Consider the following 144,179-nt stretch of genomic DNA (forward strand, 5'->3'; position numbering starts at 1 on the left):
TGCTCAGTGTTCTAGCAAAGGCTTTTGTGTAGATCTGCAGTGCTACAACTGACTTTCCCAATCAGGCAAAGGGGTCTTAACTTCAAGTCAGAATCATAAATTCACAGTTAACTGTGGGACAACAGATAATACAGAAAGCTCTGCACATAGAAAGCCTAACGGGGAGAAAAAAAATAGGATTTTAAAAACAATTTTTTGTTTCTCTCTCTAAGCAGAAACTAAACAGAATAGAGAGCTTAACATGAATTTTCTGGGTTTTTGAAAGCAGAAATGGGTGACTCAGCTGATGTGTTCTGTTGCTGGCATTTTACAAGCCACCATGATTACTTCAGACAACTGTTTTACCTTTTCTATGCCCAGTCTCTTCCTCTACTGAAATTAAAAAGAGGTTAGGGGATATGATTTTGTTGTTTTCTCTGTTTGTTACAAGACCTTGCTCATTGCTCTTCTGTTGCTCTTTGGAGCTGAGGAATGGATGCTGAGGGATTTTTGGGTAGACAAATGATTTTCTTGGACTTTGCATGTAATCAAAGTTATGCAGTTCTCACTTGCAAAAGTGATGAACAGCACAAAACTAAGTGAATAAAATGGAATCTGCCTGCAAATGTTGACATAGCATGTCAGATCTGTGGGTATGAGAGATCATGTCTCCTTACAGCAATCAACAGTCCCAGTGATGTGAACTCCATATACTGACATCAGAAAAGATTACTTGTTTAGTTCAAGCTTTAACGGTACATGGTCTTTGTTCTGACAATCCTGAGATCTTACACTCATGTGGAATTTGGGGGAAAATATTGTCATGGCAGTGTACATGATCTGTGATGACTTGCACAGAACACGGGAGCTTTCTGGACTGATATTTAGCTTGCATGACTTGATATATGTATTATTTTATCATGTTACAATTGTTAAGATTTCAGGGAAAATTGTGCTTTTGAATTTCTCCAAAAAAAAGTTATGTATCTATATTTGCGGCTGATTCTGTCAATAATGAATCATGAATAGTACAGCTGGGGTAATATTAAGTAAGGTTTTTAGAGAAATTTGTTTCCCATAACTTAAAAACTGAAATATTGAACTATCCAGAAACTTTATTAAATTAAATCTGGATATCAGAAACCTGGCATTAATTACAAATTCCAGACCTAACATTTGTTGCATCATAATAATATTTTTACTTCTTTCTAGATAGATTTGCAAAAAGAAAACAAAAATCTAAAACTCAAAATGTTCTCTCTCTCTGATTAGTTGTTTTGGTGAGTTATACCAGTGTTAACGTACTAAATTATGCAATTACTTTTCAGAAAAATGGGTATTCCAACTTTATTTAAATTACGAATCTGGAGTTACTTATTTTTTCTTTTATTTGATTATTTATTTATTTATTTATTTATTTTACTGGCAAAAGTTCCTTCTGTGTTTCCTTGGTATTCCTAGTAGTGCCTCTGAGTGGCCTAGATGAAGTGAAGTGGATTTAAACTGTGTGTACTGACAAAATAGTTTAAATCAGACCTTCTCAATAAACGATTAATTTCTACTTTATTGATGTATTCTTGGTAACTAGAACTTGCTGGATTTTGAAATGAGGTTCTGTAAGCCCTGAGGTTCTGTAAATTCCTGATAATAGATACAGAGAGATGTATATTAATTATATATAATTTAGATACATATTATATCAATATATTTAATGTATTTATTCATTATTTATATTTTATAATGTAGTATATTACATATGTTAATGTATAATATACAGAGAATGATTTATATATATAAAAATGAAAAAAATGTAGATTTGATCTGAGATGTGTAATTTCAGATCTACTATTATCATGCATGTTAATATTTCATTGTGGAAGGAAGAAGACCCTACTGATAGAGAACGTTTCAGTCAGGCTTAGGACTATGGTAGCTGACAAAGTGGTCTGTGCTTTACATATGAGATCATCTCTTATCAACAAAATTGCTTTCCAACTTTTCAGAACAGCTGTGTTCAGCTTTAAAAATTTACCTCCAGAGGTATTTGTAAATGTTGCATTCCTGTGAGAGGGACCTCTGAGTTGTTACACAGCCTCTTTGTCCATACAACTTCCCTGAGTACCAGAGTATATTGACACCTACATTTGGAAATCTTAATTTAAGACAGTAACATTTGAAAATAAAACAAAACAAAAGGAACAAAAACAAACCCTACTGCTTTGGAAAATCAAGCCGAGGTGAAAGAGACCAGTCCAGAAATCCAGAAGATCAAACTTCCATCCTATTCTCTGATGTATTAGATGCCAGTCAGCAATGTGAACTTACCTCCCAATTTCCTACCATTGTACTTCAGATCAGAAATTGAGGAGATATTTTTCAAGTGGAGGAGACAGGTTGGCTGTTGCTGTGTTTTCTCCGCAGGTTGGCTACCAAGGCTGTGAACCAGGGGCCTGATCTATCCAAGGTGTAACTCTACAAGTCAGTGGAGTCCTGCCCCAGGAGCTTAGACTGTCTCTTTCTGGTCTGAGCTGTGCTAATAGCTTTTCTCCTGTGCAATTGTGTTTACAGAAACCAGACGGGACTGGCCTCACACAAACCATCATTATCACCTCCTTGTATCCTTGCAAAGTAAGGGACGACAAGCCACTCTGTATTTTCATAACTCTGCAGTAATTAGTGTTGCCATTTATAATGGAAATAAAGTGCAAAACATCGGAGTTTCTAAGATGGCACTGTTTTCATTATATGTTTAATTTTTCAAGGAACGTAAAGGCAGCTAAATCAAACTGTCGAGAAGCATTTTTTAATTAAAGCCTCTTTTTTTTTTTTTTTCTTGTCAAGATATGCAAACGGTTTGAGACATTAAAATTATGATAAAAGGAATCCTAAGCACTGTTTATACATAGTCATTAAGAATGCAACTACTTATGTTGCATGAAACATTATTTTGACTGAAGCAAGTTCTAGTGCAGCTTGGCATAATTCCAAGCTACTTTGCAATGCTACAGAGGCTGATAGTGACTGGAAAGATGCCTTACTTAGTCTGGGGAGGTTTCACCTTGCAGCATAGCTCCTGCATACAGATTTCACTCCCTGCTCTGCCAGATATGGCATTCTTACACCCTTGCTGCAATTAACCTGTTCAGGATCATGCTTTGGATTACTTCATTGGCCCAGGTTTGGAGGAAAACAAGAAAATGGCTTACTGCTGTTTCCCCTCATCTGTGATGAAGCTTCCTGCACCTTCCTTAATGACCGAACTATGCGTGATTGGTATACCGTGACTTATATGACATACTTATAATGTACCTCTCTTCAGAATCACAGGATATTGTATTTATCCTTGGAAAATGGGCATATTCCTGAAAATGGGCAGGTTAAAATTTGGCTGCATCCAAATCTATGGCAAAAATCTCCTGGACCTCTTATCCCAGGATTTTACCTGAGAAGCTTGAGATAAAGATCCATGTTATTTAGCAGGCAAGAAAGAATTTGAAAGAAGGGTTTCTAGTGTGTTTCACTGAGGTTGTTTATTATCTGTGACACTGAACCCTTTTTGATCAGCCTTGAAATGATTACCAATGACATTCAATTCTGTTTTTCACTGTAGATGCTATTTGACGTCTTGATTCTAGGCCTAGCAGTTAAATAAGATCAAAGAAACAGATCCAAATGCTGAAGTGCTTATTCAGGCAAAATTCACTGGTTTCCTAAGATAAAGACTAAAGTTAAAGAAGGAAAAGAAAATGAATCAGGACTTCTATAATTGGCCACTTAAAACCTAGAAGACAATGCTTTGGAGACAACTAACAGAAGACCAATGCATAATAGTTCAGTACAGAGAGCACTTTTTTATTATTTTTATTTTTATTATATATTATCTACAAGCACAAGCTTTCATATTTTTAATGTAAAAATGCATACAGATCATTATATATATAAAAATCAACTAGCCTTGTAGCAAACCGCCAGATGCAACCATCCCCAGGTTTGGGGACAACATAACTGGATCCAGGTGCAAACTCAATGGCTGACCCTCACTTCCATCCTTAGTTGCACCGAACCCCCAGATCTGAAGGGAAGTTCTCAAAGTTCTAGGGAAGTCTTGGTTCCTGATCCAGGTCTTGCAGCATGGGCATGACTAACTCTTCATCAATTGAAGATAAATATTTAAAAACTTCATAAATGACAATCAACTTGTTGTAGGTAACAAGTGTCCATTTCACCTTTCCTCCCCCTTTTTGTTTATCTTCCTTCCCAACCTCTCTCTGTAGAAATGGAAAGGGCAGAGGAGAGGAATTTAATGTTAATGTCATATATGCACATTTAAATAGCAGCAGTATAAACAGAATTGAAACTGTTGATGTCTGCTGCAGAAAGGCTACTAAATGCAAGTTCGTGTTGCATTTGGCCTTTTCAATGTTTGGGCACTTTTCGGCTCAATTTACACATTGTAGAAATCTGACACATTTATAGCATAGCCAATAGTATGTTGCAACATTGTAAGCAACAGTAAATCGGATTGCATTTAATAGTATGTAGTATGTATCAACAGATTATAATATACTATCTTATAATTGGCTTGTCAAGCAGATCATTACATTGAGGAAAAGAAAATAAATGAGCAATTAAGTAAAGAAATTTGTGTTTGTGTGGGAGGAAAGGTTGTAAAATAACAGCCTCCTTTCTGACCAAATGTTTAGCATGTTTGGCAGTTTCCAAAATCAGTCTTTGTAAAGGAATGTTACTATTTTTATTAGAGGTTCTTTATGTAACAAGTCATGTTTGCACAGTGGAATATTTTCTTTCATGAGGATTTTATAACTTCCCCATAACAGATATTGTGAGAAAAGATATAATTTGCTGGGATTCTTTTGCAAAGTATTATGGCCATACCTTAGGCTTTCCTTCCTTTTGACTCTCTTAATATGAATACGATAAATTTATTTTCTCTTGTAATTCATATATTACCTTTTTGTATTTTAAATGCAGCTCTACTCTGAAACCCAAGATTTTTCAGAGAAAAGAACTGTTGAACTTTCCTTAGATAGGGATAAATCAATTGCTTAAAATACCAACACCATGACTTTCCTCATCAGCTATGTTGCCATGGGATTGCAGGTAAGGATTTTGTTTGCTTCAGATTCGTGCAACTGCACTGATTTGAAAGATAACAGAATGACTTAATGCCTCAATTTGCAATTGCTCGCTCTTTCTCCTAATGTTGTAACGTACACATTTGCAAGTTCAGACCTTCAGCTAATGACCATTGGTGTGTGAATAGGCACTAACTTTTTCTGTTACACTCATATTGATTATGCATTACTAACAGGACTAAAATGGCTAAACCTCTCTCTCTCAGAAGTTAGAGACATGACCAATAGTTTGGAAACAGGTGTGTCATGGAGACAGTGACATCATCTGTTGCCAGAACCTCCTGCCCAGAAGCACAAAGTGATGTTTCCATTGCAGTGTGTGTAGCTGATGTTCGGCAACATATCTGAAAATGAGGACCAAAATATAGGTAGTGATTCTGAAAGACTGGAATGAATTTTCACTATCTACAGTGGGGGAAACAAAAAACATAAACAGCAAAAATATAATATACATTTGAATGCAATTTTTGTTGATAAAAGTTGGGTGAAAGATATGGGTGAATGTTTAAAAAAATACTTTGGTAAGTATCTTTAAGCTCATGCTTTGAGAAGTTCTGATTTGGGACTTTTCTCTGCCCATGAGGATATACAGGCTTGATTCTCCAACCTGTTTCACCATTTATACGGCTACCTACAACTGTATAAAGTGCTCTTCTACCAGATATCCTCATTCTTCTACATCTGTGGCAAGCTGGATTTGATAGCCTTTGGGCGTTGTTTCCTCACAGAGGCGAATAACCATACAAAGTGCAAAGCAGTGGAGAATAGACTTGTAAGCAGTTACTATAAGAGGGCTGTTCTTCAGAGGAGAATACTGCTAATATTCTCATTTGTCATAGTATCCTTTGGCTGTGGTTCTACATGATGACAGTCTGAGTTGCACATGAAGCTGCCTAAAGGGATGCAACACAACTGGTGAGACGAGCACAGTCTGAAAGTCTTCCAGTCTTAGTTCTTGTACCTCTTGCTTCTTCTAGAAGAAGAGCTCACTACTATAGTTAGCAAGACAAGTAGGCACGAGGCAAAACTTAACAGCTGGCTTAAATGAGAGGGATGACGGAGGAGGACGAGGAGGAGAAAAAAAAAAAAAAAGTATGCTTTTTATCCCAGACACCAAAAATATGATAAAATGTACTTTCACTTGATAGTGCCAGAGTCACAAAAAACTGTGATAGTTTAAACCACAGAGTGCTTCAAGCAACATCTGGAAGTTTAAACATCTGGAAATGATGGCAGTTTGATATGGTAAAAGCCCTTCACATCTGATTACATTTGAGCTTGGACTTTAAACACTTGCCTTCCCATGGCTTAAGTTCTTCACTATAAGATAGAATAAGGGAAACTACTTGAATTGAAATAAGACCAAAACAAAAATGTAAACAAAAGCTAAAAACTACCCTTAACTAAATCAATAGTATTATGGTTACTTTTTTAGTCTGATTTCCCAAGACGTATACTCCCTTTTCCCCAAGTACAGTATTGTACTTCAAGGGGGGAAATGCTGAAATGACACTGGACTAGCTGATTATTTCTTGATGAATTCTGTAGTTGTAGAGGATCTCAAAAAGCAGCTGAATTTCAGCTCTGTTGACATGTGTGTCTTGCTGGCTAAACACTCCATGATAAAGACTCTTCCTGTATTTTTTGCATACCTCGCTAAGAATATCGGCACTCATAGATTTGACAAAATAACAAAATAAAAGCACACAATGCACCAATTTGGAGCTGGTGAAAGGTGTCAGATGAACTTTCTGGAACAACACAGCAGCCTCAGTCCTTGAGAATACCAAGTCTGATGGTTGCTGTTGGACTGAAGACTGAGTCTTACTCTCCAAGTAAGTGGCTACTGAGCAGTTGGCTGGCTGGGAATGGTGTTTAGGCACTACTGACTTGCAGGGGATTGGAGGCAGCCTTGTAGAAGCAGAAGATACTCTGTCAGTGCCAATCCCCAAAATCATCTAGTCCTTTGGAGTTTTTTTTTCTTTTTTCTTTTTTTCTTTTTTTCCTTGTTAGCCAGAAGCTGTGTGGCTAAATACATTTTGCAACAGGAAAAAGTCTGATCCCATGTTACTCAAAAAGTAGTGTGGTTTGACTTTTCTATTTTTTTAACAGCAAAGCTTTGACCATTTTTTATTAAATGTGCTCTGCCTGCCTTGTCCCTACCCCAAGCTAATATGCTCTACAATGCTTCTCTGGCTTAGTACACCTCTTTTTAGCTGCTGATTTTGGTAAGCATCTTATTAATAGCCTGCTTGACATGGGTGGTGGAGCTTCGTCTCCGAGTCTTGCCCTGGACCATCTTTCGACGCCGTACTTCACGACAGAGCTCATAGAAGGCCTCCATAATGTTGCCCTCTCCTGTGCAAGCAGAGCACTCATAAAAAGCACATGCTAGTTCTGTGGCCAGCTTTTCACCTTCCTCTGTGCTGACCTGCCTGGAGTGATCCAAGTCTGCTTTGTTCCCCACCAGAATCAGCGTGACATTTTTGGGTTTTTTAACTTCATCCAACAAGTTCTTAAGTGGCAGTACTTCCTCAAAGCTGCCTCTGTCCGTGATGTCATAGACCAGCACGAAGCCTTCACCCCATCGCACGTGTCCTTCTTTCTGAATAGCATCCTCCTGTTTTGAAAAGACAGACACCAGCCTTAGGAATACAATTTATGAAAAAGACACCAGGCCTTCTGATAGATGTTGGTGCCCCAAGGCCTGGAAAGCCATGTACATCCACTTGACTGTACTCTACACACATCACATTTTTACTGTGTGGCATGGGGGACCTACTCTGCCAAGGTGTATCATGGGCTGCCTGCCATGGGCAGGCTGGTAGCACGCAATCAGAACGGGGTCTCTGTTGAGCAATGCCAAGCACACAAACTTCATAGGAGTGTGCAGCATGAGCATGTTTTGAAAGGAAAGGGGTCTTTGCTATGACAAAACTGTTCTACAGTTTGGTAGGAATCATTGACAGAAGTTGTTGAGCCACATCACTTGATTGCAGAAATAGGCTATGAGTTTGTGGATAGTAATAACGTTGTTGGGTTGGCCCTGGGTCAAGGAATGGAAACAAAATAATTTTAATCCCAGTGTAAACCTTAACTTTGTTTGTTCATCCAGTGTTTGAAAAGTGTAAGCAGGGTCCCTTGCAGAATGGCCTGGATCTAGCACACTGGGTCTGACAGCAAGCTGGTGGGGGGGCGAGGAAGGAGGGCTCTGCTCAGAAGCAAATCTCAGTCCCCAGAAACAGAGCACATCTGCCACCCACCACATTGCCACCATCACACTCCCCTTCCCTATTGCCTATCTGAGCCAAGGTGTTGGATGTTAGTACATGCACCCACGCACCTGACCAGCTGTATCTAGTATCTCCATGGAAACCACTTCATCATCAATGGTAGCTTGGTGACGATACGTAGACTCTAAAATAAGAACACATTTTGTGAAAAGTATTAAAAGAGGGTGATTTTTTTTCTATCTTCCTTACAGCTACTCCAGCACAAGACCTGATATGTGACACACAGCTTCACTAGATTTTATCTATTGGAGCGTTTCCTGCCAGTGGAGCACACTCAAGTCCTCCTTTCTACAACCATGACTTTTTTCCCCTCTCCCCATACCTTGTTTTCCCATGAAGCCTGCATCTGTGTACACTGCGCTCTGCCTCCAACAAAAGGACAGTCTCCTGCAGCAAAGAGCTCTGCAAGACTGAAGGCCATTTTTCATGTTTGCTCATATGAAGGCTGCCACCTGTAAAGCACAAATTCTGCTTCTCTCAATGTATCCAGCCTGAAAGCCTGTTGCTGCTTAGCCTGAAGTCTGACAAGACCAAAACCAGTGTGGTTGTAGATCAGGGACATAACTACTATGTGCAGGCCATATACGGTGACAAAGTTACAGAATGGTTGGTTATTTTAGGAATGTCTCTTTGAAACATGCTGAAATCATCACATTCCCCTCTTCTAGCAAGAGTTCAAGCAGTGATTTCTCTGTATATGATTTATAAGGATAGCCAGTGAGCATTAAGCATTCACACAACACTATAGAAAAAAGGAACCTATTTACTGTGTCCCAGATTCTGGAACCAGGCAACTAATGACAAAAGGGGTTGTTTTATCTTAATGAGCTGATAAGTTAAATTTGATAGCATTTGACCTAAAACTTGGAAAATGATCTGTGCTAACATTTAGATTTATTACTATTGCTAGCTCACAGATGTCCTATATCAAAAGGCAAATACATATGCTGTAAAACTGTGGTCAGCGATTATGAATGCTTTGCATTGTCAGAGACACAGTTCTTTTATTTGGTGTAAATCTCCCCAAAAGGAATGAAGAATATGTTGAAGAAAAGACATTTCTTGAACTAAAACTTCTGAAAGGGCTTGTGTTTGGTATATGTCTTTTTTGTTTTGTTACATACTTGAATGTATCACCTCTTCATAGTTAGGATTTTTTCAGAGATGTCAGCACTACAAACACTCTCTTCCAAAACAAAAAATGTTACTTCCCTCCTGTGCCACCTTAATTGCTTTAAGTAGCGGCTGTCTCTAATAGGGACAAATGGTCAATTTAATTAGGCAGATGGCAACCAATCTTGTATAGGGCTTTAGGCAATAAAGACTGAATTTTTAAAGGCAGGAAAGCCCCCTTCTATTCATTATTGCAAGGCTGTTGAAGGAGCTGATATGATCCTGGGGCTATTCCTACAGAATAGAGTAAGATACATCTAAGTCCCTCAGCATGTCTTATTTTTCCCTTCTGTATGATGTCTTACCTGCAGCATTTTCCTCAGGGGAATGCAGCAAAGCAGAAACTCTGGTTTGATGCAGAAGCTGCAGTGATGCTCCTTGAGCAAATTATTTCAATGGATAAAATGTTCAGTGCTAGGTTGGGACTCCCTGAGTAGCACTCCCTATCCAAGGTCATTCTGAATCTTACGCTTCTGGATCTTATGCTTCATTTCTTTGGGGGAGAGTGAAGAGGAGACAGTTACTTCATTCATTACTCTGAAGGAGTAATACGGTGTTATCTCTTTACTCACTTAGGTCTTAAAATGCTTGAATGCATGTGACCAGCTGGCCCTGTTTGACAAGTAGCTGTTGAGAATTGGTCTGCCCAACTTCAGAAAATACCTGTATCTCTCCATTTTTGCAGCATATTTGTGAAATTCTCTTCTTAGGAGGCAGAATGTAGTAGGTCATAGGGCTCTTCTCTGAGAAACTGGAGAATAAATTTCAAGAAGTAGACTTGCTGCAGAAAAGCAGTGTGATTCTTAAGAGATAGCTGAGTTTTTTAAATAGGTGATTCTAAATTGCTGGTGTTTTATGCTGCAAGTTTAACTCACTTTGGCTGTCTGCTTTAGGGTGGAATTTGGTCCTGGATGAGTAACACTGATTGGGGCCAGCTTAGTGTTGATATATATTAGTAAAAGTGAATCTGTTCTTGTGCTCTGGAATGTGCAGTAGCTGGGTGAATTTAAATGAGGAGTGTAAAACAGCTGGATGTTTAAAACATTTTGGCAGCCATGGCTTCTTGTTCAAAGGAACAGAAACATCTGAAGAATCTGGTCGGATGCTATGAGCCCTGAAGTCACGATTTCCAGTCTGTGCACATCAAGCACCCTAAAACCTTAAGTTTCCATGTTAGTTTAGGAATGCGCTATCTTGATTTAAATTTTATTGATTTTATTCTCCCTATGCTACTCTTTATTTTAAGATGTGCAGACAAAGGGAAAGATGACTTGAGATACCTTCTGGATCCCTAACTGAAACTATTGACAATGCAGGTGTCTGTGTCTCAGCTAAGTACCCTTGACTCCAATTAGAGTCAATGAGGTAAAATATGTGCTGGATATACTTTGTCTGATATCTTTCCTGGGATGAATCACACTTCAGAAGCATTTAGAAGTCTAAAATTGGTCAGATGAATTCATACTGCAAATGTCTTGTCCTTGCATATTATCATGGGCAAGTAGAAAGAGCAAAGTGTAGCACTGTGCCAGATGCCTCCTGATAAAGGCTCCCAAGATGATTCTGGCAGTTTTCTGAGCTCCAGAATATCACTTATGCCTGGTGATGCCTATGTTTTATATCTACATCTATGTGGCTAAAACATTATAGATAGAAAATAAACCTCAGAGGTGTGTTAGGCTGTGGCAGTCATGGTGTGCCTGATGCTGTTAGTACTGTGGAAATATAGTACTCATATCCAGCTCTACTTGGCCATAAGACCCAGTCTTGTTGGTTTGGGCATGTGCTGCACTTCTGCTCTTATTCCTAGTAACTAATCAAAGGTGTTGCTGATTGCATGGCTCCAAATGCTGATGTCTGATTTCAAGGTCCTCCGTTGTTTATAACGCTGCAATCCCCCAGCACTCTTGCTTTGCAAAGCACTCCTGGTTCTCATAGTTACTTTGTTTGAAAAATTAAAGCTTATTCCAGAAATATTTATGCCCGTTGAAAGGCTTGAGAAATGTGTTGGAAGTAGTAGCAACTGGTTTGTTTTTCAGTCTATAATGTACTGCCACAATAATTCATTAATGGGAACTGGGTAAATTTTTTTTTTTTTGAATTACAACAGCTGCAGAATAGCTTTGGAAATAATGATTTTTTGGAAAGAGCAGTAAAAACAACCACCACCAACAACAAAAAAACAAATACAAAAAGCACTTCCCCTCTCTGTGTTGGTGTGTTACAAATCTCCCTATTCTTCTCAGCAACCTGATTTATAAGAATGAGGAAAAAAAACCTAAAATTATATAGAGAAAGTTTTGAAGCCTGTATTCTGCAGATTTTCCATGGATATGTTATTCAGTCACAGCTTGATCACATCGCCTCCTTGTGCTATGCTTATTGTGATATTTGATAGAGTTTTGACCTGTAAGACCTAGATGGTCATTTATCAATCTTATTTGTTCATGGATACCCTGATCTATTGAATACATTTGTTCCAGAAGATTATATTTTCTAGAGGAAAAACTACTGTCTGAGGAGTAATTGCTAGATCTTAGTCTGTATTTGTAGTGATGTAAAGATGTTTTCAATACTTGTTTGCTTTGAACAGGCAATAAATAGCAGGGGTGTGTGATACTTCTGGAAGGAAATATTTACATTGTAAGGGCTTATTGCTTTTAGGAAGAAAACTTATAGCAGTAGGTTTAGTTAAGATGGAACAACGATGTATGTTATTTTATATGTACATTTAAAATCAGGTTGGGCTCTTTTGTTTGCTTCTAAGTACAGAGGGACACAAGCTTTATATCCATACAGAATTCTAGTTAATTTTTGTCAAGAAAGGTTAATAATACCAGAACATACAAAAATGCTGTAAGAAACTTTGGTCTCATGGTGGCTTTCAGCCAGTTGGACCTGAGAGCTGCAAGAGACCCAGAAAAAGAGCTTTCGTGTAATAATTATAGCTGAGTTTCCAGACAGAAAAGCTACAGTTAATAGGCATGATCTTCTCAGTTAGGGTAAAAATCTTGTTAGATGGTGATGCAGAAGTATGTTCAAAAGACCAAAATTTCCCATAACTATTTTTGATTATGTGATACAGGTTCCTGTTCTCTTTTTCAAATAAACTCAGTCCTCATTTTGACTTCTGCAGTCTTTGATGTCCATCACGATGGCACTTGTCTCTATCACATTTGAGAAAAGTGACAGCCCATTGGGAACGCAATTTACCCCATTACTTCATTACTAATCTTAGTACTATTTGAGACTGTTCTCCAGGGCTTTCCTTCAGTCTGCCTATGTGAAGTCTGTCCCCTCTGCATTTCCTTGCTGCTTCAGGAACTTATCACCTTTTATAAAGCTCTTGTAGCTTGAATGTACTTTCTCAACTGGGCAAGTCTCTCTTGCCTTCTTCCCCAATCCCAGCTCCTCTTGAAACTCAGATAAATGTATTTTTCTTGCTTGCATCAGGCTGTTACTCACTCCATCCATTATTTCCCTACAGGAGGGCTTTCATTTTGCAACCATCAGTGATTTTACAGAAACCACAGCTCTGTGTATTTAGAACAGTTCTAATGCTGTATGTCCCCATATGTCTCTTTAGTAACATATACTACAAATCACCAAATAAGCATAGTTGTGTTATTTACTTTATCAATAAAATTTTGTTATTATTATCACATGAAAAAGTAGTAGTTAAAGGCAATAAAAAAAAACATAAAACAGGCATGTGACTGAGAGCTCTGACAGTCGGGCTTGCACTCTTCTGTGCCTTAAGTGTTTCTGCACATGTAACCCCAAGACTCAGGAAATACAGAAGGAAAAGTTCCAGAAGGGTATACAGAGCCTGTGTTGTGCTTTGGATGTATGGTTATCATACTACATGAACATGTCAAGCCACGAATACAAACCAAAATGTATGTGAAGGAAGGTATTTGTGGTGCTGTTCAGTTCAATTCTAGGGACTTTAGTCTGCTTCATGTGTAATCTGCTATTGTGAACGCTACTTTTGGAATCTGTTTGGTGATGTGCGAAGCAGTGTTTTTCTAATATCACTTTTGGCTTTTTTTTGGCTCCCTTTGATGAAGCTACGTTTGCTGTAACCAGAGTTGTGACTGCAGTACAGGAGGCGTTCCCAAACTAGCCTGATTAGAGCAAGCACAAAAAAGTCACGTCACAGTCACTACAGCCACCAAATGTGTCCTAGCTTGCCAACCTGTTTTTAGTCTCTGCTTTCAGTCCAAGGCTAAGCTCTCAATTATTTCTATTATCTTAGGTTTCCCTAAAATAAGGGTTGGGTGGAGGGTAGAGACCCTACCAATGCCCCTGCAGAGATACAGGAAGAGCCAGCATCTCCTCTGGGCACTAAGCAGGAGCGTGCCTCTGCACAAGCCAGGCTGTGAGCTGCCCCTGGTGCATGCAGATGTTTAAGGACATTAGAGGACATTAGATAGACGCAGAGTACACAGGGTGCTCTGTGGAGCAGGAGGACATATGGAAAGACAGAAGCTATTGCAGTATGAAATTTGGAGAACAAATTCGGAAGTGTGTCTGTGAGGTCTGCTGCTCAGTGAGCAGTTTGGATTTATAATGTTTACTTTTTTTTTTTTTTTAATAAGGAGAGAAGCAAAATAAATGGCTAATGCCTGCATAGCTACACTAGATTATATAGTTCTTATCTTTACATGAAAGGATCTATTGCATTCCCAAATTTTCCTGTTTGGGTAGTATATGTGGGATACATAAAACTAGCCTACAAAAACACAGCTTGTTTCTTCATTTATTAATATTTTCATATTTAACATACATTAATATATTTAATATTTAACGATATTTTTAATAGTTAACATATTTTGGCCTCCAAATAGAAAAGCTAGGGTAGTTTTATTGAACAAAACTTTAAAATGAACAAAACTCTGAAAATAAAGGGAAATGTCTGTTTGTTGGCTTCTGCTGCATGTGACATTCTTCTGGGTGCTAGCACTGGGTTTCTTTTGAGAGGAGGGAATGGTGTTAATTTCCTTTCCTATACATTCTGTCCTTACCCAGCTTTTGCTGAGAGTGGCAAAGAAAATGTGCACAGATATTTGGGAACTGGATTAATTAATGTAAGCTAAAACAAAACTGACAAAGCTGGAGCAGTGCTAACTAGTAGGGAGTAAACTTCAAGACTTCAACTGTGTTTCTAATTTTCTGATTCAAGTTTCCTACCAAACATGAAGCAGAGACATATTTTCCTGGTGGGAATTATGCACGTGACAAGTTTAAGTCTAAATAAACTATTTCTATTTCTGGTTATGTTTTTTTGTCTATGGCAAGAAGTCTTTGTTAGAGAAGCCGTGTGTATTTCACCTTACTTCTGCCAACATAAATGAAAACTAACCAATGAGACTTGTCTCACATCTAAAACAAGCAAAACAAAAGCCTGTGCTCCTGACAGTACAGAAGCAAGCACTGGAAACTTCTGCTCATCTGGAGAACATGTTGGAATATGATGAGCAAGAAAAGTGGGGGCAAAATATTTTGCAGCTGTAGCTCCAGCAAGAAGAGCCTCTGCCATTCCTGATTTTGCTGTGTGTACAGCTACAGTAAAAAGGCATATTTTTATTACTGGCATCAGAAATATCTTGAGACCCATATGAAAGAAAACAAACCATGCTTCCAGAAAACTGCTTCCCATGTTATTTAAAATGTCTTCCTCTGCTGCTCTCAATTACAGTTTCATCATTTCAAGTTTTTGAAGCCTGTGTCAGGGGTTTAAGGTGCTCTATGCCATACCAGTCCATTTCCTTACAGGCACCTCAGAGAAATCGAGAGTATTTTCACAGCTCATTTCCATAATACATGCAGTACAAATTTCTGCTGCTGAGAAGGCTAGTAAAAGTGATATAACGTGGATTGAATCTATATCAAGTTAAGCAGTGTTTCTACTGTTTTGAAGTGGGGAGAAAACAGAACTCCAGGAAGATAAGTAGCAAGGCACAATCTGGACTATTAAGGGAACTGAGTCTGTTAAGCACTGAAGCAGAAGGAATAAGTAATTTTGTTAATAAAATTTGAGGACATTAATGGTTAGAGTCTGGTGTGAAAATAAGGCTGTTTTCCAGCAAACTATTAAGCATATACACATTTATCATGGCATTCCCTGAAACACAAGTTGGCAGCCAGTTCTCCTAGCCCCAAATGGTTAGTCAACATTACATCCCATTTTGGCTGTAAGCCAGTAATGGACCACATATGTTATTTCTAGCCATGCACTTGGATAAGCTGTAGTTGTCAACATGGCTGTTCAGATGAAATATACTGGAGGCAAAGTTTTGCAAGATGATGGTCTCCCTCCCTCCCCCTTCTTTTTCTTGCTATGGAGAATGGATATTTTCAATCACGAGCATATCAATGGTCTGCTCTACAGCACTGTATAGACTGCAGTATCCTGTTGGGCAGCAGGAGGAAGAAGGGGCAGAGAGGAAAGGACCTCCCCAGTCTGCCTTCATCCTGGGGCCGCTGTTCTGTCAACCTTCACACTCCAGGGCTGAAAGGACCATCAGCTAATGATTTATTAACAGTTACTTTAGTATGGACCCATTTGTTAAAAGCTCTGTCTGCTGTCTGGGCAGTTTCTCTCCCAGCTGTGCTGCTGGGAATCAATATTTTTATAGTAAAGGCAGGTAGTAAGCCTTCAGGAGCATTAAGACAAACTTGCTGAGTGAGCCCCAAGTCAAGAAAACTAGAGATCTACAGCATACAAAGACGTGTGTTTCTTCAACTTGCAGTCTGCAGAAGTGAAAACAATTCTGGGGACAAAGAGTTTGTATTCAGTCTGTATACCAGATGTCCAGGGAATGTATTGGCTGAGTAAACTGGAGAGCAAAGACAGTCCTTGAGAACCGTCCTTGGACCTGCAGACCTCGGCTCTTTTTCATGGCTGCATTGGCACAAAGTTAGTCCAGGAAGATAGTTCTTGCATCTTTTTCTTGATAAACTATTCTTAGTGAGGTCTTGGTTGTCACAGCTAAGATGCTTCTGGTTCTCAACAATTTTGATGGAAGATAGTTTGGATATATTCACACTCTGCTCTGTTTATTGTTTGTACAGATCTGTCCTTCTTAGGGTGTAGAAAAGAAACTCGGAAGCCTGGTCTAGGCTATAAATATTTGGCAGGGTTGTAATATTAATTACGTTATGTATCATATCTGCAAACTGCCCTTGTGGTCTCCGAATATTATAATTTTGCTGCCAGAACCCCCAGCTACAGATGTTATATAGGCAAAATTACCCTTCTAATAGGTTTATTTATTATTTATTTATTTATATATTTTAAGAAAAAAAAAATCCTTGCAACAAGATTTCCAGCAGGAAAAGCCTTCTTGCCAAGATAAACTTTGTCTTCCCAAAGTGTTTTCTGCTGTTATTGCTACGGTGGTGAAATTTATATGTCCTGAGCTGGTCTAAAGAAGAAGAAATTATCTTGTCACAGATAGCTCAGGGCAGTAAGAGGGGTATCTCTGTCCTTCCATCAAGCACTTGTAACTTTGTACAGTCTTTTGAACATTTCACGCTCAGCTGGAGAACAATGCTGTTATCATGGGCCTTTCATAATCAAGCTAATAGGAGATAAGTTGGTACAAATTGCTGTCACTTCTTGACTGACTCCTGCACATTTTATGCATGCTTAATGGTGTCTTCTGAGCTGAATGTATGTTGAGTAAATAGGACTTTGTAGAAACACCAACTTGCTTTCTCCCCTGTCCCAGTTGAAAAAGAGTGAACAAAAACCTGAGCAACTTTAAGAAATCCTGATGTAGTTGAAAGGGAGCAAACACTCTTAAAAATGTTACCTTTAATCTAGTAATCCTAGCAAAATTATGATTTTTCTTAAGACACATGCTTCTTTACTATGAAGAAGAGAAACCGTAAAGAATTGTCTTTTCTCTATCCTATTCATGTTAAATAAACTCCATGTTTTCTGTCTCAGCTTCATAAATGGGCCAGTCTGTCATGCACTGTTCTGCTGATTATCTGCTTGGAGACAATTTTCCTTTCAGAGAATTAGCAAAGCTGTATGAAATATGTGATCAGCTAGAGAAAGACATCCAGCCACAGTGTGAGAAAGCCAAGTGAGTTTTAGAAAGGTAAACAAGAATATTAACTCCTTGGGTGCTGTTATTTTATAAGCACTTATTTAAAATCGTGTCTTTGAAGAAATGGTGTTTCTGTGTGCCTTTGATGTAAGAGTCTTAAAGTAACTGGTACCCTTGGAGTTAAAAGATTTACAATGGTTCCATGAGATGAAGGATTTTATAGGTGAGAAGCAGAGGCAGAGAGACTACAGGCAACAAATCAGTGACAAAATCAAGGAAAAAACTGAGGAACCTGTCTCCTGCACTTCCTTGGGGTTTTATTTGTGTGGTTTTCTTCCCTATATGGCAACAATGGATGTTGTAAGTCCCTGTGTCTCAAAACACCTCATTCACCCCATCTGTACATCAAAGTGCTAATTTAGAACAAATGACACAACTGAGTTCATAATTCGCTCTTTTCACCTCTTTCTTTTTTTTTCTTTGAACTTGGTTATCCCAGCTCAGCTTCTAGAGGAGTGAATTGTCCTGATATGTTAAAACAGCAAATGTGTTTTCAGTGAAATACTGCAAAACTTATTTTAAAAAGCACCCACTTAGCCATAGCTATGATTAATTTTCTTTTTTCATCTTTTGAGCCAGGAGATTCTCCTTGCCTGTCATGGCTGATGGAAGCAGGTAATTTGCTGTTGCTCATGAGGTAATTTGCAAGCATCAGTGCTGTCTGTCTGCTGATGAGCTGACGCTTTGAGCTTCTTCCTTCTTTTCTACCCTCTCTGGAAAAACAAATAGACTGGTTTCCTTAATGACTTGCTCTGTTTTTAAAATCAGGGATGCTGAATCCATTAATTATCACTTGTTTGATGGCAAACCACAGGACCTATCTATCTTTGAGGAGAGTGAAGGTACACTAAATTATGGGCACAGACAATAGCTCACAGGGGCAATTGCTGAGATCCAGACTGTTATTCCTAATTCCTGGCATCAAAAAGAGCAGCTATCCACAACACACTTTACAACTGTGACATGAAGTCCTGGATCACTGAGATCCGTGGGAGTCCTGCGTTCAAGCCACGACTTTCCCCACAGAAGGTGGGTGGCCAAATGAAGGCCTTCACACCTCTGCCTTGAAACTCCTCCCCACAGAGCAAGTCCATTCCTGACAAGATGGTGGCTGGCAGCAGGTGTTAGGCGTTTATACATGTCTGTCTTTGTGGCAACCAGCCACAAGAGGCAGCCGAACCCCAAGAGGGCTGTGAGGGAAGCTGCTTGCTGCTCGCAGGCTGCAAGCTCTTCCCCCAGCTAAGCCACCGTGGTGGCAGGCAAACCATCAGCTTGCTGCCACCCACTTCCTGGGAGGCCCTGCTGAAATCGTACATAGAAATGCTTGTTTTCATACTTTTTTTTTTTTTTTTTTTTTTTTTTTTTTAACAAATCTGTCTGCAGAGCCAAACTGAAATATAGCACAAATTTCCAGTTCTGTATTAAATCTGCCACAGAGACATTGCATATGTTTGTGAAGTGCTTTTAGGCTGTGGTTTAAACGGTGCCCCAGCTAGGCCAAGGTGGTTTTTAGGCTTTCTAACATCACAGTGAATCTGCTTATTAATTGGCAAGTTGGATTCTATTTTTAAAACATTTAATGAATTTTTGGTGAAATTCATGTGGTAGCCTAATCCCCTTTCTCTGTACATATTTAACTAACTAAAAGTGACTAAGTTTAATGCTGAATTCATATACTTAACATTTTAGAAAACTGTATTTTAAAAATACATATAAATATATTTTTAAAAACATGCATTTCCAGCCTATTTCTCTGTAAGGCTCTTTCTTTGAACCTTCTAATTTTGTTGCACACATGGGATACTTGTGTGATTTATTATAAATAAAGATAGAAACTGGAAGCTCATTCACCTTTATAATGCCGGGTAACCAATTAGTCTGAGTGATTTGGCACCTTTTCAAAAAAATAAGCAAATAAAAAATAATAACATGCCAACATGGTGACAATGACTTGCCAGTTAAGCAGAAATTATGGAGAAGTCAAGGCTGACAGTTTGCACTCCCCACAAAATGACCTTTGCTGCAGCTCTTATCCCTTGGCTGTGAATGGTAAAATAAAAAGCACAGTGGTGTGTACTTTTGTGAAGATGCAGCTGTCTTACCAGTGCTTGCACAGAGCCAACATCATGCACAGAAGTGGCAGAGGTGCAAAACCCTGACTTCCTTGGCGGCTCCATGTGCCAAGATTTGCAAGATTCAGTGGTGCTGCTCCCACCAGAAAATGTTATTTTGTGGTTTGTAATTTGGCTCCTGGAGATACAGCAGCATGTCCAGATGCTGCTAAAAATATTGTCCTTCGTTTTCTTCTGGCAGGTTAGAGTAGTAAAGAATATTTATAATGTGTGTTTTTCCTTTTCAGTTAAAATGTGCCACCCTTGAATTAAGAGCATAAGTTGTTTTTTTTTTTTTTTTAATTACCCTGATATTTAACTTAGAATAATGTTGAATTTCCATTCAGCCTTGTAGAGCTTGGAGAAAGCTTTTCTTAAAATAGGAATTATCTGGGGATTCTTTGCATCAGAGGTCTAACGGATAGTAGAGAATTTGACATGAGAAATAAACTGTAAACATGACACTTGTCACAGCCCCAGTGATTTCTGGCAAAACCTCCTGTTGCTCAGCAGCTAGATTGTTTGCATCTGTTTTACTTCTACCCTTTCAACGTTACTTGACAAAAACTGAATAATCTCCATTTAGGGCAAATGTCTTAGTGACACAGCTTAAACTTTTTTAAATTTGCGGAATATGTAGATATCCCTCTTTCCACCCAACCGTCAGTCCATTACTGCTAAGAAGAAAAAAATCTGGTAAAATTTCTCAGTAATCAGTTCAGTGACATTTACAGGTAACTGGACACTGAGGCACCAGAGAATGACCTTGATAAAGACAGAAGTAGATTCTCCAAAGCACTTTCTCAAAGCTTTTGAAAGTATAGCCCCTTTATGATTGATCTCTGAAGGCCTGAACAACGGTTAGAATATCATGAGATTTGTAACACTTCAGAGCTTCCTCTGAATCCTGTTGTGATACATGGTTTGAAAAATAGTACTTTAAAAAAGTATCTAGTGTGCTTCTTCCATGAGAGATTTCTGTGATTATTGACAATAGTTTATTAGTTTATGCATTTCTCAAACCTTTTCCTCTGAGCAGCTTAAAGCACTTAGCTTCATAATAGCTGTAATACATAGCTTAGGCTGTTTTCCTCTAAACTGGGTGAGACTGTAGAATTCAGTAAGTCAGAAAAGACTTAATTGTATTGAGATAGGAGTATTGTATGCATGAAAGCTTTTCACTTTGCTAACAGAAGACAATCCTGAGGGGCATGGTTGGTTTGCAGTTGTATTAATTTGTAAAAACAGAAACAAATGTCAAGCCTTATGCAGCAAAAAGGATGTAGAGCCTTCATAATGGGGCAAAAAATACTAAATCTTGCATCATATATTTTAGTTTGTGTGCTTCAACAACACAACTATGATGTTTTTGCATGCAGTGTCCCGATAAGACAGTAATAAACTTAGTATATAAAATCTTTTGTATAATTATGGTCTTCTATTGTCAGGTTCTGAAAATGGCATATAAATGATGGAAATGTGAAGTTTAATAAAACATTAAACTGAACATCCTACTGTGCAGGACAGGTGACATCAACATATTCATCAGTGAATTATATTAGCAGATAAAAGAATGTATTTGAGTTCAGATTGTTCTGAGAATTACTTTCCCATGATGAGAGTTCTGATATCTGTCATTTCTTCATCTTACCAGACAAAAATACATAGTATGATACTAGAAACTTTCCTTTGTTGAAAGGGCTGCCTGGGTTTTGTAATAAAGTGTATTAAAATTTAGTCCTGTTTGTTTCTGCTATGCAAGCTTATATTGTTCTCTATTTCTTTAGCGCGACCTCTTAGAGAAGGAACCCTGAGAAAGAAATAGGTGTTTAACTGGACGATATTTATTCAAAGCTCCAAAGGCAGGTTAGGAAGAAGATGGCAACAGACTGTAGGAGAAAAGGAAACTTCCCAGCTCCTTACTTCACACCTCATCTCAGACTTCTTGGCTTGGATTTTCTATGGTGCTGAGCATTCAAATAGACTAACTTTGGAACTAGTAAGAAGTTGGCCCAAATTTTCAAAGGCTTCTAACTCAAAGAAACTGTCTGAAATCTTTTTGAGTTATCTGTGCCAGCTTCCCAACAGTGCCAGACCCAACCCAGCTGAGTGGGAGCTGTGGAGAGGACACATTGATGCACTTCTGATGCCTGGTGTCCCTATCTGCTTACCCTAGAAGTGAGATGCAATGTATGTTTGAAAGGTGAGGACTATGAACTTAGCTAAGTGTAGGCAGAGTGTAAATACCTACACATTTTTTTTCCCCTTGAATTTTTGAGTTACATATCCCAGAAAGTTTATTCTCCAGCAATTGCTGGCTGGGTTATCCAAAAGCAGAAAACTGATCACAAGCTAAATATTTTAATTTTCAGAGTGGAAATAATAATGCAATTGCTTTCAGAGGCAAAATTCCCACTGACCTCTGTGTGGGCAGGATTGTGCCTCGTATTTTAATTCCACTTTTGTTTGAGTGCATTACTGCTTCTCTGTTCTGCCATCTTAGGTAATAATTTGTTTCAGCTTTAAATGACCATACAGAAGCTTTCTACAGCAAATTTAAAGGTTGTCTGAGGCTCAAAATTTTAACTCTATGATTTTTCATTACTTCAGACATGCTATTATATGCAATGTACCACATATATACAACAAAATGTAACCTACCTAGTGTTGGATCATACTCCCAGATGAACCGTTTGGTCAGGAAGCGTACAACAAGAGCTGGAGGAACAAAATGTTTCCAGGTGAGATGCACAAACCATCAGCTTGCCCAGTTTATAAAATTTTACCAGCAGTTTTTTTTTCTGTATGAATGCTCATGTAGCAGCCCCCCTGAACTGTGTGTGGAGTTCAGCTTTGCTTATGGGGGCAGTCAAGACCTTTTCATTCTTTGTGGCCCACAAACACTTGGCGGTGGAAGACATTACAGCATTAATCATTTACCCATGTAACGATGCTGGAAAAAGAATACCAAGAGGTCTTCAATGGTAACCCCCAACATTTTTTTTTTATTTTTTTTTTTGTCACAATGGCTTGTACTGTTAAAAAGACAAAACAGAATTCCATTTGTTGTGGTAGGGGTTGGATGAACAGATGACCTTTTTTTTTTCCTTTTTTTTTTTTTTTTTGAGGGGGGCGGAGGGGGAATGACACATGGGTTTCTTTAGATTTCCCATAACCCCATCAGGGTTGGCAGGTTTTGAACCAGGTTGCTTTACAGCTTCAAAACCAGAAGTGTTCATAATCATTTAACTTCTGAAGAAAAAAAAAAAAAAAGAAAAACAACAACAACAACAAAATGTTCCCTTCAGATTTTAAACCGTGTAAGGTAAATACATAATTGGCTAAATAGCTTCCTTCTGCATCTTGGCATGCTTTCCTTGCAACCACTTATTTTCAGTGTTTTGTGTACTTGTCCCTGGAAGTAATCAGCTATAACATTTTAAAGCAATGGTCAGCAAATGGAATTAACGAACTTGCAGAAATTGAAATAATACTTTGGATTTTGTTGCACTGGATAACTAGTTCTCAATTTCAGTTTATGGGCTAAGGTCTTGCTACTTATATTTTTGTATAATTTTTTTTTCTCTCTCTACCCCCCTTTAAAGACATCCTACAAAATCTTTGTCAAGATTTTGATTATGTTCTAACCATCAAACTTAAAGCTAAGCACAACCTTGAATTTCTAGTGAGGCAAATGAAGTGCTCACCTGTACCACTAGTTCAAAATCCTGTCTGTGTTTCCAAACTGGAGCTAGTGGTATCACCACACTAGCTGTGATTGCACTGATTTCAGCTATAGAAAAAGTTTTCCTTGTCAGCCCTACAGGATTGTTCTGTTCTTCCAGCTGCAGACAGAGAGCAAAAGGTGACACTTAACCCACTTCTGACCCTTTTCAAAATTAAAGCAGTAGGAATCCCCTCCCCACTTCCTACTTCTGTGCCCAAGAGTAGGAGAAGGCTCAACACACTGCAGAACAAAACTAATTAATTCAGCTTTGCTCAGTTGGAACCTATTTTCTTAAATACAGTCAGAACATTAGTTTTCAGGAAGATTTAACTCTGCCTCATGCTTGGAGAGTAATAAGAATCTGATCCTAAGGAAATGAGATCACTAGACAAGACGCAATTTTAAATCGGTGTTATTCTTTTTTTCCTTAGGAAATCCTATTTTTTTAGCCTTTACAGAAGAGTTCTCCTTGGCTTTCAGAGTTCATGTGGCAGTTCTTAGCTAAAGTTACTTTTCAAGCCATAGTCATATGTGGATGTCATTATAGTACAAGAAAATCTCTGTGTAGCTTATTTTCCATCCATAATGATGTCTGCACCAGTACTTTTTTTTTTCCCCTATGGTTTGCCTCAGCTGTAGTAGTTTAAACATCTTGATATTTCAAAAGTTTGGTCATGACTCTTCTCTAATTAGTAGTAATTTGTTCCCTAATTGCTAGCAAAATACACAGCATGTTCTATTTTGACTGGGACGTGGTGCAGGGTAAAAGTTCTGACATGCTTTCAGAAGACTCCTTATCATGTTACCTTTTGAAAGCAGATTTTAAAAATGCTTCCAGGGGCACTGCAGCCCACAAAGGTGGTAAGCCTGCTTGCTCAAGTGTTCAAAAGAAACAGCATTTGCTCTATTCCATCTCATGCCTGCTGCACACACTGTTTTTCAGAAGTTGAGATTGCAAGGTATTCCTCCACCCTCCCGGAAAAAAAAAATGGTTGGCACAGAGAAACACATAGTTTCATGGAAGCAGAGTGGGCTCTGAGATGGACTCTAAAGATGGAAGACCATAATTTATTTTGATGTCAGAATAAGAATTCACGTGGGTATAATCATGGTCTGTCTTGCTTGTCAGCTTATCACTGTGTTGTTGTTCTTAATGAGCACCACCCACGCATACACAGCAATGCTGCTAGAGCGAAGAAAACCCCATGGGATGGCTTTTATTGCACCTTTCTGTCTTATGACTGTGAGACGTTGGCTCACAGATGTCCAGGAACAGTGCTCTGCTTGCTGCCTTGGGACTGCTGCTGGGGTCCTTGGGCATGCTGTGTGCAATGGCAAAGAGACAGGCGACGCGCTGCCACCCCTGTGGGCATGCAGCTGAGCGGGGCAGTGCTTCTGAGGCAAGCCACTGCTGGTGTTTGCACATGGCCCTTCCAGCTGCTCTAATATCTAGCCAGGCAGATGCTTTCCTTAGCTGTCTTCACATAGTATTAGACTGAAAACCACAAGGTATCTAGAATAAATGTGTCAGGTTCAAAGCTAAAGGTGCCCGACTTTTCACAGCTGTACTCTGAAGGAAAAGCAGCGGGGTTCTGTCTGTTGTGGTGCCTTACACTGGAGCCTGTGCCTGGGCTTGCAGTAACTAATGGAGAGAAAGAAAAGACAGGAAAGTGGGGGAAGCCTGCCCAACTATTTTCATATTTAAATGTGGTCCACTTCCAGTCGTGATAACCTTGTACGTGTAGATGGAAATCGCTGGAGATGAGAGTCAGTGGTGATGGGGGCTAGAAGAAAATCTGTTAAGCATTCACATCTGAGAAAGGTGGTAGAGTGCAGCAGCTCTGAGAGAGAAGAGCTGATACTGGACATAGCCAAAATAAAGGAGGCGAGGCCAGATGGAAAAACATAAAGAGTGGTAGAGCTGGACCACAATAGCTGAGATGAGCCTGGGAGAACACAGATACAGGTGCATACACTGGATGAATTGATACAGGCTTTGCGTGTTACTGAGATGAAGAACTAGTGATCACAGATGTGAGCTCAGGTGAGGGGAGAAAAAGTAGGTTGGATTTTCCTCTAGCAGGGGAGGTCTCTATGCAGAATACAAATACTTGCATACTCAGGAGGAAGCTGAAGAAAAGAAAGGAAGGGTGGGAGGAGGCTGCCATACACAGGGCCAGACAGCAGCTAGTCTCACTCGCTGGCTGGTCTCAGCAGGGAGAACAGCAAGCCCAGCAGGGAGCACTCTTGAAACAGTCCCAGCTTCTCTCCTTCATGGCAGTGGTCACCATCCGTCCTATGGACTTTTCCACTTCCACACATTTTGACAAGGCTGAGGGTTAGCAGATGCATTTTACAGATGAGGAAAATGAGATGCTCTTGATCCAGTGTCGGTCCTGTGTATAAATAATCACAAGATGTTTTGGATAGGAAGCATCTTCACCTCCATCTCATTAAAGTTGCTTAGCAAATGGACTTCTGACATCCGTCTGACATTACAGCAATGTATGCAACTTGATCTGATTTGACTGGAGAGAGTCAATGAGAGGAGAGCTGGGAAGGGAATGCAAGTGATTAGTCTAGACCAGCTTGTTGGCTCATGCTGCCTCCCCTGGAAGTGATCCCTCTAGAGCAGGGATATTACTGTGGAGCCATTTTGTTTATGTTGAGCTCATTTACTGCCCGATTGCATCACTTATGTTTTAGTGAAATAACTTCTGCCGGCAGAAGAATCAGAAATGAAGACATTAGGAATTCACTACACTTAGGACTGTGGCATTCAGATTTCTGCTGCTGGCATAAGTGACACTTCAGGCAAAGCAATAAAACTTCCTCATGCTCAGGGATGCTGCAAATAAAAAGTTGAGGTCTTGTTTCCTTCTCTTCTTAGCAAAGGTGTGTGCATTCTGCTTAACCTATTAGCCTTATTTAGCTCTAACACTAAATAATATTGAGTCAAAACCAACCCAACACTTCAAATTAATTGTATCTGCATTCTGGGTTTTGATTCAAAAATAACAGAGATTGAAAAATGTATGAAACATTATTTTCTGATTAAACTAGGTGACTAATTCCAGTGTTCATATTAAAACCACCATTTCTGGTGCTCATCCTAGAAAAAGATGAAATGCATTTTGAAGCAGAAAAGACTTGGATTGATGCAGTACCTAACAGAAGTGAATTTCATTGTCCTCTGCAGAGAGTAGCCCACGCCCTTCCCCTAACACATATTGCTTGTGAAATGCATGAACTTGCAGACTTTGAAGGAAAGAATCTCAAGCAAACTGCAGTTTGGATTCCCAGTGTGTTTTTTGGAGACATGACCATTACCTAAGGGAATTGATGTAATGTCCCAGCAAAGGAAGAATAGACTCATGTCTCTTCTTGCCTTTCCTCACACCCTCTCTTCCAAGTCAGCTGTTTTGTACAGGGTTTAAATTAGGGTAGATCTTGGCCCAGGACTTTCATTCACTCATGTTTAAACCTTCTGCCTTAGAAGTTTTTCTTGGAGAAGAAACGTGACTGTCCATCAAATACATTTCCACTGTAACTCCACTGAAGACAATGAAGTTATACCAGGAAATAACTTGTCTTATAAACTGAGATTGTCAACCACATAATTAATCAGTTTCTTTGGGACTTTGTGGCTGAGGCCCTTACTCAGCTTTGAAGCTCAAAGTCTGTCTGTATCTTCTGGAACGCTTTTTTTTTTTTTTAATTTTGAGTTTTGTTTTAGATCTTTGTTTGGATTTAGAAACATATAAATGCTCTGATAAAATGTGCAGACTGCCTGAATACATATCTTTGTGATTTTGTTACTGTTTCAGCTAATGCAGGCTGTGCTTTTGGGGTCAGGAAGAATGGAAACTGGGATTTATTTGAAAAATGACCCCCTTCCCCAAAAGCTACAGAGTTCAAAGTTATTCTAGGAAAAATAACAGTTCTCTGCAGTGAAATAACTATGATGACTCTTTTATGCCATGAGAATTTTCAGCTATAAAAATGATCTGAAAAAAGTCCCATTATTTAACATATCAACAAGTCTGTTACTGGTGCCGTGATGATGTGTCATCAGTAAACCATACTTGGCAGGAGACACCAGAGTGGTTGAAACCAGTTGTTATAACAATCAAAAAGCACTTCCACAGGCCAAGTATTTCATTTTTTAAAAATTGGTATTTTTGTCAGAGTTCATCTCCCGTTTGCCCTCCCGGAGGCCCCTCGTGTATCTGAGTTTCAGGGGACTTGGAGCACGTCGTGAGCCCAGGTCTGGCTATGCAGCATGCTGGCATGGGGTATACTGCCTCTTCAGAAAGCTCTGTGCCCAGCTTGGGAAGGTAATAGTTTGTTTTAAAACCACTACCATGAAACTTCTAATTTGCTTCTGAAAGTGCAGGTATTTCAGGGAGAGGGAAGAAATAGTCATGACTTCTGATGGTGTTTGTGGGCCTGGGTTCAACTTAGCTTTGACTGTCTCTCAGTTAATTCAGCAACATGGAGTCGTGAGTGGTGAGTTAGACATCAACAGGAGGATTTCTCTGTGTTCCCTATTCTCCTGGCTTCTTACAACATGCTTGTAGTAAACTAGAAGGAAACTTTAATGGAATGTAAAAATGGTCTGTTTTAGACCGCCTTGCTTTCTCATACTCTGCATATTTTATGCATGTTTTAATCACTTTCTTAAGCTGTGAACTCCTTAGAAAGATTACTAAGTGTGCTCGTATGTTTTTTTCTGTAACAGCATAGTGAGGTCCTCCACTGACTATGATGATGTAAATATCAAAAGCATATATTACTTTTAACAGTAAATACAGAGTAGGATTGAACAGCTGTGTGACAAAACGTGTTACTCTTGACTTTCTAAAGGTTATGCTTCCTAGAGTAATGTAAGACATTTTCTTCAGCTGTAATGCAGCAATTTGTTCAATTGGAAGTCAATAACTGACCTTCTTTTGGCAAGTTGTTTGGAAGGACAGTGCTGTTGTGAAAGAGAGACCAAAGTCATATTCATCCGTCTTTTAACAAGCTTCCAAAGGATCTTCATCTTTTGGTTCTGACCACATATCAAAGTAATTAGCAACTTGTTTTAAAACCCCTGTCACTTTCCAGTTTCTAGTGTGCAGTCTTGGATAGTGTTTCTTCTGTCAGTGGCAATTCCAATTTATCTCAGATGTTAACTACATTTCACTGCTGTGCAAAGTACCTGCTTTTAGGAACTTCTGAGTGGAAAGCAGCTAGAGAAAAGTAATTTGTTTCAAGGAGCTCACCTGAAACTCTTGCAGTCCATAGTACTGTTTATTTAATTATCTCCTCTCAACTGTCTTAATAGGAGACTTGAAGGAAACTCTTAATTAGATTATTTTGCAAGTACTTTTTAATTGAAAAAAAAAAATAAGTTGTGCTTTTAGCAGAGCACACACACTAATTTACTTCTGTCTCTACTGAAAACAAATGTAAAAGTCATTGCCATCTGTGCAATGAAGCCAACGCTTGCAGGTGCTCACAAACCAGGAAGGTGAGGGATCCTTTTCCCAGCTTGTACAATGGTAATTGCTGTATCCACATCCACGCTCATCTCCAGGATGGCTGTTTGCACAGCACTCTGCTCCCCACATGTTTCTGCTCTCTTGGTCACTGATCAGGCCACGTGTGGGCTGCACAGGCCTTGGGGCGCTGCTGTCTGTGTGTGTCCTGGCATGGGCTCTTGTGGGTGCTTAGCTCTTGTGCCACTTCCAGCTGTGCCTGCTCCTGTAGGCTGGCAGCTTGCACACCACTTAAATCTGATGTTGGGGAGCTGTCGGTATCTCCCTTCGCAGGTAGAGATGTGGTCTAGGGATAGAATCCTCAGGTGAGAGGGAAAAATTGCCACTGCTGAGAGACTGGGAAGAAAGCAGTCTTGGCACGGGCCTGCTAGCAGGACAAAGGCCACCTTCCTTATTCAGTAGTAAATATGGAAAATGTGAGAGTCCATACTAACCATGTCCTAATGTTGATAGCAGGAAATGCTTTTTCCCTTGTTTCTGGCATGGTAGTTTCATGATAAAAAGAACTTTTCCACATATTCATCTGAAAAAGCTTACTGCAAATGCTGCGAAATATACAGTCCGATAGTTATTCATCCCATCTCCATCGAGCAGGAGGATTTTTCTAGTAATATTCTGCCCATTGCCTTTTATGCTGGAGGCATTTTCTTTACAACAGTAACTGCATGTGACATATAAGCAGGAAGCTTCATTTATATTATATTATCCCATTCCACAATATACTGTTGCAATATAAAGTTGTTTATTTTACAGGATTCCTTTCATATAGAAGACAAATGATCAGACTGGTGCGTCTAATGGTTTTGATCATTTTAGAAATGCAGAGTGTGATATCCATACTTCTACCATTTCTCCACTTTTGGCTTTATTGTATAATTTGTTATGTCGCCCCTTTGTGAAGGATAAACTTTCTGGTGTGGTATTACTAACACATATGGTTTTTCAAAACACAGTTAATGATAACACCTCCAGATGTTTGTGTGCTCAAGACAGTGTACTTGTGATCAGGCTGTAAAGCAAGTCTTACATATGAAATCACACAAATAGCTGTGAATTCCCTGCATAACTGACACAGGCAAGGTAAGCTTTGAATTTGCATGCTCTTTTTGAAAGATACTGGACAGAGAAAGGTTTAGTTTTCCACTCAGTATAAAACTTTGACATTAAAAAAACAAAAAGCAACAAACAAAAACTAATTCCATTACAGGGAGATGGCAAAGATGCATGTTCTTGACTGTAGCATCCAGCAACTACTCCATAGGCTGTTTGTTACCAGTGTGGCACAATGGGAAGGGACAGCAGGCTGCTCAGTTTGGATATGCCCTGAGCTGCTCCTAGGGCAGTGTACAGCTTCTGCCTCGTGCCCTGCTAGGGCGAAGGGAGGAATGTGCACCAGCACAGAAGGAAGCAGCTGCCAGTGCAGAAGCCAGGGGTTGTTGCCGTTCTGGTTTAGTTTGGGGTGTTTATTTGTTTTTACTTGATTTTGAGTCTCTCCTTCAGTAAAGAAGGCAAGAGAAGGTGAATAAGAGGAGCTGGAAGAAAGGAGAGAAGTTGCCTTACTAGAGAAGGTCCACATGCCCTGGGAAAGTGGTGGACCCTTCTCACAGCAGTCAGAGTAGGGAGCACAGACTCATGACCAAAGGAGATGAAGAAATGTTGCCAGTACAGTGAAAAGCTAGCTCTGTGTGAATCCTAGGTCAGGGCAGGGACCACTCTTCGTGTCCCAGCTGCTCTGCGAGAGTGACCTGTCTGCCAGCAGCCTCCTGGCCATCAGTGTAAGGGGGAGGCAGCTGGCAAGGAGCTCAGCTGACCCATTCACCTCACCCTGGAGTTAGTGATCTCTGGTTTCTGGTGATGTTTCACCATCCTACAGACTGCTCTTCTTGCTGAGGCAAAAGACATTTTGTTTCACGGAGTATGCTGTGGCCTCATCAATCCATGCTGGAATGGAGCAGCACGCTTTTGCAGCTAGGCTAAAGATTTACTGTAACTCTAAATGCCTAAAAATAGCTTTTTTTTTTTTTTTTTTTTTTTTTTTTTTTGTCAGTCCCTGATGAGTCAGGCTGGAAGAAGGGGCAGTTAGCGTACTGTGAGCAAGGCCACCATTGTTAATGTCGGATTACTGTGTGAATTTGTAGCCTTCAGGATGGCAAAAAGTACCTTCATGAAAGTGCCTTGCTGTACCACTGTTGCACTTAGTCTGTACTTATCAGGACAAATGGTAACTAGAAATGGCATGAAGTGTACCTTCTATCATTTGCCTCAGGAACCCAGTGATGTAAAGGGATGCAGTGCTCCCTATTTCATTTTGGTAGATGGCACTGGCTGTTTCTGTGTGGTCACAGTCTGAGCAGAATATTTATCGCTTTCTCCTCCTGAGCCTGACTGTAATAACTTTCCTGTCTCACATTAACTCCGTGCATATTTTATCAGATGTGACTGCAACTCATATCTTGAAAGATCATCTGTCCTGTATAATTTCCAGTTTCCTCTGACAAAGGAGCTTAGGTGAATGCTGGAACATTATTAGTTTGTCAGCTGTATTGACTGATCAATACGCTCATCAATAAATAGATGCATGCCTGTAAGGTGCCTATGTCACAGGGGAATGGGCATTTAGGGCAATAAAATACACTGAAAACTGACACATATTTTCCATAGACAACTTTTTTTTTTTTTTTAATATAACAATAATGATTGATAAGATCATTGATAAATGTTACATCTTTTTAATATGGTGCACAGTACTACATTTATGGGAACCCATTGTTTTCAAATTGTATAATTAGTTGAATTTGCATTGCAGCTCTTTGCCTACCTGGTACTTTAAAGGCAGAAGATAAGGAACAAGGAATTGTTTTCTTTCTGATGGGCTCATTGCCAAGTACCTGAACCAGACACCTGGGGAAGTTCCCAGAAGAAAGAATGGAGAGAGGCATTTGAGAACAGAGACATCAGAGAGTGACAATAAACTACAATGGCTTTCAGGCTTCCGTGACGAGGTGCTATCAACATAGTGTATAATCTTCAGAATGCCTCTAGCATCTCATTGAAAGTGGTTTCAAATGTCCTGATGGCTGTTCTCATATTGTATCTCTCTTTTTGTTTTTTTTTGGCGTTTTTTTTTTCCCTCCCTTTGTTTCTCTAAGACATCTGCTCCTGTTACTTGCTTGCCACCTGGAGTCTTGAACTTTTATTTGTACCAGCATTTTTTTGTTGTTGTTACAGTAAACAGTTTTTCCATTACATGTGGGAGATTAAGAGGCACAGCAGCAGGAGCACAGAAGCTCTTTAAGAGAAATGCTATCATTTCCACAGTAGGGTTCACAATCCTAAAGAACAAGAAAAATGAATGATAGACTGTGTTCAACAGTTAAAACACAAATGCTATGGACAATATGCTTCTTTGTCATGGTTCAAAGAACTATGTTGCAAAGTGGAAAAATGATTAGCTGAGGAAGAAAATTTAGGCTAAAGATTTTCTAACCTATTGTAGATAGAGATGCTCATTGCTAGAGGCAAAGTAAAAAAAAAAAAAAAAAAAAAAAAAAAAGACCCCAAGGGAGATGGGACCAATAGGCATTTAGTGGTAACCAACGGTATCAATGGCAGGATCACCTTTTTTCTTTTGTGGAGCAGGCTTGAAGAGCAGGTGTGGGTGGACAGAAACTTTTCATAAATCATTGGCAACCAAAGCCTGTTTCAGTTTGAAACCTAACAGTGATCTGCATGATCTCACATACTGCTCATACCACTGCCAGCAGGAAGATTGACATACAACTCGGAAGTAATGATTTCCCATCAGAGCTACAACATGTTAGGTTGGGTGATGATAAACAGCATCAAGTGGTCCAGCCAGCATGCTACAATGTGGTGTGCTTGGTTCCCAATACTAGTAATGGCATTAAATTAACTTAAACTAATCCATTGTTTTGATAAATAACTCTAATCTCCTATCTCTGTCTGCAACTGCAATTTTGTAAACACTCATTTGGTGCCTCTAATAATGTGGGGGCTTTTATTAGCCTTCTGCTTGGAATCTGGACATTCAGTCCTGGGAACTGTTCAGAGTAAACTAAAATTTTGTGCGTTGCAGGGGGGAAGCATGATCTAAATTTAAATGGTAAATTTCTGCTTTCATTTTCAATACTTAAGGGGATTCAGTTACTAAACATCATACATCTTCAAATAAAATAAAAACCACAGTAGTAGATAATGGACTTTGTGAAAGCTCCGACTTATCTCAAGCCTGCATCTTGGAGGATTAACATAACTTAGTTTATGGTGGTCATCACAGCTGCCAGGAGATCTGGCCCTGCCTTTCTGGAGTGCAATAGATACAGGGAGTGTTCTGGTCTCAGCTAGTTAAATAGCTATACTCAGATAAAAGTATATATCAAGAGGAAGCTCTGATACATTTTACTCATGAAAAATAGTGAGTTATTCCCCCCAAAACTGAGGTGCTATTTGTATGAGATTCTTTTGCACATTTTTGATCCATAGAAATTACACAGATGGCAAAGATAACCAGTCATATATTCAAAATTCTCACAGTCATTATCTCATTCAGTGGTTTACCCAGTTTAAAGTGACCTTAGCAATGGGATTTTCTTCATTCCTTTTACATGATGCTGCAAACACCAAGTTCCTGTTTGTTCTGAGGGGACGTTCAAGATCCCACGGCAGTTTTGCAAAAGCATTACGTCAGCTTTTCCTGCTAGGATCTTATCCTTAATCCTGAGGATCGGTAGGTATGTGCCACCCCCATGGATTGCAGTGTCAGGTGTTCAGAGACCCTTAAGGTCTAAAGAAGTTTGCAATTATGATGATGTGAACTTGTTATTTTCCCAGGCCAGTCTGATAAACTGCTCATTGCTGAGTTGTCCTTCTAATGCTTTTCTTAAGAACACTTCCTCAGTTTCACCCCACAATCTTTTTAGAGTAAGCAGAGAGAATATAAACAATTCCAATTTCTCTGCCAGCAGCTGAATAAAGAAATATATGCTTATTTTTCCTGTTACTGCCCTATAGAGTGCTGTAACCTGGCTGCAGCAATCTGCATTTGCTTAGCTATTGATGATGACATCATATGAATCATGAGGAAACACAGCCCTGGGAATCTATAATCTTGACAAGTAAGAAAACCTCCAGTTGCTTGTAATGCAAGGCTGATGCAGTGGCTAGGGAGCCAGTCTGAGATGTGGTTTACATTCCTTGCTCTGCCATGCTTTTGTTTGGTTTTGCCCAAAATAATTAGTGATTACATTTTAAATGTAAGTGTGCCTAGCAGAGCAGAGAGGTAGCCAGCATCACATTAATAACCTTTAGACAGTGTTGGTCTCTAAGGATGCCATTGCGTGCTCTTGTCCTCTCTGTCTGTCCCCACCAAGTCTCTTTTTGTCATGCCCCAGCCTAAGTGCACCCATCTGGTCGTGCTGATTCACATTGTTGTGGGGAAGAGCACCACACGGAATCAGTTCAATTGCAATCATTAAAAAAGATGCTCTTTCCCCAAGATTTTTTTTTTTCTGTTAGCCCTGATCATTCCACTGATCCTGGGAAAGGCACAATGCCTCCAGAAGCCAATGTGGCCAAACTGAGAGCAGAAGGTGGTCTTGTGGGAAAGGTGGGAAATGCTTAAACTGGCTTAGCTTCTGCAGAAGATGTGCCTTACATCTGATGATTTCACTTATGCTAGGGCATTTCTAGAAATTCTTTTTTAGATGTGTCTTCTGCTTTCAGCACCTGAGCAGCTTTTGAAAAACTTGGTCTTTAGTTTCTCTGCATGCTCCTCAATTTCATCTGGAACCTGGATGTAATTGTATAGCTGTGGAAATAAATGGATTATCACTACAGATAGGCTGATGCTGACAAAGCATAAGTGTTTAGGAAATATAAATATTGTTTTTTACTTGGATGCTGAAACAATGCTTGCATAAATGGACCTTTAAAGAAAGCATTATTTGTTCTTTGTTGTTTCTTAGAAGCTGCGTTTTTCGTGAGCTGTTCACAGACAGCAAGAATATTCTGTGACCCTGAGTTCCCTACTGCTTCTTATAAAGGAGACAAATTTAGGTGGCATTTTTTATTTTCCTCATGCTCCCTGACATATCCTCTCCAGCAGGTAAAGATGAGTCTTGCGGTCTGACAAATAAGTCTGCTGCAGGGTGGGACGAACTCTTCAGCTTCAGCTGACTTCAGCCAAAGCTGAGCTTTCTTATCAGAGCAAAGGTTATTTTTCAAGTAGTCTGATCCCCTCTTTATTTCGTTGTTTTCATATAGAAGAAAAGATATGGTCTTTAAGCTCCACTTACAGGCGTAGCCTCCCCTCTGGGCTCACTGTGCTTATACCACAGAGCACCTGGGAGAGTCGTAGCACCTCCTGCCCATCCAGATCCACCTGGGGCAGATATGACCAAGCCCCAGTGACATGGAGCCCTGAAGGGGGCAATAAAACCCACAGCAATGCTGTTCCTGCCCCTCTATGGCTTCTGCTCCAGATGGGTTTAGCTACTTTATCTCTTCTGCATGTTATCACAGAGGAGGAACAGTCAAGGCAGTGATTGCTGCTCTCTCCACTGATTCTGAGGTCATAGCTGGAGGAGGAATTTTATTATTCCGCCCTATTCCGAGTTCCTTCTCCCATTTTTCAGAGTCTAACCCAAAGAAAGTGCCATAAGTGGCAAGAAGAAATGAATAATTCACTGCTCTAAAGGAATGAGCATGGTCTGGATAGAAAAGGGACACTTTATGCACTCATTTTAATTAGATGAAGAACAAGATTTAAAGGTATGTCACTCATTGATATAGTAGATAAGAAGGCCATAACTGTGTTTAGGAAAGCAGAGAAGCAGCAGACAATCATTGTAACCTGTCGTCAGATAAGCCACTGTGACAGAAGGTAGTGGCTGGAAAAGAGAAAAGCATTCCTGGAAAAAACAACAACAACAAAACAAACAAGCAAAAAAAAAAAAAGACAATGAAAGGACAGAAAACTTGCATGCCACAGAAATTTTTCTTAGGTGATCAGGCATAAGGAGGCTGTTTGTGATTGGGCTGTTGAATTGTTCAACAGCTAGAAGTACCCTGCCATTGCTCAATATAGCTATATATTTCTGCGATGACTTTTGTACTGAATTCTTCCTTCTCTGAGTGGAGCCTGAGGCACAGCCCACTGAAGTCAGCAGCAGCTTTGCCTTTCTCTTTGTAGGTTGGAGCTTATGCCCCTGGGGGGGGGGGGCAGGTATTTAGGTGCAATGAGATAAGTAATGCTCTCAAATTGATACCAGCAGCAGCCCCACCGCTACTAGAATGAGAAGCAAGACTGAAACCACAGTGTCTGCCATAGCTGGTAACAAGAAGGCTTACGCTAAATTCCTGCATCGTAGAGCAGTCTCCTGAAGAGAGAGCTTCTGATCGCAAACATTTCACTAGATAATGATCTTATACTGGAGTGTTTGCTTTACTATTCAGGCCTCTGAAAAACTTGTCTTCACAGGAAAATCATCTCACGTGAAATAAAGTACAATTACGATTCCTCAACAGCTCTTACATGGATAGGCCTACTCCTGGTCTTTCTCTGGTTGATTAAACTAAACCGATTTCAAAACTCAATGTGAAAAGTATTTTTAGGACAAATTCTGACTGCTGGGGCAGGGAGCTTCTCCAAAACTATCTGGCTACCTTTTCTCCCTACTATTTATTTGCCCACCTCCTTACCTAGGCTTGCACAGCTGTCTAGATGGTCGCAGTGAGGACCACTGCAGCCACTCACCTGCTATTGCCAGGGGGCTTTATGCACTTGCTGTGGAATATGTTGGCAAAGTTAGTCCCTTGGAAGCGTGTCCTTTTTGAGTGTCCAATTTTGGTCAAAAGTATCACTTCAGGTGCTTACCTGCATCTTTGTGTCACTGTCACTAAGTCAAAAGTCCTCCCACTCCCTGCAGCTCCCCGAGGAGGGGAGACGCAGAGGGAGGCGCCGGTCTCTGCCCCCTGGGATTGAGCACAGGGCACGCAGGAATAGCAGAGAGCTGCCAGGGGAGGGTCAGGCGGGCATTGGGAATGTGGCTTTACCGGGAGGGGGTCAAATGCTGGGACAGGCTTCCTGCAGGTGTGGTTGATGCCCCAAGCCCCGCAGTGTTCAAGAGGCAATTGGGCAACATCCTCATGAATATGCTTTAACTTTTGGTCAGCCCTGAAGAGCCTTTCCAATATAATGGTTCTATTCTATCTAAAGAAAGCATGTGGCCTAATAGAGGAAAAGAACATCTTATGGATGTCTGTACACACACAGCTAATGAAACATGGACAACAACTACAAGCTAGGATTAGACTCAGCTGTTGCTTTGTTATGTTTTTGCTCCGCCAGACTTGAGCTAGCTTCCAGTTAGCTGTCAGGAGAGTGCCTAATACAGGGCAGATGGATGTGTTATAAACCACAACAGGCGACTAATGAATCTAAAGGGGTATCACAGGGTGGCATGCCAAATGGGTCATGGTAAAAACATTGCTTCAGTACAATGCCTGAGGGAGAGCCTAGGTAGTTCAATTTATATATTGGAAGTACAGGAAGTACGTAAAGAAAAATAAGTATCATTACAACTATTGTAAATCACCCTTATTGGTAGAGATTTTACTAGAAACTTTTTGATGAAAATGTTGCCATTTTAGGCTAGTGCCCATCTGACCCCCACCTCCCATATTCTGAAAGGAAACCTGAAATGCTTCAAATTTTGGTCAAATTTCATGGCAGGTTTCCCCATCCTCCTGCTTGAACACTCTCTTTTTCTTTTCCTACCCTTTCCAGAAGTAAAAATATTTTTTTTCAATAAAAAAATTGTAAGAGGAAAAAAATGTGATAACTTCCTAGCTAACTACGTTTTGAACTAGTTCTGATAAATAATTCCAAAGATGTAAATAGTCATAATGCTAAAATAATTCCTGGGATTACCATTGTCAATATAATACATTTTCATGGATCTTGCTGTCTTCTCTTTGTTTTGCAACATAAAAGCTAGATGACATACCAGTTTGAATCTGAAAAGATCTTAAATCCATCAGCTGATGTATTATCAACTGGTTTGATGTTCTTGCTTGCCATTGTTGGCAATTTTATGTAAATCATGTGATTGCATTCTCTTTACCAACACTTGCCAATCAAACCATTAAAACAGATCACTTTCCCTTTTTCAAACATTTCTTTTCACGACTTTCACAAAAAAAAAGAACTCATGTCCCTTTCTCTGTACAACAAGAAAACTCAGCCTGGTTTTATGCAGGTGATGCAAACATCAGAAAATCAAGTACCAAAAAGAGGATTAATGAGTAACTAGTTCCTTCACAAGTTTGGTGCATGGCTGCACAGCTGATGGCCCATGGGTCTTTTCCATCAGGTCCTGGCAAAATGATTTTTCCACTGTTATATAGGATCGTAAAATGTATTTGTATCCAAAAGCCCAATCTGAACAAATTCCTATAATGTCATCTTGTCACTGGTTGTCAAAATTTTGGATGACCCCAACTTAAAAGACTGGGAAATCTTTCACATGCCTTTTAAACATTTCCCAACCACTTCAGTGAGGTTAGATTTTTATTTATTTATTTATTTATTTATTTATTTATTTATTTATTTATTTTCAAAGTACCGGATCCAACATCAGCCTCTGTAGACATTCTAATTTACCGTGAGTGTAAGTATATTTAAGCTCTTAAGATGCAAATAGTGGCCTAATTAGATCTTCCAGAAGCACCAAGTTTCCTGGCACTTATCTGCAGCTCTGGGGACATACTTATGTTAAAAATATTGGCCCTCAGTCTCTGTTTATAACTTGCAATTTCTGCCTTTTTTTTTTTTCCAAGAAGGAGTACAGTCCCTGTACCTCTGCCAGTTTAGAATTTGCTTTATAGGTTATTTCATACATATATATATATAAATATATATAAATAAATATTCCCATAGCTTCTTTAAAATAATTGGAAGTTTTGTGCATTAATATAAAATTGGGTGACCAGCACTACATTACATGGGACAGCAAAGTAGAGGTGAAAAAACATGGACATAAATCAGGAGAAAATACAAAATTGTTAATGTGTTTTGTTTACTCAGAGGTAGTCACACTAACAATGTTTTTCTGCAAGTCAAAGTAGTATTTTTTTAGGTTGCTAATTCTACCAACAGTACTCAAACAGAGAAAGAGAAGTAAGGAGGGTCAATTTAAAGGCTTAGTTGAAAATCATTAGGAAACTTCAAATGATTTTTGATTAGGTTCTTAAGTCTAAGCAAAGCAATGACAAAAGTCTTTTACCTAGCCTACTTAGCTAGGTGCAAGAAATGTTTAGTTGCTCACTTGCATGATCAGCTAAATGGAAGAAAATTTGGAGGCTTAGCCTAAAATCTAAGCTGTTAGGGACCTATTCATAACAGCTGGCTTTAGCCTTCCAAGACTAATTTCTCCAAGATCTCTAACTGATAGAGATGGAGAGGGTTGGTCCTTCGTAATGCAAATCAAAAATGTAAAATTACACTTCTGCATTGAATTACAGTCTGGAGAACCCTGTCTCTGTCCCTTGGATACAGAGTTGCAGGGAGCTAACACCTCCCTGCTTTTTTTTTTTCCCGTCACGTACACTCAGGTTCCAGTAATACTATGGATATTTGGGTTTCTTATGTACGCAGGGTCATTTTGACATACTGGAGGGCAGGTTAGGGACATTCCAAGGATCTCTGTGAGTGCACTGAGAGTTTGTGGTTTTCCACAGTGAACTGTTAGGAAAACTTGTCTGCTTCTCTTAGCAAGAAATAAGAGAAAATAAATGGTCAAAGCGATGGACTACATATGACTTATGTTTGTGCTACAGAGCGGGTAGGTTACCAGCCTAAATAATAGCCAAATTTAGGCTTGACCAATTTGATGCAAGTAAAAGTAGTTGACCTTAAGTCAGAGGTTTGTATGTGGAACCAGAGGAAATTCACTGTGAGCAAGATAAAGGGAGAGAAAGAAGCAAAAAATGTCAGTAAATCCCCAGTGGAAAGGACAGCAAACACTGATGCAGGCAAATGCAGTCTGCAATTCAAGTCAACTGACATACCAGTAATAATAATAAATAATAATAATAAATAAAGCCAAACAGAGCCCCAAGATTCATCTTTCTGATGAATTTCTGTTTTCAATTCAAGTCCATATCTAAAGTAGATGGGACATGGAGAGAGAGGAATGACCATTTAGCAATGGCCAGAAGCTCTAGAGCCTATGTCTTCACCTACACCACAAAAAGAGAGTCCTACAGAGTGGAGAAAACGCCTCTTATATGCAAGGCTATTTCTGGTATAGAAGTGAGAGCAGAGCAGTCACCCACACACATAATGAAGGTGATCTCCTGGTAACACTGCTTTTCCTTTAATTCTAGCTGTGCATTTAATGCACTAGTTTTGATAAAGTGAATCAGTATAGAGGCCTCCAAAGCAGAGTGTTGGCAGCAGAGGATGTCTCTGGATACCTTCCCTTCTTTTTGCCAGCTGGATAACTGGCTACTGCCAGAAAATCTGCACAAAAATGGCTATGCCACATAATTAGATGAGGCCCTGTGTTTCTAGCATGCTTTGCAAGGTATCTTTGCTTTGCACTCAATCATAACAGCCTGCTGAGCAGACCTGCTGCAGTTTAATTAAAGTGTCTGGGTCCACCTCCTGTTCCTCTTTAATAACATTAGTCAGAAGTGAATTGTCTGGTGCCTGCCTCTTCCAGGTTAGCGTGAGCTGCTGATGCAGAGCTGGCCAGATTGGTTAATTGCACCCCTGACTTTTAAAGGTCAGGTCTTACAGAATCTAATAACACTCAGAAGATTTCCAAAACAAGGTAGATTGGAAAGAAGAGTCTGGATTCCTCTGATGTGACGCTGCCTATTGAGGCCTGGGACAGATCAACATCTGCAGCTCCCCAGCTGAGCAGTCCTGCCAGCAAGGGCAACAGCCAGGCTGGAAAGGACGCTTGCAAGGGCAGCTTCATCTCTGATTTTGAGCAGCTGGTAGAGTTGCACTGACTTCTGGAGGTATGCACTAAAGGAAAGAGGGCAGAGCAAGAGAAAAGTTTATCTCAGAGAAAGCTGTGAAAACACATCACTACTCAGCTGATTTGTCTATGTGTAAAGGATTGCATCATATCCCAGAAATTCTTCATCCTTAGCTTATCCGAATAGGAAAACTGAATAGTTGCTCAAGCAATATCAGTTGGGATAGAAAAATGCAGAAACTTGAAAACCATCTTGAGAAGACTAAAGGATGCACATCCTCAGCTTCTGTCATGATCTAACTGTCCCAGTCAGGAAGGGAGTGGATGTGGTAAGGAGGACACGTAACTAGCATTTACAGTTTGTATGGTTTATTCAAAGCTAATAGCCACTATATTTGAAAAGCAAATTATTGTCTGTTTTAACCTCCTTTATAGGCAATTTGCATTGTAAGCACCTGTCTCCTGACAGAGGACAGGGGGCAGCTGAGGGCAGTTGCTGCCCTTTTCCTCTCCCCAGGATGCCTGGAGGCAGCAGGCTGGAAACTCCCCTTGTGGGAGGGAAGGATGATCCTCAGCTGGGGTGCTCCTTCTTTCGTCCCATGCCGTTCATTTTCTTCCTCATGCAAACACCTGAAAGGAGTTTAGGCTGTAAATCCTAAAAATATCCAGTCCTCCCTCTGTTCCTAATTCATCTTGCAGTGAGCCAGGTGGTCTTCACTATGATAGCCACAGAAAAGGGGAAGTCTTAAGAGGCATCAAAGAAGAGCTCTTGCTCTGCTCGCAGAGGAAGAGGAGTCAGTCTATTTAATTACAGCTGGGACTTCCTCTTTTCCTCTTGGCAGACAGCCTTGTTTAAAATCTTCCATTTTCCAGTCCACAACTGAGTTTATACAAAATGAGTGGGGTAGATATATGTTTTTGGTCTTTCTGTAGTTGATGATTTTCTAACGTTGTTTATCAAGTAAAACATTGCAAAATGTTTGAACAACTACTTGTATTTGTTCCTTACTTTTCTTCTTTTTTCACTCCTACTTATCCTACTTATTGTTCTTTTAAGGGCCTTTTCCTTTGAATTTTAGCTTTTTTTTTTTTTTGAATGTGCTTGTTTTCAACTGACTTGCATGTAGATGATGTTCAACTGAATATGCAGTTTGGGTAAGGAGATGTTTACAAACTGATATTAAAACACTCTGCTTGTTTGTACAAAACATAAATTGAATAAACAGTAGTTACTAGTTTACTGACATTTCTTTGCTTTACTTGGTTTTCGCAAACAACGTAGGGGTGTTTGTTCTATAATTAAGAACATTTAGAATATTCTAAAAAGAACTTACTGGTTTGTTTTCTCTAGAAAGATATGTTTCTGCAAGAATAAGATTTAGAAGGTAGTTTTAAGTTTTCACAGTATATTGCTGCTTTTCAGATTATTCATCTCCTTTATTTTTTATTGTTTCATTAGGTATTCACCCACTGAGTCACTATCCTTTTTTGTTGCTTATGCTCCAGCTCCCTCCACTATACCTATTTTGTCTAACAGTATGCCCTAAAATTAATAAAAGGAAGCCTAGTGTAGATATATTCATGTTTCAAGTACTGAAACACCTTTTATACTTATGTTTTTGCTACCATCTTCCTACATTGATATGAACTACTCTGCACCAAACCTATGTTCTTTACAATCATACTGCATTACAACTTCTGTATTCTTTGTAATTCAATGCAGATTCTCAATCACTTGTAGTATTGTTTTCTAGATTTCTCAGCTAGTCCCTGTGTTACCTTCCTTCAGCTATCACCTCGATTTTATATGAGCTAAATTTTCAGTTCCCAATTCCTGTGTATCTAATATCCTTCAAGTTAATTTCGTCAGTCCTGATAATTTATCGTTGATAAGTAACTAATAATATTTCCTGTTTTCTAGTCAGTGTTTCACAATTACACACTTTCATGTAGCTTCTATCCATGTTATGTTTTCAGCTATATAAGCAAGTTAATAGAAATATCTGATATTTGCTCTTACATAATTCTGTTTTCACCCACAGTTCTACAAGATGACACCTTCACTAGAAGAACACGTTTCATGATAAACAGAAGGTATACAGATGCAACGTAACTCACTGGGAGCCAACCTTCAATGTTGACACAAGAAAAAAAAAAAAATCCAGTTCTGGATTCCATCAGGTAACGCTACTATGTGACATTTTCCTGCGTAGGCTGAAATTATTCTGTAAAGTTAAGACTTCATTGCCTATTTTTTTTTCATAAAATCTAAAGTATATTACATTCATAAAGTAAAATGTGCTGACAAAAAACAGCACTCAGATTTACTTTGAATACCATCTTGATTTCATCCAAATTAATGTTTATTTGTTTAGGTTACTTGAAGCTTCCTTGTAAACTGAAATTGCTCAGCACTTTTGAAGTTTGAAATAGTTCAGTTAACTTACTTTTTCAATTAGTTCTTCATGTGCTTCTGTTCTTGTTTGTTTTGAATAAGACCAGAAGAAAATACTGCGCTTTCCTCACAGATGTTTCTCTTAATATTCTGATTTTTTTTGTGCTACCGGAGATGTCTTGATGCTTTGTTACAACCTATTTTTGCACATGTGACCCCTGTGCTGCTACCTACATGCAGCACTAAATGATGCTCAGTGTACAAGATCATGAATGGCAGCTTCACTATGTAAGCACAGTAATTTGACAAGCTTTCCTAGCATTGCACAAGTTCAAAGCAGGAATTGATCAGGTTAAGTATTCTTTCAATTTGCCATCAAATTATTCTCTTGTAGCATTACCCTTCATTTAGAGCAACAAACATTGCTAGGTGTATGAGAAGAAAGATATGCCAAAAATTCAGAGGACAGGTGGGGGGAAAAATAGTAGGCTCATGCATGTGCGTGAGATAATGTATCTAGAAGTTGCAAGTATATTTTTCCTTTACTTAAAACCTACTTAAATAAGTATATGTAACTCAAATATTTATTTTTTTATTATCAGAGTTGGAGTTACGCTTCATATTTCTGCATTTGGATGATGATGATAATAGGAAAACTACAGTGAATAGGGTAAACTCACTGTGCAGAACAAAACAGTGTGGCTGAAGTTCAGATAAGAGTTTAAGCATTACTTGTGATTCAGTGAAATCAGTTGAATCCTGCTGATTTACATCAGCTGAACATTTGGCCAGAAATGTGTTGCCAGAAGTGAAGAAATCTGCTGAAGAAATCTGAAGTGAAGATCTGCTAGTATCCTTTAAACAGAACAAGAATTTAGGGGTGGCGGAAGAATTGATGAGGTTTGAGGTGGCTGCCCTTTCAACTCAGAGAAAGGGAAAGACAGCCACTGTTCTGTGGAAAGTATGTTGCCAGCAGGTGTTCCATTTGATTTCTAGATAAGTGTGTTCAGAGACCTCTCCTGATTTGTCTACATGGTGTCTTATCTATTTTGGAGTTGGGTTAGGAGTAAATGTATACTTGAAGTCATTGAATGGTTTGGGTTGGAAGGAAACTTAAAGACCACCCTTTTCCATGCTGTGCCATGGGCAGGGACACCTCCCGCCAGACCAGGCTACCCAAAGCCCCATTCAGCCTGGCCCTGAGCACCTCCAGGGATGGGACAGCCACAGCTTCTTTGGGCAGCCTGTTCCAGGGCCTCATCACCCTCTGAGTGAAGCATTTCTTCCTTATATCTAATATAAATCTACTTTTTTTTTAGTTCAGTGCCATTACTTGATCTTGTAAATTCTGGATTGCTTGATTTTACTTGCCTTCTGGTGCTTACCATTCCCAACTACCCACCAATGCAGTCAGTCCTATGTATTTTTTTATGCTGCGCACTCAGGTGCTTCTTATAAGACATGGATTAGACATTACTGGCAGTGTGAGCCCAACATGTGTATCCATGAGAAAACAGACCTCAGTCTTGACAGTGCTTCTCTAAAGGTATAAATCTTTATTCTTTCATAAAGCCCTCCAATATCCTAGTACCTATAATTACAGATGTTTATTGAAGACTATAAACCATTTCATGCCTTTGAGAAAGAAAATTATGTGATTATATTCTATGGATGTGCAGTATGCAGGTTAACCATCTGCTGTTCTGAGTATTATTTCCCTTTATTTTGTTCTAAATTATCTGTACCAGCTGTTCATCTTTCCAGAATGATGTTGTAACATTGAAACATGAGAGAAACAGGAAGCACTGACTAGATGTTACTTTTTTCTTCATAATTATATGCTCTCTTGTTCCTCATCTGTACTTATTGTTTTTATCCTACACTGAGTAGACTCAGGTGTGAACTTTGCTTTTCTGTACTGCGTTAAAAATAAATACTGTACTGAAGAAATATTATTTTGATTTAAAAAATGAAATTTAAAGCTTAATTCATAGTTCAGGTATGACTGAAGCAGTCAAGTGATTAGTATTTAGAAATGATGGTAAGGATGTGTTATTGTACAAAATAATTTTATTATCGTAGTAGCTATGTTAGATCCTAGACCTGTCTAATGCACTCATTTAACATTTTCTCACAAACCTAAGGCACATGTGTATATTTCTCTTCAAATATAGGAAGGTTTGAAGAGGATGAAATTTGTCCATCTTTGAAGACTTGGTTCCCCTGCTGTGGGCTTCAGCTGCCATTAAAAAACAGATTCTAGTTAAAATTGAAGCTCAAAAAGCTGTTACACTGCAGAGAATTCATCATTGGGAGAAGCTGCATTGCCGCTACTAGCGGGAGTAGAGGACTGACAGCTCCTACAGTAGAGAACTGTATCTTTGAGCAGCAGAGCCTGAGGATTTGCTGGAAAGTTACTCCTATTTCTGTTGCATCCTTAGGATGTAACCAGGAATCATGTGCAAGTCTTTCAGTCTGGGAGTGTCTGCTTCTGTAGACTGGTCCTGAGAGCTGAATAGTGCAAGGAAGGAGCAGAGTCTGTAGGGAGACATCCCAATCTGAGCTGCAGCGAAGTGTGAGGCAGCTTTGGAAAATCAATGCAATTGATGAAGCTTGACATTTTAATTGTCTTTTGTTTGCAGAACTAAATTAGGTTATGAAGAACAATGATCAGTGGCTGTGATTAAAAGTTTGAAATGTGCCAAGTATCCTGAGATTTGTACTAGATTGTGAGTGTACATTGTATGTAAGTGCTAGGTTTGAAGTGGCTGTAAGCAAATAGGGCCAAGAAAACAAGTGAGATTGTCAAAGCCAAATTAAAATGCTTTTCCTCCTCGCATTGTCCCTGAAGAGCTATTGTGTTAGAACTTGGTTTCCAAAGTTATCACTAATTTGTGAACTAGCAGGATTCTAATTCCGCTTTAAATGGAATTGTCTATCCACCTGTAATGCTAGAGTCCCTAGTGGCACTTCTGTAATGATATCTCTATACTACATATGACTTGTACCATAGCAGCAAATAATTTAAATGGAAATTACATGAATGTAAAAGAACATGCATGTGTCCTTGAACTCTTCGAGCTCTGCTAAGACCACTGTATTTAAAAAAAAAAACCACACACACAAAAAAAACAACTCTAGCATGATGAAGCCTCCTAGCTGAAAGGTGCTTGGTGTTTTCCTTCTTAAATTCACTTTCTGCCAGAAAAGAATATGTAATGCCCAAGTAACCTTGAGTCCAGATAAACAGCTAAGTGTTCCTGTAGTGCAAACCTCCCTATGGTTTTATTGCCCCCTTGAAACACAATTGCTATAGAAGTGTCTGGGAAACTGTACTAAAACTGTCCCTTTGAATGTATTAATTAGAATCTGTCAAGCATATTTTGACTGGAAACAGTTCGTGACACAATGAATACATTTTTGGCCTTAAAAGGATACTAAGACAGGAACAACAACAAAAATTAGTTAATACTTGTTGTATATTTTTGTTTCTAAAGTTAGATAGCATAAGTCTCAGCAGGGACTACTCTTGATCTACTGACTACAAGGTCTACCTTGTCACATGAAATTCTCAAAAACAGCAAAGCTCTTTATTCTGGGTTTCAGGCTTGGTTTTTTTGGGGCCTGAGTGTTTACTATCCAGAGACTTGCATTCATCAACCACATATGAACATGGCCTGCTGTTAAGCGATTAAAGTTCTGATATTTATGGTTCCACACTGCTGTAGGATGAATGAATCATGTATTTACTTGGGAGATTAGACACAAGGGACCTGTTGCACAGCAAACAACCATGTCTGTAGGTTCTGAAGCGCTTGTGGGCTATAAAGCACTAGCTTAATGATGCTGTTCCTCCCGAGTAATGCCAAAATGTCTTTGCTACTTAAATGCAGCCTGTGATGATATCAAAAGGAATATCTGAGAAAGTCAAAGAGAACGAGGGATGGGAATTGAGTGAGGAAAATAAGTTGGCTAGTTGTCACAATTCAATATCCCAAGATATCAAATTCTATTCTAGGCCTTAAGCTGGACTTGAGCACAGACTTGTCTGTCAGAAATGGTCTAAAAGGGTAGGAAAACAGGAAAAGCATGGGGCACAGAGGTACACAGTTTCTGCTTTAGTTTTGGGAGCAGCTGCAGGGAGGCAATTAATCTGTCAGGAAAATTGTTGCCTTGGAAAATCTTTTAAGAAAAGCAGTGCTGTTCGCTCCAATCTTTGGCGACTGGTACCACTTATTTTCTGGGCTGTGCTCACTGCTTTGCTGCCTGCATAAGGAGCAGTGGAAAGCCTTAGGGTTCAAATCAGTTGGCCAAATGTAAGTGTGAAGTGGCATTAAAAATTCCCTATTGTACATTATGTGGCTGTGACCACCCCTTAGAAAAGCACGGGTGTTTGATGGGTCCTGTCTCACCTAACAGTCTCCTGTGCCTGTCTCAGGCAGGGCATCTCAGGTGGCACTAGATGACTGTTTAAGCAGCTTCGTAGAGCCCTGGCTGGTCATGAAGAGCATAGACATCTCATGTAAACCTGAGCTAGTAGGCATGTTAAATTTTGCTTTCTGCTAGGGTCCTACCTTTAGTCTCTCTCAACATCTCTCCCACAGGGGGCTTCATATGGGATCTCACGACTAAATTCACATCCATAAGAAGCTGAATAGCTTAGGAATAACTACGGCCCAATAATAATGTTCAAATGATCCTTTGAGGCAGATGTTGTAATAGGAGGCCACTGGCATTTTTACTTTTTTTTTTTTTTTTGCTTGCTTGCTTCCTGCAGATGAATATGAGTCTCTTCCCACTAATACCTTTGATTTACATCCCTAAGGGTTTTCCTTCTTACAGAAGTGCAAATGACAAGTGAGTCAGAGCCCACTTAGGAGAATACCCACCTGTGGCAGTGGTGGTGTTACAGATTCATAATCCTACTGCATGAACCAAAACTAAACTGTTTCTGTGGATGTTGCTATGGGAGAGCTTGCATATCACCAGATGTATTGACCGAACAAGGTTATAACATGAGCTTGGGACAATCTCTGAGAGTCTAACATCCACAGTTTATCTGCCTCAGCTTAAATTGCTCTAGAGACAAAACACTTCTCATTAACTTTGCTCTTTGAGCGACTAGTGGGATAGCAACAGTAGTGTGAAAAATGAAGATGTACTCGTGTGTCAAGGACATTCATTATCTGTAGGATGGATGGGCATTTACTCTCAGAACAAGGTTACCCTGTTACAGAATTAGTGGAAAACTAAAGAGGGAGGAGGTAAAAGATAAGCTCACCTATTAAAGATTTTGAAAACTGGATGTGGATGGGAAAACTTGCCAGCTTTGTTTGGAAGGATTTTTTTTTTTTTTTAAGTAAAAAGAAAATATTACAAGCCAACCTCCAGCTAGCCTCTGTCTTACAGGAAATAAAGGAATTGCTAAATCTTACTCTGCCCGTACAATTTCCCCGTCCTCACAGCCCAGTAACAATCCTGCTTTGTAGAAAACTGATGAATCAAGTGACTGGAAAGACCCTGATGAAAATAACATACCCACTCTTGTACTGGTGAGATCAAACAGAAACCTTTGCTGCAAGAGATCACTATCAACATTTGTGACACTACATAAACCACAGTACAGAAAGACAGTTTCTACTCCCTTAAAATAGACATTGACATAAAGCAGATCAGGTCAGCTGGGGAACAGGAATAACTGTACAAAATATGTGGGGTTATTCCTACTAATATTTGATTCTAGTGCTGTCCATTCATATTTGCTCACTAATAGTTTGGAGAAAGAGGGGAAAATAGATAATATAAAAGCTCCAGTTTTTTGTAATTGATTTAGAAGTGTTACATTGTGGATTGTGTTGTGCAAGTAGAGAATTTCACCTCTATTCCAACACAAATCAGGGCATTAGACAGTTTTTTTAAACCACTAAGTAAAACTGCTCTTGCTTATGTTACAGTTCTTTATCTTGGGAAAGCAGGCTTAAAAGTTTCCGCTCTAATTCAATAAGTAGACCTTGTTCATGTCTGACAAAAAAGATTAATCTGAATTCTGAGAAATTCCTGCACATAGCAGACAAATAAAACATCATGATCAATTTCCATAATTCTGATAAATTTTCCTTCTGACCCTGAAGTATAAACTTGTTTTCATTGCCTAAGGTAGGAATGATTAGGAAGTCAAGAATTCAGTTATTTCATGCTTGATGCTATAAGATTACATCTCTTTCGCTTAATTTTCTTTGGAGCTTCTTTCCAAGGATGCCACTGTGTTCTGGATTAGGTCAGACTTCACGTGTCTAGTCTGTACATGCTCACACAGTAGGTGTGTGCGGCATCAAAACTCCATCAGTAATTACTGAGATAGTTTGCTACTTCTTGTATCTCTAATGCTACTATCTGTACTTACACATGGGTATTACATCATCTTCTGTTTGGGTCAGTTTCTTTGGTCTGAGGTATTTGTCAAGCCTTCAGTTCCCTCTTGCAACAGTGGTCTGTCTTTCAAGTGTGTACCCATGCTTAGAGACTGAGAAGGGCTCTGTTTTTCTGAGGTTCCCAAACACAGACTTTAAACAGCACGGGGAAAAAAAAAAAAAAAGAAAAAAAAAGTGCCTTTGTTCTGAGAGGAAGACCTTTGGAAAGGTTAGGAAAATGTTGCTGATGAATACAATTAAATCGATTGCAGAATGAAGCTTCAAACGGGTGAAATATTTCATTTGCATTCCGTTCAGTCACTTGTGACCTTTTTATTTATGAATGATGTTTTGCCACTAGTCTACCAGTGACACTGGCCTTTGTTTCAGAAATATGCTGAAATCTTTATCATGTTGCTGATGTTCGTGACTGCAAAATGGCCTGGAGCAAATATTTGCCTCATATAATTTGACATAACTCCATGGAAATCACTGAAGCTATTGAATACTTCTCCAGGGAAAGGATCAAACTCAAAGTATACGTATATCTGTTTTCATAAGAACATATCTTCAGTTTTACACGTTTCAAAAACACAGTTGTGACTCAAAAAAAGTTGCTTCCCCATCTCCCCAGATACTCTAATAGCACTTTCCTTTTGGTTAGAGAAACTCCTGAGCAATTCCAGTCTCAAATATATATATATATACTATTATTTATGAACTATGAAGAACCAGAAATAGATGTGTAGATAGAACAGAATGGCTCTTTCATCCAGGCTCTGCATTTGATATTTGTGATTTCATGAGCTGTGGCCAAAACCAGGAAACGTGCAGATCAAATTTCTTGTGCTTTTGTGTTTTTTTGGCAGTTGATATTACCTCAGGGAAGTAATTATTGCCTCCACGTTTGCTATAATACAGTGAACACAAACAATTTAAAGCCACTGTCTACTGCATCCCTTTGAATATCACAAGCCAGCAAGGGACTTTTCTGGGCTTGAGGGTGCTGTTTGACCTGTTCTCCCACAGACCTGACATAGCAGGAACTGCAGTGCCACACACCACCCAACTAGCAGCATATTGTTGCTGCACGGTGGAGCCAAGACCATGGTCTTATCTTCACAGCAGGCTCAAGCACAATCACAGCGATGGCCTGATTGCCATTCACAGAGCCATTCCAAGAGTTAAGTGAGGCTTCAAGCAGAAGGAAGGCAATGGCTTACCACTGATCTGAAGCTTTGTCCTGCAGCTGGTGGACCTAGGGATGGAGCTGGGGCAGAGAGAGAGTTCTACTGGGTATGGTCTTACCCTGATCCCATTGCTTTGTGGCTGTTCTCCCCTGAGGTGCATTTGTTCAAATGAACTCATTGTACCAGGCAACTGGAGAAGACATATCAATCTCTATGCTCAAATCCACGTCACAAATTCCAGTTGGATCAAGTTAGGATGTAATATAGGCAGCAGACCCATCTCTACAAGCTGTAATGAGTCTCAAGTATCCTGGCTTATCTCCAGATGCATTTGGATGGGAAAAAACTTTTGACCAACAGCCATGTGGAATAAATCTCAACCAAGGATGAAAATGAATATAATCTTGTTACTGCTTTCCCACATACCAGTTGTTAGCTCCTAGCACAAACTTTACAGTTCACTTTTAGTTGAAAGGCAGACAAGGTAGAAAATAGAGCTAGTGTTGCCTGCTGCTGCTAGAAACGCTTCCTCCAGGGAATGAGAAATGCATTTAGTAGCTCCTCTAAGATACTGTTTATGAACATTTTGTTGATTTCCCAGCTAGCAGCAAAATACTCCAAAGATGAAATCCGTTCCCTTCTATGCAGGTGATATACATAAGCAACTCCCAGGGGCATAATGAAATATACAGTGAAGATGTATTTCTGTGAAGAAGTACTTTCTGTATTTTCAAATTTCATAGAGCTTTTTTATCATTAGGTTTCTCCAATTTTATACTAGTGAATCCCCACTTCAATAATGTTCCTTCATTTGGTTTTCCTTTTAAAGTACTGTTTTTATTCAGTGGATCTCCTCCTTTCTTACACCACTGCAAGCATGAAGATATGTTACAGTTTTATTCTGCTTCCATTACCAATAATTTATCATACAGAATAAGGACAGAATCTGGCCTACAGTGTTTGCTTGTGCTCAGTAAACATCCATCACAATTTTTTAGCTCATTTCAGCCTCGTCAATTCATTTTTCAGTTCTATTTTGTCAGATTACATCATTTGTATCTGAAGGAAAGAATGTGCTTTGAAGGCTGCAGTTACCATCCTTCCTATTCAGATTTTTTAAAAATCAAACAAACAAAAAAACAGCATCACAAAAAGCAGGGTTTTTTAAGTGTTAATGGGAAGTATCTATGCTGACTGTGTTGAAGAAGGATTTTTTTTTTAAAGCATTTACAGTAGAGTTGGGATCTCTTTTATAATTTCTGTTTTGTCATTGAAAGTAAAGAAGCTCAAACAGAAATCATACAACTAAATCTCTGGTTTAACACAAAAGATTTAAACATGCAACAGACAGGATAGTCTGTTTGCCACAGAGGGGAGCATAACCCTATTCTACATGGAAGGGCTGAGGTACTGTTCTGGGACCATGCCAAGCAATGTAAGGATATGCTTTATGGTGACATGAGGAAGGCACCTAGTTCTTAAAGCCCAAGGTAAACTACATAGAAAGCCAGACACTGTTTTTCTTAGACCACAACAGAGGTCAGAGCAGGACTGAAGAGATTTCATGGCAAAAAAATGCATACTGCAGGAGAATAAAACTATAGATTAAATTATTAAATTTGCAATGTGACCTGTGTGTTCCATGGGAGGAATGTTTCCTACATGGAGTAGTTAACTGCAGTATAGAAGTGAGCACACACAGAGCATGTACAGCTTGAAACATGTTTTGCCTCATGCAGATACACAGGTGATCACCCTTACACGGTTTCTCCATGTTAGGGTGATCATTACTCTTGAAGACGCTTCCACAGCGCAAAAGTATGTTTAGTCCCAAATATTGTTGTTAACTTGTCTGGACTCCATACCAGGCAGCAGAGGTAATCCATCAAACAGATGACAGAGCGTTTCCCTGTTTTGCCTAGTGTGCAATAAAATGCAAAGGAAAAAAAAACATATATTAATGCTACTACTGCCTTCGCTATCACACATTTTTAATATAAAATGAAGGAACGTTTATGAACACCAGCAGCACAATCTGAAGGTGGAACAGTGGCCTCTGACCTAAGGTACCCTCTTTCTTTGCTTCTGCCACACTGTGGGAGAAGACTATAATGTCTCTGTGTCTTCATTTCCCCATTTGTAAAGTGCAAAATAATGTGAGCTTTTTATTACTTAGTGGTAAAGCACTTGTAGAACTCTAGGCCTTATAAGATGCATGCAGGGATCCATATGGTCTTTCAACAGCTGCTAGAAATGTGTCAAGGAGCAGAATTTGGCTTAATGAGGTTTCCCAGATAACTGAGCGGGAGTGGGTTCTTCTGCCCCAGTTAAATGTCAAGCCAGGGGTCATATATCTTTAAACTTCTGAAATGTTCAGTGAAAAGGTGATTCTCTGTCTTCTACAATATTTATTATTATACAATAACTCTTCAGCCAGTGACTCATCTATCTTCCCTGGCTTCACTTCTTAAGGAAAATCATCCAAATTCAGTGAAGATGGACTTTGTGCTTTTTCAAGCAATGACAGGTTCTGACCTACAGAATTTGTTTCCCTCCTATCTTTTAATAACATATATTATTACAAGCCTTTCTTCTATGAATAATAATGGACTTTTAAGTTGTGTAGAACCTTTACAAGAGTGAGAGCTAATTCAGAAAGAAATGAGACATGCTGCTTTTACAATCAATATAGTGGAATAAGGATGAGTTTCTCAGCTAGTCCAAAGCTCTATTTAAGCTAACAGCTGATTTATGCTTGCTCTGGATTTGGCCCTGCTTTCTTATGGTGTCCTGTGTGGGCTATAAATCAGACATGCTGTACAACTATGCATAATCTTTAGAATAACTTTTCCATTTAAAAAAATGCTTTAAAAAAATCCACAGAATTGTTATGCTTTTTTTTTTCTTTTTCTTCCCCCTCCAGAATATTGGGGAACATTCTTGTTTCTTCACCAGATGAAAAACACAGGTCTGTTGGTCCTCAGTTATTTTTCTTTCAACTACACTTTTAATTACCTTGCAGAATAGTCCAAACTTTTACCTAATAGACGCATATTAATTTTCCATTATGAAGTAGAATATTTTCATTATCTAATTCTGACTGCCATTAAATAAAAACAAACCAGCAGAATAATTACAAATATGAACAGTCATATTATTTCCTGAGACTTCCCCCAAGCCCCAGTTATTATTTTCTTAAACACACTCCATTAATAATACCTTCTAAGATGTCTTGGAAGCTTCCTATTTTCAATGGGATAAACTACTGCTTTTGGCAGTGTTTCTCTCAATTCTTGCCATACTAGCACTGACGTAAAGCATATCAGTCTGTTCTAAAATCTCTTTGATTTATTCTCATCATTTCAGCCAAATTAGGATAAAATTGCAGTTAAGAGTCTTTTCTTCCCCTGATGTGAGATCACTGCTCATTTTACTGTTGATAATAAACATTGTCATTACAGATTGTCTTATCTTTGAGACCACTGTGTGGTCTTTCTTCCATGAACAGACACAAGGTGCAGCTTGCTTCTCTAACATCTTTACCAACAACTGAGACAGAAGGCTTTTGAAATGACACCTAGTGAACTGTAACCACTAAATCAATTGTTTATCGTTGGATGTGAATAGTTTCACACCTGGTTTCCCACAGGGTTTCTTTTATTATATTTGGCACAGTGTTGTGAAGAGACAGAAATGAATAGGCAACAAAATATTGTTAAGCTTGTTTAAAGAAAAACTGCAGAGATTCATACTACAGCTACTTTAATTACTGATCAGCATAAATTTACACATGACAAGAAATAGCTTATTAAAATAACTAAACATAATTATCTAATCTCTAATTCTAATCTAGACGGGTGTGGCTTCATGGCCAAATGTCACAATGTCACCTCTTTTGTATCTATAATCATAATCTGTTTTTCCAATCTGCTCAACAAGTTTTTACTGTGTAGAATACTGTGCGTCCACATACTTCCTGCAGTTTATCAGTAGAAATAATTGATTCAGTGAAATTCTGTTGTAAACTATTTGATTAATTTCAGACTGTTACTTTCTGGACTTTTCAACTTCTATAGTACAAGAGTGCAGATGGATATTGCATGAGTTACAGGAGAATGCTTAAGGGTCTTTGAGATTGCAGAGCTGATGGGGAGGTGCTGGAGAATGATGCTTTATTCTTCATCTATAGGAACAGTATGCAGAGCAAACTGTTCCCAGAATCATGCTTGGAGAGGAGCAGAGGAAGCCAGTGGTTTTTCTGCATCCTATGTGGATGACCAAAGAACCAGATCTGGGAGCAGACCATTAACCAATAACCAAAGTTATTTGACAGTGCTGAACTGTTCTGAACATCTGTACTCCCTTAGCTGAAAGGTGACTCAGATATTACAGTGAGAGTTGTTGTACATTCCTTTCAGAGATATTTAGAAAGATGCTTCAACTATAAAGATTGTAACCAGATCTCAGTCTGTCTGAAAGGCAGAATTGGATCCAATTGTTCTGATTTATATCTATCTCTAGAAATGTTTAGTTATCCTTTAACTGTAAACGATGTTATTCATATGCATATTTGCTGTAATTTCTTCTCTTATAAGTGACTTTTAAAGTTTCTCGTTTCACTCTCAAGGAATTAGGGTAACAATCTCTGAAGCACTTAAATCACTTGAACATACTGGAACATTTCAGCTATTAAAAGCTGCAAATTTTAGCCTCTGCCATCAAGCTAACAAAATTACTTAGAAAAGCCTGCTGGCAAATATCCAAACCCACCATAATTTTTAAGAATCAAAACAAAACAGCAAAATCCAAACCAAAACAAAACCGCAAAACCAAACAAAAACCACAAATTCCTCAGACCTTAGCAGGCTAAAAACTTAGATCACAGGGTGGGAAATGCACATCCACTAAATGTGATTTCCTTGAAAAATTTACTTTAATATTTTAGCCTCCTTTCACACATATTCCTGATCTGGGTTCTGTTCTTCTTGCCAAGTGATGGCAGGCTTACTGTAGAGGACTTGGCATTCCTAGGACCACACCGAGTTTAACACGGTGGGAAACCTGATGCAGGCACCCTGTGTGTACTATCCTATCCTGGCCTACTCATCCTTCCCATCCTTCCCTCTTTCACTCCGGCCACTGCTCTAAGCTGGGTTTGTAGAGTGCTACAGCTGTAGCCCTGTTACAGTACCAGGATTCTGGCGTTCTCCAGCTCTGCACTTCACAAAAGGGAGTGCCTTCAAATGGCAGACAGCACCTGGCATCAAACAGATTCAACAAAGCTGTAAATATGGAGAACCCAGCATGGAAATGTGTTGTCACTTTCTGTCCATTTACTACTGGCTAATTTGAATTTATTGTAAATATTTTATCATGATATTGCTTCCATTGAAAGGGGGCCAAGAGTGTTTCCACCAAAGGGACTGGTTCCAATGAGAGGCTCCAGCATGACTTAGGAACGATCTGTTAAGCAGGACAGAGTAATTAACAAAGCAAGGGGAAAATGGTTAACTACAACTACTCTCTAAATTTACATTTGCAACTTATCAGCTTCAGGTGGAATTATTACTTATTTTTGCTGATACAGCATAATCAAAAGAAGATTTTGACAAAAGCATTAGGTATATTGTAAGTAATACCTATTTTAAACCACAATAAACAAATGTCAGCAGCAGTCTCCAAAACTTTGATGCCAAAAAAACAAACAACTACAAAAAAAGCTTTTTTTTTTTTTTAAATCTTTACGACTGCCTCTTCAGTGAAGGATGGTGAATTAATCTACTGATTTTTGCAAGGTTTAACCCAACAGTTTTATTATTCAGAAGAATTAACATGTTCAACCATTCCACGTATTTGAGAAGAAATCAAATGTAGATGCAAGCTCCTACTTCAACATTTATTGATGTGTAATGAGACAATTTACAGAGCTGCTATACATACTCTTATCAGAGCCTCCTAAATCTCCTGAATCGCTAATGGATTCCGTGAAGCAATTCAGCTCAGCATCTGGTGTTTTGTGAAAACCGGTGCAGTGATGTGTGCCTATGCATGAACAAAAACTGATTGCTAGGTCTGAATGCAACAGAGATAACCCATTGAAATGGCTGCAGAGCTTTTGTTTCACTCCGTTTTTTTTTTTTTTTTTTTTCTTTTTCCTCTCATCTGTATGAACAAACACAGAAAATCAGGTTTTCTAGTATATTGCTATTACCCTTTCATGGTGCTCATGTTTTGCCTTGTGGACAGACCTGGGACAAGAAGGAATGTCCTAGGATGTGGCTGCTGCCTTGAGCAGCAGGGCTGTTTGCCTTTATCACTCCCTCTGCCTGCCTCTTCTCTTTCCAAGAGGTAAGCAAGCAGCCAGGCCCTGCACAGATGAGATGATGATGGATGCATCCTGAGGACAGCCAGAAGTATCTGGAGATCCACCCTAACATTCCTCTCTGATAATCTGGCTACCTGGCTCAGAGGAACATGAGAAGACAGCATGCAGTTTCACCCTGTGTGCAGTCCTACAATTGAAAACCCTCACATTAGTGTAGTTTCCTTCAGCTGGGAGACAGCATTTGACTGTGAGTGTTTCTCCAGACCATGGTAAATGTGGACATCAAAGACAGGCTGTTTAGGTGCTGCATTTGATGCCATATGCCAGCCACATTTGCAACGTACTGGGAGCATAATGCACAGAGCCTTTTGCAGCTTCTAGCAGAGGGGCAGTTATGACAGCTGCTATCGCTGTGTTATCTGACTGTGTGTGAACCCAGGAACTCAGCAAGTATTGACAAAGCTTCCTTAATCAAAGGGAAAATAAATATTCCCAGTTAGGACTTACATGCATACATGTTGGAGGGGGAAGGATAGGGAAGCCTTTTTTCAGCAGAATATGGGGAGTAAATGGAGCTGAGCAACTTCCCACAGCCAGGTGGGGATGGAAGAGGTATGCTGCAGTGTCTTTCTGGGGACAGGAGGAGAGGAAGAAAAAGTGAGCAGATTAGTAAGCAAAACAGCTGGAAGAGGCAGCGTGAGAAAGACTCAAGCCATTTGTCAAGTCAGCAAGCAGCCTGGTCCAAAAGAAAGGAGAAAATTGTTTCTGAAAACACAGTGTGAATGGAAACAGCTTTTCCATTGCTGATTTGATATCATTCTGTAAAAGGTATAAACAAAAGGCTTTACTAACCTGAAAAAAAAAGGAAATGCTTAATTTTTGAATTGAATTAAATGTCAGCTGCACTCTTACTTTCCACTTGATGACCTAGCCCCTGTTTTTGGTGGCAGGAGGGTACTGTGATCCACATCTGGGATACTAGGTCCCTAAAGGCATTCAGGCTTTCCTCCTGCTACATCCTGTTCCCACTCCACTGGAAATCCCTTGTGTCACTCCTAACTAAAGGCATTTGCAAAATGACATGAAGTGGCATCTCCTGAAGTAATTATGTTACAAATAAAAGGAGACAGCAGTGAAATGCCAGACAGTGGCCATCACTGTGGCAAAGCACTGTGTTTTCATAAACATCTTACTGAACCACATATTTATGTTTATATCATTACTTGCATAAAATGAACCAGATATATCCCATTATGTAGTATTAGCTCAGTAAAGAAATGGAAACATTGTTATCAAATTACCTAAAACACTTGTGTTCACTGCAGTTTGTCATTAACTACCAGCTCATTTTTACATATGCTTTACTTTTTAAATCCATGCTTTCTACAAAAAATGTAGCATCCTGAACTGGAAACTAGAAACAGAAACAAAATCAGAGCAGCCCTAAGCTTCTAGAATTTTGATATATCAAGGTCAGAGATGGCAACTTTGTCTGAAACAAAATCAGAGCAAAACAAAAACAGCTACATGCAATTGGGAATCCCCCTTCCCACACTCCAATAACATTAGTGCATTTTGGCTTGAGAGTGCTTTGCAACTCTAACTGAATTGGCCTACCTGAATCTGGGTTATGGGTGCTGTGGGTAAATATGTATGTGCAGGGTGCATGAAGACCTAGGTACATCAAGGATTGTGTACATAACATGATGTCTGAAAAATTATTGTGGTGGACAATTAACCTCCAAAAGCATGCTTGAGAGCTATTTACTGTGCAGCTGCAAAAGCTTCATGACTAAGTGGCAGTCTATGAACAGAACTGTCTGCTTCCTCTGACAGCATTAATTGCAGTTCACAGCATCACCATGAAATAGCATGTTCATGACTTTGCCTCAGAGGTTGTCAGAACAGCAGCTTAGACAATCTGAAAATCAGGTGCATGGATATCATTCTCCTAGTTTTCAGTTGTCATTCCTGAAAGCAGAGCCATTTTCTTGAATTATAGATAGAAGAACCAATCAATTAGAGTAATTTGAGGTTAGAGTGAGCATTTTAGTCATTCAGTTATGGATGCATGTCACAGCACATTTAGATGATCTGCTTGTCAAATTCGTGAAGATGAATGTGTTACGTTAACATCAGTCTGTGAGTATCTGATATACGCATGATGGCCAAATCCTCACATGTTTTCCTCATTTCTTTTGCAAGCAAAGCACCCCTTAAAATCCATAAGCACATTGCTAGATATTCAATAAGTACTTTCAGACTGAGTCAAAGAGAGAGTATTAACCAAGGAATACAAAGGCAGCTTGTTTCAGTGTTAATCAGACAACACACAGGTATTCAAGGGATGATAATACTCCTAGAAAGACTTATGCTTGATTTAATTAACAGTATTGTACCTTAAAAGCACTATGACAAATGCACAGGAAGAGTTGAGGCAATCTTCTACATCCTTTTTAACTTAAACCGGGGAATAATCTTTGACTGAAAAAGCATCTTTGGCATTTCCTGAGATTTTTCATAATCTTAATCTCTTTTATTGTCACACTATCAAAGCAATCTACTATTGATTTCTACTATATAATGTCTTCCACAAATACTGTGCTTATTTGTTCTCTAAAATTTGGAAACAATGTGTAAGTGAGGCAATTTTTAATGCACTATTCATATAGAAGGCAAATAATTTATAGGGGATTCATGACATGAAGGATTAGACTCTGTGACCATGCTCTCTTGCTGTTCTGTGTGTCTATATCTCCACTTCACAATTTACACATAACAGCTTTATTTGCACAGAATATAATCTAAATCTGTAAGTATTTCATGATCATAAAATTAATGGAACATCCTTTTTTTTTTTTTTTTTTTTTAAATACAGGCAATTATAGACACCTACAAAAGTATTATGTTATTAATATTCTTGTTGAGTTTCTAAAACCAAGCTTCAAGTACTTAGCATTTAGGTTGCCCACAGTATCTTGTTTAAATTACTTTGTCTGCTATCCAACCTCTAGTTACATGATTGTGTATTATTCTTTCAAGACCTTTGCCATATTTGATGTACTGGACAGAGGGAGGAAGGCAGAGTCCTGGTAACAAGGTTTCTGTATATTGGAGATCTGACTCATTGATTGGAGAAGGTGAAAACTCTGCAATTAAGTTTCGATCTGATTCTGTAAAGCTGTACCTGAGAAAAAATGGTCTTAACACATTTGATGCTACAGTAGTGAATACGTTTAGTAAAAGAAAGGTCTTTACTTCTCAAAGAAAGGTCTTCATACAGAAGGATTCCATATGGTTAATTACAGCTGGTCATAAATTTGCTGTCAAAACCATTCTTCAACCATAAATTGACTTTTGATTAAAAATAATTTTATGAAACATTCCTCCATATAACAAGTTCATTTAATGAAAGAAAATTATAAAGTAAAACTTTTCTGCACACTGTTTCATCGAAGAGAATTAGCTCTCAACTCCCACTGTAGTCAAGACTCAGACTAACATATGTTTTAATTTTGACTCTATTCCACTTAATCCAATGTGCTTCCAAATGAAACACTTCAATATACAGATCCCTTTTATTTTTTTTTAAAGAAAAACAAAATACAACACCCAAGAAGCAAATACAATTATAAAACTCATCCAAGGATCCCTTTATTTGCATCTTTGTTTAGTACAACTATTATGACGAAGGCCTTTGGTGACTGTTAATAATGTAGCAGCTTTGTTGAGCTGATTAACATTGTGATCTGTGCTTTCAAGCTGTACTGACTAAATTGTGCTAATAGATGCTTTACTCTGTAGGCTTTTTAGGCTCATAAGCGAAGAATTATAATTCCCAGCATTACTGGAATAGCAAGATGTCTTTTGATTTATCCCTTTCAAAGTGCAAAAACGACATATTCAGAAATCCTAGTAAATTAGATAAAGCCCCCATCTAAGATTCTATTTTGTACCTTTTTTTTGGTTTTTTGGTCCCTTTTTTTTTTTCCGTAACACTGTGAATTAACTTTAACAAATATTAAAGGCTAAATTTAGTTTCCTGAAACAGAATGAACCCAAACATATTAGCATTTTCCTCATAAATTTTTAGGGATAGGGCTGTGGCTTCTTTCATATTTTTATATTGCAAAGAACCAATTCTGAGTCTTCTATAACATAAATAAAATAATGATAACAGTGCATAATGATTAGAAAGGGAGATTTAATAGCAATGATCATTCTAGATTTTATAGAATGAGGCACACAAAAGGCCTGAAGCAAACGTAAAATGGAATTTGCATTAAGAACCTACAAACTTTATTACTGATGAACAAAAGAAAACACCCAGTAAAGTCAATATAAATGGTGAAAGAGAGTCTGTACTCTTCACTGACTGAACAGTTCCTCTCATGCCTGTTTTTTCATTGTGCTAGGATGCTTTAAGAGGTAAAATTGGATTTGAACTGATGATACATGCGTCTAGAATCTGTTACTTCCTATTTTAAGTGTGTTCATTTAACAATTATTGGATCAAATTTTGCTTTAAGTTGTGGAATTAGCAGCAGTTGAATTTTATTGATTTCTTTGAAATTACTTTGACCTTTACTCAAACAGACATTTGCTTATTGTCATTCTAAACATATAGAAGAGTGAACAGGTGATAAGAAAGCATGATTTTCTTTTAACTGGGTTAGTCCATGGGGTGTTTCAATTTTGATATTTGTGTAGCAGAGATGAAATTGATTCCTAAATTAAATACTAAATCTACTTCCTCATAAAAAAAGGTTGCAAATTATTAATATTATTAAGGCAAATATAAGTTTTGGCTTTGGCTTTTTGTTTTAATGGTGACATAGGGTCATATTTGTATGTGAACCTTTGAAAAGTTGGAAACCAGTCGTTCACCTTCAAGTTGTAGAACCACTTTGAGCTTGGTTTCCTTCTCATGGAGTATTCCAAGACAAGGGAAAAGCACCATTCTGTTCTACAATAAATTGCACAATTAATGCCTAGAATGTAAGCATAAACCTTCCTAACAGATGAGTGATTGTTATCATAGGGCTTTATAGCTCAAAAATGGAGGTCTAAGGTCTTTTTTATGCTTAGACCAACACTCCTGAGTTCATTTTTCAAGGGAGGATTTGAACAACCCTATTTTTACCAAAAGTGTCTAGATTCTTAGAAAAAGGAATTCAGATCAGGCAATCATATTTTATTTAGAGCAATTAGTCATTACCTTGTCACTGTCAGCGGGGTTCAGTGGGAGTTTCATGTGTACAAAATTGGTCTTTGTCTTATTTAAGCACTAAGGATTGCTAACAGTAGCATGAACTACAGCTCTACTGTAACATTTTAATTTCAACCTTGCCCAGCATTTTTCTAAACCCATACTTAATTCTCTGCTCTACTACATCAGATTTATGTTGAGATAAGCTAGTAAAATCTTAGTGGCGTCAAACTGTTGTGGCAGAGAAGGGAATCTTGTTCAGAGACTACCTCTTTTTGTCTCTTCATCATCTGCTACTTCAGTAACATGAAAAGCCTGCTTCCATACTCTGAAAGTAGTGAAATTATACGTATGAAAGGCTGTACGATGGCTCTGTCCACTTTCAAAGTCTTCCAGTCAGATACTTAACCAGGACTCATCAGGAATGCAGTGCTACTTCAAACCCAGCTATTCCCCAAGCTGTTCCACACCAATCAAGATTGTTAAAGTCTGTGGTGCAGTCAAGATACAAATCTCTCTGTGTTTTCTAAAATTCAATTTCCATGGAAATCATTGAGATTGGAAAATAGGGGGGATTAGACTTTTTCACAGGATTTCACATGCTCCTTGGTTCCTGTGAACTCTACATTGCCATGGGAGCAACCTTCCCTCTGGAATTCCACTGTCTGTTTCTGGTTGACATCAAGAAGTGTTAAGGCATGTGTAAAAACTTTTTTTTCTCTCCCCTGAATCTCAAATAGCTTGCAACGTTCAAATGCAGTCACAATTATATGTTGGTTGTAAGTTCTCAATGTTCTCACTACAGATATTTCATTTCTAAAAGCAGCCTGTTAATGTCAAACATTTCCATTCTAGCATTCAGAGATTATGAGTTTATTGCAGCAGCTGTAATCTTCATGTATTTCAAGGGAAATATATTAGGAGACATTTTAAATGCATTTTCCTCTATTAACATAAATCTTGGCATCATGTGTAATAAAGTCAAATAACAGGGCATAAATTATCCTAGAAGTCCTGAAACAATAAAAAGCACTAACAGAAAAATAAAATTAAATTAAGATTTCAGGTTTAAAGTTTTGTGCGAGTTGGGAATGCAGTTCCTAGACACCAGGTAGTCTTCTGTCATCAGGGTACAAAAGCTGAGACACAGCTAACAGTACACAAAGCTTTTCCATTAGGTTAAATCTCTGTCACTCCACAGCGTGTGAAAAACGTGAGTCACTGCTGTCTGGCTGCTTTGTGGTGGCTTGTGCGTAGCCAGTGCAGGAGCCTCAGGAAAAGTCCTGGGGAGACAACAGAAGTGGGCTGGAATCTCTTTATATCCACATTTAAAGTTTTTCCCCTTGTATGCTAGCTATAGACTAAGCTGCTCAGGCCTGAGCTCTAAATAGCTCCAGAAGGTTCCCCAGCTAATGGTCCACGATGCCCAAGGAATGGTGCATGGACAACGCATCTTTGCAGATGGTGGGTTTGTAGCTGCCGAAACAGCCCCTGGGGACCCTTGGCAACTTGTACACTCAGCCAGCGTGAGCTGGCAGCAAAACCAACAGCAATCAACCTGCAAGCTGAAATCCCACCCTGACCCTTCCCTCAAAGAGGAGTTTCACTACTGCCCTCTGTAGCAATCCTTGCAGCCCTCACTCAGCCTGCTACCCTTCCTTCCAGCCACGCCACTGCCAAAACCCCTGCCTGTGGTCAGCACGAAACACCAGAGCCAGGAGGGAGGCCAGGGTTTCCAGGGCAGGGAAAAAAGCCGTGAAGAGGGGCCACCCTTCACTGACACGTGTTAGCAGTGGCTGCATGTGGCAGCTGGCTGCAAAAGCTCTCTGGCTGGACAGACACTCTGGGTTGCACATCACAGGCTCAGCAGCTGTCACCAGTGCTAAATGCATCTTGGAGAGAAAAATCTGGTGATGTTTTCTTTTCTGACGCACACATGGAAGCTCATGTTGTTGACGGCAACTGAACGTGCTGGGTGCTTACTCAGGACTGTGGCTCCAAGTCAGCAACATCTTTCAGCCCAGACACAACACTAAGCTGGAAGTGATGGATCTACTGAGAGGTTGGAAGGTAAGCATGTGTTCCAGTACCCTTACTGGCCTATTGTTTAAACTCTGCACGGATGACAGTGCAGCTGTTAGAAGAAAACAGAGATGGTAACTGATGATGATTCAACTAAACATTTTGGTTAATCTTTTCAATTAAGTCCCCGAATTTACACTTAATTTATATTTAGTTAGATTGTCATGCCTTAATAAAATAATGCAGACTTGTTAGGGACTTATTTATGGAAACTTTATTTCATTGCAGTGAGATTACAAATAATCTGTTGTGCACTCAATTATTTCAGATGTGCTGGTTTACATGACATGCTTTTTTTTCCTGGAGTAGTTGCTTAGCTAAACTGAATGGAGGCTGGCCTGGGGGAGCTGTGATGGAGGGGATATGCAATGGAAATGTGAGTGTTGTACATGGTGACAAGCTTGAGTACCCATAGTCTGGCTGGGAGTTGATCCTGGTACCAGCTTTGGGTAAGTGAAAAACTGGCTCAGGTTTGTCTTCACAATTGAGTTTCATCTCCCCATCCAACCATGCTGCCCCTCACTGAACAACCATTCCCAGACTTGATACTTGGCTCTCCAGAGAGCAGCCTGTTTGCTTAGATTAAGGTGACTTCAGAGAGACTGCTCACATAAGACCCTCTCTGTCTCTCCCTCATGCAAATGCCTTGTCCTTCTTTTGCCCTTTTGCTTGCTAGACCTGTGTCTCTGCTAGCTGAACAAACAGAGCTTATCCCAGGAAAGTAGGACCATAGGATGGTAATAAAAACCGAAAAGGCTGTACAGGTGTCCAACCAATTTGTCTATCCTAGGATTCTTAGCTAGATGCTGACAAAATGCTATGGACATTATTTCAACTATATGAAGTTTCTATGCACCCTTAATCCCAATCTTCCATTATTTGTCACCACTTTCTTTGCCTATTCCTCTTCTTTGATTTGGTCCTCATTTATCAACCTATTTACTGTTATATTTATTGACTGCATAGTTTCAAAATGGAAATGCAAGATGGGGAAATTTCAGAAGAAAGACATTTCTTCAGGAAACTGTGTATGTGCTGAAGTCGGTATAGTAAAGGTGTTGATATAGCAGCAAATGCAGTAATATTTTTTTTCTGCCAATGAACAAGTCTTTATGTGCATGTCAAAGCACTCACTCTCCCACTCTCCCAGAACTTTCTTGTACTCTTAGAAAGAAAGCTGAAAACTAAAGTGAAAATAGAGTTTCAGGGATTGTACCCTCACAGTGTTTAAAAGTGATCTATTTTTTACTCTTATTATTTTTTTCTCTTGGCTTGCTCAAGTGTATTTTTAAAGTGTTTTCTTCCATGCATAACTTTTTATAAGCAGCCGAGTTAGAATCAGGTCTGCAAGCTGACACTCTAGGTAGCCATTTCAGTGTCTACAACAGGCTCCAGGGAGAACTGGAACAGGTAAAGCACAACGTTTCTCTCACTGATGTCAAACAAGAATCTTGCTAGAAGCCCAAACATGGACAAGGTACTTTCCAGTAGCAACCCTTTATGCCATTCAGTGATAAATAAAGAGAAGGTGAGACTTCCATAAATTTTCTGGGCCGGTGTTGTGCATCTTCACGTGCTGTAAAACCTGAAGCAGTTGAGCTCTGAATGCTTGTTTGTGTGGCTTTACATGGCCAAAGCTGCACTGTTGCCTACGTTGGAAATGATTCAGTGGTGGGCAGTGATGGTACCATATCCCTTTTCTGAGCATCCTGTGACAGCAAGTGGCTCACAAGCGGCAATGCATCACACAGCCTGGGTCAGCAACCTCTCTCACTGCTCCACTTGCCGTTGTACTGCTTCTGCCACAAACCGCTCTACCCACTGAGCGGCTGCTGTTGCCTTTCTGTCAGAATCAGTAAGTACCAAAAGGGAGGCACTGTCTCTGCTCATTTTTGCCCAGAGTGTTAAAGAAAAGGTGAATGCACTGTATTGAGCTCTTCCTGTTTTATACAGGTTTTATCAATGAATCACGGAAAATAAGGACCCTGAAGTCACCAAATGTATCTCCGTGAAAGCTGAACGATTTTTTTTTTTTTTTACAGATGTTTGTCTTCCGGGTAAAAGCTTTCTGTTATCCCTCAACCTTTCCAAAGCAATCTACTCCATGGGGTCCATCATCCTTGTGCTTAGATGTTTGTCCTTAAAGCACAATTGAACCCTCCTTACTGCAAATTTAAAGCCATTGTTTTTGTTGTACCCACAGTTACATTATAAATATTGGAGAATTCTACTTGCTGCTCTCTTGGGCTAAAGCAGCTCTAAGTAGAGCAGAGGGATTATTTCACCATTCTTACAGACAATATTCTGGTTTAAACATACTGTTTAATATTTTCCTTATTTGCTTGAGGCTGATTGACTCATGTTCATAGCTTCTGATTCATTATAACCCTCAAATCCTTGCTGGATGAAGCGATATCTCACCAGACAACCCCCAGGCTGTGTTCATGCCGTTAATTTCTTCAGCCTATGTAACACATTTACCACTTTTCTGTACCACAACATTTTTCTAAAAGAAAGATGTGTTTTTTTTTTCCTAAAAAGAATGGTCTTTTTGACAATATCTCCAGCTCACCAGGATCATTTTGAAGTCTTATTCTGCTCTCTAGCACACTTACTGTCCATCCTAGCTGGGTATCATAAGCATATTCTCCATCCCAACACCAAAATTATAAATTAGTAAACTGCAAAGTACCTGCCAGACATCAGAGGATAGCAGAAAACCTTTGCATCTCCTGTACTACACTTGTTCATATGAATTACTTGAAAAAGATCAAGAATGTCACTATAAATTATCACAACCTCCACTTTCATGAATTCCTGCTACAGCCCAGCTTATACTTCACGTATCTTTTCCTGTGAAAGAACTGCAAATCTATCAACTGTCTCTCTGCTACTGCCTCTCTCCTCTGTTTAGTTCTTTTTCTAAATCATTTTCTGGGCAGGTCCTCCTTAAGTCTTTCCTGGGTGTTCAGTTCTCTTGTAACTAATTCCTAGCTGAACTGGGAATAGCTGCTGCATTGTGAAGTGACTCAAGGCTAACTGTCTCAACTGTTATAAACAGTCCTTGATCTCACTGCAAAGCACCAAAGTACTGAAGTTCACTTGTTTCAGAATAAAACAGCAAGCTGTTAAAATTTTCTTTTTTTGCTTCAGAATAAATACCAACTGTGATTTGAGGTTGAAAGTTCAAATAACCTCTGCCTTTTTGTTCTTGTGAGCACCTTGGTGAATGATGTACTCAGTCTTGTCCAGCATCCAGCTTAGTCATATCATATTTTTATTCCTGACTGCTTCTTTGGACAATAAACATAAGCCTGGCCAATACAAAGGAAGGAAGGCATTACCACTAGCAGAGATCTGGTCAAGAAGAATCACAGTAAGCAAGCTTAATGAAGTTAATGCAAGTAAGACTTGGAGAGACTGTTACACTTGAGTACCTCCTGAGTGATTCAGGCTGAGATGACGAAATGAAACTTTCTTGGAATGTGCACTAGGATGAACCAGAAAGGGCGATCCTTGGAAACATCTTGTGCCTGAAAAGTTAATTTCTAACTTCTGCCATTTTGTCATTTCTAGTAAAATTCAACGTTTTGCCTCTTAGAACCATACTTTGGTCTTTGTGTTTACTACTGAGGAAGAAATGTATGATTCTTGGTTATAAAGGTGAGATAAAAATGTAGTCAAACACATTACAATGACTCAAAAATATAAATAAAACACAATAAAACTTTTTTTTTTTTTTTTTTTTTAATTTAAAACCCCGGTTCTACGAGCTTCTGAAGAAATTACATTATTTGGGGTGAAATCTAGTTCTTAATTTTTGAGTCCTTGGACGTGGCAATATCATTTTGGCCTCTAGTGCAAAACATAGCCAGCAATCTGCGCTTTGAGAATCCATTACTTTTGTCAGAATAAGTCAGTGTAATATAGCAACTGCCCAAAGCAAAATAAAACTAACCCAAAGTACTTGAAGATACTATAGTCATTATATCCATCTGTCTCGCTATTTATAAACTGGTTAGCTGAGGCACTCCACACATTCTGGAGGTAATAACTTGCCATTGCTGTTTATTTTTGCAGGTGCCCTTGAACCAAGTAAAAAAACAAAGTGACACAGGGTTGAGAAGGGGAGAATTTGTTTGCTGCACACAGTGAAACAGTAGGTCCTTTTCTCAAAGCCTGAGAAATGATACATGAACTGCAGTGAAGAATTTCTGGAGTTGGTTCAATTCATTTTGACACTTTGGGGAATACTAATTGAGCATTCAATAGTTTCAATACTGTGGGAGTGGGGTAAGCCAATCCAGGGAAAACCATCAGCCGTGGGGAAACCAATTTCCTCTCTCAAACTTATTGTTCCTCTATGTCAAAGGCAATCCCACGAGAATCTACTTGTTGCTGACACATTCCAGAAATCATTTCATTTTCCCAGTACTTTTTTTTTTTTTTAAATCAGCAGAAGCAGGCGCGAGAGTAAGCATCACAAGGCCAAAAGAGAAAAGTAGGCTTATAAAAGAAATGTTTGAGAAGAGAAGCAAGTTAGATAAGAAAAGGCATTACTGCCAAGCCTGCTGGCTTCCACTGCCTTCTGAGTCCTATGCTGTGTACTATACATATTATGTACTAGACCAGTCCCTCTGCTGATATGAAATAGAGCAGCTCTGCTGAAATCGTTAGAATTACTTATTTGTTAGATTGTGGTCACTACAAAATGGAGAGGTAGATGATCCTTGGAATCTGAAGCTATGAGGTAAATATTGCTAGCCCTCAGCTACAGCACTCTCAGCTTCTGCTGAAGATGTGACTACACCACATGGAGGATGTGCCCTATCTAGCCTCATTCTTCAGCTGTTAGAGAAACTATCAGGAAATGAAAGAACTACATGAGAAATAAGACTCTTCCTATCTCTCACCAGAAAAACGTGTCCCCCACCCCCCATCCCCCCCCACTCCCACCCCCGAAATGCAGGGCTATGTGTCTGTCTCTGAAATGATAGTGAAGACCCTGGACAACCACAGGCACCAAGCAGCACTACAGCAGTGAACATGCAGAAGGAGCAACAGGCACCTCCTAGACGCGCCTCTCTCCCTTTTATGTAGAGTAACTATTCAAAAGAAAAACAAGATTATTTGCATAATGATTCTTTTATAAAACTAGTCTCTCAACAGTTTCTAAGACATTGCTTCATCTCAAAATCTCCCTCTCCTTTCCTGTAGGGATATTAGTGTCATCTGGAAAATCTAAGTCCACCTGACAACAAATATTCTGGTGAAACTAATAGCAAAAGAGCAACAGCTTTCAAATGTTCGTAGCAATTCTTGGTTAAGAAGTCAGTATTAAAGATTTACTATGCTTTTCTCCACTTCATTAAAAGCTGTACTTTAATATTTTAAAACTTCCAAAGTTGTGTGCCAATAGTATCACGTCTGTCATTGGCAACATTCTGCCGGTGGTAGAATTCAGCTATGGGAGAATCAACTCTGGTTCGCCTTTTGCTGCAGCAGAACAGCAGTAAGCTGTTATTTCTTGTCTACTAGGTATTTTCACTGGAATTTCAACACATGAAGCTGTTCCTGACTTCTTTACAAAGTTTGCTAGTACTGTCATCACTGTTACGCCAGGATCTCACACATTAATTAATTGATCCTCTCAGAACTCCTTCATTAGACGCCAGATTTTCCAGAGAGCTCAGACTCAAATTTTCGAGCATTCAACACCTGAATCAGAGCCAGACTTTCAGAAGAGCTGGGTTCTCATTTCGGTTCTGAAATAAGGAGCAAGTTTTCCAAACTTCCCAACAACCCTCACAGCAGTGCCTGCTGCCCAGATTGTATAAGAAGCTGAGGATCCAGTGTGCTAAACTTTTTTTCTACATATGAATATTACATTTTGGTGCCTAAATGGGAGGTGATTTCCTTGCAAAGTCTGGCTGTCAGAGTGGGAGGCTGATATCTTTTGAAAATCTGGATTGCTATTGTAAGATTATCACTACTTTGCAGAAGACAAACTGACAGATAGAGTGGGACCCCAGCGCAACAGAACATTTGCATAACAGGTGAAAATGAAATCAGGATTCAAGCTCTCGAGCCATCCGTTTTTGTCCATGTATGTTCTCACAAATTGGCATGCAGTATGTTTCACTCCCAACAGTGTACGTGTTCAGCTCCAGTGAGAACTGTGTGTCAGCAGTGTGTGAGGTGGGCACTGGCTAAAATGCAAGTGGTGTAGCCTTCTGCATGATGACAGAGCTGCTGCGTGCAACATAGGAAATGAGGCAGAATCAAGCAAGTTCCTGGAAAGCTGCAATATAACACCTTTTCCACCCTCCTCCTTCTGAAGGGGGCTGAGGAAAACAAAGACCTACTGACTATCTGTGACTGTACCTCAGTATCAAAGCAATCCTAAGATTTGATTTTTATTTTTTTTTTCTGCACTAATTGCAAACTTTTATTGGCTCTGGTTCACAGCTTAAATACTATGTACCATGACGCAGATTCATCATCCACTGCAGCTCCACGAGCCAGCTGCCAAGGGATCCTACTCAGGACAGCCCCAGCAGAGAAGCAGCCCATGGGACTGAACAAGCTGGTAAGTCCATGCAGCACAAGTAGGCAGACCCTGCCTTGGGTGAAAAGCCACGCAGGACACATTTCTAATGCTAAATGACGCAGGACCGGAAAGCAAGATCCGGCAATAGCCCTTGGTCATCCACACTGTTCACTCATTAGGTTGTCCTCCCTGTGTTTTGGACCTCACTAACTAGTTCCCTTCAAAACAAATCAGCTGCAAATGGAGTTGGCCTTGACCTCTTTACTGCCGCCAAGTCTCAGGGCTAAGAACTGGCCTTTAGGTCTATTTTGTCTAGCAGTACAGGCATAGCCATAGACCCCCCCAGAACAACTAGCCCTGTTAACAGGCAAGGTTAATTACTCTGAGCATGCATACATCCCAGATGGCTGTTTTGCTTCAGTTTCCTGAGCAATCATTCAGAGCTCACTTGGTGAGATCTGAACTTTCTGGTTTGCATGGAGTAGCCATGCCCAGGGCTGAAATTACAGAATAGCCCGTTCCAAAGCAGTGGCAAAACTCAGATGTCACTGGGGCAGGAGTTCAGCTCAAATGAAAGACTTTATAACTGGTTAAGTGTTATGAGTACTTGGTAAGACACAGGAGACAAAGGTTGTTCTTAAGATATCTTATAATCCTTCTCCTCCTTGAAAGCGTAGGCAGAGATAATTTTCCAGGATTCCTATTTAAGCTCTGAAGATTGCAAGGCATTGGAATTTTTTGCTTCTAGTAAAGGTCGATCAATTTATAAGGGACCACAGCAGGACGGAAAAGGCCAAACTTGCAGTTGTGCCGCAGACCTCTAGTACAGGCAGGGAGTGTTGGTTGCCCGTCATCTATAAAGGCTGCTGTTTCAAGGTGGGTCCAGAATCTCAAACCCAAAGTGGCAACACTTCACAGCCTCACATTAACTCTACTTCTCCTGGTCATATAAGCAGTTCCTTATTCACTCCCTCCATACGATATCTTACATTTTAAAAAATACTTCCAATCTGGCCATGTTAATGTGACAGATGGGAATGCTCTGGCAGTTCCCTTCTGATGAAACATTTATAAGGTGTTGTATGGCTTCAGAAAGCAACATATTAGGAAATGGGGGAAGGGAGGAGCTTTCCTATTTTAATTTCAAGCAGCAGGAGCCTGAGTACAGTGAGTCATAGCTCTTCAAGCACAAATCCCAAAGCAAAGAACAAAATGGAAAGCAGCAAAGTATAGATTACACAGCTATAGCAAACAATGCTTTTAATCACTGTGGACCTAGATGGTGAGTTGTTTGCAAAATGCCCAGGGAATGGGATGGGATGCCACACAGGTGTTTTAGCCACAGAGGGAGGTAAATCACAGCTTAACATTGTTATTGGGGCCTAATTCAGCAAGTGACTTAGGGTGTGCTGAGTACTAAGGATGTGAGCAGCTGTACTGATGGACTCATGAATGGCAGGCAAACCGCAGCTCGAGTTCGTGGTCCTGCAGTGAGGGACCTGTGCAGCCACAGCAGGAGAGCTGCCTTCTTCACAGCCAGCTGGGATGTTTACAAAGTTTAGAAAGCAGGAACAGTAATTACCATTGCACTGAATAAGAAAGGTGGGTGGGGAAGGTATTTCTGGTTTTCCTCACACCCCCTCCTAGCAATATCACTTACATGAGTACTCCCATAATGCGCAATATAATGGTATCCCAGCAACTGTGTTGAAATAATACTATTTTGTACTTTATGTATAGAGTGCTACCTGCGCAAAAGTCAAAGCCCTTTACAAAGACAACAGCCATAATTATCCTAAGGGCCAATTTTGTATAGAGGGAGGCACTGGAATACCAGCGATGTTTGTGCCAATCAAACAGAAGGCACAGATGTGTATTTTTCCTGAAGTCATTATTTATTTATTTTGGCCAAAAGTATGTTCCAGTATGCTCTTCTGGATTGCTTCACCACAACATTAGCATTTATTACCTGAATGGCAAAATAAGGTAGAAGAGGCAAAATCAAGACTAATTCACAAAGAGGCACCATCTTTCATTACTTGATGTTATTTAGAGATGCAGAACTCTCTTGGTTGCTGTGGCCCATCATACCTTTAATCTAGTCTTCATTTTGCCACTGCCAGGTTGCACAGTTAGACAGCTGGGTATGCTTTCCTGTTTACTTAGCTGGAGTCATTGCACTTTAATGTTTACTAGCAAGGCTGAAAAAAAAATCCAGCAGGTTTCTTTTTGTTGTTGTTTTTCCAATAGCATTTGATATTTATTAAATTGAAACATTCTGAAGAGCTGGTTTGCTTTTGAGTTTTCCTTCACAACCCAGGAACCTTTCGGATCAGGCAGCAAAAGGGCTGAGTTTCTTAAGGCTCTTGGCAGGCACTGCCTCTGGGGAAGAGAGCCAAGGTGTCTGCCCCAGAGTCCTAGTCCCATGGCTCTTTCTTTTTATAGAGAATTTTAAAATACAGCTCTTGTCAGAATAACCCCAGATTTTGAACCATTGAAATTCTCTATTAAGCAGAATCACCTTCCCATGCAGAACTGCAGTATTTATGCACACAACACCATTGCCAGAGGCACCAAAATACAAAGGAGTCCTGTTTGGAGTGTTATCCAACCCACACTACTATTACAAATGATAAAGCAGTGTCTTTCTAGAGCACATGTGAAATAGGTCTCCTCTCATTGACTCATTGCCACCCAGATGACCAAGTCTAACTGGAAATGAGTGCCTTGTTAGATCTTGGATATAACCCAGATGCTTCTCATTGGCTTTTCCGATCCAAAATACACTCCAAGGTTTAACAGCCATGATATTTTTAGATCATCTTCCATCTTAGAGCTTTGTAACAGTCCTCGGAGGAGGAGGAAATATTACAAGCCCCCATTTTGCAACAGAGGAGGCTGAAAGCGGGAGGTTGCCAAAGATCACAGTGTGGTTCCAAGGCAGCATGGAGAGAACAGGACAGATGGCCACCCGCGCAGGAGAGAGGAGCCGTGTTATTTCTGGCACGCTCAGGCACCTCCATTCTGCCAACCTCCACTCTGGAAGCTGAAATGGCTGTAGGAGCCCTTCATTTTCTGTCCAGAAACGTCATGTAACACTGCTTTGTGCTTTTCAACAGAATCCACACTTTCCCCCCAAGAAGGCTGTATTTCAGGAGTAAGGGAAATGACTTGCTTCGCCCACATTATACTGGACAGGCACAACACAGCTTGCAATGCTCCGAGTGGCAAACATGCCAAAAGGGAAATATTATCTTGGCATAATACTAACTTCCCTAGCTGTGCAAACTACGAGCAAACATTCTCTTGCCCCTCTCCACACCCAGCTTCAACATCCTTAACAGAGGGGGCACATGAAAAAATAGTGGCTATTCTGGCTAGTGCAAGCCACACAAAGCAGCTTCTGACTGATCACTTGCCCCTTGGGGATGTGAGCAGCACCGATGCTAGAAGCCAAAACAGAATCATGCTGAGAATAGAGCTCCACACCCCTGTTGGGTTCCAGCTGGGCCCCACAGGGATTTAGAGACTAAATATTTCATTTACCCTGCAGAAGGCACTATAGTGTTTTCTCAGGAGCTTGATATTGCTCAATGGCATTCATCTTACAGGGCACAGAGAACTTCAGCATCCTAGGCTGTTACCTTTTATAGAGTTTTGGGAATGAGTGAAACATGCTGTCTGCACTGTATATCATGTGTTACCATGGCCTGGAAGCATTCATTTCCAGATAGATGAACAGTAAAAGTAAATTAAAAGTTGTAGTAAATACATGGCATATAGCTGTACACTACACTAGAACTGCTGTGAAAAACAAATCAACCACATCCTTTTCTTCCGAAACCTTCTGCCATCTGCACTCTAAACAATGATCTAATTTTGCTAGATTTGGCCTGGCAGAACTTCTTTCTCTCAAATTAGCTGCTGTGCACCTGCTTACCCAGTGCCGGTAAATTTGACCTACAAAGTATAAACTCACTTTTGCATCCCTAGGTCTGTCTGTATTGCAGTACATGGACTATGAATAATTAACTACAGTCATCTGTAACAAAGACATCCAATTTGGCACATGAATTCAGTTTTTTGAGCTGCAGCTAAATTCAGCACTTGAAGATATTTTCAAATGAAGTTTTCTAATTCTCACATTGATTCACTTTCAGGACTATAAGAAGTGACAAAGACTCGCACTTATATTCCTCCCTAACAGCAAGACTGTAAGTGCAGTTCTTTGTCACTTCTTGTATTCCCAAAATGAATCAATGTGGGAATAACAAACATCATCTCATCTTGCCCTATTAATTCTTGTGAATGATAAGTCTCTTTAGTTCAGAAACATTTTTATAAACATTTCCTTCTGTCTTCCCATTTATGGGTTTCTAGTTCACTTAGACATGGACTTTAATGCCCACTGATTAGGAAAACTTGTCTGGTTTTAAATTGTTCACATGTATGCCACTGAAAAGTTAAACTTTTATAGAGTTTTATAGAGCCTGTCTATCTGCAGCTATGTTGTACAAGGCCAATAGTTTAGCTGCACCATGTGAATCAACAGTAACGAGACCTCAAAACCCTAAGGTATACATGATCGTCATGAACCCTGAATAAAAATGGAGAGCGAGTGCAGAGCAAGGCTGGAACACCAGGAAGGCATATGCAGAAATGGTGGGGGATCTGGAGGAGGTGGCAGTCAGAGATGGGACAGAACTAGTCCATGAGGCCATGGGCAAAAAAAGACCTTCAATATGCCCTTTTTCCTACAGTTCACAGACTGAGCTGAGAAGAAGTGACAAGGAACAAAATAATGTGGACTAACAAAAGATTAACCACACATGGACCAAATGAATGTCATGAGACTCAAGTATAAAAGGATCATGGGTGCCCAGTTTAGGAATGTGTTGGAGCTATCTTCTTCCAAGCCAGTACTTTGTATTTTGCATGTTTATATGTTTAGATGTACGTATTTTACTGTGGAACTATTTCCAGGCAGTCTTTTGCTCTGGGAGTCCTCATCATGAAGATCTTGGTTCTTGTCCCCTTCTTACTCTGTGTCTCCATAGCACCTAACAGAATCCAGCCCCGTGTGCTGAGAACAGAAATGCTACAGCTACAGGAATGACTAACCAGGAGCAGGAACACCAGTGCAGTCCTTTTATTTATTTTTATTTTTTTCCAGATGTGGGTCCCAAGATCAATCTGAGATGTCTAAAGAGGTGAGTTTACAATGCAAACTTTTCTTCATCTGAGGCTTTATGTGTATTATTGGAACATAATATGCTTCAGATGACTATCTGTTTGTCAAATTTGGCTGGAGTTTGGTCAACTAATGATTAAAAAGAAGAGACGGAGAGATAGAGCAATATAGAATTCTTGAAAATAGTGGTTTCCTTAGGAAAACAGGACCACAAAGACAACAGTAATATGGGACATTTGAATTCACATGACATTTTCTCATTCCGCATCTTTTCTGATGACAGCTTACACAGTTTTCCAGAAGCACCTCCTCTTATTGTTTTTTCCATCCCAATTAGACGTGTGTTTCTTGAGCAATTAAAGTCACACCTCCGAAATTCTTAGAGAGGGAATTATAGTGTATGAAATAATGGACCACAAGCAAATTAATTTGAGATGAAAAGAGTAAACACAAAGCACATTTAAGATACTGTCACATCAATATATCCCAATGTCCTTGCACATCCAGAAACATCTTCTACACTGTGATTCTACTAGACAAGTTCTGTGCTTTTTTAATCATGTACCATTCCCTTTCACTTTTTTTATTGAGCAATAGCAAATCCAAATTCCATATAGTTCTATAGAAATTACCATTCCAAGCACACCTCTGCTTAGGAAAGATTCATTCAACAACCTGTGAAAGTTAAATCATTATCTAAAACTACAAATTTCTCTTATTCCTTCCTACTCCCCACATGCAGCTAAGTGGGCTAAGATCAGTGACTTCTACTCTCTCTCTCCCTCCAAGGAACACACTCTTTGCTCAGGACTATTCCATGCACAGATTCTCTGAGACTTGTTAGTTACTCCCAAATATCTTTCCTTAATAGTCTTCCACTGCTATTAAAAGAATTTGAGCATGTAACAGGTTTCACTCCTTCACTAAGAATTTTTCAAGTCCAGAGTCCTCTCATTTCTTTAGTACAAATTTCCTGAGACAAATCCATCAACTTTCCAAAAACACCTCTCCTTTTTAAGCTGGGAAATGATAAAAGTTACTTGTTTTTCACAGGAAAAGAGATGTTACCATGTTGTTCTGATCAAATTTAGCTTTACTCTTATTTTCTATTCTTTCTGCAGCTTCAGCTGGGCTTGTACCTCCATTACAGGTTTGGAACCGGTGAAATGGGTTTTATATGTTCAGTTTCAATTTATATGAATCAAAGCTTTTATACTAGTGTCAGGCATTGTTATCTACTTTCCATCTTCAGAAGATAACTATCAAGAGATATTTGAAGTCTTCTCAAACACAATATATTTTGTTTTGACATTTCCAGAGCTTTAAATCAGATTTACACGTAAAAACCTTCTTTGTGGTTTCAGTCCCCAGCGCTGTTGAAACAAGCTTTAAAGGATAACAGTGTTTGTTTAAACAGATATTCAACAAATCATGTGGAAGCAATGACCTCTTCATATTAAGATATGACATTTATGTAAAAAACATCTCTAGCTAAGTTATTCTGAGTGGGTAAAGCCGACAAGTTTCTAGGCTCTTTTTCTAACTCACTTCTGAACACCGGTAGCAGGAAATGTATTGTGGTACATTATGATTTATTCTTAAATAAATATACACCTGGCTGCACCATCTGCTTTGCTAAACTTTGTTCATTTCTTCCTCAGTAACAAAGAAATCATGTAAAGCTATGTCAAATGTGCTAACATTTACAAAATACTGTCCAATAAAATACAGCAACAAAATATGCTGTGAAATGTACCCATGATACACCTTGTTGGTGTGCTGAGCGATGGAGATTTAGCAGAGAGAAATGTTGCTTATAAAATGTAGAAGTCTACATGATGATACAGTTGAAACAAAACTATATTCCCATCTCAAGCCAAGCTTCTCTCAGGCTTGGTAAACTCTGCTCAATTTTGATGTGCTTTTTCTTTTCTTGAGAATTTCTGTATTTTTATGCTCTAGTTTAAGCAGAAGCAAGGAGCCCCACAAATCTCATTAGAAAGTATATTCTTGCAAGACTTTCAAACTATCTTAGGATGTTCCAATACTTTCAATAATAGAATAGGAAGAGATTTTTGCTGTTGTTCTATTCTGATCAAGTTATATGAAACAGTTTAAGATACTTTTTAACAGTAAAATCTCTTACACAAGAGAGTAGTTTCATGATAAGATTTGATACAAACCAGCTCCCCTTTTTTTTAATTTTTTTTCTTGAGTTTTTCATTAATTGTTACAAACCATCTTCTTCCTAGACCTGCGAAAGGTGAAATGTGTTCATGTGCAATGGAGCATTTTAAGGCCTTAGTTCTTCATCACAATTCCTAGTGTAACGATACAGGATATAAGCACTGCAGAGGCCATTTGATGGCCCTTAGTACAAGGCTGTATACCTAAAGAACAAGTCTAATAAAACGAGTAATGATAGGAGGACTACTTTGCCTCCATCTTGGTAATGCTCCACCCATTTAAACTCTCTCTCTCTCCTTCTGTCTTCCCCTTTTCCTCTCTGCCCCGCTGGCCCATATGGTATATGTTATCTGTGCATAGACTCTCTTAAGCAGATCTGTTTCCACATATGCTGGAGTAGGATCTAACCATACATACTGCAAGCCAGTTAAGTCTGTCTGGAAAAAATGAAAAACAGGACAGATAAAATCATGAAGATCTATGAAAAACTGAAGCAAAACAATGTAAAGTTTTCAATATATAATCTGCTTCTCAAATCTGGAGCCCATTGGAAATTGTGCTCATTAAGAACAAGCACTCATATTGCCCGTGTCCTCTGTCTTAGTGAAACCAAGTTTATCTAGTTTATCTGTTTGATAAACTCTCCCTGTATCAGCATATGAATATAATTCTTTTAGCAGCTGAAAGATTATGTTTTTGCTGGATAACTCATAGGTTACTCAGACAAAAATATCACATCATTAGCAAGGCCAGTATCAAATGTAGCTATAAATCATCAGCATTCAGCTTTTACTCCCAGATTATTGCTTTTAATTTTGAAAATACATGGTTAGATAAATCATTTTCTTCATCAAGAGTGAGAAATTAAATCCCAGTTTTAAAACTGTGTTTCAGCATCACACTAACTACTTGTTATGCTCTTTCTCGCAGGATGTAGGGATGTACTTTGAGCTCTGGTTGACCAGTCATGAATATTATTCTCTGTTTCAGTAGCTGGAACTGCACAGTTCATTGTTGTACATGTCAAAGCTATCTGTACAGCTAACAGCCCCTCCCAAATTATTCCATACTCTGATATGCTGGTATTTATTTCCTATCTGTTTCAATGGGCTTAGATAACAAAGTGTGATGCGTGCTTTTATCATGGCATCTTACCTCCAACCAGCTTCACTCCATATTAACCAGCCGAGCAAATAGCTTAGAGTTGCCAGGAGCAATGAGACCCCAAGATGAAAGTTCTGCCACTGTAGTTGCCCTGGTGCTTGCACTTGCTGGCCCCTGGGCAGCTGTTTCTCCATCACCTTCCCCACCAGGGAGGGTTGGGAGCAGCCCAGGACAAAGCCCTGATGGGAAACAGTCTGTGACTGAGGAGAAACAGAGGATCAGGCGGTACAGATGAGTTGATTGCAGTACTTCTTTTAAATTGCAAGTCCTGGGCTGCTTAGGTCAGACTAACTTTGGAGGGTGTGGGTTTGGTTTTTTTCTAGTGAGCAGAAAATGGTTCAGAAATTAATATGGTGCTGGTCCTAGGCAGAAATTCAAAATAATTCATGATCTGGAAATGAGGTAAAAAACATGATGAAAGAACCTCATGTGCTACAAAGTTGCTGAGGAGTTCTGTCTTATGTCTCACACTTCTACATCTCCACCTTCTCATGGGACATCTGAATAAATCCTGCTGCCTCTTTGATTCATGGATAAGTGGCAAAGTTTTTTGTTTGTAAGGACAAGTGCCTAGTTGTGCACCTGAAGAGGAAGCACTTACCTGCCTGAGGCAGGGTAAGGACTGTGGAGCTCTGATAATGCAGCAGAAGACCCGTCTTGTAGTCTTTGGAGCATGATTTGCACTCAAAGGAATAGATTTCTCTTTTGGCTGGAAATTAACGTACACCACAGCTACCACCATGGGAATGCAAGCTCAGAAAACTGTGAGGGAGTGATGCTACAAAGGTAAGGCCCCCACACAGAAATCAGTAATTTTCTGGGGATATAGTATTATGGAAAATGCCAAACCAAAGAGATTTTCTTACAACAGAAAGACATGGCTAGTAAACACAATAATCTTTTAGAAGGAATTCAAAATTCTTGTTGTCTGGGTATTCATCTATCATACTCTCTAATACTGTGTTTGCTGTAGCCATCTGATATAACTGACTTTTCATTTTAAATGCTTTAATACAACATATTTATAATGTATGTGTATATGTATGTAAAAATATAAAGCTTGCTATGTGTGGTTCCTGTAGCAACACAAACTACTGTACAGCATCTCGAAGCAAATAATGATTTGGTGCCTGGATATGTAAGAGGCATTTTCGTGTCCTCCCCTTATTTGCATCAGCTCCATTAAGGTGATGAATACATACAGTGCTGATAGTGTAAAGCAAGCAAAGAAGCAGGAAGAAGTATTTTCTGTTATTCAGTCATGCAGAAGGGAATACAGGGAAGGCTCTATCTTCTGGACAGAGTTAAAGAAGCAAAGGACAAGCCTTCGGAGATTGTATCTGGAGTAGCCTGGGCAATTTTTCTGCTCTGCATTTCTTGGGCAGAGAGCCGCTTGAAACATTTCCAGCTAATATTGCTGTGTTTTTTTGTGTTTGTGGTTTATTTTATTTTTTTACTGGGGAATGTCAATTCACGGAAATCAACAAGTTCCATGGGAATATGCTTAAATATGATTTTATTGCACAAAAAAAGAAAACAACAAATGGTGCTGACAAGGTCAAGGAATGTTCTGATGCTTCATTTCAAACTTACTGGTTTTAACATCTCATATTGTATAAAACTTTAAACAGAGGCAAAAATGAACTTTTTTTTTTTTTTTTTTTAAATAAGAGAGTCACTGTAGGGGCAACTTCTGTAATTGTGTGGAGCTGGAAACAGAGTGTATTGAAAATACCAGGTCTTGTGCGGAGTTACAATCCCTGTTGCTGTTAGTGTCTATTAAAAAGTCATAGTCTGTGTGGAAGAGCTTGAAATGAGTGTGGACAGGGCTATGAGGCTATCTGAGGAACCAATGTGATGCAGTTATTGATGTGTTTAAAAGAGGGCTTTGCATCACTTGTGTATTTCTAAGCCTGGAACTGCAGTTTCTTGCTGATGCTTTTTGTAAAGGTGTGGTATACAAGCTTTGGGAAAAGATGCTGCATGTATAGAAAGTCTACTCTAAAGCTTTCATTCACTGTTATCCCTTTTGAATATTAATACTGGATTACTTGCATTGCACTTGTTATCTTGTAGGAGTGTGGCTTTAATAAATCCTGAACTGTGGTCTGTGAGGCTCCAAGCCCGCTTCTGTAAACAGTTGTATATGCCGAAATATGTATTTAACCTTCTGATGTGATAAAATATGAAGGTACCATATCCATTTTGTTTTTAATTAGCAGTCTCTGCTTGAGAACATTGACAGGGCACGTTCAAGTACTTTAGCTTCTCAGTTTTTCCTTTTTCCCCCAGGTTTCTTCATTTTTTTTTCTTTTTTTCTGTTGTTGTTTTGTTTTTTGGAGGGGGGGTAGTGGGGATGGAAGAGTGTCTGATGTGGTTTTTAGCCTTGCAATAAATGTTTAGAGATTTACTTGTCCTTGAGAACAAAATATATGTGCACATGAAACTCTTCTAGAGAATAAGTGCTCTTTCATAATTTAGATGCTTGTGATCATCTCCTTCTGGGCTAAAAGTGTTTTTTCTTCTAGAGTTAGTCTATTTGAACCAAAGGAATCCATTTCAACTAAATCTAACAAAACCTTTTACAAAGGGCAATGTCATTTTTGCAATAAGACTATACACAGACTGCTTTACTTCCTTGCATGCAAAAGGTACCTATATTCAGGCCAGAAAGGTTAGACCCAGTGGGCGCCTTTTGTCTGGTGGTGGAAGAAGAGCTCGGTGGTATGAGCACGCAGTGGGGCCTCGTGCTGTAGACAGCAGCCAGACCCTGCTGTCTGACCCCTGAGGGGAAACACTTCTACCTGTCCAACGTTGAGGTAGACAAGCCTGATGTGAATTGAATAGTATGGGGGTCAGACCTTTTGCAACCCCACTTCAAAGTCCCCCTCCCACCATGCAAGCAAGACACTTTCTCTTATTTATCTAGCTTTACTCTGAACTTATTTTATCCATATACAAAGTTTCATATATCTTCCTTTGGCAGTTGTTTCCCAATGCCTTTCCTGCGTGCTTTGGAGCGCAAGCTGAGCACCCAATGTACATCAAGGTGCATCCTCAACACCTAATGAGAAAAGTCTGAAGATGCAATCTAATTTATGAGTTATACTAAGTTCCAGACATATAACTCATGCTAATGTAAATGAAAGCCAATTTCTGTATAGTGTGGTCACGTATTCCTCAGAATGATCTAGAAGATGTTTCTAAATGACCCTAGTTCATTGTAGTGTATTTATGAGCATGTGTACTTTCAGCAGCTACTTTTTTTGCATGGCGTTGGATTTTTTTCTTCCTTATTTTTTTTTTCCTGCTCTTGTCCTTAGTTTGGTTCAGCTGATGGGGGCAAAAATGCCTACAGGCTGGTGTCCGTGAGGCCTAGGTAAAGGGCCATCCCTTCATGCAGGGAGAGCACAGCACACAGCAATGGTGGGAGCTACTGGGGTAGTAAGATCAGGGATGGGTTGCCTTTTGATCTACAGTATCCTCCTCCCTCTCCTCAGTCCTATCCTTGTCAGTGGTACCCAGCCACGTCTCAAGCTGCTGCCATGAGCAGCACTGAATGATGAGTGGAGGAACAAAATGAATGCCGTCAACACCCCAGCCTGAAAATGTTCTTGCAACTTTCATCCAGCATCCAGCCCTGAAAAGACTGGTGTTAAGATAAGCTCTGGCCCAGTGATTTGGGACTGTTGTCTGTTACCTCAGGTACTCTGCTCCTCCATCCCATGCTGTGTCTGCATTGTTGGATGAGCACTGGACTGGACTCAGGGTAATTCTGCAGCCTGTCTATGCTGTTTGGATGCCACTCTGCTCCTGGGTGCAAACTCTGGACATCTCCAAAGCACAGGAGATAAAGTGGATTCATTTCTTATTCTGGGGATCAGGCGTGCCTCCACATGCTTTGGTGTTCTCCACTGCCCAAAGTGCTTTGTGGCAGTGTTTCCCCTGTAGTGTTCGTTCCTTTGAGGAACCAGTTGTCCAGAAATTGTCATGTGCTCAAAGCTGCTTGGCAAACACTTTTAAGTGGCTTCATCCACACATGACACACAGAACTGGGGTTTGGGCCTATGGTTCACCAGACATTAAAGCTGCAGCACTGTAAGACCAAGGCAATTCTTTTGTCCTCCCTCTCTGGGGCTGACCACGCTGTGCAATCTGTTCTCTGTGTGCTAGACACAGCATAGGGAAGCAGCAAGCTGAGCAATGCAGTGCTAGAAAATCAGAGGTGAGGGAGGAAGAATGGGATTCCCAACCAGTGCGGAGAAAAGGGAGAACAGAAAATGATGAGTGGAAAGTGAAATACGAAGGAGTGGGTAATTAGTCATCCTACCTGTCTTTCCTTTGCTTGTGCCTAGGATGATGCAACTCTTGTTACAGTGTCAGAATAATCTTCGTAAAGGGGAACTGGGGAAAGGACTGCAAGTAGGAACTGAAGAGGAGGCTGAAGACCTCAATGACAGTGAGGGGAAAGTGTGTGAGTGGACTTCCAGGTAAAGAGATGCAGCCCTTCCTGCCACAGGCTTTGCTTGTCTGATCCAAGCAGTCTGTAAATGTACCAACAGCTTTCTTAAAAGGATGTAAATGATCTGACACCATGAAAACAGAGGCAGAGCCTGGATGCAGTCAATGGAAAGTGCTGCAAAACCATCCTAGGTAGAAAATGTTCTGTACTGAAAGTCTAGTATTTGGGCCTGAACTAGTCAGTAGGCTCTTTTGTTGCTTTTCTAGACTTTTGGCTTGACTCATTTGGGAGTGGCCCTTCTCCAAGAAAAATGTTATGCAGTTTCTATGGGATACATAACAAATCAGTGTTTTTTTTCAGGATCTGATAATCCTATTTCCCTTGTATGCCAGGAGATCCTACTATGTGATCTAGTAACTAGCTGTTAGCTCAAGGTACTATATTTTTGATCCATCAGCCACCAAAAACCCATGCATGTAAACACCATGTGTCTAGAAAATATGAACAACCTGTTGAATTTAGCAGCACAAGAATTCTCTAAAGGCATAAAGCCTGTCTCAAAAACACTTGGTGTCCTGAATATAGTTTCAGTCAGGCCTATGCTAGAGAAAAGACCAAAAGGATAGAACAAGGTGCGAGTTGGTGCCAGAAGTTCTGAAAGATTAATGTCACTTTTGCCTTGCTTCTGATACAGTACTCTCTCTCATCAGCTTCAGCTAAGAAACTGGCTCTCTTACTGAGTTCGGTTTCCACACATTTCAGTACTGATCCTAACTGTCTTGGTGACGTTATCTGGAGCACTGATGAAGTGTAATTCCATAGTCCTGATCTCTAGCTAAAGGAAATTTTGTCTCATTATCTTGAACCACCGTGGCAAATCTTGATGCAGAACTTATAAGAAAAACTGTGTAACTCATTGAAGTCCCTCCAAACAGGAAATAGGATCATGGCAGCTTACAAACCAAGCTGCAAAACTTCACTTTTACTCTTCCACATGTAGACAAGTCATTTGATACCACACAGGCAATATCATAAGCTTGTGTTTTATTTCTGGACCCTGATGTGGGAAGTGGAAGACATACAATTTGAGGTCTCAGAGCTGTGCTTTGAGTAAAGACAAACACCTGGAAGAGAATTCAGCTAAATCATAAAAGATTCAGTCTGAAATCAGAGTAGTTACACAGGGAAATATTCTAGAACAGTCCTTATGCTCCAGGTTAACACTGTCTCTTCTTATACCAGAATGTTTTCCTGGTCTTCTGGGAGTGTCAGCACAGCTCTGCAGTATGTGGACTTCTTGGACCTGGCTGTCATTGCGAGAATGAATGCAAGAGCAGATGAATTAGGTTTAATACACTTAAATTCTGCACATCTTCCCTGCCATACCTATAGCTGCAAACCTAGTGTGTATGCAGGCAGTAATGCTTGGGGAAAGCCCTTTGGCTTGCACAGCATACTTTATTATGTCAGCTGGCTTAAGCTGTCCTGACAAAATAACCATGTGGAGCTGAGCGTGTATGTAGCATTTGTACTAGTAATTCACATTTTAAGTAAAAGTAGAGAACCTTTCCACTCAGTCCTCACTTTGTAGTGACTTCTGACTAGTTTTCTGTCTATGATCTTGGTTCTTGAAAGCAAGCATTCCTAATTCTCAGTGCAGCTTGATGCTCACAGGCAGGCTTAATCTCATAGCCCACTTAGTTGCCAAAGGAAAGGAGCATCTGGTATACATCTAAGGGCTAATAAGTATCACTGAGATATTGCATGAAGATGTTCTCTCAATCATAGCATTCTCTGGGACAGGAGCTACAGGGGAGAGCTATTTCAGCTGAGTGCTTCTGTGCCAATGGGAAAAACACAGGGAGAGAGTTTAAAATGGACCAAGGGGAAAAACATTTTCTTTAAACTAACTTGCTGAGTCTCCTGCATTCTGTTACAAAACATTTTCTAACCTCCAATCTTTTTAAAGCACACACGTGAGCCTGCCCCTTGCTCCACAAAGAGCAGAATGTTCTTCTGCTTCTGTCAGAAGCCAACATGCTCAGCACTTCTCAGAAGGCTCCTGCCATATTCCTGGGTGAGCTACCAAACACGTAATCTCTGAACACCGTTAATTCAACCATCTGCTCCAAGGCAGCACCAATTGGTGTTACTGTCATTACTACCATTACTGGTATTTTGTTTTGCTAAATCCCAATGCATGTTGCTGATTTTGTGGCAACAAAAGTTTGTAGTATAGTGGGCTGTATAATATCCGGACTGTTTGCTAGGGATTCATGGCCGCTGATCTGCTCTTTGGCACAAACATGCTTAAACTGAGGCTATGTAAATCCTCTGCATAGGGAGTATTCAGCACGTTTTCTCCTAGAAAAGTAATATCTTGACAGAACCGAGGTCTGTCCTCTGAATGGCAGAGTTCCTAGCAGTGTAAGTTCCAGTTATTTTCTCTGCTTGTGTTGTTTGAATAGATTGCAGCACATTCAAAGAACAATGAAGGTACTTCAGGTCAGCTTGTACAAGCCAGAATTTCTTCAGCAACACAAATATAGAATATTCTATGTGGTATATGCTGATGCATCTTTTATCTCCTCCAAACTGTTTTTACACAATTGTAACCCGAGCTGAAATGCTCACGCGCAGAGCTTCCCACTGCTGTGATATCCAACTACTTTACAAGTAGGAAAGCATTTATCCTCCCCAAGCTTTGTTGAAATAACAATATATAGTAATAATTATGTTAGACATGTGAAGTGATTGACCTAAGGTAGCACAAGAAATCTGTACCAGATGGGAGACTAACTAAAGTCACTAGCTTTCAGAGTAAGACATCATTCATTAATGGCAACTGTGTTATAAGATATGCCAAACACAAACAAATTAGAGCTGGGCAATTTAGGATAGGCACCACTTCATTCCATTTTCCTTGCACTAGCTGCTATGTATATAGTCTTTCCCAACCAAAGGAGCAACTGCATCATTTACGTAAAGTAAAGCATCATTTACCTTGGAAACTGCATTGATGCACTCAATAAATACCCAGATAAACTCCTGGCTACTTATGCTCCTTATGGCATTGGGGGTCTTAGGCAAATAATCTATTTTACATCTAAACTCCTCTCATTATGGCTACCTTGCATGTTCCACGGGCTAACGTGCAAACATGGCCATTGCCACAGACCAGCTAAGAAACTAGTATGAAATAAGTGCTTTCCCTACAGCTTGTTAATGTCCAGACTTCATTGAATGTTGTCCTTGCAAATGCAAAGTGGGAGAATGAAAGCCCTTCAGCTGAACTGATATTAAAGCCTTGATTTGGTCTTCTAGTCAACTGAGATGGCAAACCTGTTTTCAAAATCTGTGTCCTATGACATAAGCATAAACAAATGTTTTCATGCAGATATGTAAAATGTAATCTATACAAAAGCTACTAACTATAAAAACGCTTTGTAAGAAAAGTGACAAAGAAACTTCCTCACAGGAAGTGTGCTCTGGGAAAGCTCTTTACAATTGAAGACAAATATTCCTCTGAGTCATAAATACATTTAATTTCCGTATGTTAGAAAAGGAGGAGAAAGAGAGGAGGAGGTAATGGCATAAATAAAATGGGAGGTTCCTCTAGTAAATTCAGATGAGCATTTGCTCCTTTAGGCATCTGCTTGTAGGAATATGCCAGACGAAAACTTTGCATCCATATGGTGCACTGCAAACACGGCACTCGTCAGTATACAAACATCAGCTGACTTTCTGCACATCTTTTTTGTTTGCCTTATAGTGAACATTAAATACAGTCCTCTAATCTCTGCTGGAGCTTGCTGGTTCTAAACAGTGAAAGAGGTGGTAGAAAATAAAAAGGTGTATTCTTTAGGGGCTGGAGGATGTTGAGGTAGCGAACAACTAAGTGACTTGCCAAGACCACCCAAGGAGTGAACTATTAAAAGGAGCCTTCAGGCTCCTTTTTTTTTTTTTTTTTTCTCCTGCGGTTCTCATTGGTAGATACAGGGCTTCTCACACAGAAACTAGGCTTGCTCTAAGTAAAGCATCATTTAACTTGGGAACTGCATCAATGCACTCACTGAACATCCAGATAACCTCCTGGGTGCCTGTGCTCCTCATGGCACTCAGGGACTTAGGCAAATAATCTATTTTGCAGCTAAACTCCTTAAAATGATAAGCTACCCTGTGCTTGGGTGCAAGTTGGCTGCACACCTTCTTGCTTTAGTGACTTAATGTCTGTCTTTAATTGGGATGAGTGTAGCCCTTTTAATTGAGGGATTTAGGATAACAAGTCTGTGTGCTCAGGTTGGTAAAGCTCTGCTGAAGAACACTCTGGTCCTACGTTGGTTTTGAAAAGGGTGTTCTAAAGCAGCAGTATGGTTATGAAAGTATTTCTTTACAGTGAGACAGATCTAATTTTTCCTGTCCGGTTACAATCAAATTAGATTTTTTTTTTTAGGCTTTAGAAATTGCTCCAGAGAGTGACTGACTGTGTTTTAAACAAACAAACCCCCCAAAACTAACCCTTTGAATAGCTCTAGTTTGACACTTTGTTAGCCTTCTGAATTAAACGTGTGTGTTTATCACCATGTTTATGAAGGCTGTCTACCCCTGCCTCCAAAGCAGCCAAGTGAAAAGAAAGCCCTGTGGATGGCTATCATGTGGCCCAGCAGGCACACATCTGTGCCTTCTAGGTAGCCCTCTTGCAAAAGAAAAGATCCAAGCAGAAGTAGAATATGACATAAGTCAACAACTTAAGAATCACATTAAGCTGAAATGCAACTGACCATATTTTTGCTCTGTTTCACTGACATCAGTTTGTGTGGTCAACCACACTTGCAGTTTCTACCTGATAGACTTTAAGACATAATTCATCTGTGCAGCCTCAAGAACCTCAGTGCAAACCACCCCTGCTGTGGCTGTGGTAAAAAGGGGTCCTCTGCCAGGAAAACAGACGTTTAGTTCCATTATTCATTTTTAATACCTGTGCTGGGACTTCAAGTGCCACTTGTAATGGTTGTTTTTACCTCGATGCAGACCTTTTAAATAAATTAATTCCAGAAGTCATTTTGACGTGAGGAACCTGAATGGAAATAAAATTATCTAGATGGCTGACAGCCAGCTGCAGTTTTGTTTAGTCACAAAAGTATTGCCGTCTCTCATGACTTTACCATGATTTTTCTGACATTTGCTACCTTTACTGCAGCCCTGATTGATGGCAGCATCCACTTTGAGAATTTCAGCTTTGTTTGAAAGCCTGCGTAGATGTACATTTAGCCAGCCTGATTATGAAGTTTGAAAAAGTTAAGCAGGTGTTCTCTGAACCTTCACACCAGAAAGCAAATAAAAAGAATCTTAATAACAGTTACTTGAAAATGTGAATTTTAAAAAATGAAACTTTCCTATTTTTTTGGGCAGTATTAGTATATTTTCAGGACCTGATGATATTCAGAAGTCTGGAGCTAATAAGTAAAGGGATACCTTATAAGAAAAAAATATCAGGACACAAAGTTACTCCACTGTCTGTGTGAATTGCTCTCTGTAGCACAGGAGCATAGTAAATGCCCTTTTAGGTCATACCAGCAGTACATCTTAGCCAAGAGCTGATTTTCTGACAGTGGCAACAGGAGATACTGCTTAGGGAGAGCATGTAAGCCTGGCTGCTTTTGGTGGTCTGCTCCCCTCGTTGAGAACTGTTGCATTAAGGATGTTACAGGGCACATCCCTGTCCAGTGCTTTCAAAATCCATTTGTGGATCTCTTATCCATGAACTTGAGTAAATCCTTTTTGAACTTGCTGATGTTGCCTGTGTTTTAAAACTGTAGTAGCTAGTTTCAGGTTTTTACTATCCGTTCTGTCAAGAAGTACTTGCTTGTATCTGTTTGAAGCCAGTCTTTTATTAGTCTCATCAAGTGGCCTCTAGCTCCTGTACTGTAGGATTTGATGAAATCTGTGTTCATTTTACCCACTATTTTCATGATTTGTAAACCTTTGATCATATCTTCCCTCTACTGTTTCCTCCCTAATTAGGGAGTCCCAGTTTTACCAAAAGTTCTACAGACTGCAAAGCCAAATTCAGTCACAAACAAACATCTCTTTTTGACTCTGAACTTCTGAGAGCTACCTCTCCTGCAGGAGAAGCACTTGCAGAACTATGCCTAACAAGGGTGCAAGAATTCCCCTCCACCTTCCCCTTCTCTTGCTCTTCTCTTCTTGAAAACATTTTAATGCAACATCACTTCACAGCTTTATACCAACATAACTTCAAGATTAGATATTGAAATGTATGTATTAGTTCTGGCTCCTAGTTAACTACTGATGTAGATACACTTAGCAAATAAGCTACAGTTGTAAAGTCTACGTGCATGTAAACATGATTCTCATACCTGTGTTCATATTAAAAACTGTTCTCTTTAGCAATAAAAATTTACTGTGAGTACCCTTGAATCTTCATGCGCGCTCGTGTGAATGACACCAAAAATCAGACTGTGATTTTCCAGGAGCTGCAAAGAGGCAAGGAGATGCTCTTTTCCCCTATCGTAGCAAGAAAATGTCTAAATACTCTGTATCAAATCAATGAAGTCATTAACTTTTATTTCTAAATCAATTTTAAGCACACTGCTCAAAAAATTCAGGCACTTCTCAAAACCACCTATAGAAAATTCTTAGCTTTTCTTATACTGAATACAGAAATGAATTAAGAAGGAAGACTTCAATTTTTTTAGATTTTTTTTCCACTTTTTTTGTAATGTCATATTGCAAAATGCTTTAAAAGCCTAGGAGTTAGAAAATTTGACCTGGATATGAAGGAATCTTGACTGTCTTGCCTAATGGCTGACAATTCAGGATTCAAACTTTCATATGCTTAGTTTCTGTGTCTGTGTAACTGATCTTCCAAATGTTAATAAAGCATAAAAATAATGTGACATTCTGGATCTGCAGACAGCTCCTGTATCTTTGCTACAGATCAGAATTTTATCACTCGTTATAGGTGCAAAATTAATATGCCTCAGGTTAATATAAACATTGGTTTCATGCCCCTGCAAGCCACAGTGGAAACACTGAATCAATACGGTTTTCAGAAAGCTTTGTGCAAAGCAAAGCTTTGAACAGAAAAAGGCTGACACAAAAGGGGTCCTCTGTGGACAGATGTGTCCCCAAGAAAGGCAGCAGAGCTCCAAGACCCTCTTTCCATTGTCCTTTGGGAAGGGATATCTTGGAGGGGAGTGAAAGAAAAGATGAGGTGAGAGGGAAGCAGAGTAAATATAGCAGAAACTCTTTGTAACAACATGTAGAAAGCCTAAGCAAGAGACGGTATTTCAGACCCTCAAACTCGGACGTATGGGGACAAACGTTGGAGGGGGAGTTCTGCTTCACATACCAGATACACTAGGCAACAGTCAGAATGATTAACTTAACACTTACATAGACCACTGACGCTACCCTATAAATAGGCCTTAGCTAAGTTTTCAGTTCCACATACTTAAGGGCTTAAGTAAACAAAGGTACAGTTTAATTAAGATATCATGGCATATGGGATCAAGAACTACATACCAACCCATGCTTTTTTTCTAATTTTCTCTGAGTATTGCACAAACAAAAGCCCCAATCTGGATAAACTCCCAGAAGTTTAGGGTTTTGTCCAAAAATTACTTGATTCTCAAGAGTCTGCAAAATTGGCCTTATTCTCATTGGGACAATGAATTTTCTTCATGGCAATTTCAGATAAGGTAAAAAACATCATTCAAACAGCTTCTTCAAGTATTGCAGCACTGAAGTGGAAATTGGGGGTGGGGGGGGGAGGGGGGAACTGAGGGAAGGGTGGAGGACATGGCTTTTAAAAGAAATTGGGCTAAATTCACTCTGAGTGATCATGACTTTGAAGCTACTCTTAAATTAATTAATTTCCCCACAGCTCATTTCAGCTGCAGATCAACTGTAGGACACTCATTTCATTCACTTGTTGCATTCGGGCTAAAACACACATACAGCAAAGGAGACACCCTGTCTGGTTGTAGTGCAGTAGGGATCTGACTTAAGCTAGTTAATACCAAATATAAGCTCTTTTCAGTTGAGTTGTTCACCAATCTGTGCAGTGTCCTTACGCAGTATGTGTATTTTTCCATATAAATTTCCTAGTCAAAACTATGCTAATGGTGTTAAATTGTGCCTGTGTCAGCTGTAAATGTCTTGAGTTTTGGGAGTGGGACAGTTTTCACCCCTAGTCTAAACAAGGCCCCTGCAAATCCGTCAGATGAGATTTGTAAGATTGATCACATTGCTGCTCTTGCTGCAGTGAAGCTGGCTATAAAATTGTCCTGAAGCTACATAAGTGTGCTCCTGAGCTGTTGTGAACACCAGCGCATGGAGCGCCCTGCCCTCCTCACTTGAGGTAGCACAAAATGGAGTCTGGGGCTCAAAAAAAAGCTTCCTCACTGCTGTGCGAGTGCTATATCTCGGGGAGGCATTTGGGTTATCTGTCAGATTTAAGAGCCTCCATGGCACCTAGCTTGGGTGAACTCCTAGAATTCGTTTAATGCCCTGATAATGGCAACTGGGCATGCTGCTGTGTGGTATGTATTCAGTGTCTTAAACTGCATCCCAAGCTGCTCACTGGCCTCTCCTGAATGTTGCATTCTAGCCCTGCACTACAGAAGCCTCTTTCAAATTTAAAAAATATAATAAAATCACTCTGAGGCCCCAGGAAATTGGTCTCTCAATTGAAATGGGTGGAAAAAATAACTGTTCTGGAATGGCTTCTACCTAGGACATTAGACAAAGTGGAAAAATAAACGATACCCTGATATCCCCTTAGTGGCCTATGTTTGAGAAGAGGTCTTATTATGGTAGGTTTTTCTCTTTTAGCTGTGTGTTTTGTTTCTTAATTATACAGAGCCCACACAACCCTCGTAGTGCAGGGCCACACACTCTGCCTAGGCTCTTCAACAGACAGCAAACATAAGGCCGTAAACCCCAACTGCCAGAAGATACTTGGACGTAGATATATGTGTGTATATATCCATCTCTCTACATGTTCACGTTGACTTTGTTCAACTAAAGCTTTCTGCTGAAGCAGAGAAAGAAACCTCACCCCTGTGCTGTGGTTTATTCTTTGTGCTGGTGAGAGGTGCTGGCTGGCTGGCCTGGCAGCCCTGGTGGCAGGAGGCCTCTGCTTAGCCATGGCCTAACTGCCAAGCAGGTAGTGGCAGCAGGGAGCTCTCCTCTTGCTGACACCTTGCAACCCTGCCCAGCTAGGGAAGCATCTTTAAGTGGCTTAGACTGACTTATTTATTTCTAGTTGCACTGGATGTATGAAAGATAAGAGTATAGAGGTGAAGGCTCTCACTGATGTACAAGGAGACTTAGATGAAAAGATGAGATAAGGTAACTGTAATTTTGATGCTGTCCTCTGAGGCTAGGATGATAGTTTTCACTAGTTTCCAGAATTATTTCCTGAGACAACTCTGTTTTAAATCAACTAATTGAGAGGTAATTTTAATCCTAAATTGCTGTTTGCTTTTCATTTGTTGGGACTTCTGTCTCCCATACTCTTCACAATGCCTCTGTGCCAGCCAAAAGAAAAAGGCAACAATGTCAGCATGACCATTTTTTTTTCTTGTATGGACCCTTGAGAAGAAAGATGGTCATGCATCCTGAGCTGGAATGTCTTCCATAAGGATAAACTCAAGAGGAAAACTTAACTCCCAGCTCCAATTCATGAAACACAACTCGGGACTTCAAGGCATTTGCTTGCTACCAAACATAAGTATACTTTCATGAGTGTAGCAAAAACATGCTCTTGTTGACATGCTAACCCCCCTCTGTCATATTTTGAGCTTCTGCTTTGAGGAATGATGATAATAGAATACCTGAGTAAAGTGGCTGCATGGATATTTTTCAGTACAATTTTCCTAATATTGCTCTTGGAAATGACAGAATAACTTCTGCAGGCATCTTCTTGGATGGGGGGCTGTGAAGGGGAGGACAGCAGCTTGCAGCAGACAGCCAACGTGGAAATAACCAGCCTGAATAGTTAAATCTAACCAATGTCCTAAGAAATGTAGAGAGGAGCTGGTACTACCCTACTACTATTTAAGGCTACCCTAAATAGCATTGCTTCCTGCTCCACCTGTCAGACTGAAACCTGAGGCTCAGCCTTACAGAGGATACTCATCCTTGTCAGAGAAAGAAGTGCAGCAGCTGCCCTACCTTCGCTTACAGAACTCAGGTTTGAGGCAGCAGAGCTGAATACTTCCACTTACTGAAAATGTGACCCTGATGCATTGTGTGCTAATAACTAGTATTGTCTCCTCCTTACATTTATTGCCAAATCTCTCAACAAACCACCTTTTTTTTCCACTGTTATCTGAGACAGGCTCATCTAGAAGTACCACATTGCTGTTGCTCACAGTTAGTGTTTTTCTGAACATGTACTTGCTGTCCCATGATAAGAAGCACTCTACCAGATGCTTCTATCTAGAAGATATAGGAGATGAAGGCCAGTATGTTATGGAAAGGCTGCATTTGTGCAACTGAAAAATCTCCTAATGTGATGATAATGTCTGTTTAAACCACAAAGACAAAAGGAAGAGTCCTTGGTTGAAGGAGTCAGGCTGTAGATTGAGCTGGAGAGTCTGGACTGGGCTCCTGGCACAGCTATCAGCTTGGTATCAGTTTCTCCATGTCTTTGTGTGCCTGTCTCCAGTACGTGAAATACATGCTACTGTACAGGACTACTGCAAGGGCACATTACTGCTGTGCTATTTGCATGTCTTACTGTTGCAAGGCAGGGCTGGAAGAGAGGTCAGAACTATAACTTCTTCAGATGATGAGCTTTCAGGGAATTTACAGGAAGTGCCCCAATTCTGAACGCAAAACATCCAGCACCTGTGACTGAAGAAGAAATGGTATACTACCCTTCTCCTGGGGTCTAGAGTTTTGCCCTTAGAATATTTGCTTTTAAATGATATTTTGCCTTTGAATTCATTATGCTACTTTCTGAGAGTCTGCTAGCACTGGGTGGACACCCCCGGGAAGTGCCATGGTGGGGCAGTGGGACATGGTCCATGGAACAACTGACCTTGCTCTCCAAGGACCTGCTCCAAAGAAATAAACATGCACTTTTCCATTGACTTCCACAGACTTTGGATTGATCCCCAGATGTCTGTCAATGCTTCTTAACTGTGGCAATACAGCTATGGAAACTAAGTAAGGAGGGATGGCAATTCAGAAGAGACCAAAAATGGCATTCTTCTATTTTTCTAGCCAGGGGGAAAAGTCTTGCTGTAAATCACTGCCAATTCTCTTGAATAAGAAGTCCTGTTCAAGTGTCTGGACTGCCTAAGGCTGACGAAACCTGCTCTTAAAAAAGAGATTAAAAAAAAAACAAACAAAAAACCATACCATAAAACACCCACTTTCTCACTCTCCCCTGTGAGTTTTTTGAAACCTCCATTTTTCAAATCTCCCAGAGCTGCCTCTAACTCAGGAAGACCTCCTTTAAACTGGGACCTCTCTAGCAGATTATTAGCTCTAAAGACAAGAGCACAGGAACAGTGGCTCCAAGAAGCAGCAATTCAGATTGATGTATGGGGAATACTTGATTTCAAACAATCTCCTGTCTGAGGGACACAGCATTTGCTCAGGGGACTGTACAAGGTTATTTAGTCTACCATTTTGTGGAGTCTTTAATAATCTTTAACTTCCCGTAACTAGCGGTTTTCAGCTTTGCAAATAACCCAGTGAAATTTCCATCTGGTTTGGGAGAGTTGCAACTTAAAGCTCACCTTTCAGTGATGGCTTTTTCATCTTCCAAGAATGTTAGCTTTGATTTTCTTTCCAAAACCGTCTAGTTCTATATTCCCACGCCCCTTCCTGCATGCAGGATTTCCTCTGTGCAACCCCGTAGTTTTTTTCTCCAGTGTGTTTTCAAGTCTTACACCCTAGCCAGAGGTAAAAATATCCATGATCGTGTGAGTCAGCAGAAAGCTCAGTATCTTTATTCTCTGATCTTAATGTGAATTTACTGAAGAGATTGCATCTGTATGTACTCCACCTACTCCTGTTAATCCCTATTCTTGCAAACAAACTACTGCTGCACAAATTGTACCATTCATATTAATTAATTCAAACACATGAAATTTGCAAGTTAGTTCTCATTAACACCACTGTAGCACAATCCAAACATTGACCCAGCTAGTGTTTTCAACTTAGTGTCATAAAGTTATACATATTTATTTTATTTATTGCATGTAATTTGAATTTGTTTTTCATAGAATCATAGGATGACTCAGGTTGGAACAGACCTTAAAGATCATCTAACTCCAATCCCCCTGCCATAGGCAGGGATGCCACCCACTAGATCAGGCTGGCCAAGGCCCCATCCAGCCTGGCACTGAACGCCTCTGGGATGGGGCATCCACAGCTTCTCTGGGCAACTTGTTCACACTTACAGTGAAGAATTTCCTCCTAATGTTTAGTCTAAATCTATCCTCTTTTAGTTTAAGACCATTCCCCCTTGTCCTATCATTATCTACCTGAGTAAAGTCCTTCTCCATCTTTTTTAGAAGTCCCCTTTAAGTACTGAAAGGCTGCAATGAGGTCTCCACGGAGCCTTCTCTTCTCCAGGCTGAACATCCCCAGCTCTCTCAGCCTTTCTTCACAGGAGAGGTGCTCCAGCCCTACGATCATCTTTGTAGTCCTCCTCTGGACTCGCTCTAACAGGTCCACATCTTTCTTGTGCTGGGGGCCCCAGACCTGGACGCAGTAGTCAAGGTGGGGCCTCACAAGGGTAGAGCAGAGGGGGACAATCACCTCCCTCAACCTGCTGGTCTCACCTCTTTTGATGCAGCCTAGGATGCACTTGGCCTTCTGGGTTGCAGGTGCACACTGCTGGCTCAAGTTGAGACTTTTATTCACCGTGAAAAACTTTCGTTTTTTCTAAATGCCATAAAGAGATTCAATAACTGTATTATAGAAATCAAGGCAACTAAGCACCAGGGGAAAAATTCTTAAATTAATATAATCATGGTCAACAAAAACATTTTTAAAGTCAGGAAGAGTCACTGCACTCATCTACTATGACACCTTTGTGATGAAGCACACAAAATTCTTGTCACTGGGGAAATTCTTCACAGGGGACTAGAATCCCAGAGAGTTCATGAGTTGCCTAAAACTGGATGAACTCTGCTGCAAGGGTGCTACATATATCCCATGTTACTGCCATTCAAAGTTTCTCCAGGTCATTTTGGTAGCAAGTGCACTACCTGTGTGATGATATTTAGGCAACGATGTTCTTTCAAATACACAAGTTGAGGGAGCTACTCTGACTTGGCTTCTGGAGATACAGCTGGCGTAAGTCCTCCTATACTAAGGGGATAAATAACTGTTATTTTACTTCATCTGTGTGCCAGAAAGCTTCAGGATCATAGGAATTTATTATTATTTTTTACATATTTATTTTTAGAAATAGTGGTTATGATGTGCTGAGGTATTATAGAACAGTTTGGGTTAGAAGGGACCTTAAAGATCATCTAGTTCCAACCCCCTTGCCTCAGGCAGGGATGCCACCCACTTGATCAGGTTGCCCAGGGCTTCATCCAACCTGGTCTTGAACACCTCCAGGGATGGGGCATCCACAACTTCTCTGGGCAAATGAAAGGTAATGAAAATTTTTGATCATGTCCCAGTATTTCACCAAGTTTGTTGGTGATATGACGAGTTAACACATTAACATCACTGCCTTAATCACAAACTCCTACCCTGTGCTAAAAGAGGTCATCTTTCATGTGAAAGGTACAGGGATAAACCGAAAGTAACACACTCATTAGTCATTATGAGAGGCAGTCCTCACCCACATAGTGATCCAGCAGCTCCATGCATTCATGCACTTGGTCCAGCTTCTTTAAACAGAATAGCTGTAAGCCAGTAGCCCAAGCAGTTTGCTTACAGAATCGAACCTGGATCTCTTGAGTCAAATACCACCACTTTAATCAGGACTCTGGCCTTGCTCTTCAGAGAGCTCACAGTTCAGTGGGGAACTGGAGGATGTCAACCTGTGCTTTAAACTTTAGGCAGATACTTTTTCTAGCGGCTGGTATTTAGCCAGGGGTTTGGATTTGTCTGAAGCAGGGGAAAGCTATGTATTAGCCTAAATAAACAAACAAAAAATCACTTCATTTTGTTCTCCAAATACATGGGAGACCTCTCCAAGACCATCTCTAAGGCTGTTCAGAAGCTGTGCAGGTCTCTTATATAAGAAACATATGTGTAAAACTACTCTCACTGGGTTAGTACTCTGGTAGGCACACTGAGCATCCTATGTTCATGACTGCCCTGGAAACTGCTTTTTTTTCTGAGTGGAACAATTTGGAATCCAAGAGCACTTTTCCAATCAGCAGGTTCAAAGTACTCCGAAATGCCACATGGAATATGCCTTTAGAATGTCATAGAAATGTGGAGACCTGGCTCCTTAAAGTCACCTATTAAAGCAAACAGAGCAGTCCTAGAATTGCACAATGATTTAGTACTTTTAACACATGGTGATGTCAGTCTGCCCACGCTGGAAGCTATAAAGACTTTCTTCAGTCTGCTGTGTCTTGCTATCCACAAAACGCAAAAGCATTTTAACCTTCATCAACAGCAATGGCATTAGTGGGAATGAACAGAAAATGACAGTGCACAATCAAGCTTCCAGGTGTTTCAACAATGAACATGTTCCCTTAAACTCTGTTCCAGATCCTGCTGTTGGTCATTGTATTCTCCCTGCCTTTTTGAACAACAACTACCTCCTGTGTAGAAACTGGAAGTAGGATCTAAGGTGGCAATGTACTATTTTAATGCGGCTGTGAAGGTCACTCTTTGCAGCCAGTCCTCAACTGTACTGTAGTACTGGGATACAAAAGTAATACTTTCAGCACTACAATGTTCAACTAAATTTCTCAAATTTGATGGTACTAAAATTTTCACAGGCAAAACTATCTTAGGTGATTAAAAATTTCTTGGATACTTGACACAGCACCTGAAATTAGTTCCAATGATACTGAAGCTTTGTTCACCTGTGTCTAGGGACTTCGTGCAGGCAAATCTTCACTCTTCATACCTGCAAGGTGTTAAAACTTAAGTAATCCCTCTAGGTTTGTTCTGCATTTTCCATGGTTTGACCCTTGCCTGACCTTCAAGGGGATGCCAAGTTATTCTGCTCCAGAGATGATGTATATTGTACCATGCAGGTTGGTAACTGCCCATGATTTTACCAGCTGTATATGTCATAGGTGACAAAACTGCTTAGGAAACAGGTGACTTTACTGAGGTTTTGGCATGAATATAAAACAGGAGAATGATACCCCTATATAATTCAGTGGTTTGTACCATGGAGGGGGAAATTGTAATTGGCAAAGCTCTTCTCTTAGCTTAGAATCCAATGCACCTATCTTTTCATCCAGGAAAAGAGTGGAAATAGTGCATGATCTTTTATTTAGAGCCCTAAAAGTCTGTAGACCTATACACAAGACTTTATTCCTAACCACTAAGTATTTTTTACAGTGCAGGCTTCCAGTCTCCTACCAACATTTACTGAGCACTTCTGTTGTTTTTCACTGTGGTGATGCTGAGTCAAAGCTCAGGTGTCTCTTTCATAGAAAGGTCATGAAGAAAAGAGTCATGCTAAGTATATTTAAAATAGTTCACCTGTTTTCATGAGGAAGGTTAGGTAGTTTCAAATGCCAGGTCAGAAACTGAAGAGAGGAAAAAAAAATCTCAGAGAAACTATCAAAGTGATATCAAGGATGTGTGGTGGTGGATGGTGAGAAATAGATTGGTTTAATTACATTGAACACTAATGAAAGAGGATTCTTGCGTGAGATGCACTTATTTAAGATTACCATGGGGCACTGAACATTTTTTACAGAGATCTTGATTTCCTGCCTCTGCCAGTACTTCCTTTTATTTCAATAAGATAATATCACTGCTAGGAGGAAAAAGGTGGTCAGCTGGTGCTCCCAGGATTGGTCTGCTTCTCCCTTCTAGTGGGTCTGAACCCTCCAGTCAGGTTAGTCACTTCCTGTCAAGGCTGGATCACTTTTTGCATCAGTAATTGTCATGTCTTACCGGTACAGTCATTAATCTTTCCTCCATCGATGTTTAATAGGGAAAATTTTGATTTACTTTTTTTTTTTTTGCATATCATATCTGAAAAGCATTGGTTTACTTCTAGTCAGTTTCATTTGTCATCTACATTCACTACCCTCTAACTGGATTATTCACAGACCTATAAGCACGTGCATTTCTTTAGTTACAAAGTCATCAATAGGACACGATATATGAATATCTGGCAATTGAAATCCAGTAAGCAGTGTCCTGGATAAAGTCATCTCTTATTGCTTTCAAGCCTTCTGCCTGCGCTCTTCAAAAGCAGTTTTCCTGCTCTCACGACTATGGATCTGTATGGGAAAACTGCTGTGCTCCCACTTCTTGTCATTTGATCAGCAAGGTATTTATAAATAAGTAAACAGCAGGAGTAGGTATAAGGGCCACACCTACAGTTATGCTTGCTATGATACGAATTACAAGAGTTCTCAATCCTTCTGCTTTAGTGAATTTGTTGACTGCAATCAGGAAACAAGACAATTTCCTCAGCACCCTGTTGTGGTAAGGGGAAAGGTGGTTGTGTGGGAACAGCACAGCAAATAGGTTGGCAGCCCACTTCATGCTCCATGCTTTGTAAACAAGCTTGTTTGGCCAGAGCTCAGCTTGGGTAAGGAGGCACCCACTGCCAGAATAAGCATAAGACCACATGTTGCTGAAGGACATCTTTCTGAATAAATACATATATACATAAGGATGCTGATATTCTTCTCTACTCCAATAATCTCTTGTGACCTAATGTGCTCCCTGTAGATAAAGGCCAAGTTTTCTTAATTGGAGATGAATTTCCTGAAACTGTGCCTGGCAATATATCTAGCAGATATGGACTCATGGGACAAGCTCATGCTGTGGATCACTATTAAATTATTTCATGTTGGAATTTAGCTTGGAGCAGAACCAGTTCCAGTGTATGTAACCACAAGCATCCAATTGGGTTAAGCAGTAGTGCTTGGCGTCACTGATTCTGCCACTGAGTTTGGTTAATACAAAGTGTTTGTTTTGGCACTGATACTCTATGCCCCCTTTTGCAGAGTGTGGGGTTTTTGTTGGTGGGGCTGTTTTTTCTTCTTCTGCTCCCCATGGGTCTAATACTGCATTCTTCTGTGGTGACTCTCCAATACATTTTTATTTATTCTGCAGCCCTATTTCAGTGAAGAAATAAATAGCTCACTCTGATTTTTTGGCTTCTATGTTCTTTCTTGCACTTTCCTGTTCTGAATGCAGGACTCGAAGTTCTCACTTGTAAAGCTCCTCAAGGGCACAGGTCAATGGCTGTGTAGGTCAGGAAAAGATTATAGTCGACAGCTCTGTACAACTGCCTTCTGCTGTTGTGGGAAATGGGATTTTTGTTTCCCATGGCAGGCACAGAGATAAGCTGCTGACAAAGGCCGTGGGCCTTGCTATTCCAGCAGAGGAGAAGCAGCCCTCCAGAGAAGTGTTCTCCAACTTTGACAGATTATATTAGCTACATACTCTGAGTTGGATGGCAAATAAAGCTGTGTGGAGGGGAGAGAGAAGGTAGAGGCAAGCTCCTTTTATGCTGTGGGTCAAAATGAAAGTAAGCCTTACTGGATAAGTAATGAAAGACAGGATTGCCAATTTTGCTTAAATATGTCTTTGATGACAGTAAATGTTCTTAATGCTTTATTTAATGCTGTCCATAGTTAATGGCAGAAGATGAGCCACAAAGGGTCTCAAGGATGCAGCAGGGCCTGTGGCAGCTGGGGCTCACATTGTGTAATGGCGCCTGCCTGGCAGTTGTTGCAGGCTGGGTCTCTGCAGGCCTGACCCTGAGGATGAAGCGTGGAAAGAAGCTCTGGCAATGTGTGTGGACTGAGTCTCAATTCCCTTGGTGACTGAAGACTATCAGGCTCCTCTTCCTTCACCTCAGTTTCCATACCGGCCACTTGAGGATAGCCATAGTGGCGTGCCTTGCAAGGAGGGTCATGGTGATGGCCCTTGTTCCCACAGCCCGCTGGAAAGCTGAAGTGCTGTTCAAGTGCTAAAGAAATTCCCTCCCTGGGAAAACATATCCTGTGCACTCCCTGGCTGCATCCTTCCAGCCTGAAAACTTTTCAAGCCATATATCTAAACAGTTCCCACACGGTAACGCATCACTGCCCCAGGCTGCTGCTTTTGCTTGTCTGCAGCTTCCCTTCTGCTGACCCCTGAGTGGCAGCAGCAAAACAACCTGTGAACATCCAGAGCTCCATGTGCTTTCAAAAGCAGGCTTGATGTTTTCAACATACTCATTTTCCTGTGTGCAGACTACTGTCTAACATTTCTGGAAAGGCAGCCTGTAACTCCGGCCAACTTCTATGGCATTTTAAAGCCGCACATATGTTTAATATATCTACTACTTCCTTCCCCAGGGCTTCATGCTTCTCTTGCCATTCATCTTTTCATACTGTATGCATAGAAGGAGTTATCTCTAGCGTCACTACTGTAATGTATGACACTTCCCAAAACCTACATGGCAAATCCATTAGAAACTCTAAGAGCTGCAGACTAACTCCAGCAGCATACATGCATGGTCTACCTGGTTGGAAACAATCACAAAAAGAACTTTTCCCATTCAGAATGATGAAAAGGCAGTAGAAACAGATGCATCCCCCTTCTCAGTTATTTTTCCAACTCTGGGAAGAGGAATGAGTCAATGAAATCAGGGGAGCTGGTTTAATCTGAGGTGAATGGAAAGAAATGCTAGTTGAGACAGCCAGCTGTTCAGAGGTGGTGAATGGCTGTGTAACGTTGTCACGAGCATGAAGCTGACCCTCCCACTGAGAGCCATCTGCAAAGAGCACAGAAGTCAGTAACAGACTTCCTCCCAAATTGATGGGACTTCAGACAAAGCCACATCTCACTTGCCTGCTGCTGTCTTGCATCAGTTCCCCTACTCTCCTGTTCACCACAGTGCTGGAGTGCCTGCCAGGGGCATGGTATGGGGTGCAAACCTTTGTTCAACTACAGGCAATGAGTGGCAGCCCTGGAACCACAACTCAGCTAAACCCTAAAGAACTTTGTTTATCCTCCCACTTTTAGGCAAGGTTAGTTTCTATACTAGTTTTCTATATTTGAGTGCTGTAAATGTAAAAGGAGCAATGGTGGCACAAAGATATATGCAGAAAAAGAAAGCCTGCTTGGGAAATACAGACTTACGTTGCTTCTCCTTCTCTGCTATGAAGCCAAAATAGGTGAATTTACCCACTTTTATGACTGAGTCTAGCTACGTAAAGCTACACAGTATTTCCTCTTTTAACCTGCATGAAGCAGGCCTCACACAGTGAGTGTCTGGAGCAGTCTAAGCTGGAAGCATCCTCCAAATCCAGGCCAGAGAATGGTTTCTAGAATGGCAGGAACCACTTCAGAGTGTCTGTCCTTTGCTGCATCACTGCTGCTAGGTCAGCTCATCTGGATCTCCTGCCCTGAACTTTTAATGATGTACTGATAGTGTCAGCAAAGAGTAACGGAAGAGCTGAAGATGAGGAGTAGAGATGGGAGGAACTAGTACATGAAGAGGCTGAAAGGACAGCTGTAAATACACGGTTTTAATGTGAAATACAAAGCAGAAAAGTTTGTACACAGAATTCAGGAAACGGGTATTAAGACAGGCCAGAGGAGAGGAAAGGGTGACAGCTGAGGAGAAATGAAGGAAAAGTATGTGCAAGGCAAGAGGTAGGCAGGGATTCCAGATGGCAGGGAAGTAAGGAATCAATTGGCAGAAGGATAAAAAAACTTAACATTAGAATTTCTGAAAAGAACCATTAGGGTCAGGAGTCTGGGAGATAACAGTGCATTCAGTGATCCTGTGGGGAACTGCAGCCTGACCAAAGCATTGCCAGGCTTCATGGTAAGCAGGTCCAGGATGCCTGGGACTCCACCAGGAAGCTCTTCTGTGGTCTATCCCAGTGACTGCTGGAGACAGAAGTGGGCAGGACGGCTGTCTTATCAAGGCGAGCGCTGCAGGGGGTGGCTAAGCACAGCCCAGAGAGAAAGCTGTGCTACACACATAAATCTTGAATCCTGGCATTCCTTCCACAGCAATCAAACAGCAGGCTATATTTAGCCCAACCTAAACAGAAACAAAGAACAGCAGGAGTAGGCTTAGCTCAAACAGCTGCCACCAGCTGCTCAGAGGGGACGCAGGTAGAGCCAATGTCAGATGCAGTTAAATGAGATGGAACAGGGAACATAGCTATGCTTGAATGAACAACGCTGGCTTTTGGTTAGAGAATTTCTGCATTTTATTATTTCATGGTTAGCCAGAAGGGAGATCAAATATCAAGTAAAGCAGAACATGAATGCTTTTTACACCGGGGGCAAGGCTACAGTGAACTGTGGGCAAATAAGTAGAGGAAAAGGAGGAGGAAGCAACAGACGCAAGCAGACCATCTTGCCGCTCATGGTAAATGCTTCTGTGTCTAGCCCAGGTTCTTGGTGTCCAGTCTCATCAGTTCTAGCATAACAAGAGTGAACAAGTCCCGGTTTGAGAAAGTCCAAGAAAGGCTGGCTGACTGCTGATTAAAAGTTCACATCCATGTGGTATGATCCGTGGGGCTTCTCCAGGCAGCATGCTGAAGGTGTCCATACGTACTGCTGATCCCAGTAGGACCCTTGGCTTGGTTAATATACCCTTTGCCCATCTCCGAATACAGATGTGTTGTGTTGGAGCCACTACAACAGCAGCCCCTGTCCTTGCCAGCATGGCTAGGACTTTGAGGACCACACATTCATGGGTATCAGTGACCTTATTGACTGATTCATGAACCAAGGGCTCATGCTCTGTATACAGATCAGTGTCATCCACTGGATGGAAGTGCAGATAGATCATGTTACTGCAACTAGTTGTTTGCAGTACAACCTGCTCCTGAGGGATGTGTTTGCGCACTTACTGGCAAGAAACTGTCACAAAACCTCACACAGAGTGAGCTAGTTACTGTTATGTTTGTACCACTATGTATATGCACACATGAACCACGCTACCTTCAACGAACCTGTCCTTGGATGAACTATTTACATTTCAGAGGTGGTAAAAAGTGGGATTGTTTAACAAGTACTTTACTAATGAAATACTAATGGATACTTAATACAATGAGTGTTGAACTTGATCACTGAACAATTACTTACATGTCTGGTTATCATTACCACTCTTAAGCACAAACAAAAAAAAGCAACTCCTCTACTTCATTAGTGAAAAAAAAAAAAAACAACACAGTCCCCTTCCACCCACTTGTCTGTATTTCAGATGCACCTTATTACAGTAATGCTCCCTAGATACATCAATTGGTTTAGCGCAAACTTCACAAGGCAGAGAAAACTACCATAAAAGCTTTGAGTAGAACTGTAAGCTTGCTGACTAATCACTCACTCCTTAATAGTTCATGTTTCCTCCTCAAAAATCCCCGAAATGGACCTAGTGGGGGAAAACATCTGAGCAGGAATTTGTGAAGTAGCAAATCACTTTGAAATGGGCCTCTTTTGCAATAACTGGTACAGTTTTCTGAAAAAGGTGGGGCTGAATTCAGTTCCATGCCCAAACCTTGCCATTAGAAAGTGATGTTTCAGGTAAGCCCCCAGATAATGAAGGCAAAGACAGGTTTGTTGTAGGTGTCTCTCGGTTGGTTGCTGATTGCATTTGTTCTATAGGAACTTCCAAATCCAGGTATCTTTTTCCATGTATGTTCCCTATCTCGGATTAGGCAGGGGATACAGCATAAGCAAACATACAAATCTGTTTGCTCAGGACATTTCCAACTGACGTTAGAAAGACTGAGGCTGGGGAGATCCCCATTTCTCTGATAGGGCTGACTCTTTGCAAGGAGTTATTTACTGATGCCACTTTATCAATCATCCCCCTGTACAAATGCAAGGAATTGGGCCATTATAGGATCAAAAGGTTGACAACAGCCCCATGTCTCGGGCACCTTATTCCATAAAAAAAGGATTTATGCAGCTACCTAGAAGCAGGCATGTATTCACCAGGGAGCTTGTGGGGGCTTTTGTATCTTCCATCCCACTTAAGCACCGGTAGAAACTATATGTACTTTGGTGTCAAACAGCACAGTTGCAGCTGCATAGTCCATCCAGACAGATGAGAACTGCATCTGCCCATAGCTGAATGCACCATACACGCAAGCACGCAGACTTGGAGTATTCAGTCTGGCATATACCAAGAAAAAATGCAAGTTGGATAGTACATGCTGCAGCTGGATGTTCTCTCTTTTTTGGCCAAAATATAAAGGCTCCTAAGCACAGGTATTTTGAGCATTCATAGTCAACTGAGTTATGAGTTGGAAAAGCATCAGCCATGCAGCTATCCAGTACATGCCCTTCTTTTCTCCTGCTGGTTAATACATTTTCACTCCTCTGCAGCTTTCTGGGCACGTACTGTACCTTGTGATGACATGGGAGAACAAGGCCTTTAAGTCTTTATTAATTGTTACTACTGTATTTTTAAAAAGAGCTATTTAGGAAATTCTAACTTTTGTTACCATAGGAATGAAGCTGTAGGATTCAACAGAAGAACAATTTAAACAGCAGTGTTTAAGTAATTCAATTTTAATTCTCCTCTCCCTCCAAGCTTCTCTTGGACATAAAGAAAAGGACTTTAAAAGCTCTCTCCCCCTCAATGCCACTTGACTGTAGCCCAAATTAGGAGATGATGCCCTGTTATCTATAAGCAGGGCTTAGCAATGTCCCTTCCCACCCATGGAGCGCCTCTTCTTCTTCCTGAGCAAAGCAGCAGCAAAGTGCTCCTTGGCTCAGGCAGAGCTCCTCATTGTTCTTTTCAGCTAGTTTAAAGCAATGTTTATGCACCATTTATACAGTAAAAAACTGGGAGAGTGAAGCATCCAGTCCAATGGGTGAGAGTGGGTCGGGATGCTTGTACCTGGTGAGCTTGCCCAGGAGAAACCTGAGCTGATCAGTGATTTACAACTCAGTGCAATTCTGATCTAACTGCCTTAATAGACCTCTCCTATTTGCCCCTTTCTGAGTTGGTTCATTCTTCTGTTTTTATTGGAAAGGTTTAGGTCAACATTAAGTTATAAAAAAAAAAAACAAAAACAAAACAAAGATGGCTGAGTTGATTAGCTAATTCTGCTGGCGTTCTCCAGCAGGTAGAGGGGAGGCAAGAAAAAGGAGGAGGAGAAGAGTAAAAGCTGACACTCGGACTTGCAATTCCCCCATTTGTTTTCTAAACCTTTGAACCATGGAAACGTGATAAGCAGTAAGAAAGTAGAGAAAAGGTTTGTTTTCTTTGGCTTTAACTCTTCTTTGAGATGCTATCACTACTCTGACTTGTGAACAGTGTTCTGGTTTTCCACCTTCTGGTTGGGAAAGTTGGATTAATCGGCAGGGACTACTTTGTAGAACAAGGATTCTTACACCCTATTAAACAGATGTCTAGCATTAATGACAAGATTAGGATGTTCACCACCTCTCAGTAATAGTCACAACTGTATTGACTTTCATGGTGCATGCGGGACAGCTATAATTCTTATGTCCCATCCCAGCACAACACTTGTTTCTTCAGAGCTGCTTTGATTTGCTGATCCAAAGTCCCGCTCAGGAACTGGGAAATGATCTTTTCCAGGATATTACAGTATGTGTCTGTAACTTCACAGATGCTGTGAGGTGTTGAAGCCACTTACAGATTAAGAACCTAATGCCTGGCTCTTCTTCAGAAAATGAAGACGGAGCCAAGAAAGCAAGCCAGTGACCATATTTTGGCATGACTTTCTGGCAATTACAGTGGCCTTATTTATCACCCAATGTCTCATTTTCATCACATGTATCTAGTCTGCTCCAGTGTCCTGCCTTGCATTCTTGCTTCTAGAGTCTGGTTTACCTTTCAGCTGTCTGGCCAAGTCTATGCCAGTGACGTATTGCCACGGGATCCTGTCTCTACACTGTATTACAAACTGGCCACAGGGATAAGAAATGACATGGGAACCCTAAAAAATACATTAATCTAGTAGGGTACTTATCTGCCAAATCCAGCTATCTGGAGACTGCTTTGTGTCCAGCTCTGCTTTCAGCAAAGGTCTAACAGCACTTCCACGTTGCTACTGTTGGTTACAGGCAAATAGGCGCTTTCAGACACCACCACCACCCCTCTTAGTTCTCTGGAATTGGCTGAGTTGTTGAAACTGGATCCTTTTATGGGAACTTACAAGAGGGTTTTTCATAAGCCAGACGGAAATTCTGGGAGGCAGTTGCTGTTCCGTAGGGGTGGTTGATAGCACTCCGTAGCCTCTCCACCCTCTTAAATTCACCTTTGTTGTGTTGCCCACGTATTTGTGCCTTCATTTCGACACAGATTCACATGCGTGGTAATAATCGAAAAGATGGGATCTTAGTCATATTTTATGTAATATCTCCCTGCATCTCAAAGGAGAGAGGAAAAAAAAAAAGAGGGGGAGAACACTGAAGAACTGGGATGTTTTTATGGTATTACACTGAAAGCAATCTCCCACCTAGCTCCAGGACTACAGGAAAACATTTTTACCATAAAATCCTAGTTTACTGAAATCTATTAAAAAAAAAAGTATACTATGGACAAAAATGAAAGACTCTTGTTGATCCAATGCTGGCAAGGCATTTTAACAGAGCATTTAACTTGTAGTTTTGCATTTTTAAAGATGAAGTCTCAAAAGGCTAGAAATATCAGAGTAAGGGGAGATTTATAGTGGTTCGATTTTCATGAAAACCTTTTTTCCTGAAGATTTCCTGAAAAAACAACCACATAAACCATCAACTAAATGTAAAATGAACCGAAAGGAAGGCCACTGAAGTTACTTGCAAAACTTGGAAGGAATGGTAAAATACTGAAATAGATTTATTAAAGCTTTTCCATTTCATAAGGTATGTGGGAACAAGGTGTGGCAGGGGTGAGGGCAACAGGAGAGAAGGCACAGTTTAAACTTATCCCAGTATATTAACAGCATTCCCTCAGGTATTTTATTCAAACAGGTAGAATTTAATCTGCATTGGCTTTGTTTAAGTGCTGTAATCTCTAATGACCTCTGCCTCATATACGCCTTTTTTCCTGAAGGCTGACAGAACTACTTCACTGATAGTGTTCTGCTAAAATACCTTTGGGATAAACATACTTTTATAAACTGGTTCCAAAGTTAACTAAACGATAATAGCAGTTTGTGGGCCACAATCTTGACAATTCTAACATAACAGTGACTTTGGGGAAACAGAGCTGGTTGACAGCAGCTGAGAGTCCAGCCTAATGCTCTTACAAGTGTGTCCTACCCCTGGCTTCTCTTGTGCAGATTTCTCTCAAATAAACAGCGCCTTAAAATTCCAGACTGGTACAGGAGCATGATTAGACTGAATCTTCTTATTTCCTCATCCTTACTGTGCAAAGACATGTGAGAGTGGTCCTCAAGCTGTCAAGTTAATGCAACACCACTGAACTACCTGAGAAAGCTTGCAACCCTAGGGTTACACTCATTTGTCTCATCAAGGGAAAGGCTGTCTAAAGAAATGGATTTTTAACATTTATGCCTCCCCCTTGTGTTTTTCCTGTATGAACTTACCAGACTATGTTTATTTCTCAAAAGATCTCTGAATGCAAACTTTACACATCACATTTCCTTGGTTTCCTGCTAAGTACATAAATCCAAGAGAACACAAAGAAAAAGAATCCATTGAGGTGCTGAGCCTAAACTTTCCCACTGAAATCAACGAGAATAACAGCAAGCAACACCTATCAGAAGTCATCCAATATTTAACAGAGGGTCTGATCTTAGATGGATCGTAGTATAAATAACAAATAGGAAAAATAATACAAATACCTCAGACTTGCACAAGCTGTGAAGGAACAAACTGAATAACACTAATTGCCTCTGTTCCAGCGGAAAAGAGGAATCTTGCCTCTGGCTTCGTGAGAAGTGGCACTGAGTTGGTGTGTGAAGTTCTTGGTTTTCTTTTTTTTTTACGCAATAGAAGTACTTTTATTTGGAGACCCTGGAGAAAGTAGTATGAAAAGCAAGAAAGAGAGAATTTTTTCTCCTAAGAGAATCCTTATCCTGACCTCTCTGACAAGAACAAGTTCAGAGCTGTCCTTTTGCACAAAGAGTTTGTACAGCGCTGCACAGAGGGAGCTAAAAGTTACCTGATGACAAGCAGAAGGAAAACCAGACAGCAAACATACCTGACTTGCCCACGCCAGCTCGACCAAAGATCGCCAGCTTCACTTCTGCGCTCTTAGCCATGCTGGAGGAACGGAGTGTTGACAAATTCACTTGATTATCAAAACTGAAGCTGAAGAACCGTTCCCAGATCCTGTCTTCAGCTTCACCGTGTCATCGTGACGTCAATGCAGAGCCTGGGGATGAACACCACGAGGATGGAGCTGCAAGGAGCCAGGCGCTCCCTCACTCCCCCCTTTCTTTCTTTTCTTTTTAAAAGTCATGATAATTGATGCTATGCTCCAGCTATAAATGTTGCATTAACACCACTGACACATTTGGCACTGTTTATGCAAAACCTACCTTAAGCTTTCTAGCTCTAGCTGTTTGTTTCAGGCTGGCACTGTAGTACTGAAAGATGTACTTACTCAGCCCAAAGGACCCACCTCACAGCTCCACATAAGGTGCCTTCTTCTTTTTTTGTCCTTAGGATGCAATTGCTTACATTTGCTATATTTGCCTTAACTCTGATGAATTAGTTTTTGTATTTAAAAGCCAAGACCACTCAGTAGTGCTGCCTGCAGATAGCTGATCTTTCCTCGAGCCCTCCAATTCCAGAAAGGTTTTGATTACTCAGCTGTAGTTGCTTAAAAACCTCTAAGCACTTGTACCTTGCTCATTCTGCTAAACAAATCCGTACCCAGAAGTTCTCTAGCGCTCCTGGTTTAAGCTGCCTCACCTCATACATAAACATTCGCAAAGCGTGGAGTTAGAAAAAGGATGCCAGAATTTCTGGTGATACGCTTTTAACCAGACACATAGGAATTAGCTATATGCATGGCTGTGCTGCATGATCTCGAGCAAGTCACCTGACATTTCCTCATCTCCTTGACTTCTCTGTCCTGCACAGCAGATACCATAGCACTACCCATCTTTGTAAAGTGCTTTAGGATCTTGGGCAAACAATGTTAACTGTGATGATGACGATGACCTTCAACCCCGAGTAAAACCTCAAAAATTTGTCTCCCTTCATAACAGAGTAGAACTTTATGAATGCAACCTGTTATGAAGGTTTGCCATTGCGCTAAAATGACCTCTCAAGCTGTACAACTAACGGTGACACGGGAAGCTCTGGGTTATTATTACCTGCTCTAAAGCAAGCCACGTTTCAACCGTGTTCCTTGAACCGAATGCCTGAGGATTCTGTCTCTCGGAAACAGCTCGGAGAAAGAGCGAAGCGTCCTCACACGGAGAAGGGTACCAACCTCCCTGCACTTGATTTGGCGTACGAGCGAGCCTCAGCCCGCCGTGCACGACCCGTTAACACTCCCCGGGCGCTCATACCCTACAGGGCAGCCCAGAGGAGCTCTCCGTGCCCCTGCCCTCCCGGGGCAGCTCCCCGCGGCCCCTCACCCATCCCCTCCGCCCGGCACCGCTCACGTTTTCCAGCAGGCAGAGACCCATCGCCGCCCCCCTGCAAGTTCGGCTGGGCTCCGCTCCCCGGCAGGTGCCGCCCACCGGTGCAAGGCGACCCCGGGCCCCGCCGCCCTCGGCTCGGTGCTCACCTCCTCGCCGCTCCGGCCCCGGGCGCTCCCGCCGGAGGCAGCGGCGCGGCCACACACTGCGGGCACCCCGCCCGCCCCCCGCACGGCTCCGGCTCCGGCTCCGGCTCCGGCTCCGGCTCCGGCTCCGGCTCCGGCTCCGGCTCCGACTCCGACTCCTCCGGTGGCTCCGGTGCCCGCAGCCCCGCGGCGGCCCCTGGCGGCCGCCGGCCGCAGCGCGCCCGAGCCCCGCAGCTCCCGCGGAGGGTGGGTGGGTGAGTGAGCGAGTAGCACCGCCCCGCGATGCTCCCCCTCTGCCAGCCTCTCCCGGAGGCCTGCGGGGCTTTCCGGCAACTCGGCGTGTTGGGCTGCAGTGCAGCTTTTCGTTACGTGGGATAGTGCCTCGTTCGCGTTGGTAAATCGTGATTAAAGTCGCTGCAGGCTCAGCTGCGTCTCAAGTGCTCGCTGTCCTTCGCTCTTATTTGCTTGATGCTGCTCTGCAGTAGCACCCTACACAACTCTGTGTAGCATCGGGTGGTCTCTTGCTGTCCCTCAAAGTGGCAGAGAGGTTGTTTCATCAGACTGCTTTCTACTAGCACCTTAGTTCTTGCGTGGCACTCCTCCTCCGTGCAGCCCCCCATGGGTTATGGCAAAGGAAAGCATTGTTATTTCAATTTGCAAACGGGGAAAATGAAGCATGTAATTGCATCCATCCGTCCAAGAGGTCAGAGCCAGGGATAGAGCTCTGACATGGTAGGACCAAATTCATAGGACAACTCTTACTTCCTTGTTTATTAAACCACCCAGTAATGTAAAGATACATTAATAACAGATGTGAAGCAGAGCTCAAAAGCACTTAAAGTTCGGCGGATGTTCCTCCCATGTTTCTGTTCCAGCCCAGATCTGAATGAGATAAAAGACGAGTAAAAGAAACAGCTCTCCCCTCCCTGTCCTTCTTGATGCAAAATTAAACAAAAGTTGGATTGGAAAAGATCTTCCATGAACCAAGGCTCTACATAAGAGCACAATGAGCATTTGGGAGGCAGGGCATCAGCCCGGAGGAGAAATGAGCACCTACTATTCCCTACATGCTGTGCCAGCTGCAGGCACTTGGGAGCAGATCTTAAAATAGTTGTACTGCATATCATTGAAAAGCAAAAAAAATTAGAAGGCAGATGTGAAAGCAGTAGTGTGGTTTATGCTTTACTTGTTAAAAATAAATGCTGAAGCTTTAAGCCTTCATTCTTTGTTTGGTTTACATAATTTAGAGGGATTAGCTTTTTCCATCCTCCTAAGAGAGCAACTGGTGTGTGTCTATTTTGCATCTGGGGAAATGTGTGTTAGTCTCGAGGCCTGACATTTGTTTTGTGTCTATGGAATTCACCCTGCATGGGACTGTCAAATTAAATATGATAACAGGCTTTTCCAAAGCAGTAGATAATTTATTGGTCATTAAAAATCCTAGTCGCTGTGCAGTCTGCTTGCGATGAAGTCTCTTGTTGCCAGAGCATAAGAATTCAGTAAACACTAATCCTGGACACAGGCAAAGGTTTCAGACTGTTGACATTCACAGGCCCGGTCCAGGACCGCTTCAGTTGCTCTTCGTTTCCTCTGGCCTCACTGCGCTTATCCCACATAATGTTGGTGGGTTTGGGTGTGGGGTTTTTTTCTTCCTGAAATGGGTTTTGATATCCATAGACCAAGGACAACATTGCTTTGCCCAAAGTGATAGTTGGCCTGCAGTTGTGGCTGGCAGCGTGTTTTCTCACTGGCTTTGCCACTTGTGCCGATTGGAAAACATGCTTATGGGTATTATCCTTTCCTTCACTGGTGCTTTGGGAAACACACCCCTTTATGTAGGCTCCTTTTCTACAGTGTCAAAGCAGAGGAGTGTGCCTGCCCACTGTCATCAGTCACACAAACCTGTGGCTTTGTGACTCTTAGGGGCAGCACTGCACCTCATAAAAGGGCAGAGCAGGCAACCTCCTCCCATTTAGTGAGCTCAGGCATTGCCAACACATCACTGCTAAACGGCTGGGCCCAGCCATGCTGTGAATTTGGGGACTGCAGGTCCTCAGCTCTGTGGTTTCACCAGGGTCTGTAACGTGGGCCTCCACCTCGTGATGGAAGGGTTATACCTGCCCTAGTGCCCCTGTTGTCCACACCTGGCTGCATCCCTTTGGCTGAGGTCCCACAGCTTGTCCAGAGCAAGGATTTTGGCTCATTTGTGGTCTGGTAAGTACCTGCAGTCAGCCAGTATCTACAACCAGAGGATTAGACTACAAAAGTAAGTTTGTCAGTAACATTAACGACTGAAGAGCAGATAATGAAAGAGGAAAGCGAACAATTTGAAATGCAGGCGAAGTCCCAGACTCTAAGTCTAAATAAAATGCTGCTTCAGGATCAATTAAGAGAGGTACATCCAAGCAGTGGTAGTTGACAGAAGTATCTTAGAAAGACTCACAGTTTTAGGTACTACCAAATAATACTGCCCTGGCTTAACGAGATACTTAAACATTACCAAAGTCCTGAGTGTTCTTTCTGGCTGGCCTGGGGGTGCCACCTGTTCACCATCAAGCATCACTACTGGCTTATCATTTTAATTCCTGTTGTTTAAGGTGTGTTTTCTGGAGATGTTCCTGTTGTGAAAAACAATGGCTTATGCTTCCTGAAAGGTGGTAGAGGTAACTGGTGTGACACTGCAGGCATGATATAGATAGCATGTGAAGAGGATGTGTAAAGAGGAAAGGAATGGTGCTATTTTCCTGCCAAAGCTGGAGTTTCTATGGTAGATGACATTGTTGCAGGTTTCAACTTCTGAAGCAAGATTTGAACGTGGAGTTTGATGGGACTCGTGAGAAAGGAAAAGATGACAGAGACCTGATTTCAGAAAGTCATTTGGGAGTCTCTGAGTCATATAGAAATTGGTGGCACTTTGTCTTCTGAGCACTTTTGTGCAACTGAGTCCAAGTGTCTGCAAACTGTAGAGCACATCATGCCATTGGTGGCACAGACGAGGAGACAGACCCTCCTGGTAATGTTCCTGCAGTAAAGAAGGATTACTGAGCTCAGGATCTTGCAGTAAGGAAGGGTTATTGAGCTCAGGATGTTGCAGTAAGAAAGGGTTGTTGAGCTCAGGACTATTGCCTTTGCTGATGCTTTGGAAGAGCAGCCTGGACCTGCAGCAAGGATTGCTCCATAGCAGAGCACACCTGGTCAGAGCTGGATGTTCGTCTCAAACAGCAACCCATCAGTGAGTTGCCTTTGTAAGGGTGCCCTTTCTACCAGCGCCCTCCTGAGAGTGAGATGATGTCAAATTACTGGTAGAAAAAACACTGGATAAATAGCACGTTAACACAAATATTTGTAGCTATTACTAAAGGTTCACAGGGAAACATTCGGATTGTTTTCTTCATTTTCACAGAATATCTTCCAAATGTTTCTGTGTTGGCTTCGAGCAATGTACATAAATCTGTTCAGTTATGCAAATCTAGTGCCATGAAAAAAAATTGCAACTTTGTCGTTAAATTATGGACAAACTTTGTTGTTAGTTTGGTTTGTAGTCATTATGAAGCACTGCTGTTTTAAATTAATACTGCCGTTTCTCATATTTTCCCTCATGGCTCATGAAACACTGAGTTTATAATGATGTGGTTTTTGAGTGTATGTTAGGTCCTTAAAACTTCTCTTTCTCTCAACTTTTTTCACACTACATATAAGAAAAAACAAACACATTTTTAAGATACAGGATTTATTGCTTAATAGGTGTTTATTTCTAGTGCAGTAAACAAGACCACAATTCTGGAAACATTTGTTTGCGTTTAACTTTACACAGGCAGGCTTAATGGAGTAGCTAAGGAAGCTACAGCTCCCCGATTAGTATAACCTGATGCCATGCTAACTGTGGGTCACCTCACACAGAAATATCTATGCAAGAACAAAATCCCTACACATACATTATTACTGTGATTTTGCTGTACGTACAGTTAGTACAAGCCTTAGTGGAGATTTAAAAACCAAGCAGATACTGAAGGATGCTGAATTTTAGGTTACAGCCAGCCCTGACTTGAAGCTCTGCAGCAGCCTCTACTTGCATTGCAGCCATGAGGAGGAAAGCAGGCTGCAGAGTCACCTGCAGGATCCATGCTTCAAAATTTTGCACCATTTGGCTTCTCAAGGTGCCAAAACAGAGCACTGGAGATGGAACAGGGATGTTCTTCACAGCATCGTGTGGATCTCACACATGCAAATGCCTCTGTGCTGTGTCCTAATGCAGGCCTTTTGTCACAGGAGGCATTTGGCATGTTTGCACAGAGACACATAAATACATAGCCTGGCTTTCTGGCAGTAGCAAGAATTTCATCAGGTTTATTTAACAGTGATACATGTGCGAAGTTGAGAGGCACAGCTCAGTAGGAGCTATGCTAAGTAGATTAGCAATGCATAAGGTCATGTTTTATAACACATAACAAATGGGTACACTTCCAGTACTTAAAGAGGGGCTACAGGAAAGCTGGGGAGAGACCCGTCATCAGGGAGTATAGTGATAGGACAAGGGGGAATGGCTTTAAACTAAAGGAGGGGAGATTTAGGTTAGAAATAAGGAAGAAATTCCTTACTCAGAGGCTCGTGAGGCACTGGAACAGGGTGTCCAGAGAAGCTGTGGATGCTCCATCCCCAGAAGTGTCTAAGGCCAGGCTGGATGGAGCATCCTGGTCTACTTGGTGGGAGGTGTCCCAGCCTATGTCAGGGGGGTTGGAACTCAGTGATCTTTAAGATTCCTTCAAACCCAAACCATTCTATGATTCTATTGCCCATGTTAAAATGAATAAATTCTGCTACTCTGTGTTTCTTGTCACCTGTGCCATTGACTAGGATATATCCTGGCAGTCTTCCCTTAAAAATGGGCACTCTGTGACTGCGCACTCACTGGAATACAGTAGGGACTGTGCTGAATCCATCACAGTTTAGTCCCCTATGAAAGGTTTTGTTCTTTGTTTAAGTTTTGCTTTTCTGATATTGTCACTTCTCCTTCCTCACTCACAGAGAGAACCTTTAATAGGTTTTTATTAATAGACAATTGATTGATGTATAACTCTAGGGAAAGCAGGGTGACTGTAATCTCTTGTGCATATACAGAATGATTAAATACTTATGTGCCTGAAAAAGCAAAGAATTTCAGTTTCCACACTGAAGTAAGTTTGGACTAATAATTAAATCACTGACATAATATTCTGCAAGCTAGCTAGTGCTCTTCTAATAGAGAGATTTGTGTTATGGTTTTAATAAAGTACAGGTATAGAATTAAAACCCACTGGTAACAGTTGCAACAAATTTTGCAACAAATGTGTAATACCAGACTTTATTAATGAATGAGTTACACTGATGTGTCATCTTAATTTCTTACAGATGTATTCAAGTTCTTTGAAAGGACCAGTGGAAGTTATCATAAATTCATTTGCTATTCATGTTAATGTATGCTAGCTCTTATTCTTCCTCATCGGTGTTATGATTGCGATCTGGATTGCCATAGGGACCCCACTGTAATTCATCATTGCTTCAGTGTTCAAATTCTCCGGTGGAACCAGATATTGGTGTCGACAACATCTGGAGTTTTCCATCTCTCATCTTTTTTCTACCTCCTTTCTTCTGTTTACTGAAGAGAATGGGAAGGGGAAATTGCTGCCATCATTAATAATATGTTCAGGGAACTGAATGACTGCAAGGACTTTGGACCTAAGGTGTAGGAGATACAGATTCATTTTTGTCCCTTGTTTGCCTCTGAATCTAACCATCGCCCAACAGAAAACGCTGAATGAGAGATGGGTGGTGCAGAGAGCCAGGCCCAGGCAAGTGCTCTGCTTTCAGCCCCAGGGACTTGCTTGCACTGTGGCTCGGCTGCTATACAAGAGATAGACCTATGCACATGAGTGAGACTCAGGAGTATTTGCTTTGACCACCCTGTAACAATCCCAGAGAGGCAGAAGACCATGCTTCCATCTTCCATTCTGCAGCCAAGCAGTAGGTTTGATGGGGGATTCAGTTTCACAGAAAAATGTCCAAGCAACCACAGTCAATGTGTGTGAGTGAATACTTGCCCCATTTCTTTCGCTGGAGCTGTTTCATGTTGTGTAAACCTGTTGTGTACTTGTATCAAGGAGAGAGGTAGGCTGTCCTTGATGTTAAGTAGGAATCTTTATCTGTTCCTGATCAAATCCGGACTTGCTTCCTATCCAAGCTGCCCAGGGGCTAGCTCATTCTCAGGGGTGGGACTAACTGAGCTCTGGGATATGCTGTAAGGGAAATCTTGAGTGTGGGCTGTTCTTCAGCATAGACCATGTCTGTCTGTCCTTGCACTGTATGACAATATGTGCCCCATGCTTCTTTGTGAATGTGACCATGGCCAACATCAGATAGGCATTTCATGCTGGATACTTCCTAAAATGACCTGATAGCATGTACAGCATGGTGCTGTGGGGATACAGGACACAGCCAGGTGGGAGGATGCAGATACAGGGTGCTCTCAGGGAGACAGGGCTGAAAGGGCCAACCATACAGCCCTGCAGTTAAGATGAAGACAACTGTAGCTGTCCATTCCACAAAGAATATTTGGTTACATTCTGGAAAATATAAGTGTAATGAAATGATAGCATCCTGCCTCAAAGCAATATGTCCTTCATACATAGGGCAAAATCTTGTGAGTTTGGAGAGACGTGGATTTAGAGCCTTTCAGGAAAAAGGGGAATTTGGCTTGGTGTCCTGTACCTAGCACTGGTTAAAGAGAGGGTGAAGATAAAAGGGTGGAAAGTGTACAAACTGTCACTATGATAATAATTTTCTTAGCTTTTCTGTCTAAGCTATACAGAACTGAAAAGCTTCGTTTCAGGTTAGACAGACCACTGCATTAACAGAAAATGAGAATTTTTTTGAAGAGAACCAGACTTTTATTTTTGTCGTGGTTTCTCACTGATTTCCATTCCTGTGTGTCAGAGGCTGCAATTTTGTTTATAAAATCCATTAACATAAAATCTCCAGAAATATGCTGTTTGCTGTCCTCTATCTTCTCTGCGGTGCTTGGGAAGAGCTCATATAAAGATAAATCATTATCCTCTTTCACATCTAGCCGTTAAAATTCCTCCTTGCCATCATCCCTAAAATCAACTTGACAGGTGTTTGTCTACAAATATGTTATGACCACTGCCTATCATGCTAAGTGATATTTTGACAATCTTTGTTCTCCATCTATCTACATCAATCAGTTGTCTTCTAGGACTAGGAGCACGCTGTGGTAGGGAACAACTTTCCACATCCAAGTGCTCAGCAACTGGAATGGCCTCTGCACAATTCACGTCAATGTGCTGGTGACACATCACGTAAGCATCTTGAAGGAAAAATGGCAAGAACATTTCTCAGTCAGGAACTGGGTGATCTACTGTCTGTGAGGCTTGAAGACTCAAGTTTGATTTACTTACCCAGGGTTTGTTGGTGGCTGGGTGATTTCTTCTGTCCTCCAGTGTGTTCTTGAACTAATTAGTTTTGCCTTGAAGAGCATAGGTATATTACTTCTATTTGATGTTGTTTTGGTGAATGTTACTCTAGGATTTTATATTGCCACTTTTCTTCACAATATTTGGAGACAAGATCTGGAGGGGAAAAAAATACCACCAATTATTTAGATACTTAACTCCTGTGCTGTTAGTGTCATCTAAATACTTTTTTGGAACTACCCCTGAATTCCTTATGTATAAGGCCATGAAGGAATCCAAGCAGCCCGGGATTTTGTTCTGCTCAGGGTACAGCTGGTGAGGGAAATGAACTAGTTAAGTTAGCATTACAATATCTAGTCTGAGCTGGTGACCAACTCTGAGGCCCTCTGTTCTGCTCTACCACTGTGGGACACGAGGTAATGGTGAGGTAGGTAATCCGTCCTCATCTGGAAATCATTATCACTAATCAGTCTAGCATTTGTGTATATATTACTATTATCATATTACTTACCAAAGTTTCTGTGAACTAGTTTCTGAGACTGTGTGTGTGCACTAGAAGTTTCAGTAGGCAACAAAGACCTTTAGGAACCATTTGTGAATGAGTGATAAATAAGGCAATATAAAAGTTTAGGCAAGACAAAAATAAGGCAAGACAAAAATTAAAAAAAAAATAAATGTTTCATTTTGAAATACTTAGAGCTAACACACAAAAGTAGTTTAATTTCTCTTTTGTTTTGGCTTTATCCAGGAAAAAAAAAATGCAGAAAACTCATAATTTAGAGCAATGAGCATAGCTGTAATATCCTTGTACAATGGTACATTGTTTATTCTTTAGTTACTGAGTCTTCTGCCTCAAGAATGAAATAGCACATTTTCTGTAACATCACACAACATTGTAGTTCAGCCATTTCATACATAACAAGTGCACAGCAAATAGGCATAGAAAAAGATACTGAGTGAAATAGCTCAGTTATAAGCCTTTAACAGTATTTTGGCGGATTGGCTAAATTTATTCTAAACTGTGGATTCTTAAACACTAAGAACAGTATTGTTTTCATAGTTAGATGATTTCTGTTTACTTTTTTTTTTTTTTTTTTTTTAAGGTCAGAGAGAATCTGAAATCTTTGTAGCAAAGAAGGACTTTTCTGTAGCGTTCCATGTCCAGACTGAAACGCCAAAACAACATCTCACAGCTGTCCTTGCAACAAAACAGGGAGATGTCAATATATGCTGAAATGCCAGGCACAAAACAGAGAATGGTCTTTCTCCTTTCAGTAAAGTAACTCTGGCGAATATAAAGTATATTGTAACTATTAGCACTAACGTAAGAGTTTATCATCTGCTAACCTAAAAGTTTTGGTAAGAACTTCTAGATTACAGTTCTGTTTCAAACTTTTTGACATCTGTTTGGAAAGTCTTTAACATTGTCATGATATTCATGAAGAAATGATAAGCACATTTTCTGGAAATCAGGCACACAGACTTGTCAGTTGCTTTTGAAAACACCAGCTATTGTCTAAAATCCCCATTAACTGAATCAGTATTAATCTTTTGAGTGATTTAATGATTGGATGCTTAATCTGATATATCTCAGACCATTCTTTGATTTTCTTTGATATTCTTTGACTTTCAGAGAACAGTGATCTGGTATTTTGTAAATACTAGTTCCATATTCAGTGTTTCAAAGCGAGCAGCCAAATTGAGGTAGCCCATACCACCCATCTTGCATATGATATGGATGTATGTATGTGATGCTTTGCATTTACTGTTAGTCATATAAGTCATATGTTACTCATACTGGAAAAACTTTTCTGCTTTATTTAAAATTACAGAGCACTTTATATTGTTCCCTCTCACGATTCAGGCAGACAAAGGCTGAGTCAGGCCTGAATACAACATAGAATCATAGAATCATTAAGCATATGCACCAAATCAATTACCTGAACAAGGGAAAAAGTGTCCCCAGCTGTGGACAGTGTCTTCATTCTGACCATTGCTACTAATGGTATCCTCTTAAAACAAGCTAGGGACTGGCAGGTTATTTCACCTAACTTTAACCATCTAATAAGCATCAAGGCTAAACTACAGATGTACAGCTCTAGTTCATTTTACCTGTCTCTGAAGGCACCTTGAAGGCACCGCTGTCTCAGTACAAATCAACACCTTAACTGCCAATATAATCCACTTCCAGCAAGACTTCTCAGCTAGCTGGAGACCAGTTGTAGGAATCCTGACTCCTCTTACAGTCTAAGAGACCTATTTTGATATGAGATGCGTTGACCCTAGTGGTACTCTTTTTTTTTTTTTTTCTATTAGCTGTGAAATTATTTTTGTTGAGTAGCCATTTTGATGGAACCATTAACTTTTGGTCTAATGAGTCCTATTTTCAGCTGAAGCCTTGAAGGTTTAGTTCTCAAGGTCCATGCTTATGAGGTATGTTTCCCAAGAAGTGACTGCCCCACAGCTGAAGTTGAAGGCATTTTCTCAGAAAGTTCAAAACATGGCATTCATGTTCTTTATCTGTGACTAACCAGGCAGGTCTGTGGTTTTCATTCTTGTTCTTACAGATGAGAAACCTATAAAAATAACAATATATTTGTGCTACAATCTTGTACATAGTTTCGGTCTACGGAAAATGGTTTGTTTTTGTGACCACAACAGAAGCGTTCTGGAAAGCTTCGTATGTTTGTATGTGTCATTCCTGCAAGATTTTCACCCAAGAAACTTTGTCTCTGTTAACTCTTGGTTTTGCCTTTTACAATCTAAAAAAAAAAAAAACAACAAACAAAAAAAAAAAGAGAGAGAGAGAGATTTTAACTACTGTATTTGTGAACTACTATCCACATGACTTTATTATGAGATCTGAGGCACTCGCCATCATCATCTGCAGCTACACAGGGGACTTGATTGCTCCTTCTCTTGAGCCTGAACGGGAGAGACAGTTTGGCTTTAAGGAGGTCCACTTTTGTCCTCAGTGCTAAACCCCATCATTACTGCCATGGCAACCACAAGCCTTTCTGTATAACAACCATCTTCGGATGTACACAGCTATTTAACGTGGGTTTTGGGGTGGCATATCTTAAAAGGCACAAACTAGATGCCTGTATTCAAAAAATTTAATTCCTAGGCTGCATTCCAAATGAAACAAAGATATTTTCCCTTTTAGGTTTTCTGGGGATGCCATGGTGAGAGGAATGCATTTTCATTTCATTTTATAAGGCACACAATGCATGCATTCCAGGGCTTTTTGCCATGTGCATCATTAAGCCACCTTCTTCCCTGTCATGTATTAATTTCATAAGCACTGAAACTCTGTTAACTGTACAGCCAAACTAAAAATACCTTCTGAAAACAATGCAATTTAAAAATGATTGTCTTCTAAGACAGAAAGTTGCCTCATCTTTACAGCCCTTTTACTCTGTTAAAACACTGGCTACGTTGCTGGTTACTGATGATACCAAGAAATTTAAAGCAATTAATTGGTTGTGAGCAGCTTCTGAATGTTAATTAAAGAAACTTGGTGTAGGTGCAGCTTTGAAATAACAAAAAGCTGTTAGACTAACACTATGGAAGAAATACACTGAGCTCATAACAGAACAGTGTTTGTGCATGGAAATTTCTCTGATGGGGCACAGATGTATCTTTCATTTCTTTGATTTATGCTAAGGGTTGAGTCCTCATTCTATAGTTTGAAGAGTGTTCCTTATTTCAGTCATTTATAACATGACTAATTGGAAGTCTGTACTAAGTGATCAAAACTTCACAGAGCAAAACTAAGAGTAGCAGTGTGGCTGCTCATTAAATCTTGCTTTACATGTATAACTGAGCTTGGAAGAAAAACCACTCTAATATTTTAACAAAAATTAACTTCAAAATAAAAAGAAGAAAAAAAAAGCTTTGCAATAGTTCTACCCTGAGAAAGATCTCAGAGTTGTGGGTTCCTGCTTTTGGAGAGCATTCATTTTAGGAAAGGTGTCTCTTCTTAGGTGCCCCTCTGTTGTCAGCGGAGAAAATGAAGGCATCTTCCAGGTAATTTAGAGCACCTGCAGAGCTTGCCTTCAGGTTCATTCATATAACTCTTAACAGCACTTTCTCCTGATCACTGATTGCAAAGGGAGCCAAGATGCTTTGCCTCCCTACCTAAAATTATTTTCTTGGCATGCATCACTTTGCCTGTTAAGACATATAACCTCCCAGGTGTCTGCAATTTTATGCAAGGTAAGGAGATGGCATGTAGGGATGCAATCTTCTGGAAAAGTTTATTCATGGCTACATCAACCACAAATGGTAGTTACATATGAGTTCCAAACTGATTGAAAGGCATCATTGCATACTATGTGCAATATAAGGTTTTGAAATGTGATAGCCAGACAGCTCCTAACAAGGGAAGAAATTTCTAGGTAGGGGCCTTACCAAAAATCTCTGAATACTTACATTTAATACCTAGGTAAACAAACAAATAAAAAAAATTTTTTTGTTGTTTGTTTGTTTGTTTTTGTAATCTTGTTGATGTTTTGTTGCAGGCAGCGGAGGTGACAGCAGAACAGTATCAGAGCCCTGTAGCCAAATTGTAACTAGAAATATTCTTCCTCCAAGTTTAGGATAATGGCAATGGCTGAGTGAATGTTTCCAAAAAGAATTGAGGTGGAAAGCTCTAAGGTTCTGTGTCTGTCTGGTCTAATATTTCAAATCTGAAAAGCTTTGCCAAAACAATGCAAGAAGTTGGAAGTATCGGAAAGAACTGCTTCTTCAGAACAGGATTTCAGTGACTGAGTCTGAATTGTGTTTACTAAAAGCTGTTTTGCATCCACCAGAGACTTTCTGTTTGATGCACTTAGATAACATTTAAAGTCCACCTTTAAAACCAAGGATAGAAACTACATTTCTCTCTATTTTGTTATATTTTTTCCAAGATGAATGTATCACTGAAATGCAGACATGTTTTTATTTGAGATTACTTAGTCTGTTGTGTGGTAGAATTAACATATGCACTCGGTATTTTTGTATGTAATTGGGGTTTTATTCCCTGTATTTATCACAGACTGAATCAGACACAATATCTGGGGTATATTATCCCATGGTATGGAGGGTACCAAGGAAATAAGGTGACTGCTTTGGCTTTAGCTCATTTTAGCAACACGTATATACTTAAAAGAGTACAGAGACTAGCATGTCCCTGCCCAAGGATGACAGCCAAATTTGTGCGTTGTTCTGTGTCATGGCCTATGGCTAATATGCCTCCAAACTCAATGGAGCTTGTCTGGCCATAGGCTCAGCAAAGTTAGGCCCCAGAAATCAGCATTTGGATGGAGACATCTGGGTGCTGTAGGCTTCCAGCTGGACATACGAGGGGTTAAAAAATAAAATAAAATCACTCATGGAAGAGCCAAACCTTGGAAAAGGCTGCCCAGACATGTTGTGGAGTTTGTCCTCGTGAAATCCAGCTGAATAAAGCCCTGGGTAACTGGGCCTGTGTTCAGTGAGGAGGCTGAGATGTGTGACCTAAGATGTGACATCCAGCCCAAGTTATTCTAGGATTCAGTAGTCTGAGTTTTATGTATTTCAGTGCATTTCTGTATTTCCTGTTGATAAAGTTATGTATTTTACATTAGATATGGCTACAGTGGTAGTATTCGATAAGCATGATAATCTTACCATTAAAAAAGAGGTCACAATTTCTGGTATGAATAGAAAAAAAATACTTTTCAAAGATTTCTAAAGATAACACTAATTGCCATAATGCTTACTGTATTCATGAAGAAAGAATTCCGCCAATTACTTATGGTAGATTGTAAGATATGCAGTAGCCTATAAAAGAAGATAATAATAAAAATGTAGCATAGATCCTTAAGATGAATATATACCTATATATTAAATATAAATTACTGAAACAAGGAACAAAAGTGGGCTGTAGTATTCTCCATTCATAGAAATCCCATGATCGAGGTTCCAAATACAAGCTTTGCTTTGCTCTCCAGGTGTTGCCCACAAATAAAAAGTTTGGTCCAATCATGTTGGTCTTAAAACTCCTTGGTTTTATCACAGTATACTAGTTCTTTCAGTTGAAAAAAAGCAGTTACTATGCATTTTGAAAGGACATGTTTTTCTTTTTTGGCCACCGATCCTTCATAATAGGTAAATATCCAAATGTAACCAGAGTTGTTCATTTCTCCACTGTCAAAAAATGACTAATTCATTGTTTTGGTTATTCTGAAGAGCTGGATGACAGTGCTGTGCTGTTTGAAAATGTGAAAAGTCGGAAGTTTTCCTAGTATTAGAATATGATACTTTTATACATTACATAAAAGGTCGTCTGTTGCAATTTTGAAATTCTTCAAGAACAAAGTGCTAATGGGGGACATTATTTCAGTGACTTTCAAAGTGCATTTTTTCAAAGTATTTTAATACCATTGTAAAAACAGATTTTATACATGTTGAAGTTTGAAATAATGCATTTATTGAGAACTAAATTAAAGAAAAATAATTGCTGATAAATTCATGACTATAATTTTTCTCTGAATGTATGTTATTGCCAAAGCGGAAGAAAATGGGAAACCATTTTATTCAGCAATATAAATCAGCTCTCCAATATTTTTGTTTTAACTTTTACTAACTAAAATCACCTTCAGCCACCAAAATAATAATAAAATAATAATATTTAAAAAAAACTTTTTTTCCTCTAGGAAAAAAATCTAGACTTTTAAGGGAATTTTTAAATTTATGAAAGGTGAAATGGTGAAGTCTTAGCCAAGGACAGTGTATGGGTTATCTGAGGAGTTCTATGTAACAAAGGGCCAACAGTGTGGGTATGTGTGTACTCTAGCAGTAGGACATGGATAATGCCCCTTACTGACTCTTTTATAATGTATCTTATGCTCATTTCTCCTTTAAATGAAAAGGCATAAACCTCTTTTCCTTGTATAATGAGGTTCAGAAAAATTGCAGAAATGCACTGAAAATTGGTTCTTTGAAGCCAAATGTCAAAAGCTATTTTCAGTAGTCCTTGTAGTTATTTGGCTTTGTATCTCCTGCACTATCTTCTGTGCAGCTACTAAGAGGGGCAAAAATAAGGCAGACAGAATAAGGAACTTTTCCATGTAGAAAAGGAAAGACGTGAGTCTGTAGGCAGGCTGACTTTGAAGACAGAGGGGGCTGAATTTGACCTTGATTTTCCAGGTATGTTGCAACTGAACTGTTCTTTAGTGCTTGCCGGAGTTCCTTTTTGCTAGATTTTTAACAGAATCTAGTCCCAAAACAGTGGTCTTTGTTAGCAGGCATGTTTCGATGGTTTCTTACAGTATTAATTAGTCTTAATGGGTTTGGGATCACTTTGTTGGGAGGAATGTGCTAGTTAGGTGGATTATCTGCAACAATGGCAAAGTTCTTCAGGGCAAGGCTTGGTGGAAAGGCTGGGTTCCAATGGGGAAAATAATGATTTGCATCGTATAATTAAGAAATGTATCACTGAGTATACGCCCAATGAATGTGAATTAGAAGGCTTTTGGGTAGATTAATTCTAGTATTTCGTATTGTTTGAGACCTTACCTTTGGCATTTTTAGGGGATATGATGTATTTAAACAACACAAAATACATGTTTGATCTGAATCTGTACAGGAAAAGACGGTGCAATTATACTATAAAAAAACCTCTAAATAGAGAGACAATTTAAATCAATTTGGAAGCTGCAGCTGATATGAAAGGCAGCAGCTTTCTTTGTAGGAGATGCACCTGGTGAAATGTGCCACAGTGAAGTTCAGCAACGTATACCTCTAGGAAGGAACATGAAGACAATTTGACATTTAATTACAGCTCTTAAAAGAACATGAATGGAAATTCAGACCTCTAAATACCTTTGTGTATCCATTCTTTACTCTCTGATTAGATTAGGCTACACCCAGACTCCAGAACCTGGAAAGAGTTTTGAAGCTTCCAGCCTGAGTGCACATTCAGATGTTTTTGATGCAAGTGCGGACGACACCCCAGCACGCACCAGCAATTGCAAACTGCCTTGCTTCCACCAAGAGGTAGCTCGTGTGATACTCAGATGGGAGCCAGCTGGCAGCAGCATGTGGTGTCTTGTAATATCCAAGCAAATGGATATAGGGGAAGCTACAAGTCAGCTTCTCTGTCTTCAGACCATAGCCTCCTTGTTTCAAAATGCTGTGCTAATTGGAGTGCTCCTTAAGGCACTGTTTGGCATGCTTCTGCTTTAGTTTTGCGTGAAGAAAAAGTATAGGCTGATAGGGATTTTTTTGATGTAATGCCATGAGGCTCAGAACAGGTAAACAGAGCCTTTCCAATCTTTTCTTTTGCTATAAAATGAAATAAAAATATCAAACTAAGCCAGACGGTAACCTCTGGGCAAGCTTGATCACAGGCAGAAGAGGTGTTTCTTTGAGGGAAAACTTTCTGGTTAATAATAGCTACTTTGACACCCGGAGCAGTGTACCATGAGTGATAATCTTCAGGGTTTTATAAAGGGTATAAATGAAAAATAATTGCATTTGTTCTCCTAAATTAACTAGTTGCTTTGACAAAATTCTGTTGCTATTCTGCAAGATGGAAGCATTGCAGTTAGCAGTAGTCACTTTCACTGATTTTCTTGCGTCTCAAGAGCAATCCACAGGGCTCTGGCATTAGATGTTCTTTCTAAGACACAAGTCACTCATTTGTTCCTATGAGGAGGGAAGCACCTTGGTCCTTGTGATCAATTAGGCAAGGATAGGGACTTGTGCTGACAGCAGAACCAATCAAATTATTCAGGATGCTGCTGATTTGCGTCCTGTGATGACTGTGATAAGATGCTCTATGTCTTAAGATACACCTGTTCTGAAGCCAACTAAGTTTTCTCTTCCTGGTGAAACTTGTGCCCCTGCATGGGCGTTTTTGTGTGTTTTTAAATAAAACCACCTCCATGAGGAAACAATATGCGCAAGACAATATTAATGTTGACAAAGAAGAATTAATGTACACCCCGTCATTAACTTTTACCAAAGCAAGTTTTGTCTGAGGGATCACCTTTAGCCATAAGCATTCTGTCTTCATGGAATTGTGTGTCTATATGCACTTGCACAATGGCCACTTCTTTTTCATAGGATAGTCGAATAATAATCCTTTGAAAAAAGAACAAGTCAGTGCCCGGCATATCAAAGCAAAGCAGGATTAATGAAATTATTTGCTATTGTAGAAGCAATTTTTAACTGTAGTAAAAATATCAAATATTTTAAATCTTAACACTGTTATAGAGATAAAAGTGGAAACAATCTGCTTAGCATAGCTTTGCTTTAAAGTTAATTTGAGCTGGTTCCTTTATTTACTATATGAGGCAAGATGTATTTTAGCTGATAAATAAAGAATGGAGGTTTTGCCAGATGATGCATTTTCCCTAAATCATGATTGACTCTGAAAGGATTTGCTTTGCTTCTGATGTATTTTTTCTATTACACAGCTTATCTGACACCAGCTTTGGCCAGCTTTGCAATGAGATGTGATTGCTCTCTACTGTCCTATTTAACTGCAAAAATTGCTGTAAGCTGCAAATCTACTTACATGATGCAGTTCTGACTGAGCTACTGTCAGAGCTATGGAGAGACTCCATGGAAGTCAGTAGTTTGCTTCTTTTTCTCTGCTTCCCTCTGAGGAGGGATGGAAAGAGCAGACTTTGCCCATCCATGTGAAAAAATATGTTAAGGGTTGTAGCTTATTGAAATTACAAGATATTACCCAGAAAATATTGTCGAAGAACTCTAAACTGAAATTACAAGGGAGTCAAAATCTAGAGCAATGTGAAGGGCTGTTTTTAATAAGCTTGGATTTCCACCAGAGTAAAGGAAAATACAGATTTTTTCCAACACTTCGTATTTGAATGAGAATCTGTTCTGTAGTGTACCACAGATTTCTACCTCAGCAATTTTTTGCTAGAAATATAGTGAATTTGTTTTTAAAAGACATGTTATATGTAAAAGTTTGTTATCTTACATAATCATGCAGACCTATGAAGTTTATTGGAACATATTAATGGATTTCAATCCTTTTTTTTTTTTTTTTTTTAAGCCCTATTGGTTTATGAATGAATCAGGCCTTGGACATAGAATTTCATCCAAAAGATAACAGCAAATAAGGAAATTCAGAGTGAAACAATGGGTAAAGAACTGGAACTGAATCTTTTTTGGAAGAAAGATTTAGGACTTACTCCTGCAAAGAAAAGCCTGCTCTGGCTCTGATCCAAAACGGTACTCAAGTCTTAACTCTGAATCAGTAGTTTCACTAAACCCAAATATCTGCCCAACTGCTTTGTAGATTGGGGCCAGTTTATCAGTAATTTGGAGGGATGAATCATCAAAACAAAAATTCTTGGTCAAATGATAAGAACTGGTAACAAGAGGAACTTGCAAGAGATGGAAGGATCTGAAGATGAACATTTCAATGGGCTGCTGAAGTCGAGAGAGGATTAGTGGGGAAGTTGTAACAAAACCCACTGAAAGAAAATAGCTTTATAATTATTGAAACACTTTCAACTTTGGGGTTCTTTTCTCCAATTAGAATAATTTCTAAATGGGTTTTGAAACAAGATAATGTTTTTTGGGTTTTTTTTGGGAACTGAAAAATTTCATTGTCGCGTTTGTTTTTTTTTTTTCCCTCAAACTTTCCATCCCAAATTGTCAGCTTAGAAGTTAGTTCCAGAATTGAAGTGTATGAGAATGTCTCCACATCTGCCTCTGGATAAGAGGTTGTTGCTTGGCTTTCTTCTTGAATAAATAGCTTTGCTGTTTGTCTAGTTATCTGAGTCATATAAACAACTCTTCAGGTTGCATGAATTTGAAGATGCATAATCAGTTTAATGGTATGAGCATGTGGTATATTCTCAATTATTTTCCATCAGTGTACTGATGCAACGTACATCCTACCTGATTCCTTGCAGGTTGTTACTCCTAAAGCTGAAATCTTAATTGACCTATTTGAAATGATGGTTAGTTACCATAATTCATGGTTAGTTAGTTACTCCTTAAGGTAGACAACAGAGAGGTATTTTGGCTGGGGGCCGGCGCGGGGGGGAGGCATCATTCTGAATGGTGAATTGGTATTCGTAAGACAAGTATGCCTGTGGTAATGTCAGTAGAAATGGAAATAGATTGTGGGTAGCTGTTTGGCACTGAATAGACATTAGGTAAGACCACTCAATACTAAGCAAGGTTGGAGAGCAGCCCAGAGCACTCTGAGTCAGTCTGAAGCCGGACAGTCTGTCTTAGGGAGTGACATCAGTGACAGTGATATGGGGGAGGCTGGATTTGCAGGGGGTGGACGGGTCTGCCTGGGATCTCCCCCCTCCAAGGCCAGGCTGGGTTTCAGCAAAGGGAGTGGGCCTGCAGTCTCCTGGGGTGGGAACTTGACCATGCTGCCTATTCCTGTGGTTAGTCTTGCAGTGATTTTGCGTCCCATAGGGCCAGTTATGCCTTGTGCTCATTCTGGGTGTGCTGCATTTTGGGTTCTGCATATTCCTTTCACAACCAAATGTGCTTTATAAGGAGTGATTTGTGAGAAAGAAGAGAAAGAAGAAAGGAGGGGAAAAAAAGGGAAAAAAAAAAACAGAAAAACAAAACAAAAAAGAAAAAAAAAAGGAATCCAGAGCTCATATGCAGGTCAGAGTTCAGCTTCAAGTTTGAGCTCATGCTTGCTGGCTTATGGTGAGCTAGTTTTGAACTTCTAAAACTTCCCAGGATCTGCATTAGGATCCATTTTTTTTATTATTATTATTATTTTTATGTTTTTCCTGGATATTTTGATCTGGAGCTCTGGTTTTCACTGTTTGAGAAAAGATATTCTGATCCAGACATGGAGTCTAAATCTAGATTTAATCAGAGCTGTCTCTAGTTATGAGCACATGGAGAGGGAGAGAAACATGATAAAGAAGGTGAATGAATTCCTCAACTCTCTCAAAGTGTTCATGTTCAGTTTCATTTGTGTTTGGACAGAGATTTGAAGTAATTTTCAGATTATTTATACAGACTGCCTCATTATGTCTTAATCTAAACTGGACATCTTTCTAAAAAGATGTTTTTAAAAGCTCTTCTTATAAACTAAGCATAAATTACTGATGTGAGGCAGGAATTCCTAATTCAGAATCTATGGCTTATGGTATTTTACCATATCCACTAGATGATATACTAGCTAATCATTGCAATGATTAAGAGGAAGACATGAATGAAAGTAACTTCAGATGGTCCTCAAGCTGCTGGAGTGCTACATCCAGATTTCAGAGAGACCTCCAGCTGTTTAGGATCTCATTTTGCAAAGCAAAAGTTGCCCCAGAATTAACTTTTGCTGCAAGCCCCCCATGAGACTTTGGCCACCCGAATACATACTAAGAACACTTTTGCAGTGTACCACTTCATTTTCATTTATGCCACACCTCATTATATGTGGTAAATAAGCGTAGAAAGCAAACAACCAACAAGAGTCCTTTTGTCTAGTACCCCACATGGGAATCATCTAACCTTAATAGGGAAGATGTGCTTTTGGAGCCCAACCAAGCTGGTAGTAGTCCTCCTACATTCGCTTTTCTTTAAGAAAATGCAGTTCGTGCCCTTTCCCACTGAATAAATGTTTCTAATTATCTGAAACATTTCACATTTTTTCCAGTGTTTAATCACTGGCTTCCAAAAAGCCTGGACTTGGAACAGAGTCTTGAAGCTTTGCATGACCACAGCCGTTACTCTTATCTGATTTAATCTTGCCCACCTCGGGGATAATTTACAGCTACTTGATCTGTTATGTAAAAGACATCCAAGGTTATTGACCTATAGCCTCCTGCAGTCCCAGTTGCCCACACAGGATATTCCAGGGCTGCTTTAGCTCAACTGAGTGATAATATTTTCTAAAAGTAGCCCCAGTGAAACTTGTAGAGCTGGCTACTTGTTTAGGAAAGTCGTGTTTACTCTGTAAAAGTAACAGAGCCCAACTTGGGATAATGCTGCTTTCTTCATGAGCACACCTGTTAAGGAAATTCTGCAGTTGTTAAAAATAAATAGCTAGATAAATAAAAATTAGAGCCTGTACCATTAGCAGGATTTCTGATGAAGGGAATCTGCACTTATCTGAAAGTCTGTGTGTGTTTTAGTAGTGTCCAAGAAGACTGAAGGATTTATATAGATCATCCTGCAACTTTTACCCACTACTTTCTGAGAATGGGAGAGGATGTCCAAACATAAATGTGGGGACTAATGCTCCAGAATTAGCTACCTTCCAGTATTATGGTGGCCTCAGGCAAATTGGGGTTAATTATATGCTCTGTAGTAAGTGGAAAATTGAATGCCTCCTGGGTGTTTAGTTTTGAAATTACTATCTGTTCTGCACAAGACGCTTTATTTAAAATAATAATAATAATAATAATTCCAGGGAGCAATCCTGTTTTCTTTCTTTCTGCTGTTAACTGAGTAAATCAATATTTTTCAGAAAGTTAACATAGATGGTCTTATGAAGATGAAAATGTAATTAGGGACATAAAACATCTTCACCTCTGAGAAACTGTAAAACCAGTAAGGAGCAGTATGGTGAAAGTCACATGCGTTCCTTAAGCCTGATGCTGGTAGTGACTCCTTGGATGGTACTGTGTGACCTTTTAAAGGCTTCTGATGGAAAGAGGAAGAAACATCTTCTGATTCTAAAAATCTAGTTTACCATTTCAGCCTATGATAACTACTTTGTTACAGTGACCATTTGCCCTCTTTGAATCCCAAGAAAGGCAAAAAATATAACCATGTCTGCCTGGCATAAAGTGTGGAAGTAAGCAGCATGCCTTCATTCACCTCTGGCTTACTGTGTTGATGCTAAATTCAAGAAACACAGAATTTGAGATATACATAAGAATGTATTGGATGCAGCATCAAAGCATTGTCTTGATCACCATCATCCATTCACAGTCTTGCAGAGTGTAGTAATGCATATTTTCTTGCTTATTCTTAGATTTGTAGTTTGACCCATGAGAATTATTTTTATCTCTTGCTGAGATCTGGGGAATAGACAAGCTACACCAGAGCTTTGATATATTAGCTGATTAGAGCTTCTGGCAGCCTTCAGTATGGAGTTTCTCAGCACCAAGTTCTCCAGAGGATTTCTGAGGGTGGGATTACAGTTGAATGGTTTTTTGTTTTTGTTTTTTTTTTTTTTGATCACAGTCCTGCTGCTAATAGTGTGTGTGAAACAAAAGTTCAAACGTTGGCACATTGTCCTATGGGACAGCAACATTCACAGTGTATAATTTCCATATCTCTAGTATGCTACATGATTATTTTTTTCTGATGTGATTCATCCAGAAGAAGCATAGTCTGTGGTTATTAGTCTAATTATTAGTGTTTCTGGACTGTTTTTCCCAAGCTCATGCAAATTAATGTAGGGGAAAAAAATAATAAATCACAAACTGTGTGATTGCTTTTATATGGAAACAGGATATCAAAAACTGAGGAAGGGTGAATTCCTTCCTCCTACCTCGGAGGCTGACTTAGAAGCATAGTCACTGTTCAGCTCTGATACAGTCACTGTAAAAAGTTCAGTAGCTGAATATCCTCCAAAAATGCTAGTTCTCTCCACTGACAACCAAAGGATCCTATTGAAACTTATTTCTTAAATCTGATGTTTAAATTTGGAAGTGATTAGTTATTCCCCTCCCAACTGCTCTTACTGTCTGGGGCTTACTTCTGTTCCTTAAAAGCTTTGAGATCTTTGATGGAAATATGACTTTCTCAGTATTTTTCAGACAGTTTGGGCTTGGAATAAATTCAAAGTGACTGAAAGGCAAAAGATGCCACTATATCCTCTTCCAGTCCCATGACATATGAATGTTGACTGAGCAATATTTATATCCAGTGCTCTTTACAGCAAATGAAATACTAGATTTAATAGATTTTTTTAAAGGATTAAGAGATTGGAAAAGTATTTTTTTTTTTCTCCCTGTGATAGTTAAAGTTGTGAGTTCCAGTTTCTCTCCAGTGCTTTTAGTGAAGAAACTGGCAATTTCCTTCTCTAATCTAGCCAAGTAAGAGGGCTGGGATCCAGAAATGTGTACAAACTTTGCAGCTTCTGGTGGAGGTGTTAGAACTGAGCCGTAGGTCTTTACCACCTCCCAGCTACGTACGCCTCATTGCAATACATTGCCGCAATTTCTGCAGGAATTCAGAATGTTTTCATCGTCCCCCACTGCTGCTATTCTCAGAGTTCCCCCTAGAGACTTTCAGAGGAGCTGCCTTTCCACCTTCTTGCATGCTCCTTCAGTGAGCAGGTCCCATCCATGGGCCCGTGCCCATGCCTGCCTTCCTGGCCCTTCATGCCACATATGCACACCATCCTGTCACCCATCCCCACCACAGCAGAGCTTTGAGCTGTAGGAGGGCAGTGGACCTATACTTCCCAGTTACTCTTTTAGGCATATTTTTCACTTGGTTTGGAGGGAGAAGCAGGAGTAACCCCAATTATCTAACCTTGGTGTTTCTTCTGCTTCAGCCCATGGATCTGGGAGGCTCTGAGCTCCCAAGGTGGGGAGCAGGAGGTCTGGTGTGAAAAGGTGTGCACACAGAGCACAGCTATGCTGGGATTTAATTTACATACTTTGATTGGCATGATTACATAGAAGGCTAAACCCATATGCGGTTAAACTGGGATCAGCGCTACGTTATGAGTTGATAATGAGGTCTGGAGGGACTTAGTATCTAACAGTTGCACATCTGGGGAGGAAAAAAAAAGAAAGAGAAATTAAGAATAATCTCTCTTCTTTGTAGCAGTACTTTAGGTATTCTGGAGTAAATCCTGAAAGAGTCTTAAACATATTGGACCTGCAGTTGTAATTTACATCTCCTTTGAGCCAGCCAAGGTCTGTCAAGTGCAGGCTACAGAAAGCATCAAGTGCAGAATATCTTGAAATCCAATTCTTCAATTTTCCAAAAACTTTATTATTCCAGAAAACATGTTCAGCAACACCCTGTGATGAGGGAAAATGAATTTTTTAAAAGTGCACATTAGCAAATCAGAAGTGAATTCGGTACTGAACTGCATCTTGCACTGGATGCCCAATGTGAGATAAAAATAAACAAAAAATGCTCAAATAAATTGAAAATACAAGCAATGAGAAGACAACTGTGTTACATCTTCAGGTCGCGATGTGTAACAAAGCCCTTAAAAACTGATCCGAGATTGCCACCTGCGGGTCGCTTTGCTTCTGGAGCGCAGAAGCTGGGAACTGCAGGGACATCACAGTGCTCCAAAGGGTGCGGGGCACCTTGCCGTGACCAGCCTGGCATGGCAAGCCTTTAGGCAGAGCATTGCTTATCACAAATGTGTAATTCTGTTCACGAAAAGAAGAAAAATTAAAGCTCTTTTGAGACGCTGTTCTTGCTGTAAAATACCAGTCTTGCTGATTTATTAGAAGGGAATGATTAACATTCAGTTCCTTTCTTAGGTCAAATAACAGTATTGGTGATCCAGCTAGATTGCTCTCTATGGTTTTAAATGAATATTTGGAGTTGCACACTGCTCTCTTTCTCACTGTCAGAATCTCAGTAGCTCTATTGACTTCCCTGGGTTATACCAGCAGGGAATTTTGGCTTCAGCTGAGTTACAGCAGAAGAGACTTTGCCAGTTATTGACAGGTCTCTGGTTGAGTGCAGTTACTTACCCTAATTAAAAATTATATTCAAGGGGATCCAACGTTTCAGTGAAAGGGTGAATTCAGCTAGTATATCTGTTTTGCTATCTGGTATTGTATTTAAATGCAGAATTTTCTTAATGTTTCTATTTTTCATGGCTTAATTCATTAACCTTATCATACATTCTGATTGTAGTGCATACCTTCTTTTTGACACGTCCATTCTTATTAATGAAATGCAAGAATGAACAGTGAAATAACTATTTAACAAACCAGAAAAAAAAAAACAAAACTCCACTGTTATGCAGGCTGTGTCTGTGTATATATATAATATATATTTAAAGAAGTGTGTGTATGTTAGACCTGCATGCACGTCATGTCTAGATGAAAGCCAAAGTAGTAGGAGGATGCATTTAAACACTATGAATTCAAGAAATGGGCAGCATTTAATCAGCCTGTGCTCTGTTTGTCTGTGAACTTGGCTGAGGTGTTTGAGAGTGCCGCTGTAGAAGATGCCATGTATAGTGTCCTGCTACTTTTCCAGAGGCTGACTTCCTTCCATGGGATGTACAGAGTGGGAGGATACAACCACTTTAAAGAAATTATTAAATACATCTAATGTGTTGCTTTCATGGATCTGTGCTGACTTCATTCATCTGAAGCTCTGGAATCTGGCATACAAATCTGCATTGCTTGGCAAGTGTTTTATTGACCAGGTTTTTCTTCTGGAAGAAACAAAGGAAGCAGATGGAAAGCTTGCATAGTTTGTTGCCTGGCTGCAGAATGACGCATGGTCAGCTGCAGCAGGAGAGCTGCTGGCTTGAGAAAAAGAGAAATGGAAAGGTGGCTGATGCTTTCTCTGTCAGAAAGCACTATGGGAACAACTCTAAAAAGATCTTATAGTGTTACACAATTTTCTCTTCTTGGGAAAAAACAAACAAACAAACAAAAAAAAAACTTGACATGTTTTTCATGCTCTGCCCTATTGGTAAGCTCTGTGTAGTTCAAGGAGGAGTGGAAGACGGCTTGTTCACATGCTTTTTTTGTTTTTTTTTGTTTGTTTTAACAATTCCTCCTGTCCATCCCCAGCTGACTTCTCCAAAGAGAGTGCTAAGAGAGAAAAAAGGGTCTGATGTGCAACAAAGGATGAATTAGACTTCCAACACTTTCTGCAATCCAAATGTAATACTGGATTTCTCAACCTTCAGAATTTTGAGGGTTTTTTTTGAACATGTAATTTTTCATGGAGCATAGAGGTTCTAGCTGAAACTACTGCTGCTTAATCTATCCATTGCAACCTGTGGTGAAAAACATGCACTTCTCATATTCCTTCTGGAATGTAGGCACATGGGGTAAAACAAGAATGAACCCCTCCTGAAATATTTGAGGTCCTCAGGATTATTTAATCTTCCTTTTAGTATGCTCTCTGTTTAGTTTCACAGTCACAACATTTCTGTGCTTGAGATTCTCAGTGGGACTTGAAATGTTTTCTGCCTAATTTCAGAACAAAGGCATCAGACTGATGTAGGCTGGATCATTTGTAGGCGGACATTGGTATGTTCCTATTTTTACAGTCTAATAGATGTAGTCTTTGCCTCCTTCACTTTTATTATTTTAAATTATGCTCCTGTACATTCTTAACTTTTTCATTTCTCTCTCTCTTTTGCCTTGGAGGCCATGGTTGCACTTGCACTCATTCAAAAGATGACAAGCCTTCTTACAACACCACAGGCCAAGGAGAAGCAAATGGAGCCATGCTGTTGCTTCAGCCTCTGTATTGGAGTTTTACTTTGCTGCATCCCATGAATTGTGATATGTAAACCTCTGTTGGCCATAAATCCCCAGTCTTGTCAGACTAAATGCAGATCATAAAAGGGAAAGGGAGAGTAGGACGCATTTTAATGTTTTTAAGCTTTGCTGAGGACATCTGGCCTGTGGTGATTTGCTTAAAAGAGGATTAATTGTAATGCAAACTCAGGAAGAATGGGGATTCTTCAGTGACAAGTGTCAAGTATACAGGAAACGCATTATTTATGTGAGCCAGTGGAATCAAAACAAAATTACAAAACCTTTCCAGGATCTCCCTAATGTTTCAAAATGCTTCAGAGAAATCCATTATATTCAGAGAATTTCCCCGTCAGGAATTCCTTCTGTAATAGAGTTTTGTCCTCAATGTCCTCCATTTTAATAAAGCACTTCTTTGAAATCCAAAGTTGCATCAAAAGAAGTGAGGCTGAATTACATTTGCCTGACATACATAAGTACTTCACACAATCATAGTTTCACCAGCAAATAGGCTGTTCTTTGTTAATTTAGAGTGTTTGTCCCATGTAATCAAAGCTCCGTGTTGTTACAGACGTGCATTAGTGTGGAGCTATGACTTTCTTCCTGTGGAGGAACATCTGCAGCCCCTCAGTGCCCTTCTACCTGCAAGAGGACACATTAACCCCAGACACGGTGACCCACTGAGCTGGAGGCTGGTGCAGAGATGTCCAAGCTAGCAGAGAAACCAGCCACTAAGTTCAGCTACAACCAAACAGTATCTGAAAAGATTTCCCGTGTGGATCTGAAAGCAGTCCAGCCATTATTTTTTTATTATTATTATTAGTTTTTTGTTTGTTTGTTTGTTTTTTTGTGAAGCACCATGCTCAAGATAATAAACCCACTATAGAAGCTTTTGGCTGTGGTCTTGCAGATACAAGTTGGTATAGATTCAGAAAGTGAACCAGACCAGTGATATATTTTCTGAATTCTCCAATACCCACACCACTCACTAGTTTTGAAAATGAAACACTGAGGACAGCCAAGTACTGGTTTCACAATAATGCCGACACAGCCTTTGTATGAATTCAATACTGGAGTCTGACAAATAATTGGCGTCACACCCCAAAATATTAGAAGACTTTGACATTTTGTTGTGAGAATGTGATTTTGGAGAGCATCAGATGGTAAGGTCATGATGTATGTTTAAAAAGAAGCCTTTATTTTTCCCCATCCCCTTTAGAAATTTTGCAGAAATAGGAGGTGGGGTGTCAAGGCTGTCAGGAAAGTTGCTGTGTGTCCAAAATCGCCAGGGAGAATCCTGTCCAGGAGCAGGAGCTGACTGAGCTTACCTCTCAGGATCTTTTCCAGCTATATTTTCTATAAGTTTATGTATGAAGGAGAGTCACGACAGCTGATTTCCACCCTCTGCCTCCACATTTCTGTGACTAACTGCTTGTGTGGCTTAGAGCTGCGAACAAACAGGATTGTCAGTTCTGTAAGACAAAATCCTCCACAAAGCATGAGAAAGATTTTTACTTTTTTTTTTTTCCCCTTCTCCTGCTTTATCCAAAATGGAAAATGTCCTCATGACCACCACTGATGGAATAATAATGATAATAATATTTAAAAAGTCATCAGATAATCCCCCGCAAACGTAAGTTATTTGGCTAAATGAAAGAAATACTTCATTCATCCAGAGTCAAAATATTTGACCTTATTAGCAATCTTTGTTGGATTGCTTTTTGCTTTAGATTTAGGCTTGCTTCCAAACAAAGCATCAATTTAGGAAGAAAAAATGAAAAGGAAATTGAAATAGTAAAAAAAATCAATTATTAGAGGGTTGTTTTCTCTCTTATTTTTTTCCCACTCTCAGGAAAATAACTACATGAATTTACTACAAATTTATGAATCACATCAGCTGATTAAAAAAAACAAAACAAAACAAAAAAAAGAACTGTACCTCTGACAAAATATTTAAGCTGAATCTACTGTGAGCATTGAAGTCACTTCTCTTTTCTGTCTCCTTTTGTGTGTCCATAGAAGCAGCACAAGCATTTGTGCCAGTGAAAAAGAGGGACACACAAGAGTCCATGCGTGGTAAAACTATATTGTATTTTGCCTGCTGTTCTGACAGCCTTAGCCTCACCCTGTGCTTTGGAGCCAGGTGTTTTTATAGAGAAGAATCCTATTGTCACCAGGGGAGGAATGCCAGCCTCGCTGGGGACAGAGCCAGGCCATGCCCAAGGGGCAGCTCTGTACCGTGGTGGGGTGTGGGTGTCCAGTCCCATGTTCCTGGAGCATCTCCCAGAGGGGGGTGATTAGGCTCCAAAACACAGAACTTAGGTCACACATGAGCTGATATATTAACAATGGGGAATATAATATCTATATGTATATTAATGAATTGTTTATTACATACAGAAAATGACATACAAAAGTGCTTTACTACAACTTCATTACTTGAGTTTTGAGCTTCCAAAAAGGAAGCAGACAGTACAGGTATCGAATAAACAGCAGCAACCACTTGGCTTGGACAGTAGAGGTCAGATGCTCTATCATTATTTGGCATCATTTTTGCCAACCATCATACATTTCTGTGGGATCAGCAGCCCCCCTGGAGCAGGATCTGCTTGCTCCCAGTGTAAGCCCTTCTTTCAGCTCTCCATTCTTCAGAGATTTTGTCTGAGGTTTGTGTTACCAAATAATAGGAATCTCTGTTTTACTCTCCTCATATCTGTCTCTCATCAGCCTATTTGTTTCAAGTGGGGAAAGCCATATTATTCTCAGGAAGCAGTGCTGGCTGGTGAACAGAAATGGTGATCGCTTCCCTCAAAGCACGTGTGTCTTCCTCACCCCTCATTTTGAAAATGCTTAAGACCAGTTTCAGTAAAAAGATCCAGATCTCTCGTTTGGTGGCACATTTTGTATCATGTCTCTTTAAAAGCCTTCTGTCTCCTTTCCACTTCTGCAATCAGCTAATTACAGTTAAAAGTAACAGAGATGGTTGGTCACTCACAGCAATGGCTAATGGCAGCTAATCCGTTACATGAGGGGACGTAAGGAAATGTCTCATTCAACTGATGCAGGAAAGAGCTTTCAGAGAGTCAGATCATAATAATACAGAATAGAATTCGGCTATGATGGTACATTTAGCACCCCTGATTTTATATGGGAAGCCATAGGATCCTCCATAACCATGTGAATGATTAGGAATTTGGTTTTATGTCTCATCCAAAAGAAGTTTTTTTTTTTTTTTTTTTTTTTTTTTTTTTTTTTTTTTTAAAGAAAGGAAAAGGAAGTAAAGTGTGGATAGCTGCCAGTGCATGACTGAATTGGTCGCATTCATGGTGTTTTTTCACTTTTTCTAGAGCACCTACTTCAGGAGACTTTTCATCATCATATTTTTTCTGCTGACCAACCTATAGAATTATCAGCACACTTGCAGGTTACTCACTTGAAGGTGGCCAGTAAATCCAGAGCAGGGATTTAATGGGATACTTGGATAACCCAGCCCTTCTGCAGATAATTTGTATTTATTGTCTTGATTGTAACTGCACTGGGACACCAGATCACAACAAAACCCTTTTCTTACTCAGTGTGGTAGGGTTTTCTGGATGCTGCTCTTCCATGGAGGAAGGTCTGAGCAGTTGTTAAGACACATTGTGCTTTGTGGTGTTTGGGAGTGAAGAGCTGCTCGAACTGTGCCTCTGTCCTCAAGGGCCAGTCCTGGGACAGTTGTCTGGGTGATGCGTGTGGTCCTCACTGCACTGAGGCTCCTGCATGCCCCAAGGAAGTCCCGTCCCCATGACACCAAGTGCTGAGCAAACACATTGCACAAAGACAGTCAATGCCCAGAGTGGTTGGAGTCACAGTGAAGTGGAATGGGCTACAGATGTTACAAAAAAGATGTGGCAGGGGACAAAGAACAAAGCATAAATGCTGGGGGCAGCTGCTAGCCTGGGTGGTGGCAGTGGCAGCCCCTATCATAGCAGTGATCCACTGGAGTATTTGCAAAAGCAACTTACCTCAGGCTTCCTACATTTATTACTGATTGCGGGCACCAAATTATTTCACTTTCTGTGGGTTTCCTCTAAACTGCTTAATGTTCAGCTGCCAATGCTTTCTGAAGCACGGAAAAGCATTATTTTTCTCATCACCTTCACTGCTTAAAATCTCATGAGGTCCCTTTCCACAGCCACAGTGTATTTCCTCTACCCATAGAAAATATTACATTACAATAATATTAAGACTGAGTGACGATGAAGGCTGAAATCAGGAATTGCTGAAGCTAAGGCTGTGTATACCAACTTAATGCTGTTTCTCTGTGGGTAGTCTTTAGCTGTATAGCCTGACAGGACAGCATTTCTACTTTGCCCCTACCCCCAGGTAATCATTCAGCTCCTACCACCTTTAATAATTGCAGTTAATTTGTCAGCCCCTCAGAAGTGGTGGGGGAGAGATTTCCTTCTGCTGTATGAGGTTGCAGCTGAGCAGGTCTGAGCCAGCAGAAGCTGGTGCTTCATCTGCTCCCACTTGTGTGTAGCTCAGTGCCATTTTAGCTACAACACTGCTCAGAGAGCTGGCTTTTCTTTTCCTATGCTTTTCTGGGAGTGGGCTAGCAGCAGAAAGCAATGCCCCTTTGAGGGGCCTGGTTATGCTGAAGTGTTTATTGCAGGGCGTGGAGTTGAATGTCACCTGCTGTGGAGGGAGGAAAACAAGGAGGTGAGGTCCCATCCATCGGGGCTGCTGCCTTTCTCGGGTCCCAGAGAGCTTGGCTAGGCTGCAAGAAGAGATGGCCTTGCTCCACCCCACAGACTCATCCTAGTGAGTCTGACTCAGGTTAGTGATGCTGTGCTTCGTATATTTTTTCTAGAGAAATGCATACTATCTACTGGCTTAACTGTTATTAAGAAGGAAATCCAGGACTTATGGGCTATACAGATTTATAAATGTTTTATAACTTCCATGTGATCAAGTGACTCAAACCGGGAAGTGTTGTGGATGTAGCTTTTTTTAATAGTACTTACACAAAGCAATATATTTTGTGAGGAAAGGACCTGACCTGATACTTGCGATGTCACAGGGATCTCACACTGGTACTGAGCTCATTGCCTTTTGCAGTTTTTTTGTTTGTTTGTTTGTTTTTGTTTGTTTTTTAATAATGAGAATCTGTTAGGTAGCAGGGTTGATAGCTCAGTCTTACTGTGTGCTCCAAATGCAGCCATCTCAGTGAGGCCTGAGTTTCTCATCACCTTAGATTTAAGAAGGTCAAATATTAGGCTTGTTTAAATTTTTCAGCTGTTTTCCAGAGAAATGTGTTCCGCCCAGAAAGGAAAATGCAGCTCTTAAATTTCCAATGTAACAGAAAGATAATATATTGATGACTAATTTGTGTTTAGACTAATGTCCCCCCACCTGCTTTTTTGTTTAAAGCATGTGACTGGTTTTATGTACTTTGCCAAAATGAATAACACGAAAGCAACAAAGAAATCTGCAAGTTTTACTGTCTTTACTTGTCTTTAGAATAGCAAGCTGTTTTCAAGGCTCTGTACTAGGTTTATTTCCAACTATTTCTACCTTCTTAATGTTAACTGAATTATTGTCACTCTGCTACACCTTTTCCTGTTCATTTTTGTATCAGTCATGTCAAAGACTGTGAAATGCATTGCTTGTGTGCTGTATGTGGGGTTGGGATTTACATCTCTGTAGAGAGAAGCATTTTTTTTTTTTCTAATACCTTGGAGGATAAAATACCTTTTCTTACTCTTGTGAAATCAGCAAAACAGATCTCTGAATAAATAACACATTTGCAGTCTTAAATATATGAATATTACGGAATCTTCCCCAAGATGGAGTATGTTTATATTTTTTCACATGTGCAAGGACTTACCATGTTTGCTATGGGAAATTACATTTTTATCCTTGGTCAGATTTATGAAGATAAGTGGTTCTGTTCAGTTGTGCAAGTAGTCTGAGAAGAAAAAGCATCCATTTATGTACCACAAAAGTGCTGCAATTATCAGACCTTGGGGTGGATGGGGGGAGTATTTTTAAATGGGATTTACTTGCTCCTTATAAAAGCTAAATAGTGATTTATCTGTGTGTACTTGTAAGAATTCTATTGCAATGAAAAATAGTTAATGAGTGGTCAACTTCTCTAACTGAGACTAACCATGAGACTAACCAAGACCTC

The 144,179-nt window shown here is 40.1% G+C and overlaps 1 protein-coding gene and 1 long non-coding RNA gene across 6 annotated transcripts; one reads left to right on the top strand and one right to left on the bottom strand.

Annotated features, from left to right (window-relative positions):
- Window positions 1-3,810: 3,810 nt before the first annotated feature.
- Window positions 3,811-112,263, bottom strand: RERG (RAS like estrogen regulated growth inhibitor). 4 transcript variants are annotated; one of them, XM_040563730.1, is made up of 5 exons: window positions 112,126-112,263; window positions 110,584-110,757; window positions 22,497-22,553; window positions 8,479-8,552; window positions 3,811-7,755 (listed from the first exon to the last, which is right to left on the bottom strand). In XM_040563730.1, exons 2-5 carry the CDS (start codon window positions 110,642-110,644, stop codon window positions 7,348-7,350), a joined length of 600 nt encoding a protein of 199 aa, XP_040419664.1. In that variant the 5' UTR covers window positions 110,645-110,757; window positions 112,126-112,263; the 3' UTR covers window positions 3,811-7,347. The 4 variants fall into 4 exon arrangements, with proteins under 4 accessions (XP_040419664.1, XP_040419673.1, XP_040419655.1 ...); XM_040563739.1 differs by having other exon boundaries at window positions 112,001-112,136; XM_040563721.1 differs by lacking the exon at window positions 112,126-112,263 and adding an exon at window positions 111,707-111,918.
- LOC121073118 lies at window positions 41,807-47,413 on the top strand. Of its 2 annotated transcripts, XR_005821514.1 has the most exons (4): window positions 41,807-42,017; window positions 43,156-43,294; window positions 44,954-45,054; window positions 45,683-47,413. It is a non-coding gene; the product is annotated as an uncharacterized LOC121073118 (long non-coding RNA). The 2 variants fall into 2 exon arrangements; XR_005821513.1 differs by lacking the exon at window positions 44,954-45,054 and having other exon boundaries at window positions 41,814-42,017.
- Window positions 112,264-144,179: the final 31,916 nt, after the last annotated feature.

Source organism: Cygnus olor, chromosome 1 (assembly GCF_009769625.2).
Source record: "Cygnus olor isolate bCygOlo1 chromosome 1, bCygOlo1.pri.v2, whole genome shotgun sequence".
Lineage (NCBI taxonomy): Eukaryota > Metazoa > Chordata > Aves > Anseriformes > Anatidae > Cygnus > Cygnus olor.

Bases quoted from the DNA above. Each gene is read 5' to 3' on its own strand.
- RERG (XM_040563730.1), bottom strand. From the start codon at position 110,644: ATGGCTAAGAGCGCAGAAGTGAAGCTGGCGATCTTTGGTCGAGCTGGC. The intron at 22,554-110,583 runs GTATGTTTGCTG...TTGTTCCTCCAG, and splicing joins AGCTGGCGTGGGCAAGTCAG to CTCTTGTTGTACGCTTCCTG. The intron at 8,553-22,496 runs GTAGGTTACATT...TTCTTATTTTAG, and splicing joins GGAGTATGATCCAACACTAG to AGTCTACGTATCGTCACCAA.